Source organism: Amphiprion ocellaris, chromosome 2, assembly GCF_022539595.1.
Source record: "Amphiprion ocellaris isolate individual 3 ecotype Okinawa chromosome 2, ASM2253959v1, whole genome shotgun sequence".
Lineage (NCBI taxonomy): Eukaryota > Metazoa > Chordata > Actinopteri > Pomacentridae > Amphiprion > Amphiprion ocellaris.
This window is the reverse complement of record NC_072767.1, coordinates 13571076-13698394: the sequence shown is the minus strand read 5'-3', so window position 1 is coordinate 13698394 and position 127319 is coordinate 13571076. Positions and strand designations below refer to the sequence as shown.

The following is a 127319-nucleotide window of genomic DNA, read 5'->3' as shown; positions in this document are numbered from 1 at the left end:
TACTGTTGTTGCCGCTACAAGTAGAGCCAGTTTGAACTACTCTATATTCACCTTTATATATACACAGCAGGTAAATCTGAAGGCTCTAAATGTGATAGATGGAGAAGAAAGACAAAAAAATATTTTGGGACTTATTCTAGTCTTTAATATTTAATATTTGCAAAGATATTGGATCACTGGAACAATAACTGTAATAAAATAAATGGAGGAAGGGAAAAATCAATCAGTTGGAGCTGTTAACATCCCATAAATATCTGAAATGTGAGCTGACTACACTTTGCTTTTCGTGAGAAGTCAGAAAGGCTGAAAACCACTGGTTTAACCTGTAACAATGTGTTGTATTTTAAAAGCTTTTTATATACATCTTTGAACTAATTAAGCTGTCAGTGGTGGAAATGTAGTAGGAAGTACAATATTCCTCTATGAAATGCAGTGGAGTGGATACCTCAAAGCTAAGGTCAAGAACAACACTTTAGTAAACAGAATTACTGTCCAGCATTAATCCTTGGTATTTGATGTGATGTGTGAACAGACATGTTAAAACAAGTGAAGTAAGACACTAGTTGCATGGCCAACTGGATCGACTTACATCAACACAGCAGTCAGGACAGCTTCTGTAACCACAGCAAACATGCTGCTGTTAGTGAATCATGCAGGTTGGTGTCACATCTTACTAACTTCTCATGTATTTGTATGTAAATGTGGTCTGACTTACAGTATAACTGGACAAATTAGGTCAGACTTAGACTTGTTTTACTCCAACTTTTTGCTAAAATATCTCAAAATCTGACCTCACTTCTGCAGTCTGCTGTCCTTGGTGTAGGGGAATTAAAAATTACATTTTTAGAAAGAAACCTTTGTGGGATTTAAATGTAATCCTGTTATTAATAGCCTGTTGCAGCTAATTTAACCTCTTATCGAAGCTAATTAACGAATACATCTTTACAGTTGAGGTCTTGAAAAAGTCCCATAAATTATTAAACAAAGTAATGGAGACATTCATTCATTCTCTACATCTCAGGTTCCCTGACTGTCAGAGGAGCTTTGTTTTATGGCTGGAGCTAAAGCATTTCCTCAGTCAACACTATCATGTTGCAAAACCTTAAACCAGGCAAAAAGCCTGAGCTCATGATGTCGATACATTTAGTTATTGAGTGTACTGTCCTGAGCCTGCACTACAATTTCAATATAAAATATTCCACATTTTCTTGGACGACTCCATCTCAATGCAAACCTTGGGAGCGGCAATGTAAAAGCAATGTAGAAACGCAGGTTAAAGGAAGGAGATGCCCCTGTACTGCTGCAGCACCATCACGGCTACTTATGTTGTGAACTGATATGCAAGTCAGCAACTGTTCCACCAATCATCTCTGTCCACAGAGACAAACACATTTATATTTCTCTCTCAGTAAAACCCCCTAAAACTTTTTTTTCTTGTTTTTCAATGGAAATAATCCCTTGTGCCTTACAATGGCTAAGATAGAACTCTACATTGTTTCTTCCTTTTGAACGGGCAGATGTATGAAGTGCCTGGTACTCACACCTCATCTAGCTGCAGCTGAAGCACACCAGCTCACCTATGACTCTCCTCTAACACTATAAACTACTCAATGTTACACAGTGACACTTTGTAATACATGTTTGTACTGGAAACAAATTCTGAAGAAGATTAATGATACAGAAAATCCTACCCAACAACTTGACCAGATTGACTCATAAAGTTTGCTATATATAAAATCTCAGTAATCAGAATCTATGACTTTTAGACTTTCATTAGGACATTGCAGCTTCAAGGTGGAATTACTCTGCCACCAACTGCTTGTTTTACTCTTAATGTGTCTTTTAGCATATAAAAAACATTATGTATACATATTAACAACTTTAAAGCTGTAGTAGGAATTATGCTCTGTTTTGTCACTGGGCAAATATTCCATAATAACCTTTCAGGATATTGTGATCCAAATAGTGTGAGAAGAAAGTAGGTTTCTGCTCTGCCTTGTTGCTCTGTCTATAGACTTTGCAACATCTGGCCTTTGATGGAAACATCCACCAATTACTGACTTTTTCACCCAGATCAGTTGAGAGTCACACTGGACGTAGAATGTGGTGGTGTAGTGGAATAAACAAAGGACTTGCAACCATGGAGAGTGGGGTTGAAGTCCTTTTTTGAAGCCACAAGTACATGCTGACATTTAATTTTTACACATGCCAGTCCTTGTCTTGGAGGGCCTGAGAGAGGGAGAGGAGAGAGAAGAACTGCAGGGGAGAGGGTTGTATTTTCAATTTCTGGCAGCATTTCACCCCCAGAATTCTAACTACTGCAACTTTAATTAATGCATAAATATCTTAGATATTGTTCATATTATCCTCGGTTTGCATCCGGGCCTGGACATACATGTTCTCCCCATGCATGCATGGATTCTCTCCAGGTTCTCCAGCTTCCTCCCACAGTCCAAAAACATGCTGAGGTTAACTGGTGATTCTAAATTGTCCGTAGGTGTGCATGTAAGTGTGATTGTTTGTCTCTATATGTAGCACTGTGATAGACTGGTGACCTGTCCAGGTGTCCCCTGCCTTCGCCCTAAGTCTGCTGGGATAGACTCCAGCCTCTCTGCAGCCCTAAAGAGGAGTAAGTGATGTATAGATAATAGATGGATGGATTATTCATATTGTCTTTGTATAAATACATCTATATATCTAGCTATACTGGATAATTGCACTACATAGCATCTACCTGTCATAGTGATGGTTGCGAGCAGAAGGAATAGTTATAGATAGGTATGACCTTGGCAGAGTTCGGTTCACAGATTGCCCTGCAGTGAAAAACAGTTTTTACTAGTGCATGATCATATGGATTTTATGATCCTAAAGCCATCACCCGTTTGCCCTCTGGGGCAAACAGGGTGGGATGCTGGTTGTTATGTGAGTGCAGTGAGAGCTGAAAATGTCCTTCAGTAAAGGCAGCGGTAGCCATTGATCTTCTGGGTGGTGTCAGTCATAAGGGTGCTCCATTGACCACCATTTGTCGCTGCCATTATTCAGTCTAAATAGTTGGATTGGTGGCCTCTGTAAAGGCAGATTAGAAGAGAAGATCAGATGGCACAAAACTCAGGAGACAATTATTCTATGCACAGCTAAAATGGCTTCATTGGCTTTATCTGTCGGACAGTTCTACCAGGTCTGTGAAAAAGACAATACATTTTAACATTACAACCTGTTCTCCAAGAAGAGAAATGCAACCAAAACACCCCCACATCAAGGAATATGACGATTTTCAAAGATAGCTAGCACGAAGGCAGGGAGGGAAACTGTTGAGCAGCTTAGTCATCACTTACTCAGCTGTTGGTGTTTTTTGTATTTTGATGTGCATTTTATTTCCCATGATTCATTTTCTCCTATATGCAATGATAAAAATGACTGACCCTAAACAACACTTTGGCTGTCCTATTTGTATTTGATACCTCAGGAAAATTTTATTCTTCCAACTTCTTGTTCTGCATTTTTAGCTTTAACTCAAATATACCATTTTATTTATTTTATACCACAGGAGAGGTGTATTTGTTAAGTTCTAAACTGTTGCTAATAATCGGCTGCTGTGTTTTAAGTTACGTCTCTAAGCGAGTCACTCTAAGCAACAGAGCGGTATATGTTGCAGTGTTGCCTGCCAATAAACAAGCAGCTGTCAATTCTTGATACTTTCTATATGTGTGGGGTCCTGGCTTGACCCCAGTGCTTTGATCTTATGAAGCTCTCATCGGTTACATGACCTTGTTTACTACGCTTTGCCAAATGTGTCGTTTTTTACAGGATGTCAACAAGGTGGTTAGTAGAAAACCACACTCAGACCATTTTAAAATGATGTACTTATAGTCCCATATTTGATTATTAGAGGAGACATTCCCTTTACAATGGATGCCAAAAGGTATTGCTACACCAGGTATGTGAAATGATGAAGGAATGAGATCAGCCAGTGATTGATGTTTTGTGTACAACCTGCCTTGAAGCTATTTTTTCTTTCGCCTTCAGGATAGCTTAGCATTGCAGACTTATATGGTCCTGTGAAGTGTAACTTTCACACCTCTTTCAGTCCATTCTCTGCAAGATGTGGGCGGGTGAAGCAGAAGCTTATTGTATATGACATATTTACTTTTCATTTTTGTCTGCAAACCTTTAGCAGTCCATCAGACCTTCACCATTCTGTGGATGGCATTTGGTGGTTAGCAACCTGCTACAATTTAGATTCTACTTCCAAAAATACCAACCACAAACTTATACACTTCAAATTTATGCATAAGGGGCATCTTACTCTCAGAAAGCTCCGCTAATGAGGCTCATATGCTCCCATGACTGCAAGTTGTGGCCTATTGGAGACATTTGATTGGCAGAAATCCTAATCGGGGCACCCTTAGTTGATCACTCCCAGAACAGCTCTCTTGTCATTTACAGAATAGTTGGCATACCACACGGAGATACTGGATGTCAGCACACTTTCAATAGAGCAGCAGTAGAGAGACACCAGCAACTGCACAGGTTATTTTTCTCCTCATGAAGCAGAGCCCCTGTTGTTCCTGCTTACGGTGGTCTTGGTAGTTGAGGAGAGATCGACAGCGATGGGGGTTCCTAGGAATTAAAAGTGATGAACCCTTCAACATCTGTCCTTGCTGATAATGGGAGCGGCTATTTATTTCTCTTTCTTCATGAAGTCAATGATAAGTTGTATTTCCTAATACAACTGATCTGTAGTCTTTAACGGTGTTGATGGCTGTCTGTTTTGGGATCAGGATAATAATAGTTGGCTGGAGGCACAGAGAGGGTATGTTGCCTATGACAGAGATTGCAGATGATGGTGAGATGGTTCGCGCAATCTCTGAGAACCCCTCCTGTTATTTTTTAAGCTTTCCGAGCATCTGCTGCCCTGAGCTCATACCTCAGTCTGTTCCTTGCACTCTGAGTGTATAGCTATTGAAGGCTCAAAGAAGAGTGATATCAATCCCAGATATGTTCACCTCAAAATGAGAACAGAAGCAATTTAGCTCCCTTGCTGGGGAAGTCTTGCCATTGGCAGATGTGGTGGTATTGTTTCTGTTGTTGATGTGCTAGACACCTTGCCACTGGCACCAGAGGTGAGCTGATGAAAAAGTCCTCATGTAACAGGGTCAGTGGTGCAGCAGTGGTTGTGGGTTAAATATATAAGTATTACTGTATTATTGTTATGTGTATTGTTATGCAAAGTTTGATCTGTCTCTCAGTTGTTGTGTGGAACCTTCGCTGGGGGACTTTTAGCATCCCCACCCCATCCTATAATTGAGTTTTTCCCACCTTATCGCTCCCCTTCTGTTTGTGTGTTCTGTGAGAGTTAAAACTGTGTATTTTCTTTATCAGGTGTCAAGGCTGTAATAAACAGAGATCACTTTCAAAAGGAAGTCTATGTCTCTGGTGACTAAACACAACGCAGAGGAGAACCACCGGTTACACTCAGTTGTCTGCTTGTGGGATGATTTGTCATGTGATCTGATATACCTCTTCAGACTGCATCTGGTGATGTTGTGGTCTTTCAGCAGGTCTCTATTATCCAGGGTTTCCAAATTGGAAAAAACCCAGATGCTGTCTTGTTGATGACATTGTCAACACTGTTCTTTATGTAGAGGCTACAATAAAATATACTATTCTAAGGACTGCTATGCAAATAGGTTCCAGTTAGTCTGTTCAAAACAATCCTCATGCTGAGAAGAAGAGGTCCTCTCAGGACAGGTTTTCCTAATCCTACTGGTATGTTTTATTTTTTTCCTGGGAGGAGAATAGGCTGGGACTAGGAGCAGAGAGAGGTGATCTGACTGGTCTAAGTGAGGAAGAGGTGTATGACGTGTTAATGTTTGAACAGTAATTTGTTCTACTTGGTAGTCTACTTGACAAGGATAATTACTTGCCAAATTCACATTTGGCAAGGTTTAGGGTAAGACGTAACTAAACACGAGGGACAATGTCAATGGACAGACCCCATAGAAAGCAACCACATCATCTAAACAGGCTTTACATTAGATATAGCATATGGAAATGTAGCAGGGGACTAGCTGTGTATGGGAAGAAATGATCTGATGTAATGAAAGCAGATATTTCCTATGCCCATTAGACAGACTTGCAAGTAACCTTTGAACAGGATAAGGTTGCTCACAAATTTGGATGAGCCTATTTTATCTGTGCAACCCATCAGCCTATGGAGAGTAAAAGAGCCAGGTTTAGAAATGGACTTCACTGTGGTCAATGCAAAAAATAAGCATATTACCCAATTTGATAACTAATATGACGAGCTTAGGATGCTAGCGCTATGGCCAAACCTTGTTCATAAAGTAGCTCACTCTATGTTGCATCGTGACCCATCTGGTTCAGTTAACAAGTATAATGAATTTAAGGTTTTCCACACAAGTTATTTGGAAAATATCTGCACAAATGAGCTCAGACAGATGGACTAAAGAGACTCCAAATTCCTAAATACTTCCAAGTTTCTCAAGCAGTGACTGACACTGAATCACTTTTTTTTTTGTATTAGTGTGTCATCACATGGATGATACGGAGAAGGCAAAGACTTGCACAGCAGGAGGATGCCAGAGATGGTTACTATCTCTGAAAAAAAATATCTGTGTCACTAATTTTTTGTTTCACCAGCCTGGGACTGGGATCTTTCTGCATGGAGTTTGCATGTTCTGCCTGTGCATGCGTGGCTTTCCTCCAAGTTCTCCAACTTCCTCCACAGTCCAAAAACATGCTGAGGTTAATCGGTAAGTCTAAATTGTCCGCAGGTGTGAATATGAGTATGCTTGTTTTTCTTTATATGTAGCCCTGTGATAGACTGGTTACCTGTCCAGGGTGTCCCCTGCGACCCTAATGAGGATTGAGCAGTGTCTAGATAATGGATGGATGATTAAATGTCTTGTACCATCAAGCGGCCATATTAATGATGAAACTGGTTTATCCAGAGCAAAGGAAGATGTAGTGTGACCTTGTTCTAGAGACACAAGGTTGGGTTGGATGGATAGCAAATTCAAGTCCTTTCTTTTGGCTATGGCCACAGTCGATCCCTAACCTAAACAACAAGCTCCTGAGTTCAAATTTAACAAAACTTTAACTATACCACTACGAGATAATAGAACAGGTTTTCAAGGGCAGGGAAAACATCTTTAGATCAGAATCAAATCAAAGATTTTGCTCATATATGTCATTCTAGAGGCCATAGACAATGTAATTTGCTGGAGGACTCCTTGGATACACACATACACACTAACAAATTCCAACAGATTAACGCACAAAACAGACTTTACTCACTTTCTTAAACAATATAATTCACAAAAATGTCCTATTAAGCACGCAAAGTCGGTTTGTCCTGTGTACCAGCCTCTCACGGACAGCCTCATTATCATCTTCTGTGTTTATCACTATCATCTGTTGTTCTTTTGACCTTTCCATTAGTAAACTCAGCTTTAGTCTCCTGGTCCTGACACTGAATCCTTCCTCACTCCTCCGTCGCCCTCCTGTCCCTCTTCCTTCTTCCTCTGTGATAATTGGCTTCACTGGTGCCTGTTGCTGTAGGGTTTAACAGTGCTTTACATCTGTCTAAGAGTGTCGCCCTGGGCCAAATGTTTGCATTCCACTTGTGCTTTATTTAACTCACACTCAATTAGATTACCTTGGGACAACAGTAGTGTTTACCACAGGAAACATGACAACGCAAAGTACTGTACTCTACATGTCACAATAATTTAGATTTTAACATTTTTGTACTTGAAAATATCAAAAAGACAAGTTGCAACTATGCACAAAATTACAGTTTACATTATGACTTTAATAAAACACTGGGACAAAATAAAATGTTTCAGAGACGCTTGTTACAGATGTGAATAGCAACATTCTGTATAATGACAGGAACTTAAGACTAGTTTGTATCTGTGAACGTCATGATCTTAGTCAGACTAATTAAAAACGCAAGCAAATATTAACACATAGCAGTCAGCTGTCGGCTGACCTGACCACCACCACCTGCTTTTACCGCGTAGTCTGGTTTAAAACTGGACCTTTCAAGAACCAACATGTCAGCTTTAACCACAGAGCCACAAAACACCTGTTATTCATTGATACTTACAGTAAACAAAAAGCCTTCATGACATATCATTTTGGTAAACAAAAACACTTCAGGCCAAGTGGCATGATATAAAATCCTGTCTTTTTTTTTTTTTTTAAAGCATCAATAGTAGTTTATTACAATAAATGCTGCCCTCATTGATTTGAACCAAGTTAAAGTTGAAAATTAGGTGACATTAAATTAAAGAATGAAATGAAATCTATTTCTCTCTTTTTACTTCTATATGGAGTAAAGGATATTTTAATTCATTTGATGTATTACTTAGACAAGATGTGCTTTTATCCTACCAAATATATGACAAATATATAAAAAGATATTTGTTTTTGATAACTAAATTAAAGCATTAAACAACAAGGTAAACTAAGTGACATTACAGAAGAAATGCCATCCTTAAAATTAAAATGAATGAGCAATGAAAAACAATGTAATTTAAAAAAAAAAAATCTTCCAATCATACAGCAGAGTCACGTAACACAGTTGCCAAGAGAGGAATTCATGAACGCACAGGGTGGCATGTGGTGCACAGTTAGGTCAGTTTTAAGAGCTGTGTTTACTGCAAAGTATTTTCAGCCTAATATGCTGCGTAAACTGTCTGGTATGGTTGTGGTATAGTTTTAAAAATACATCATATCATGATATATTCTGAGGCTACTGACATCGCACAAAGTGTAAATCTTTCCGGCGCTGACTGCACGCGAGCTGCCGAACAAAAGATGCCCACTTTGGAGGCTGAGGGGTGACACACTGTACATCTGACACAGATTTCCAGGGGCCACACTTAATCTTACATGGAATCTCAATCAGGAGGCCAGATTGTTCAGTGATCCCTGAGAAGGTCACAGCTGCGAGGCCACACAATGAGGCCGGCATACCAGCTGATATCAGCAGAGGACTGCAGAGGCTTCTTCCCTCAGCTGACAGAAGGGAGGGCACCTGTATTTGCCTTGACCAGAAGTCCATTCAGATAAGACGGGGATGGTCAGTTTAGTGCTGTATGATACTCCTGTCTAGAAATGTGCATCTCTTTTTTTGGTTGTGCTGCCTGGTTACAGTGATGAAATGATAAAGAAATAGATTGGTGAGCCAGGAATATAATACACAGTTAACAGGAGATTTCCTGGAGAGGGAATTGGAAAAGGACAACAGCTTGTCTGTGCAAGCCGAATGTTCATGTACAGTAAAACTGAAGTGTGTGAAATTGTAAAACAGTTTCTTACAGCTAATGTGCAGCTGCTAGAATTAACTGCCAGAGTTCAGAGTTTACTTATTTGTTATTTGGAAGCCAAAATTAAGTTCAGTTAATTATTTTGGTTGAATTTTGAGAATTTCCTATCTTTTCAGACCTGGGAATTTTTGTATTAATACCCTAAAAAAAAGATTCATCTCCAGGAAGCAATTTTAAGGGGTTAGCATCACCAGATATCTAACTTCTACAGCTATCAAATCTGATGACAACACAGATAAAATGTTTTTCAACAGCTACAAATGATTGAATGTCTCCAACGGAGGCCTCAATTTAATGTTTTTACTCATGAGTAACTTTATAAACATGTTTTTGTAACTTTGTAATGGACAATAGAGGTTTTTTTTTTAGCTCTTCTTTGTGTGAGAGAAAATCCATCTGGCTGGAGTCTATCCCAGCTGACTTAGAGTGAAGGCAGGGGACACCCTGGACAGATCACCAGTCTATCACAGGGCTACATATAGAGACAAACAATCACACTCACATTCACACTGAGGGAAAATTTAGAATCACCAATTAACATGATTATGTTTTTGGACTGTGGGAGGAAGCCAGAGAACCCAGAGAAAACCTTCGCATGCACAGGGAGAACATGGAAACTCCATGCAGAAAGATCCCAGGCCCAGGCCGGGACGTGAACCAACAGTGCTAACCACCCAGCCACTGTGCTGCCCTTAATGTGAACATTCTGTTCACAATTTCTTCACTAGAAAAAAACAAGAAAAGCACTCAGAGAATGCAGTACCCCGCCAAGGCTGCTCAGTTGTTGTATCATTTCCGATGAATGAATTCTTTGATAAAAAATAACCTTGTGTTGAGCACAGGCGTGTGTTATACATGTGTACATTATGTACAAATACCGAATCATGACCTAAATATGTAGAAATTGATGGGAAAAGGAAACACCCTCATAATTTAATCAATTGTTCTTTGTATGATTTCCAACAGATAAGTCCCGATAAGGCCGCAGCGGTGGATTTGTAGTAGCATCGCAATCATGTGATCATCAGGAGGCAGCTCATGTAGTGTTCACTTGTTGTCATAGTTACAGTGACGCCGTGCCACTATTTTGCAATGACACAGAAATCTTTAACAAATCCATGGATCCAGACTATAAGCTGCATCACTGCCAAAATCTAATCAGGTGAAATCTGTGTCATTTCTGACCTTTCCTGAAAATTTCATAGAAATCCGTCAGTCTGTTTTTGAGTAATGTTGAGCGCAGACAAACAAACTTACACCGATCATCACAGACAAAATTGTAGAAAGTGTAGGAATAACTTCTAACTTATGGATCAAAACTTTGTGGGCTCATTTAATTAGCAAACATGGTCAAAGATAGCTGATATGTCAACATTTCTTTCATACAAACTTCCATTCTAAAACAAACCTTTTAATTTCAAACAATCTGAAATCCATTCTATTAATGCTTCTCAGATCAGGACACTTGTGAGAACTCAAAGCAGAGGTCAGCAAGGTAGGAAAGATCAAAAAACCCTGCAACAAGACAGTATGTACTTTTAATATATGCTGTGCCTATAGATGACCTAAAAAGGAAGCTCAAGTGAATCATAGACATACAGTATACTTCACACATGCTCAAGTGTTTTCTCTGCACTCAGATCACTTTATTCTTTGCTATATATCTATGCGCTGGCAGTAATTGCTGATGGCACAAGTTGCCATCACAGGCATTTATTCTGTAGCAGTGGCATCAGATGTAATTCTTCACATAAGAGCGTGTAATTACAAACAAGGTCTTCCTCACATGTGTAAGTGATTATTTAAATATCCAGGGAAATCTGAGCAAACACAAAAAGAACTGGTACACAGCGTTCACCCTCTGATGGTTCAAACTGGGCAGTTGAATGGCACCAGAATCTGGATCAAATATGTAACGCCTTATTTAATTGCATCTGAGGGGAGCATTAATGCTGGAGTCATGACTTCAGTATTGTAAACATGCAGCTAAAGGTGGTATCAGTGATATGCCATGGACTATTCACCAGGGAACTGTTTGTTCAGTATGTATTCAGTCAGATATAGACACATCAGCACAGTCTTAAACTCACTAACCTGCCAACAGTTCGCTGCAGTGCTTAATGAACCAGCAGAGAATTATCACCCAGATCTGCAGCTCTGCTCAGCATTTATGCTGCATTTACTGCTTTGTGCAGTCTCAGCACTTTTGCAGCAGCCACTCACTATACCTGTCCAGCAAAAAATAGCAAACAAATTAGCAATTACGTGGTGAGGAAGGGGAGAAAGGGTAACATCGAGCAGCAAAAAACTCTGATTTTTTTCTGAGGTTGATAGAGACTAAGCAGGGCAAAGAAATGAGTGAAAGTTTGACATAATCCCAAATGAATGCTAATGCTACCAGTAATTCCAGCCACAAGAATTTTAGAGGGTCTAACTCAGGGGTGTCAAACTCATTTTAGTTCAGGGGCCACATTCAGCCCAGTTTGATCTCAAGTGGACCAGACCAATAAAATCATAGCATAATAGCCTATAAATAACCACAACTCCAAAATTTTCCTTTGTTTTAGCACAAAAAAGTACATTCTGTACACCTTTTTACAAAACATTATGAACAAACTGAAATTTGCTAAGAAAAACAAGTTCAGTTTCAACAACATTATGCCTCAGTTTATCATTTGCACATAACTTCAAGACCACAGTGTTTCTACAAAGGAACAAAACATTTAGTCACAGGTATCTGGAACTGAACAATGCAGTATTTTACTTTAAAAAAGACAAAAAACAACAAAAACAAGACAAAATATTACAAAAATGAGACACATCACGACAAAAGTGAGAAACAAAATGACAAAAAATGCTACAAATGACACGAAACAATAAAAAAAGAGACAAAAAGTTACAAAGTGACAAAAAAATGGACACAAATGAGACAAAAAGTGACAAAAGTGAGAAACAAAACATCAAAAACGATACCCAAAATAATGAATAAAGCAAAACACATAATGACAAAAATGAGACAAAAAAATAAGCTGGAAAAAGGAACACAAGATGACAAAAACATGAGACAAACGATAAAAGTCAGACATAAAAGACAAAAAACAACAAAAACAAGAAAAAATATTACAAAAATGAGACACAAAATGATGAAAGAGCAATATAGTATTTTATTTTATCATCAAAACAACTTGTCATGGTCTAGGAATTATTTAAAATTTATAGCTTTACAAATTTACAAATTGCAGTTAACGTCTTCTCTGTAATTTTTACACTTTACAAAGTCTTCCTGCGGGCCAGATTGGACCCTCTAGTGGGCCAGTTTTGGCCCGAGGGCCGCATGTATGACACCCCTGTTTTAATCCAATAATACCTTCACGCACCATGTTTCTATGGTAGCGCTACAGAGTGGGGCTTTCATGTTTGTAGTGGCAGGGTGGGCACTTCAAAATGGAGGGTGAGGAAAGGGATATTCAGTTGATTGCAATCTCCAACATCACTGCTAGATGCCACTAAATCCTACACCCTGCTCCTTTAATGCACAGATGCGATAGATGGCAACTTTCTCATTTCACTCTTGAAAAGAAAGAAAAAAATGTGTTTTATTTAGCTTCAAATCCAAAATGAGGACAGAGTGAGGGATGAGTCAAACTTTGTGGTGTCTAGCTCCACCCATGATTTAGGTCTGCTGAGGACAGCTCAGGATCAAGTTCTATTTGAAGTCTCATGAATTTATGTTGCTAAGCTATAAGACCTTGGCTTAACACTGACATTCAACTGCTGGGGAACAGATAACTCATCATTTCATCTGTTTACTCTCTCGCTTGTATTATTTCCACAACCCCACCCAATGGAGACTACTGTTTCCCCTGCTGCTGTGTCCTGGGTCATAACTACTGCAGCCCAGCAGGCAGGCTTTAAGGGATACAGGCCTTTATTTATTTTGTAATTTGTGCCTCTGGAGAACCAGATCATTTAAGCTGTGATCCCTGTGAGTTTATAGCTGTTAAACTGTGCCTCTAGGGCATTAGCATGTCCTCCATGTGCCCCTGAAAGGACAAAGGCAAAGTAAGTTAAACAATATAAAATACCCTCCATGCACACTCCTCACCCTCCACCATCGCACCCTACTGCTGGTGGCAAGCAGGCCCCCTTTCATCTGACACTTGGAAATAAGTCAGAATAACAATGATGAGATTTGTGAAGGTTCAGACTCTCTGCCAACAGGCCCTCTCTCCCTGCCGAGTGTAACGTATTGAAGAGAGAAGTGTGTCACCATCAAATTCTAGGTCAGTTAAAGGCACAGTTTGTATCAAAGTATAGGAGGAACCAAAGAGAGCCGACTGATGGTAAATGGGCTGCGCTTAGATATTGCTTTACACCTTAGTGGTACTCAAACACTCATTCACACAGCAATAGTGACAGAGCTGCTAGGCAATGTGCTTACCTGACATCAAGAGCAACTTTGGGTTCATTTTCTTGCCCAAGGACACTTCAGGATGCAGAGGGGACCAACTGCCAACACTGTCATGAGTAAACCCACTCTACCACCTGAGCCCCAACAGCCCAATGGACCACCCGATACAGAAAGACCAGGCAACAAACAGCTCTGATTCTGTTGCAGATTTTTTAAGGGACCACCCAACTGTGTTTACACCTTGATTTTCTATCCATGCATCCATCCATCCATCCATCCATCCATCCACCCATTTTCTTCCACTTTTCTGGGGTCGGGTTGCTGAGGCAGCAGACAAAGCAAGCCATTCCAGACGTTCCTCCCCCAACAACGCTGTCCAGCTTTCCTGGAGGATCCTGAGGCATTCCCAGGCCAGACAAGATATATAATCCCTCCAGCGAGTTCTGGGTCTACCCCGGGGTCTCCTCCCAGGCGGACGTATTCGGAAAACCTCCAAAGGAAGTCTCCCCAAAGGCATCCGAATCAGATGTCCAAACCACCTCAACTGGCTCCTTTTGACACAAAAGAGCAGCAGCTCTACTCTGAGCTCCCTCCAGATGTCTGAGCTTCTCACCCTATCTCTAAGTCTGAGCCCAGCCACCCTATGGAGGAAGCTCATTTCCGCCGCTTGTACCCGCAATCTCATTCTTTCGGTCACTACCCAGAGCTCATGACCATAGATGAGGGTTGGAACGTAGATGAACTGGTAAATCGAAAGCTTCTCCTTGCAGCTCAGTTCCCTCTTTACCTTTCTAGTCATGGGAAATATGACATAGTTTGCACAACAGTTGTTTAACGTCTCCTGCAGATCTTGAAGAGCCAGCACTGCCAAAATGACATTGAGTAGTAACAGACACACATTTGTAACCTAATCCTACCAGGGGCAGCTGAGGCATATTGTGAGCACAACATTACCACTAAAGACCCAATATCATGGTCTTTTTCAGCAAATGAATGAAAGTCTCACATGTCCCCAGCATGTGGATGGTTCATTTCACCATGACTGTATGAGCCCTGGTTTCCGATCTGTTCTAAACAGGCTGATTCAGTGTATGCAGCTTTAAATGCAACTGAGCTGCAGTTCACACCCCCTTCAGAAAGAAGATTTTGTCTGTTAGTGACAGAGCAAAACACAACCAGGACTTTCTATTGCTTCTAACTTTCTCTCTGACTGATCATTTTACACTGAAATATTGCTGATTTCACATACAACTGCAACATTTGTTAGACAACATAGCTTGTGAAGTGGCTTCTAATTTAAACATAAATCTTAATTGCATTTGTTTGAATTTAAGCCATTATTTCATACTCGGGGGCAAAGAAATGACAGTAGTGACTGTTTTCATATAATCACAGTTTTTACTTTACACCTTCAACTTTATACAACCAGAAACACATTAGAACCAAATTTTCTCTATTTTGAACCTTTTAAGTTGAGTCAAGTCAAAGTCAAAGTCAGCTTTATTGTCAATTCTTCAATATGTACATGACATACCAAGAATCGAAATTTCGTTACTCTCTCTTCGTGCAAAAGTAGACATTAAATAAAGACTTAGAAAATAAGATATTAAAGGGCAAAAAAGAACAAAGGAAGCAAAATTAGAGCCGAGCAACAACTAAGAACTAAGAAAAGCAGAAATGAGTGAAACGTAAACATGACCATGAGATAAAGTGACGGATTTAGTGCAGAATACAGTGCAAATAAGTAACAGGCAAATAAGTAACAGTGGAATAGGTAAAGTTATTGTGTGCAACCTTGGAAATTTAAGTCCATTATTCAGTCTCTTTTAGCCCTGCCATTTAACTTTGTCTGCCTAAAGGAAATAACTGTTTAGCTGCTAAATGCTTCACTATGTTCACTCACTAGTTGCTAAGTAGTCTGGTGGAAGGGGACAGGAAGGAGGTTTGGACAGCTGGCACTGGGCACGTGGCGGACTATAGATTATACCCTGGATATCATGTAAGATTATGTACTACGTACTATATATATATATATATATATATATATATATATATATATATATATATATATATATATATATATATATATATATATATATATATATATATATATATATATATATATATATATATATATATATATATATATATATATATATATATATATGCCGATCAGGCATAACATTATGACCACCTGCCTCCTTTATGCTGCTGAAACTCCTCTGACCCAGTGGGGCATGGATTCAGGACCTCTGGGGATGTCCTGTGGTATCGGAATGGTGGCAGTGGATTCTGTGGGTCCTGTGGGTTTCACGGTGGGACCTATCTAGATCAGGCTTATCCTGACTGATTTGGATCCGGGGAGTGTGGAACCTGGGTTAGCTTAGCTCTGTCATGTTTCCTGAGCTACTCCTGAGCAGTTTTTGTGGTGTGTAGGGGTGCATTGTCTTGCTGAGGGTGGAAACTGGCATCAAGGAGTGCTGTTGGACTGCATGTCAAACATCTACAGGAATGTCAGGTCTCAAGGTTCCCCAGCAGAACATGTATATATATATATATATATATATATATATATATATATATATATATATATATATATATATATATATATATATATATATATATATATATATATATATATATATATATATATATATATATATATATATATATGGTAATTTTAAAAAAATTTTATATAATCATTTTTCTTGACAGCCATATGGGTGAAAAAATTTACATTAATTTTAAATGAACAGACATTTTGCATTATTTCAAGGATGTTTCATGAATTTTTTTCTTGAAAACCTATTAAACAAATATTAATATTTCTGTGATATAAGTCGCCCATGGCCTCACCTTCATGTTAAATATCTCTGCGTGAGGTTCTGACTGTACAGCAGAAGAACAAACTGTACAACTGAGTGGCTTTCCTGCTCCCAGTTCTGGCTGCACATGTACTTTTTCACGTGAGATCTGACATTGCCTTTAATTACCTCAAGGCTGTTTCCATGTTCAGTTCACAAATGACATGGGCCTTGTGATGATAGATCATGTTGACAGGACACAAAGATGCTGCGGCTAATGGAAATGTCAATGTCAACTGCAAGAAGAGACACCTCAGAGAGGGACTGAGGCTGCAATGTGAGTTTTCCACTCAGTCAGAAGAGTGAGGAAACACACAGGGCAGGACTCTTAGTGGAGGCCCACACAAGAAGGAAATCTGAAAGACATGCATTTTAAAGGGGTATTCGTGTCTTTGCATCAGTCATTTCTTGTCTTGTAATCATGCATGACATAAAAAAAATATTTTTTGGGGGGCATTTAAAGTATTAATTACATTAGTTTAAACAAAGGCATCTCACTCCAGCACACTGACTGAACAGCAGACAATATGATAGAATGAAACAATGTCAATGTTTCAATGTACACATCTGCTCACTTTATTACATTTGGTTAATATGCATTTGAAGTGCAAAAATAAGCTTTTATACTTGTTCACATTTGAAAATCAAGACAGTAAAATAACAAACTGAATGATTAATGACTTGCAGTATTTATATAGACACATTCAGGGATAGTGTAGCATTGAAGTCTATGTAGGGCATGTCTCTGAAAACAGTTTCTTAATTATTCCATGCTTTCTGTGAAAATGTAGGCGGATGCACTGACACTTTTATAGTACTCTGATGTATAAAATGTACACTGAAGAGTGGGCATCTCAAAAGAAAACAGCATGTTCTGTGTTAAAGTATTTCTCTCTGGCTCCCTCTTGTGGAAGACAGATGTTGAATAATCTCAGTTTTTCCCTTCAAATGCTTATTGTCAGCTCCTGGAGCCATCAAAAGCAATAAGGAATAGTTTTTAAATTGCTTTTTAAAAACATTTTGACCAAATTTACATATTTTCCATCTTACGCTACCATTCACAAGTTTGGGGTCACTTACACATGTCCTTATTTTGGAGAGAAAAGCATTTTTTTCCAATAAAAATAACATTAAATGAATCATAAATCCAGTCTAGACATTGCTAATGTGGTAAATGACTATTCTAGCTGGAAACTGATGATTTTTAATGGAATATCTCCATAGAGGTACAGAGGAACATTTCCAGCAACCATCACTCCTGTGTTCTAATGCTACATTGTGTTAGTTAATGGTGTTGAAAGGCTAACTGATGATTAGAAAACCCTTGTGCAACTATCTTGTGAATAAAAATGTGAGTAATGATATTGTACTGCAGTATTTTTGCATTTTCACCTTGATCGGGTATTTGGTTTATGCTTTTTTGCACTAATTAGAAATCTAAAAGCTGTCCTGGAGTTCCTCTGTTTGTTTTTCTTTGGATTTAATCTTGTTTGTATTGGTGTTGTCTTCTTTGTTCGAGAAAGTACACTAAATTAACAATAAAATACTACATAAATGCAAACAAAGTAAGGCTTTTTCCCCCAGTGTGTATAGGTGTATCAAAAGAGGTGTTGAAAATGGTCATTGATCGTGTTCCAGCTGACCTGGACCTTTACTGCATCTCAGTCCTCTGTTCACTACTGTCAATGTCAAATAAAGGGAAAAACAGATACTAAAAACAATCATCCTGAAAACAGAACATTTTCACACTGAAAACTTTAGTTTGCCATTCTTGTGAAATGATAAAAAAGACTATTTAATAATTAGAACATGTTTTCATTTCCCAGACAAAGGCAGCAAAATGCCACAAACAGGTGTGAGGAAGAAGGAGGGAAGTAGATGTTCTATAGTGGGACGAGCTATAGGTTGCTGGTTATATAACAGAGAGGTGTGGAGTTCAGTGTTTATCATGTTTCAGTGGTAACTATGGCTGAGTGGAAACCTTAGTGACGGATGGAGACAAGATATAATCCGGACATAATAAATCAAAGACACACACCTTTCTACACGTGAAATGTTTTTAAAGGGTGACCTCTGCTCACTCCTGGCTAAGACCAGTTAAATGAGCTCTACAGGACCATGAGCTTTTATTGAAAAAAGTTCATCCATGGTATAAAATCTCAGTGTGCAAAGTTGTTTACATTGAGGTAAGGAGAACAGAAACACCTGCTATTTACTAACTGTCAGTTCTGATGGGATTCAATGAAAAAACTGTAAGATGATCTGTGTCTTTTTAGTAAGGTAGACATGAAAATGTATTTTGTTTATGAAATCTGAAGACCCCAAAGTAAACTTCACATTCCACTCTGTGTTTATGTTTCCTCAATCTGACTCCATCTGGAACTCTGGTGCAGTAGTGTGGAAGTACTCGTGGAGAATTAGACCCAGAAATAACAGAATACGAATTAATGCAGTGGAGTACAACATGCTTCTGTGAAATATGGTAGAATACTGCAAAAGTGTGAAGTAAAAAGATGCTCAAAATGAAATACTGAGTACAGGTTGAATTGTCCTTGTAAAAATAAACAAACAAAAAAATGTTTGGGAAATTCTCTGTTTTGGTAAAAGACAGCGTGTAAGTCAGAATGCTTCTGATCCACAATTCTCTCCGTAGCGGAAGACAGGTATATGTATATATATATATGTCACAATATATGTCACAGTGTCCTGCTCAAGTAACAAGCTGGAGTCGCTGTGAGCAACGACAAGGACTCATCAAAAAGTAAGAAGTCTCTGCTTACAATAATCAAAAACTGTACTTGATTTAAATTTTGACTGCTATCTCAATTGAAGTAGTCTTCTTGTGCAGCAATACTGTGCTCCCAGTGCCTTTGCATCACTTGTAACACTCCCTGAAAGTCCTGTTAGCTCAACATGTCAAGCACCAACTGTGATGAGGCTGAATTTCCAAAACTGTGCCAAAACAGCAACATTTCAGCTTACATTTCTTTTTGGCTAAGAGGAAGCACTGACAGGGAGCCAAAACCAGCAAATGGGGTAAGAGGAGAAATGATTGTGTTTGTTTCAGCTGAATGAAAGCTGCTGTTTCTTCTATTGGTGGTAGCTGCAGATGTGATGTTTGCTTTTTGCTCCCATTTGTGGTCCATGAAGAAATCATGAATGCACACCTAGTAGTGGTCACATGTAACATGGCTCCTACGATTGATATTCTAACATCATGTGACATCCTCATAACAGTTTCTACTAGCACACATGTTGCACATGCGACACGAACAGTCTCTGAACTTTTTTATCAACTCTCAAACAGGTGATTTCACACTGCAGGGTGCCATGGATGTATGAGTAAGAAGGTCAAAGCTTGAGGCACAATATAAGGATGGAGAAGTTGATCCTAAATCTAAGTATATGACATGCAACAGTATATACTTTGTAAAGGAAACTGTGTGGGAAAGGAACAAGTTTGCGATTTGGAACTCGGGGTAGTTGTTTGTCAACTGCTAAATAAAATAAAGAGGAAGACAAAATAAAACTTTGGCTATCTAAGAAAGAAACATGGAAGGATGTCTTGAGGAATTGTTTTCATTTGGGAAAGTTGAAATTACTTTCATGTCTGCTGCATTGGACATGTTTCCTATTGTCCGGTGATGAAATAGTTGATCAGTCGTGTGAGGTAAATCTTCACTATGTCAGAATGTCGAGTATTTTCTGTCTCTCATTATTCTTCCTTTTCAAAAAGTCACAAACCATCTTAGGCGAGTGAAAAAATCTCTTTGCCAAATTTGGGTTGAGAATTTTGCTGTTTCCTTTTACTTTTTCCAATTTGATACTTCAAAATGTGAATTATAATATGTTATTAAAACATGGCTATTATAGGGAAGACTTATATTAAATATTTCAAAAATATCACTGGGAGATAAGATTTACTGACACATAACTATTGTGCCAAAGAACGCTGTGAAGTTAGGTGACAATCAGCATACATTTGTCTGTTTGTCTGTTTGCAACATTACTCAAAAACAGACTAATGGATTTGGATGAAATTTTCAGGGAAGGTCAGAAATGACACAAGGACCAAGTGATTAGATTTTGGCAGTGATGCGGCTTATAGTCTGGATACATGGATTTGTTAAAGATGTCTGTATCATTGCCAGATAGCGGCATGGTGTCACTGTAACCATGACAACAAGTGAACACTACATCAGCTGCCTGCTGACGCTCACATGATTGCGATCCTACTACAAATCCACCACTGTGGACTTATCAGTCGGAAATGATGCAAGGAACAATTTATTAAATTGTGGGGGTGTTTCTGAGTCCCAGCAATTCCCGCTGGCTGCTACATATTTAGGTCACGGGATTCAGTATCTGTACATAACGTGCACATGCATAACACACGCCTGTGTTCAGCGCAAGGTCATTTTGTTTGTGGGTACATCTATATTAAATGGCCACATTCTATGTTGCCGTGATTTCTGATCATCAATAACTAATAAAAAAAAAAAGAGCTACATTCCTAAAAATGCCATATGGGTGAATGAACAGCCTTGGTGGAGTACTGTGCGCTCTGAGTGCTTTTCTAGTTGAACTATTGTGACATGATGTTGAGAGTCCGGTTGGCTGGGTGGGGTCTGCTGGGGGATGTGGACTTCTGACCTCTAACATCCTGGCTGTGGCCCTGCTTCCATCCACTGTGTAGACAGTAAAAGTAGCATTATTTTACATTTAAAACGTTTGCAACACCCGCATCTCTCTTTGGTGTGAGGTCAGCCTAGTGTTGTACAGGTTGAGCAAACATTTCCAGCTGCACTGCACTGGCTGCATTTTTTCCTCTCTTTAAAGCCCTGTTTTGTCACTGTCACTGACTTATCGCTCAGTCACGCGTCTCACTCGCAGTGAGTCAGACAGACAGACAGTGAGACAGACAGACAGACAGACAGACTCCGATCTGTGTCCGTATAAATGAGAGGTGGATCTGCGGGTTTACGCTGCACGTTCAGGGCAAGTTGGGGGATTTTTTCCTGCCTTTCCATCGTGGTTTCACTTTCTTCTCACGCGGTGAGTTGGTGCGATCAGTGCGAGCTGGGATCCTTTCGACAGAGAGATCAGGTGAGAGAACAATTTATGCTTATTATTAACATGTATATTTTTATCCTGCCACCTGTGCGTGACTAACACCACACAGGCTACTGAAACTAGACGTATGCGGAGTTATTTCCGGTTTGCTGGGCCTGCAAATAGCGACATTTTACGCGATTCTTTGACAAATGTGAACGCAGTTTAAGGAAATGCGACATTATCCGGCAATATGAGAACATAAGCACAACGATGTGACTCCCAGTCTGTGAGGTTTTTAAGGAAGCCGTGGTTTAAAGTGCAAGGAGCACAGCTGCTAGACTCTGTCCTGTTTTCATTCACATTAACTCCACATTTCACCTCACTAAGAGGGTGAAGTGTGTTGAATTTTTTAAATGTAAAGGTTCTCTTTCCCACTGCATATTGTTGTTGGGGAAATGTGTTGAGGCAACAGATTGTTTCACGTAAATCTAAGCTATAAAATACAGTTTGGTGCATGGAGTTTTGAAATCATTCTGATCCTTATCTTGAAGTATAGAATTAGATACTCGTGCTGCAAATGAGAATTATTTACATTATGCACGATCGATTACTCTCTTGAATATTTTTTTTGATTTATTGATTAGGTATTTGGTTCAATCAATGTCAGACTTTTTTTATTTTAAAAAAAAATGATGTTGATGAGTGTTCCTTAAAGCTCAAGATGACAACTGGTCTGTCCATAATCCAAAGATATTCTCTTTGCTGTCAGAGAGAAATCAGAAATGATTACACTTAAAGAAGCTGACATAAGAGAATCTAATAGTTTTTTTTTCTTCAACCATAAAGAATATCTGATGATAAACTTAACAGTTGGAAACGAATTAATCAGCTATTTGTTGCAGCTCTTTTATATACCGCTTGAAACTTTTTTTTTTTTTTTTTTTTTTGCACATTACAGGAAAACGGTAGATCAGCAGTCATGGCCACAGTCAGTAGATCAAACACAGTTTTTGCCTTGGAGCTGCTTCGCACTCTGAGCCAAGGAAACCCCAGTGGGAACATCTTCGTCTCTCCACTGAGCATCAGCTCAGCCATGGCGATGGTGTACCTGGGAGCTAAAGGAGACACTGCTGCTCAGATGGCACAGGTCAGTACACTGCCACTATACTACATCCACCACACCATCAGCTGATCAGCAGACATCCCCCTGCAACTTCCAGACCTCTTATGCAATGTCCCTAAAATGAAAAAATGCAGTTGCTCTGCATAAAACATCTTGTGAGTTGTGACATTCAGGCTACCTGTATTAGCTCAGCTTTGTATCCAGGCTTAGATTCAAAGGTGTGTATTCGGTGACGCATTGACTGTGAAATATCACCTGCACTTTGACCTCAATAAAAACCTTTGGAACAAGATATACGTTGTTCACTACTCAGCAGAACATTGTAAAACCCGTGATATGAACAGGGGGTTCCATTCAAGCAACCTGTTTGCTTTTGAAAGGTTTAGTCCAGGCTTTGCTCTTTGTCTTCTTTTTTATCTTTATTTATTTAAACTGTGGCAACTTCAGCGAGATGTCACATTTTCATCTGCAGTGCCTCAGCAGCCTGATAAATCAAAAATCAAAACAATGCACAAAACGGCATACAGAAATACAGACATACCTTATATGACATTCATCACAGTGCTGGGTGAGTTTGATGTATATATATATATATATATATATATATATATATATATATATATATATATATATATATATATATATATATAAACACACACACACACACACACACACACACACACACACACACACACACACACACACATACACATCACCCACTGGTTCCTTGAAGAGCAGTTTTACAGCTCAGTGTGGCTCCCGCTGTCACTGTCTTGGCAATGTCTGATTCCTCATAAATTCTGGCTAATTCAAAAATGAGCACAAACATGGAGCATGGTAGTAGGATCGCAATCATGTGATCATTAGCAGGCGGCTGATGTAGTGTTGTCACAGTTACAGTGACACCGTGTCGCTATCTGGCAGTGATACAGAAATCTTTAACAAATCCGTGGATCCAGACTATTAGCAGCAACACTGTCAGAATCTCATCAATTGGTCCTTGTGTCATTTCTGACCTTCCCTGAAAATTTCATCCAAATCTGTTAGTCGGTTTTTAAGTAATGTTGCTAACAGAGAGACAAACAGACAGACAAACCAACATCAATCGTCACTTAACTCTGCCACATTCCTTGGTGAGGTAATAAAGATTTTGTGAAACTGGAACTCAGTGCCCTATCCTGAAGCATGAAAAACTCATTTAGAAGTTTGGGGACTTACTTGTGTCTAAACTGGGACTATACCTCCTAAATAAACTCAAATGAAGTATACTAATACTTGGAGTGTATTAGTAAGATGTATTGTTTTGCCAGTAAGAAGATCATTTATTTTTGGGCATAAGTAGCATAGGTTATTACAGTAGTATTTAGTGTGTTGTCCTCTCAGTCTTGTTTTCAGCTTCATTTTCACTGTAATTTTTTTTATTTTATTTATTTCTTTATTAGAAAAAAAGACATAACAGTGAAACATAAAACAATAAGTCAAAAAAAAAGCACACTGCTAAAAGTACACAAAGAAAACATAACAGTGAAACATACAATAAAGCATAGGACAATGGATCACAATAAAAGGTCAATAGGTTGCAATAAAAAAAAACAATAGGTCGCAATAAAAAGACAATATGTCACAATAAAAAGTAATAGTTCTAGAGATTTTATTATTCTGTCAATTCTCTGCAGGCCCTTGCTTTCAGCTTGGATACTGATGTTCATGCAGACTTCCAGACACTTAATGCTGACATCAACTCCCCATCTGCATCATACATCCTGAAACTGGCCAATCGTCTTTATGGAGAAAATACTGCCAACTTCCTCCCAGTGAGTTCTCAGATTGCATACGTCTGCTCCTCCAATACACAGATTGAATTCATAATTGATGAGACTGGATTGGTAAACTGTTTTCTGCTCTCTGCAGACATTCCTTGACGCCACACAGAAGCACTACCAGGCAGACCTGAGGGCTGTTGATTTCATCGGGGCTTCAGAGGCGTGCAGAGCCGAGATCAACAGCTGGGTTGAGGAGCAGACAGAAAGTTAGAATGGGCAACTTAAGCAGACAAAAACATTGAACTCCCACAGTTTGTACAACAGTGAATAATTTGACGTAATATGACTTTGCCTGTGTATTTCCTTTCAGATAAGATAAAAGACCTTCTAAAGCCAGGATCAGTCAGCTCAATGACAAGACTGGCTCTGGTCAACGCCATCTACTTCAAGGGAAACTGGATGAACCGCTTTGATGAGGCAAACACCCAAGAGATGCCCTTTAAAGTCAACCAGGTAAAAAATAATGTATTCATAAAGACATTACATTTAAATGCAGGATACTCCTCTAGATGTGGTACCACGATCCTATCCCCCTGATTTTCTGTGTTTTTTCTGTCAGAATGAGACTAGGCCAGTCCAGATGATGTACCAGATGAAGAAGCTACCCTACAACTACATCCCTGACCATGGCCTGCAGGTCCTGGAGCTGCCCTATGTAGATGAGGAGCTCAGCATGTTCATTTTGCTACCTGAGGTGCCTGAAGATGGCTCTGACCCTCTTCTGAAGGTATACGACCTAGAAACAGCTTCTGGTTCACTGTGGTGTGTTTTGTAAAGCTACTATAACTGTGGTTGAGCATCAAGAACTGGGTACAACTCATAACTAGTTCCAACAGCCTGATTTTAAAGAGATCAATAGGAAAGTTTAATTTTGATTGTGTTTATCGGTTCCTAAACAAATTTCACTCATGCTGTTTTAAAAACAGTGCATTGCAAATACTCACTGTATATCTACTGCTGTTCATCTGTGGTATTAGTGGTCTAAACAGGCTGAGTTGCTTGATAAGCAGATGAATAGTAAGGGTTGTTTGATTGTCTTGTAACAATCAGCTTAATTCAGCAAATGCTGCTATAAAATGCTTGAATGGACATTAGCGGACTTCGCTATTGTTACAGTAAAGTAGCTGAACTAAACATGACGATATCAACCAGAAAGGATACCATTGTCTCTAAGGTTACACTTACTTGCACTGTCTTTCTGCTGCAAACATTTATCCATGGTAAGTAGCAGTTCACACGTGAAGAATAGTAGCATCCAGTGATTCTTTTTTCTGACAGCAACCGCATCCCACAGACTTTCAGTTGTTGTTGTGCTTAGTGAAGCACATTACAGCTGACTACAAGACAGTAAAGTAACTTTAGTACTACATTCCTGTGTCTGCAGCAATGGCCATCTTAATTTAAGCGACTCTGCATATTAAGGCAATGTAAACTCACTAGTTTAAAAACATTGCAACCAAAAATTTCCCTTAATTATTAAATGTTTGTTAACAGAGATGGGCAGAGGGGGAGGAAATCATCAGGTCTTTTATTTGAGTGAAAGTGCTAATACCACACTTGTATATCATTAGAATATTATTATTAATGCAATAATGTAGTATAATCTACTACCCTAACCATCTGCTCCTCAAAGAATTGGAATCAAGGGTCATAGAAAAATCAGAACTGTTAAAATACAAACAATACCAAACCTGTAGCTACAAATAATGTTTTGATTGTAGCAGCTCCACTTGTGCAGACTGCAGACTTTATCAAATGACACCTTGATCATATGTGTCAAACATAAATATGAGCCACAAAATGTATTTATTGTGTTCCAGCTGGAGAACGAGCTCACGCGAGAGAGGCTGGACGAATGGACCAACAGGGACAACATGGACATTCACACAGAAATATTTGTTTACCTGCCAAAGTTTAAGCTGGAGGAAGACTACGAGCTGAATGAGCCTCTGGCTAAACTGGGCATGACAGACGTGTTCTGTGGGCCAAAGGCTGATCTCTCTGGTATGAATGGCCAACAAGGACTCTTCCTCTCTACTGTGGCCCACAAGGCTTTTGTGGAGGTGAATGAGGAGGGCACAGAAGCAGCTGCAGCCACCGCTGGCATGGTCGCATTTTGCATGCTTAGGGAGGAACACTTCAAAGCAGATCACCCGTTCCTCTTCTTCATCAGACACAATAAGACCAAGTCCATCCTGTTCCTTGGCAGGTTCTCTTCTCCTCAGTAGACACAACCAGCAGAAGGAAATGGTGGACCATTTCAAATAAAAAAAATCTTGAAAAAAATAATATAAATGAAGCCTTTATTTCATGTGATGTTTTGCTATGCTATTTTAAGAACTATATTTTGTCTGCTTTTGCACTAAAATAATAGGTGTAGCTATTCAAACACTCACTTAAAAGATTTCATTTATTTTAAGATTCAGTTATTGGGTTGTTCTTTGTATTAATCATTTACATTCATTTCATGCTTTGTGTTAATTTTGACTCAAAGAATGAATTAAACTTAAAAAAAATCAAAATATACATAATGGTAATGGTGTATTTTTTTTTTTTTTGCTTCCATTGTAAAAGAGTGGAAGTCATTTTACAGGCATTTCTTTAATACTGTCACTGCTATTAAAAATGAGAAGTGAAACATCCAGCCAAGGCCAATATTTTAAACTACAAATGTCTGATGTAGCATTAAGCCAAACACATTAAAAGTCAGCAACAGGAAACCCACTCTTCATTAATGGGAATAAGCAGCACACTAAGCATAAGCTGAGGTAGTTGTGTACATCTGGTCAGTTTTAGGTGACCCCAGTGAAAATGCTGTCCACGAGGGGCAAAGATTAAAAAAACAAAAAGAAAAAGTACATGTATTTTAACAAAACATGCATTCTTCTAGTGCACAATAATCACTCAAGATGTATTTCTAGTGACAAGTTTATCCCTCTATGGTTCTGTTAAGCAGTGCAAGCTTCTTTTTTAACTCAACAATGCATAAGTTAAAATATAACTGAAAGATACATTGAAAGTCTTCCTACACATAGCACCCCTACAGCTGTAACGTGATGCCAAGCCAAGGGGTGAACCAGAAAATGTTTGTATTAAAGAGTTCACTATTGTCACCAAAAGGGTAGAAATGCATGTGTTTTTATATGTAAATAAAGAATAGCTGTAGCTGTATATTTAGGTGAAACTCTTAAAGACAGTAGGGATGGAATCTACTCTGAAGAATTCTGCAAACAAACTGCTGAGCTGTGAAAGACTGACCCAAAAGCTACAGCCACAAGAAAGAAAGTAAAATGCTGGATGGACACAGTGTGATGTCTCACCAGTGGGGTGTCCTGGGCAGAACAGGGACACTTTTGACAAGTCTTCTGGTGTACTTATGTAATTTACATTTTAACTATCTTGTGATATGTATTATTTACTGTTGTGAAATGTACTGTAAAAGCAGAACTTTAGAAATTGTTCTGGGCTTTCGTCAACTGAGATCAACATAAAACAGTGTATTATACTGTATAAGAATTCACATGTATTTCTACATGTTAGTCTTGCCTGCATTAGAAAATGATAAGACTCAGTGACCAGCAAAATATTTATTTTGTCTCCAGCGATTTGCCACTCATGAAAAAAAAAATCTAATTAGGGCGACATTGTGCCACCACAATGTGACAACTGATCTCAGCTGTAAAATCTGTCTGACTCCGCAACTGGATCATTTAACAAAAACAGTAAAATACTTCAGAAAAAGAATCACTACTGGTCGCTTACCAAACCGGAAATAATATTTTATATATTTAAAATAAAAGTTTAAAATCGTATCAGACTACAATAGATATCGTTTTTCAGTAAGTCTTTAGATTTAGCTGTATAATTTCGCCATTTCCCACTTTTAAAATAATCGAGACACGTTGGGTTGTCTACTGATTCATAGGCTGCGTTGATGTGAGACCTGAAAATAAACCTTTATTTTGAAGGTTACATCAGGAAGTTGTCTTCTCCATTGCATGTACCGTCACGTTCCGCCGACTCCACTGGTTCCTGAGCAGCCTGCTAATGGTGAGAAACTGCTGCCTTACATACTACGTGTTTAGATTAACATTAGCTTTACTGCACTGGCTTGTCACTCGCAAAATAATAAAATACACTCTTGATGTAGCTAGTGTTTAGTTTGTCCAGGTATACTAAAATAAGATCCGTCACGAGAAGTGACTGTGACAGCGGCTACCTGCTAGCTATCAGAAACTTCGGCTAATGAAGCTAGCTTGTCTGACTGGCTTTGAACGTCACAACACTGTCCTGCTCACCTCTAATGAAAAACAACAATAATACCTAATATAATTACATTACTCAGCTTTAGAGGTAAGCTTGTTATCTGTAGCTAGTTAGATGATCTCAGTACTAATTGTTTGAGTTTGTCTTGATGCAGTTTGTTAACTAACTCCCACTAAACTGAGATCCTGAATGACGTGGCAGTTACCTGAGCCTTCAGCGCCACAAACACCTGAATACAGCTGAACACACCCACCTGCAGACCTGACACTGCCAGATACCAGTGCCCTACTAAAGAGAAATGAGTTATATGCAGTCATGGAAAAAATTCTTAGATCACCCTTGTTTTCTTCAGTTTCTTGGTCATTTTAATGCCTGGTACAACTAAAGGTACATTTGTTTGGACAAATATAATGATAACAACAAAAATAGCTCATAAGAATTTAATTTAAGAGCTGATATCTAGCCATTTTCCATGATTTCCTTGATAATAACCAAAATCACTTCAGTTCTTCCATCAATAGCTATGGCATTGTACTGCCAAAAACAGTGCTTTTAGGCATTCCATGTTTTCTTTTCTGTCTGTTTTAGTCACATGATATACAGAGGAGTTAGTACTTGATTGCATAACCATTGTTTTTGATGACTGCAGCCATGGATCTTGGCATGCTCTCCACCAGCTTCTGACATTATTCTGCTGTCACAGCAGCCCATTCCTGTTGCACAAATTCAAACAAATTTGCTTTGTTTTTGGGCTTGTGGTTCTCCATTTTGTGTTTGATGACTTTCCACAGATTTTCAATTGGATTTAGATGTGGTGATTGAGCAGGTCAAGGCATGGTTCCAATGTTCTGGTTCTCCATCCAGGCTTTAACTGACCTTGCTGTGTGGCAAGGGGCATTGTCTTGTTGGAAAATCCAGTCATTGGAGGCAGGAAAGAGTTTTCCAGCTGATGGAAGAAGACTGTTTTCAAGAGTAGCCCTGTACATGGCCTGGATCATTTACCCTTCACACAAATGCATTTGCCCTGTTCCACCCATAGTGAAACAACCCCAGATCGTCACTGATCCACTTCTCTAGGCTTCCTCCCAAACCAGTAAGTTGGCTGGAGTGGGCATCAAGTGAAAATTGGATTCATCACTGAAGAGAATCTTAGCCCAATCATCAACAGTCCAATCCTTGTGATCCCCAGCAAAGTGTACCCGGGCTTTCCTCTGCCTTTCATTGAAGAAGGGCTTCTTCCGTGCCCTGTGTGACTTCAGACCAGCTTCAAGAAGTTGGTTTCAAACTGTCCTTGCCGAACAAGTCACATTTCTCCACAGTGCCCACTCATCCCTGGAGGTCTGAGGACGATTCCTGACACAGGAGCGGCTGAGTGACAGTCATCTCATGGTAGAAAAATGTGACCTGCAGCGACCAGCTAGCAATGTGGTAGTACCATGTTGGGCTTGTTTTTTCTTGGTGTAATGAACAGCTGTCTTGGAGATCTTGATTTTTTTTGCTACCTGTCTCTCACTCCTGCCAATTTCCAGCAGTGCCAAGATGGCTGCCTTTGTGGCTTCACATAATTCTTTAGTTTTAGGCATTATGTGAGAGCTGACAACTTCTGAGTTGTGCTATGGCTTGAATGCAAGCAGGAAACCACTCTAGGCCTTTACATGTGCAGTGCTGCTTATGACATGAAATGGCCTCTTATATACCCTGGGAATACAATGAAGCTGAAGCATGTCAAATAGGACATAAAGTATTATGTAATCAGCTGCATTTTTTGTCCTGTTCATTGTATTCTTAAGATAATATACCTTTAGTGGTACCAGGCATTGAAATGAACAAGAAATTGAAGAAGACAAGGGTGGTCTAATATTTTTTTCCATGACTGTATTTGGTAGTTTTGATCAAGACAGATGCTGGGGTTTGTTTGATTCTGACATTTTTGTCCTTGAGTGTGAGTTTTTATTCAGAACCTGACTCTGAACGCATCAGAATCAATGTTACTGCAGATCAATATGCCTGGCATATGCCCGACTGTGATAACAAAAAAATCCGCTTAGCACCCTATATATGGAAAATTAAAAAAATATTATGTAAACAGATTTGCGTTCAAAGGTTTAAAATCCTAAAAATGAATGAATATTTAGTATGATGTTTATGATCAAGACAGGTGTTCGTTAAAATACAACTATATGAAAGCGGAAAATAATATTACATATATTATTTAAATGGCAGGTTTTTTTTTTTTATCACAGGCATTTTAGCCCTTAAGGTCCTAAGTGAGTGTTTCTTTTTTAATTTTTGTTCCAAAATCGGACACTACACAAAAAGTAGTAGTGCATCAGAATCTATGCTGTTGCTTATCACGACATATCACAGACATCAATAATATTAACTTTAAAAAGTCAGCTAGAAAATAATAGATTTTTTGTGTCTTTCCCCTTTTACAAAAACAAAAGCAATACTGGCATCATATAAACAAACAGCCATTTAAAGGGTTAAAATGAATCAATGTCTGGTTGTTGTCTTCAGGGCCGATGTGGAAAATATTATTAATATATAACAGTTTATAGTTTATTGTCAGTTTTTTTTAACAGGAACATTTTTGTCCTGTAGGTCCTCTATGTAACTTTTTTATATTGATGCCTAAGCAGTAACGTCTCCTGTGGATATCCTTATTTTGTTTACATTATGCTTTAGTTCTATGGTGAATTCTGTGTCTTGCTCTCTTTGTTTAGATGAACTGTCAAGACGAGCACAGCACTCCAGTGAGAGTGTTGGTGACAGGAGGGTCCGGCTTAGTGGGGAAGGCCATACAGCATGTGGTTAAAGAAGAGAATGGAGCCAAGGAGGGGGAAGAATGGATTTTTCTCTCCTCCAAAGATGCTAACCTCATGTGAGAGCCACACCTTTTCTAAGGCCTGTACTATGAAACAAGTCAAACATGCCCAGGATTAAGACAAGGGGATAAAAACAATGGCAACATGTGTCAGCAAAAGACAGTTTTTTTTAGTACTATAAGAAAACTGTTAGTTTCGCGTAAATGGCTTAAAAGGCCAACTACCATTAAAAGCATATAACAAAACCATGATGTTTTGCTGCATGAACAGACCAAAATGTGCTCCCTCCCTGTGTCAAACAGCCCATTATACCTTGATTAAAATGAACAATAACGTAACAAAACAAAAATGTGCTCTCCCTGCAGCTTCTGTGCAGGCCTCCCAAGGCATGCTAGTCTGCAACCCACTGGGATTGTCTTTAACCCCATTTGCTCCCACAGACTTCCCCTGGTGAAGGCTGCGGTCTGCAGTGAGTGGTTGTTACCCCTGTGAGATGGGCAACATGGTCTAAAAACATTCTCAACACTCAACAATACATGTTTCTGCTATAATTGAAGACAAAATTATTAGCTTCTCTATGAAATTTTAAGTTTTTTTCAAAATTTTCCCAAGTGCATTTTGAACAGAACAGAGGATTTTGAACATAGCACTTCTAAACATACTGCCTTTCTTTAGAAAGCATACAATATTTGGTTTTGCACACAACAGAATAATTTTTAGAAAAATGAAAAATGACAAAGGTCAGTATTGCTTAAGAACTGACCTTTTATTGAGCCAAACCACAAATCACTGTTGTGCAAGCATGTGCTTTAACTTTGTCATGCTCACAGCTTGTAATCAATCAATTAATCAAGTTTAAACTGGGGGTTGTCCTACACTTTACACACAGTAGCAAAACTTCATTAAGGATTTGAGCTGTCACTTGAGAAAGCATCATGCCAAAAAAAAGAAACCAATTTAGACTTAAGAAAAAGAATTATTGATGCTTACAAAGCAGGAGAAGGGTATACAACATTATTACAGTGTTTCCAAATGTCAAGAAGTGGAGTGAGAAGTGTCCAACACAGTACAGAACAAGTCTGGCAGAGGTAGGAAGTGAAAGATTTCAAAGACTCTGGAAAGAAAACTTGTAAGAGATGTGACGAAAGATGCAAGAAAAATCACCAAAACACCAGTTAATGACTCAACCAAGTGCTAATTAATGTCACTTCCCTGTCAATAAGGCACGAGTCAATCTGGTAATTAGGCTACAACTGTGTATTCCAATGAAATAATGTGTTGTTTAGATTTTACCTATTCCCTATGGTGTGTTAGACAGTTGTAATCTTACTGTTTCAGCTGCAGACCCGGCCGTGTGAAACAGTCTTGGGAGCAAGTAAAGAACACATACAAAAGCATCATTTAAATCTGTGATAGGCTTACTGCAAATCTTGTAGCTGTATTAGGCTGTAGTCATCACTCCTCATTTGTCATTGGTCTCTGTTATAAGATTCTGTCACTATGCAAAGAAATAATACAAATCTATACCCTTTACATTTATGTTACATTCCCCTTTCACTGTCCATACCAATGGCATTTTCTAAAAGAACTACCTGTTCACTAGACTGTCTTTTAATATACAATAATCTGTTATCCCCAAAGTAACCTGCTCCACAGCAGGGGTGGGGTTTTGCTTAAGTTACCATGGTGATGATGTTAAGAAATGAACCACCATTGTAGGAGACCCAGCCTTAAACCCAAAGTCTTGCTTCTTATTACAGACCTCCAGATGATATAATATGCTGACACATGATTTGGTGAAAAACTGGAACCCAATTCAGAAACTTCCTCCATTTTACTTAATTTTCTGGTGGTCTCTTCCCAGGAACGTGGACGAGACACGGGCAATATTTGAGAAGCATCGACCCACCCATGTAATCCACCTGGCTGCTATGGTGGGAGGGCTCTTCAAGAACATGAAGTACAACCTGGACTTTTGGGTAGGAGGAAGCTGCTTTTCTGCTCTAAATAGACAACATTTATTGCTATTTATTAAGGAGTTATGTGACGATCTGCGGTGGTTTGTCAGTCTGTTAGCAACATTACTCAAGAATGAATTAATGGATATGGATGAAATTTTCAGGGAAGGTTAGAAATGACTTAGGGACCAATTGATTAGATTTTGTCAGCGATGTGGCTTATAGTCTGGATCCACGGATTTGTTAAAGATTTCAGCCATCGGAAATGATACAATGACTGAGCAGCCTTGGTGGAGTACTACGCTTACTGAGTGCTTTCCTAGTTTGCAATGTGTTGAAAGTAGTTTTGTGTTACGTTCAGATGTGTTATGATGATGCTACAGATGGTCTTCTTCCCTCCAGAGGAACAACATCTACATCAATGATAATGTGCTGCAGGCAGCACATGAAGTGGGCGTAGTCAAGGTTGTTTCCTGCCTATCCACCTGCATCTTTCCAGATAAGACAGCCTATCCTATCGACGAGACCATGGTAAACTCCTGCCCCTGCTCTGCTCCATACTGTTGTATACATACTACATACAAATGACATGCATACTGCATGTTTCAATTTGTAAAGAGCGATTTAACCTGGATCGTCTTTATGTCAGATCCATAATGGTCCACCCCATGAGTCCAACTTTGGCTATGCCTATGCAAAGAGGATGATTGATGTTCATAACAGGTATGTGGACTCAACTAGTTGTTGGTTGTATTCAACAAGTAATTTTCTGGAAAAATCATTTTATCACTTAAATGATTTAGTCAGATGAATTAGAACTGTCGTGCTCATGTTAAATGGTGATTCTAAATCATCTGTAGGTGTGAATGTGAGTGGGCTTGGTTGTCCGTCCGTCTGTCTGTGTGGCCTTGTGATGGACTGGTGAATCTTGTCTTCAGTGGTGTATCGATAATGAATGAATTGGAGGTGCTTGCTAAGTTATCTGCTTGTTTCACAGGGCTTGTTTCCAGCAGCATGGACACTGCTATACAGCTGTGATTCCCACTAATGTGTTTGGTCCTCATGACAACTTCAGCATTGAGGATGGTCATGTGCTGCCAGGCCTCATACATAAAGCATACATTGCTCAAAGTAAGTCACAGCCTTGCATGGGTAAGTTGCAATGCATAAATCCAACTTTACCTCTCTTAGTAATTTCAGTGTGGAAGAGCTGGTGGTAAAAATGTGTGCATGATGTATCCCGAGAAAGTTATCAGCAAGCACAGACGCAGAGGATAAGCAGGAGTGCTAATACAAGGTTTTATTTAAATAATTCACTTCTCTGTTTGTTGGTTAGAGGAGGGGAAACCCTTGGTGGTGTGGGGCTCCGGCACTCCTAGAAGACAGTTCATTTACTCTTTGGACCTGGCTCGTCTCTTCCTCTGGGTGCTGAGAGAGTATCCGGAAGTCGAGCCAATCATTCTCTCTGGTGAGTCTTCATATGCAACATATTGTTATTGATAATGACAGCTTAATTTTCAGCTATTCAAACTGAAATGTAATGACAACGTTGTGTCTGTCGGTTCCAGTTGGTGAGGAAGATGAAGTGTCCATCAAAGAAGCAGCAGATGCACTTGTTGAGGCTTTGGGCTTTAAAGGAGAAGTAATGGTATCCTTTTCATAATGCAAGTTTCCTGCTTCTCTGTACTGAATTTAGCAGACTAATCACATATTGTTAATTTTTGATAGGATTAAAGCAACTGCACTTTTTAAGATTCACATCCTGCCTTCAGTGCACTTGTTTTAGAATGCTATGAAACTGAATATTCACAGAATTAAAAATAGATCATCTCATTATCCACAAGATTGTTTCGAAGCAGTTGTTATTTTAGATTGTCCTGTCTAAATAGATAAATACATAAATTACATAAAAAAGTAAATTATTAGTGGGCCTGTGGCAGCAACAAAGGCTGTGTGTTGTACTCAAACTGTTGTCTGCAAGTTAAGATTCACAAAAAAATTGAATTGTGCAAATCAGACTCAAAACCACGATGCTCAAACCTGTGTGAAGAAGGTTAATAATTGATTATAATGTCTTTAAAAGAGATGGCAAAAATCCCCCCATTTATCAGCCAGAAACTGTAGAAACAGAAAGAGATGTAGAATTTTTAACTATCCAGTGGTCCATAAATGTATCATGTGTGACTTGAATGTGAATGAAGTCTAAGCCTAAAATTTGTAATACTTAATCAAAATCACTTAATTTACATCTTATTAAAACAATTTGTCAAGAATGAACTGTTTGCACCAAATTCTGTAAAAAACTGAAAATCGTGCGGTCCTCAGTGCAACCGAGTAGCCGTAACTGACTGAGCTGCTTCAGACAGTCACTAATTCAGCATGGCTCAAAAACGGTATACGCTTTACCAGCGGTTTGTGTGAAGATGCATTCAGCATGGTGAACTATCTTTCTAAAGCCTTATGGGCAGAATAGTGTGAAAAACTTTGAATATGTAGAGTTTGTACATACAGTTATGGAAAAAAATGTTAGACCATCCTTCTTTTCTTCAATTTCTTGTTCATTTTAATGCCTGGTACAACTAAAGGTACATTTGTTTGGACAAATATAATGATAACAACAAAAATTGCTCACAAGAGTTTGATTTCAGAGCTGTTATCGAGACATTTTCCATGGTTTTCTTGATAATAACCAAAATCACCCCAGTTCTTCCATCAATAGCTATGGCATTGTACTGCCAAAACAGTATTTTTAGGCATTCCATGTTTTCTTTTCTGTCTGTTTTAGTCACATGATACACAGAGGAGTTAGTATTTGATTGCATAACCATTGTTTCTGATGACTGCAGCCATGGATCTTGGCATGCTCTCCACCAGCTTCTGACATTGTTCTGCTGTCACAGCAGCCCATTCCTGCTGCACAAATTCAAACAAATTTGCTTTGTTTTTGGGCTTGTGGTTCTCCATTTTGTGTTTGATGATTTTCCACAGGTTTTCAGTTGGATTTAGATGTGGTGATTGAGCAGGTCAAGGCATGGTTCCAATGTTCTGGTTCTCCATCCAGGCTTTAACTGAGCTAAGCCACCTAAGGAGCATTGTCTTGTTGGAAAATCCAGTCATTGGAGGCAGGAAAGAGTTTTCCAGCTGATAGAAGAAGACTGTTTTCATATAATTACATTTGCCCTGTTCTACCCATAGTGAAACAACCCCAGATCATCACTGATCCGCCCCCATGTTTTACTGTAGGGGCAAGACAGTCTGGTTTGTAGGCTTCTCCAGGCTTCCTCTTAACCAGCAAGTTGGCTGGAGTGGGCATCAAGTGAAATTTGGATTCATCACTGAAGAGTGATGAATCCAATGAACAAGAAATTGAAGAAAACAAGGGTGGTTTAATTTTTTTTTTCCATGACTGTATGTAAGTATCTACAACATGTTGAGGACTTGATATATCACAGTGAAAAATGTATCCACAGTGAGTAAAAATGCTCAGAAAGTGCTTGAAATTGAGGTTTTGGTTTTATAATATTGCTGTTTGTCTGATTGTTTTATTGGGGTTTCCTTGACATTTGACGTTCAGCATGACACCAGTAAAGCAGATGGCCAGTTCAAAAAGACAGCCAGCAATGCAAAGCTGCGCCGCTACCTGCCAGACTTCACATTCACACCCTTCAAACAAGGTGGGACTGACTCAGTGGTTAAACGTGTATAAATTGGTGTTTGAATGTCATCAGTGGAGACATTTTTTAGGATCCTATCAGCTGCCTGTCTTGACCAATTCCACTTGTTTTCACTTCCAGCTTTAAAGGAAACCTGTGACTGGTTTGTTGCCAACTACGACACAGCACGGAAGTGAAACCTCTGCTCTAAAAGTTAAAACCATCTCAGCTGGACTGTCACCTGTAAGTAGAGAAGCTGATAGGTGGAGGAAAAGGAAGTAATCTGCACAGGCAGGAAGCAGTGAAAGAAGTCAGTTTGACCCTCACTCGGTGAGCTCCTTAATATCTCACTGAGTGAAAGTCTGCAGTACTGTCTTAGTAGTCAATGTTGATGAAGACCGGTTTCTCTTTCGCTTTAAGGATCAGTCCGTTGTAGTTGTAGGAAATGTATATTCTACTACCCATGTGTAGAAATATCAGAGCTTTATTCACTATTATAGCGTTAATCATTTGAACAGTTAATTGATTACTGCAGTCTTGAAATCCAGGTTCTGCCACAACTTGCAGTTTCAGTGGTCAGCAATCTCTCTATTAACCTTTTCCAGCAGTTTCTAAATGTGTTCCTGAATGACTTTCCTTATTGAGGGATTTGGGATTTGGAAGTTTTGATGACTTGACAATTCACTTTAATGAACAGAAAGTAAATTGTGGTACATGCTGTCAGTTTGAATGTTTTTTTACACAGTATATATTGTCTCTGAGCAAGATAAATGTTTTATACCTGTCATCTGTCTCAAGTGTCCTGTGTAAATCTCAGAGTGGAGTCAAAGGTTGACATTTTTATAGCTTTGCAGTTATTCTGTTTGACACAGAAATAACTACATAACACAGGGATACAGGTCAGCATTTGGGACTACAAGTCCTCCTCTGTTTAATTTATAGAGCTGTAACAATGCGTATTAGACAAAAAATATTTATTTAAAAATGAGTAGTTAAAACGTGGAAATAAAAGTATAAATACACTAAAAAAATCTACAAATGCAGCAGTCATTTAGCAACTATTGTGTTTGAGTACAGCAGGCAGAACATAATAAAAGACAAAAGACAACAGTACAGAGAAGCAGCTCCACCACGACAACCCAACCCAAGAGGATGACGTTGATCATTCAGGGTTGAATGTGGGAGGTGTGCCCTCCTTCGTGGACTCGGCAGTACTCCTGTCCTGGCACTGCTCTCTTCTTGCAAGCTTTCCCAGCTTTTGTGATGCCACTGCACAGCTGACGGCCGGACACAGAGCTGTTGCAGAACAGAGAGAGACAGATCAGAATTTTTCATGGTGTACTTGATTGTTCACGTTTATTTAAAAAAAAAAAAAAAAAAAGGAAACAAGCAAGGGCAGACAAACTCTGAAACCCTGACCTGTTGCTGACTAGTGACGGAGTGGGACTCGCACTTCGTGAGTCGCTCAATAAATCACAAGAGTCGTTGACTGCATCAAAAACACCTCCCAGGTTCCTTGGGGGGATATCATCAATCCCAGCCTGAAAATAAGAACACTATTTGTCATGGTTCATAACATACTGAAAATACCATAATGGATGTTGTGTGACATTAACTTGATTTGCTCACTGCTGAGAGAAGCGAGTGCAGTGGAAGCCTGGGAGTGGAGTGACTCGGTGTACCAGTTACTGGGATAAACCTGGACTCTGGCATCATCTTCCTGGGAGGGGGAGACACTGCTGATATGCCAAGATCAGCTGCATACAAAGACATGAGAGCCATGAGAAAGTCTAGTTGAGTGTCACTTTTCTTCTTTTGGCAACTTATTCTACTGTTAAAAGTTACAGCACATATTTCCCACCTGATAAAATGCTGTCCTGGTTCAACAGGTCACCTGGCTCCATGATGCCGTCCTTCTCATCTCTGAGCACAAAAGAATAAAGCAGGGGGCATCAAATAAAGCATTTAGTGACTGGACTGCACACATCCCACAAGGCTGTTTAAATTAGACTTACATTTTTTGATAGAAATCTGGCAAAAACAAAAAAAAGAAGAAGCAAAAACCAGGGAATACACACACCCCAGTTTTAGGAAGATGCAAGATTTTTTTCCTTTTTCAAGTTGCCAGCATTTAAATGATTATTTGACCCAGAGTTTAAACAAATTCATCATTTGTTCCTTGTCTGTGCACAACCATCAATATTTCCACTAGAAGTTTGTACTGACTGTATGGGGTGTATCTGCACAGAATTGGTCAACAGAAGATGGGTTAATGGTCAATTTTAAGCTTTAATGCCATTTTCTGTTACCTAATAAGACCATTGACTGTTTCAGGTCACCTACAATCTCTGAATAGAATGACATTTTAAAGACAAGCTGCAACCCTGGGTACATGAAGCCCTGTGCAGACTCACTTCTGTGGCGTAGAGGACGGTGGATACAGGTGGTTTGACGACTTCGTCTGCTTCTGAGGCTCCACAATGTTGCACGGACCCAGTTTCAGTGGGGCAGCTAGTTTTCCTCCGACGTGGAAGCACGCCCACAACTGACTCACAAACCAGTGACCTACACACATTAGATAACATTGTTAAACACACATGGCAATATTAGAAGCATTGTATTTGTACTTGTATGCTGCTGTAAGTTTGTACCCAGAGACAGAGCGAGCAGCAGAAGGCTGAGGCTGGTGAGATCCAGCGCTGGCTGCTGGTTGATCTCAGCCACTGCGTTCAGAGGCACAGTGAGCAGCAGCATGGCTCGAGAAAAACTCGGACAGTGTAGGAATGTCAGTAGGACTGCACACAGCACAAAGTAGCCTGTGTGCGCGACACATGTCCACATGGCTGTTAGACTCAGACCTGTAAAGCAAGAAGCACAGGGGAGTCACATCACAGTCACTGATTTAATCACTGTGGTTTAAGCACATTTCACTGAGTGGAGGTGTAGATCCACTCATCTTAATGGACTGGAGTCAACCACAATACTAGAGACTCAGTGGTATTGATAAACCAAACAAAGTTTTACCTGTGTATTTAATTGAAGAAAATTCTGTTTTTGCACATTCAGGGTGCCAAGATTACTATAATAAAATGCCCTTTTATAGTCAGATCAAAGTCCCAAATGTGTCAGTTTAATCAGGCTATTAGCTGAGGTTAAAATTTCCAAAAATGATCAAGACACGAGTAGATTATTTCACTTATAATAAGAAAAAGCACTCAGGGAGTGCAGTACTCCACTAATGCTGCTGAGTCGTCGTATGATTTCCGATGGATAAGCCCCGATAAGTCCACAGTGGTCGATTTGGAGTAAGATAGCAATCATGTGATCGTCAGCAGGCAGCTGACGGAGTGTTCACTTGTCATAAATACAGTGATGCCGTGCTGCTATCTCACAATGATACAGAAATCTTTAAGAAATCCGTGGATCCAGACTATAAGCCACATCACTGCCAAAATCTGATCACTTGGTCCTTGTGTCATTTCTGACTTTCCCTGAAAATTTCATTCAAATCCGTTAGTCTGTTTTTGAGTAACGTTGCTAACAGACGGACAGACAGACGGACAGACAAACATACGCCGATCATCACATAACTTCGCTGTGTTCTTTGGCAGAGTAATAAGCCCTAGAGTGCTATTATTTTTACAAAATTCCAACGATGGAACACTTTACTGCAAAAATAATTCTATTAACGTTATACAAAGTTTTTCAAAAGTTGTTTTTATAAGTAATATGCACAAAATATCCTAAAATCCTGCTATCCAGTTTAGATCTGAATATGAATTCATCTAAAACGTGGTCTTTTTTTTTTTTTTTTTAACAAAAACACTGTAGCTGAGAGAAACTCCACACCTGTAGATGGATGTACATTGCACTGTGGGTCTCATCTCACCTGCCCAGCCGAGGTAGCCCTGGATCATGTGAAGCCTGTCCTCTATCCGGCTCTGCATGTTATCGAGGTAGTGCAACATGCCTCCCAGGGTGCTGTTCATGCGCTCCAGTTTGTTCATCAGATCACTGTAGTACTGGGACGTCTGGTCCTGGTACTGTAGGAACTCTGACATACTGTGGTCTGGTCAGACACAGGTTAAAGGCAGAGAACATTTCAGGCCAGCACTGACATTAACTGCAAATTTAAAACTGAATGAATGAATTTAGCCATTTACCAATTTTTTGGTAGATGTCCTGAGCTTGGTGTCTGACATCTGCGAGGTCCTGAACAATGGCCTTGTGACTGTCCTGTACCTCTGAGCCTTGGATCTGAAGATGCTCACTAACATTCTCTGAAAAGCGGATGATGAATATCAATACAATCCAAATGACATGGATATATCAATATCTCACTCTGTTCAAAAGGGGTACAATTGATTCAGCACTTAAAATTCTTTTAATCCTTTTTATTTGAGGAATAGGCTAACATGATATTCTAGGGTTTGAGAGATGTAGCAATGAACAGATCTTGAAAAGAAAATCATAATAGTAATCCAACACTAACACCAAGCTGCTCCTGCTTCATTAAAAGTCTGCTTGTAAAGAATAAATGGACTTGCTCTTTGACACATGAACAGAACTAAATATAAGTTGAAAATCCTTCCTTCCATCCATCCATCCATCCACCTTAATCCTCATGAGGGTTGCAGGGGGCTGGAGTTTATCCCAGCTGACTCAGGGTGAAGGCAGGGGACACCCTGGACAGGTCACCAGTCTATCACAAGACTGCATATACAGACAAACAACCACACTCACACCTACAGACAATTTAGAATCACTGGTTAACCCCAGCTAGAGTAGGAAGCCAGAGTATTCACAGAAAACCCACACATGCACAGGGAGAACATGCAAACTCCTTGCAGAAAAATCCCGGGAAAGCTGGGACATGAACCGAGGATCTTCTAGCTGCATGACCACAGTGCTAACCACCAAGCCAATGTGTAGCCAAGTTGAAAATAATTTTTCAAAAAGGTATGGCATCTTAACAAGTACATGAACATATAAAAGCTCTCACCCATCCTCTGAGTGATGCCCTGAATTAGCTGGGCTACCAGTTCCTGTCCAGATGCGATGAGGGCCTTCTCCTGACCCAGGCGGTCCAGGTTGTCCTTCAGTGAGCTCTCCATCTGCTCCTGGCCCTCATGCAGTTTCCCCTGCTGGGCCTGCAGGGCACTGTGGCCCTCTAGCAGCTTGTCAAGTGAAGCTGCAGTCAGTTCCTTCAACTCCAACTGGCCCGCCTGTTTTAAAACACCGTCATCAAAGCCAAATGAAGAAGGACAGAATTAGATTCTTTACAGCAAAAGGTATAGCATGAACAGGAAAAAGAAAAGCCAACTCTACCTTCAGGTCTTTCATTGCATCGAGCTGGCTGGTGGCTGTGGAGATGAGAGTGTTGACTGTGTGCTCCGCTCTGCGCCGAAAAAGCTGCTGGCGAGTTGCGTAGCAAACAGAGCGTGCTCTGTTGCTTACTATGTGGTAAGCATTCCATGTGTCTGCATCCATGTCTGCTGTGCACTCTTTTATTGTCTAAAACATAAAGCTGAAGTAAACAAAACTTCAGAAGCAATAAAAACCGATTGCTTTCCTTTCATGAAGACTCTATATTTTACCATGTCCTCTGTACATGGGTAGGTCCGCCGCCCCTCAATCTCAGCCTGGCAGTTAAACAAAACCACTCCAAGCTTCGCAAGCTTTTCCTCTGAGAGGCCTTCACAGCTTGATTTCAGCTGGGCGACCACCTATAAAAGGAGCATATTGCTTTAATCAAAAGGTTAAAAACAGACCAGTAGAAGTGCATCAAGGAGAGTATGATACTACTATGAACATGACAGTTTTAAACCATGTCTTGAGGATTACTGCAATGACCAGTTGGACAGAAAAAGATGCTCTGCAGCACGGTTTCTCTACCTTTTACAGGATGATAAACAGAATGCTCATATTTACCCTGCAGTGACAGCTGTCTAAAGGACTCAGCTGCTTTGCCTCAGCCAGAAACTTCTCATCTGCCGTTTCCATCTCAAACTGAGCATCCTTTGCAAGAAGTGCTGGAACCACTGGTGCTGGTGAAGGAGGAGGTGATGCAGGAGGAGCCTCTGTCTGCCTCAGCCACTCAAACAGTCCACTGACTGCAGGACAGTGACAGGCCAGCGAGCTGATCATCAGCAGGAGGTGCAGGCGGTGGATCAGGAGACACATGTCTGGATCAGAACACGGTATACAAGCACGCCTTTTTAAAACTCAGCTCAAATACACGAAGAACGCTTTTCCATTATTCAAGTGCTTCTGTTAATGGATTTGTTTGTAGCTCTGTTCAGGTGTATTGAGTCCATTTTAATGTCTGGCATTCTATTTCAGACATATTTCCCCTTACTGTCAGAGCTGTTTTACTTGCCATTAATAGTATTTTAACCAGACATCTGTGAGAAATTAGTCCGTTTAAAACTTTTGGGATTGCTTGTCCCTCCTCTGCACACCTGTCTACTGAAATGACGGGCTGAGTGAACTCTAAAATGACCAAAGGCTGTCACTAGATGGCGACATCTCACAATTAGAACACATAAATCTGAATGAATGTAAATGTATATGCTGCATTCAGAATCAGACGTGTATTGATTTACAGTTTGCTGCTCACCCGACCTGCTGTAGATGTCTGCATGACACAAAACTACAAAAGTCATTCATTTATTGTTAGGTCTGAATTTAGTCCACTGACACTGAGGCTTGCCTGGGCATGTCTGCTCTGCTCTGCTCTGCTGCAGACCAGCACAGCATCGTTTATGCAGCTAAAAGGCGGTGAAATTAGTTTAGAACAAACTAATTCACATATTAGCTTTATTTAAGTGGGGAAATGAAAACGTGACACAAGGAGGTTCCTCACAAACATTTAGCAGATTTCTTCATGGCAGGCAAAACATTCAGACTGACGCGTTACAGCAACATATAAAAAATAAAATATCAGATAATAAGTATGACACTGTAAACCCGCCAGATGAGCTGAACCAACTGCAACATTTCTACAACACGCACCTGTAGTTTAGTTTTGCTGCTCCTGGACACTGCGGGTCTCCCTCACACACAGCTGGTCGGAATGACAGCTAACTTTTTGTCCTCTCCTCTGCTCAGCTCGCAGCCAATGGAATTACTGGCATTTTTTAAGGCCGGATCTGAGTGCGTTCGATTTTAGTCACTGCTTAGACGGAAAAATACGTTGGAAAAGCACGCATGGAATTTGTCTCCGAGGATGCCGAAGGTGCCGCCCACCTGGCGGAGCAGGAGAGAAGACAAGAACAAACGAACAGCCGGTTCAGCTGCGTGGTGTGTGGATGCGGCGGGTCTGTCTGACGTACGTGGCAGTTAAACTACACTTTGTGGTTTGCTAAACGTCGGACAACAGAAAATCCGACAAACATCAGGTGAATAAATTTCCTCTTGCCTGCGTTAGCGGCAGTTTTTCACAGCAGCTCCTCACGTCGTCGTTTTGTCACTCCGTGTTACTTTATGGTTGTCCAGTCAACAAGACACGTGCATTGTATTTCAAATCTAATCTATCCTGGATTACTTTCTAGCTAACCCTAACCCTAGCTAGGTGCAGCTAAGGGCTAGTTTGAGTCGTATTGATTTTAAAAGAAGATTTTACCATTTTTTAGGTGCGACTTTCACGACCTGTAGGCTAAGTACCGCTATGATTTAAGCTAGCCACCACACAGCAGACATGCTAATTAGCATCCTAGCAGTGTGATCGTTGTACCGCTGGGCTAACGCTCATTAGCCTCCGAGCTAACAGGCTACGCTGCCGCTACAATGGACGACTCTGGTATTAAGAAACAGAACTGGGACGTGAAAGAGACGGAATTATTTCTGGAAATTCTCAAGGAGCTGGACATGAAGAAGTGCTTGGACGGGAGGAAAGTAAGGAATAACAAACTGTTTAAGGTGGCACACAGGAGAATGACAGCGGCTGGTTATCACAGATCTGTGGACCAGTTAAAGTTTCGCTGGAAACTTCTCAAAAGTGCGTACTACAAGTGCAAACGGGAGCCCGACTCCCCGGCCCCGACTAAAATACAGGGCTGGTGGCGGTATGAAAAGACAATGATTGCGATCATGGAGTCAAGACACCCTCTGATCGGAGCTGGTGTGAACTCTGAGAGGAACGATGAGGTGACAGAAGACTCGGATGGTGAAGCATCAATGCTGCACTGGCCGCAGCCCTGCCCGGACAATAGCACTCAGAACCTGGATTTAATTGTAGGGGTGAACATGTGGAAACGAAACAGTCTGTCATTAGATCATACCCGTGATTTAATTTCTTTCATCTGTTTTCTGGATGCATGTGGCTATTAGGGCTGCACGATATTAGATAAATCATATTGCGATATAAAACATTTTCAACTGATGACTTGAATAACTCCATTTGGAAAGTGAGGGTTAGGGGTTAAGATTAGGGAGATCTGGTAGTTACGTGCATAGAAAATTAAAGCTAATTATTAAAAAGATGACCAAAAGCTGTTTGGAACCTTTCTCATATGGTGTAACACTGGGAAATATGTTTGAATTAGTTCTTTGGATGGCTTTGCACTTGTCATTCACAGATTGGTGGTGCTGTTTTAAACGGTCAGACACATTCCTTGTATGATGCTAACAATGGCAAGACACTGGTGACATAGTACTTGTCTTTTGTCAACACTCTTCCTGTTTTCCACACATCTATTTCTTTTTTGCTACCAGATCTTCTCTGCAGTTTCTGCAGAGATCTGGAGGCTGCATGTCAATAAACAGTGTCTTGTAAATAAAAAAACAAAAAACCCTCAGTGGCTCCAAGAATGCTTAAGTCAGAGCAACTGATGTTCTATCAGAAAGACTTCTCTTGTAGATCCGTCATGGAAAATGACAACTGTGAATTCTCTTTATGTAGAGCAGCAAAGAAAGAGTTCTAGCACGACGTTTTTTATTTAATCTGCCTTACTACACATTGCACTCTGGCATTGTGACTATTGCACATGCAGAAGTTGCGATGTTGACGCTTAGATGACTTGTTGTGCAGCCCTAAGGCCTATTGTCATTCTACATCTGTCTTCTGTTGTACACTTATTTACTAGCTGTACACCTCACTAAACCCCATGCAGTAAAAAGTTGTAAAATAAATCACATCTTCATGAAGGTTATAATGTTTTGGTGTTTGATGAAACTGATTTAAAGATGGTAATTCAACTGTCAGCTAATTTTTAGGGGTTTTTGGAGGTTTTTAAGCTGTTTCTACAATGCAGTGTGACAGAATATTACGCAACTTATTTCTGTACTTATACATTTAGTCTCATTCAGATCAATATCATTTTTTCAGCAGCAAACTGCACTAGGAAAACATACAGTATAAACAAAGACAGATTCACAACACTATTTACACGTGCTAAATACATTGTCACTATGTTATAGTGGTTACATTTCAAGAGCTTTTCAAAATACTCAATTTTAAAATGTTTTAAAGTAAAAATACAAAGTGCATTAAAGAGCCCCAAACTATTAAACTCCAAAACGACCATTTCATTGATCTGCATAGTTTCAACTAAAAACTGAGCATTGAAACCTTAATGAGGTAGGAGCAATTGTAGGGCTTTTTGTGTAAAAGTTTGCATTTCTTTTATTGAACTCTATGCTAATAAGCTGTAGGTGGTCTCAAGAAGGAGTGTAACAAATGACAGTTTCCGATTAAAGGGGATCTATTATGCTCTTCCTCATCTTCTTTCATACATATGTAATGTTATGATGTCAGATGTTCATATTAAACAGGGCTAGAGTTTCAATAATGAGGTACAAATAATACCTGTGAGATAAAAGTTCAGTCTTCAGCAGCTCTGGACATGTTTTTAATGGGATTTTTCTACTTTGGTGAAGACCTCACATTACTTTGTCATGGATTTCTTTATATGGTCACCTGCTCCAGGCACAGCAGTCTTCTTGATTTATATATATATATATATATATATATATATATATATATATATATATATATATATATATATATATATATATATATATATATATATATATATGTTTATGTTTATGTTATGTTTTTACAAGAACGGTTTACTTAAATAATATTGTAGACATTTAATATGCCCAAACAAACAGATAAGTAATGGTGCAGGGGCAGAGTTCAAAATACAGTTGATTGACAACAACAGAATATGATTTTACCAGCTGATTTTGGTGTTTTTTTGCATACATTTTCGACTTCATTAACAGAGTATATGAAGAAAAATGTTTATATATGGATTCCTGCCAAAACATGTACGGATGCATTTAAAAAGTTTCTGTTTCTTGTGGTGCTCACTAGAAAAGGCTTCTGCAAAACCTGCCAATCAGAAGGAATTGGGCTTTTCGATAGGCTGGCCTTAAAGAACCCACTGCTAAAGCTGCTTGTTCTCAACAGTGAATAAACTGCGTGGCTCCATAAAGGGCCTGTACATTTAAAAAAAAAAAAAAAACGAACAAAAATAAAACATGACGCTATTGTAGTGAAGTCCCAGGATATAAATACAGATACAGAAATGAGCACAAAATGTCCTCTTTAATTTTTTTTCTCTATTTTCAGCTCTACAGTTTATTCATAGTTTGTTCTCTATTGCTTAACCTGCCACCTATTTTTAACTGTTCAGTCAATAAAATGTGAAATAGCAGCTACGAAGTGTTAATCACAGACATCCAAAAGCCAAGGCGACTTCTTGAAATTTTTTACTTTGTCTCTACAAAACTAACAATATTGAATTTACGTCTAACCTGCTTTTTGAACCATCATTAGGCTACAAGGAAGAAGAAATGTGATTTACAGTCACACTAACTGGTTTTTCTGCTGTGGATCCAGCTTTTGGGCCCTATAAACTCAGAACCAGGTTAAAGATGCTATTTTATGATGAACAGACCAAGGACAGGGGAGCTAGGTTGTGGTAGTGGTTATGGAGGAGGGGGAGAAATCATATTACTGACCAATTGTAAACCAGGATTTACCATGTTAATTGATTTCTTGCCTTAATCTGATTTCTCGCAGTAATTAGGTGTTTTTTCTGTGCATGTAAACAAAGCTGACAGTCACAATGAATCCGTCTGTTGCTGTGTGGTGGTGGTGCACCTACACAAATAATTTAAAATCATAAATTAGAAAGAAAAGCATGAAAACAAAAGCTGTAACCAGTCAAGTCGACATTTTTGCATGAAAAATAATAAATACCTGCAGTGCTATTGTATAGAACAAATTTTGACGTGTGTCTATGTGATGCTGTGTGATACCATAGCTATTGTAGACAGTGTGTTATGATGGTATTGTGTCGTAGATTGTCCCGTGAGTCACATGCCTAGTTTTTAGTTAAGTGTGAGGCCCTGATGTTGTCGTTGGTTAATGTTTCTGCTCTTATCAGTTGTCTGCTTTTGTTTCAGATCAAAATGGACCCTGAGATGGATTCGCAGCTGAAGGTCGGCTTTATCGGTGCAGGCAACATGGCTTTCGGCATCGCAAAAGGCATCTTGTCTGGTGAGTTCAGAGAAAGTTGCTGAAACCAGAGTCGAGTCTGAGTGAAGGAGTCAGTGGTTTTACTTTATGTTTACTTTATGTGCAGGAAATGTTCTTCCTGTAAACGTCAAAGTCAGCGCACCATCCTCCAGGAACCTGGGACGCTTTCAGGTACTTTATTCCATCTTGTTAACTTGTCTATCAGTTCTCAGTAAGGTTGATTAGTTTGTAGGACAGCGAGCAGGTATGGAGAGGATCATGGTTACTGACTGTAAGATCAGGTTCTTTGTGAATACATTAACGCTGACCTTCCTCTGGTGCTGTGGATTCCTGCAAGTGTCAAGTTCTTCTAGGTCTCAAGCTGTTTTTTTCACTTGTGTGCATGCCATAAATTCATTCATTTTATCGGGAATTGGTAATTTATGTTCTCAAAATATAACTTTTTGTCATGGCTTAACAAAATAAAAGATTAAGCAATCTGTTAACCAATAAAACATATTTGATAAATGGCAGCGTTCTGCTAAATTAGAACATATTCCAGAACTCTTCTTTAGTATGCCATGCTTTTTGCATCAAAAATTTTTCTAACCTCCCTTCAACAGGGCAGTGTCTGAGGATGTTAATGGTTTCATTGATACCCTTACATACAAATCATTACATACCATCCAGATATTTCTATGAAACTCAACTATTTACAGTTTTGTAATAAATAATTTTACAATAAATGCATCTTTGTACATACCGGAATATAATGTTATGAGGCCAAATCAAATTTCTACGCCGTAATGGCTAATGATTTCTTCACCCATTTTCATGTTGTTTCATATTGTAGCTTATATCAAACTAAACAACAGAATTGACCCTTTGCAGTGATACAAATAAATTCTTAGTGTGCCAAAGAATAATCCATCTTTTGATCTTCAACATAGGACTGATGCTATGTCCCACTTTATATGGAAAAATAAATACCAAATAATAGCTGTGCTTTTGTACAGTTCTACAATTTCATTTAGCAGACGCTTTTATTCAAAGTGATGTACATCTGAGAGTAGATACAACACAAGCAAGGATCTAGTCAGGAGACAACAACCCGGATAAGAGCCATAAAACAAGTTCAAGTGTGATAATAGGACTATTGGATACAGGCAGTGCAGGAGATGAGAGGGATTTTGTATTTATTTTTAATTTTTTTGCAATCTGTCAGGTGCATAGGTGTTCAGTGAAGAGCTGGGTCTTTAGTCTTTTCTTAGACTGACAGAGACTCTGCAGATTGAACAGAGTTTAGTAACTCCACCACCTGGGAACCACAGAAGAGAAGAATCTAACTATGGCGTGGCCCTTTTGTGGTGGTTGTATCAGGAGCCTTTTGTTGGCTGAGCGTAGTGAGCAAGGTGGGAGTGTAGACCTGAATGAGAGAGTTCAGGTAGGAGGGAGCTGTTTTCATTCTAGTTTTGTAGACAAGTGTCAGAGTTTTGAATTTTATGCAGACAGCAACTGGAAGCCAAAGAAGTGATCTGAACAGGGAGGTGACATGAGCTGTTTTTGGCTGGTTGAAATCTGGATTATCTGCAGATAACCAAGCATCAGAGGCCACATGAGCCTTGAATGTTAGTTGGTCATCGATCATGACAGCCAAATTTCTGCCAGATTTTGTCTGTTTGAGTTGGGTTGATTCAAGCTGGATGTTGATTTCTTGTTGAATAGAGGTGCTGGCTGGAAAGACAAGGAGCTCATTCTTGGAGAGGTTGAGTTGAAGGTGGCGTTTTTTTCATCCATGCCAAGATATCTGCAAGGCATGTTGAGATACAGGTAGAGACAGTGTGGCTGTCCAGAGGGAATGACAGGAAGAGCTGGGTATCATCAGCATAGCAATGGTATGGTTTTCATTTAGCACATATTTTTTCCAAATTCTAAATCATACATTTTCCCACTATCATGGTTCTAATGTTTCCAGAAAGTCTCCCATACATCTAAATAATTTGAAAAAAGTATCTTTACTACCCTCATTCTGCCTTCATAAATGCTAATATAATAAATGTATTGAAGAAATCATTTGTCCTTACAATTACCAACATAAGAGCTCAAAGTAGGTAGTGAAATTATTGGTAATGGGTAAAAAGGCTAAATATCTATTTTTAGATACAAGTTAATAAATTCCATATTATTTTAACCCAGCACTGAGACAATACAATTTATTCAATGAAACATCTATCATTTACTGTAACAAATATCCCTAACTTATTTCAGAGACCACCAGTGAGTAAACTGAATACATCTATGGGCTATCAAAAAAGTCATGTTAATTGAAAACTAATACAATTTCTACCATAATAAAGCATGGTGCACTTGATAAGAGATGTGTGGCATTGTTTCATTTGAATGGGCTTGTATTGAACCTGCATGCTGCTCTATGACCCTCTGTGTGCATGCTCAAAGTAAGGAAAAGAGATGTCACAGTTAAAAGCACACGTTTAATTGGAAAAACCAAAGTATATGTAGAAATTTTAAAAAAATAAAACTTCATTGTGAGCTGCAATTTCAGTATGGATCGATCCTATAGTTATTTAGCTGTTTATTTTGTCCACTACTTGTCATGAAATTGGTTACTTTTCCCCTGACAGAAAACCAGCATTGATTAGTGTTTTTCCGTAAATATTATAAAGATATCATAATTCATTTTGTGTGCACTTGTGTAAGAGCTGGTTAATGCATGTGTATAATATTTTTCCTTCATGCTTTCAGGAGCTCGGCATTGCTGTAACTCACTCCAACATAGAGGTGATCTGCGGCTCAGATGTGGTCTTTGTTGCAGTCAAACCTCACCTGGTCCCACTAGTTCTCAATGAGATCTCACAGCATGTCACTGACAGACACATAATAGTATCTGTTGCAGCAGGAGTGACACTGGCTACATTAGAAGAGGTAAGCCAGTAAGTAGTGGCTTTACACTCAATGCTGGTTTGCTCATGGTTAAAGATCATATGTTTAATTTTTCTTTCTGTGTTTAAATATCAAGCTCCTGCCAGAGAACTCAGTTGCCATCCGGCTCATGCCAAATCTACCGTGTGTGGTTCAGGAGGGGGCTCTCCTGTTTGCGCGGGGGTCCCATGCAAAACAGGAAGATGGTGCTCTGCTTCGCTCCTTGTTGCATCGCTGTGGTTTGGTGGAGGAGGGACCTGAGGCCTGGATTGACATCCACACCGGGGTGAGCGGGAGCGGAGTCGCCTTTGTGAGTATCCTAGGATTGTGTGATTTGATTATTTTGTCGGAAGTCTTTGTCACTTCTTGCAAACTATTGTAAGAGAAAATGTTTAAACAGATGTACAGTTTATTATCATTCAAGCAAGTCATTTGAATGAGTACAAATAATTCACGATAAAGGACCGTGAAGGTGCTATCCAGGTTTCCTCCCATTTACTACTTTACATTCCAGCTAAACATTTCTTAAAGTATTCTGTAATGTCTGAGATGTTTGATTCAGCTTTAAAGTTGCTTATATTAACATTTCCCTGTTGTTTACAACAGCTATTTCAAGCAACTGAATCTAGTCTACACGCTACATTAAATCCCTCTAGAGGGTGTTCTTCATTTATTGAACTGAGGATTGAGTAGAATACAAATAAAAAGCTGATAAACGTGACAGTATAAATGGCTAAAGGCATACAGTATCTTTTTCATGGAGCTTATTGCACTGGCTATTTCTCCACAAAGGAAGTCGTGACCCAGTCAACATCAGCAAACCAAGAAAACAAAAGCAAAATCTGAACTCTTTCTTTATGTCATTGCACTTGATATACTTGGGGTATTTTATGCCTCTTGTCAGAATACTGCCGGAAGAGAAAATAATGAGAGTGAGATAGAAAATGACTCAACAAAGGTTCAAGACTGGACACAAACAAAGCCTAAAATCAAGTCTTTGAGGATTTTTCTCTTTTGTATAAATAGCCAAAACAATGATGTGCACTGTAATGCTTTTCTGAAAGACCGTATAGGACTGAATCAAAAGAGGAAATCATGGAAAACAGTTTGCTGGGCAGAATGTGCAGTCAGATCCATAAGTACTTGGACAGTGATACAGATTTTGTACTTTTATTTCTGCTAACCACAATTAATTTGAAATGATGTCATCAAAATGTAAACTTTCAGCTTTAATTCAAGGAGTTCAACAGAAATACTACAAGAACCTTTCAGGAATTCCTGCCATTCTTTTTTTTCCATAGTCCATATAGCCCAAAGTAATTTAGTATAATTACAAATATAATGATTATTTTTAATACTTTGATGCAGATCCATTTCAGTCAACGACTGGCAGAAGTCTGGAATCTATTTGCATCAAATAATTAAGTGAAAATTAAGTTTTCATGCTCTTCCCCACATCCTGATGGTTCATCTGGGTTCCGTCTGTATAAAGAATCTTTTTCCAGAACTGAGCAGCTGTTTTAAATGTTTTCTCTCAGTCTAATCTGGTCTTTCTGTATCTGAGTGTTACCAGTGCTTTGCGTCATGAGACAAACCTTCTGAATGTACATTCATAAAGGCATCTCTTGGCTGTAGTCTACCTCCCTGAGAGTGTTCTTCATTGGATTCTTGGTCAGATGTTGTGAAGTTGTTTTTCCTGACCAAGGAAAGAATTCTATCATAATCCACTTTAGATGTCTACTGTGGCCTTCCAGACCTTTTGGTGTTGCTGAGTTCACTGCATTCGTTCTTTTTAAGATTGTCCCAGATAGTTGATTTTTATCTCCCATAGGTCTGCTTTGTGTTATCAGTCCAACAATGACCCCCCTAACTTGCATCAACACCTCTTTGGATCCTCTATTGACAGTTGAAAATGCAAATTCAAAACTTGGAATTGCTCCAGAGCTTTAATGGCCATAATTTTTCATTAAACACATAAAAACAGACCACACCCGGGAATGAAACTGGTTATCAGTCAATCATCCAATTATTTTTAAACCTGTGAAAATAGAAGGATGTTAAAAAATATACATAAAACAATATTTTTAACCAAGTGTATGAAAGCTGAAGGTGTACACTTGAGTCACATCTCAATTGCTTCATGTCAGATTCATTGTGGTGCTTTTCTGAAGTACACGTGTGAGTGTCCAATTATTTATGGACCCAATTGTATACATTACTATGTAATAGTATGGCATAATAACCAATGAAACAATAATGCTAAGAAGTTGTTTATTTTTCAGTAATATGATGTGATAAGATAGTCTTTTATTAATCCCACAGCAGGGAACATTTGTCAGTGTTACAACAGCAAAAGAGATCGTCAGTAAAAGAAGTACAGATAGACATACAATGAAAGACTAGTAATAACTGAAGCAGGCAATTCATCACCATTTAAAAACAAATTAATATGAGAAAAATTTTGATATAGTCATCTCTTGTATCAAAACCCCTATATTGTACTATATTCTTTCATGGAACAGTTAGACTTTGTTCGCTCTTATTCTGAAGCATGTGGTTGTTCTCTACAGGTGTACCTATTTGCTGAAGCACTGGCAGAAGGAGCTGTTAAAATGGGCATGCCCAGTGCTCTGGCCCACAGCATCGCATCTCAGACTGTTCTGGTCAGTTTTAGAGCATGTGCAGTTGTTTTCTTAAAAACAATGTATTTACGTTGGCATTCTGACACCTGGGTGTGGAAATACAGTGTTTGAACCTCATCATTTTAATTTTGCCACCATGTGCTACAGGGTGCTGGGAGATTATTACGTGACTCTGGGAAGCATCCTGCTCAGCTTCGCTCTGAGGTCTGCACTCCAGGCGGAACTACAATCTACGGGCTTCACACGCTGGAACAAGGCGGCCTGAGGGCTTCGACCATGAGTGCCGTGGAGTCTGCCACAGAGAGAGCCAGGGAGCTCGGCCGAAAGTCAGCCGCAGGAAGCAGGAAATAACGGCTGCTGGTCACCTTTGAAGAACTATTAATCCAACATTAACTTAAAAAAAGCCCACCAACAAACTGTTATTCTCAGTGTCACAATGGAACACAAGGAGGAAATAGGACTTGTCGCTATTTTTATTTCACTCCATGATTTTTCCATAAACAAGTGCGGTACTTCTTTTTGTGTCTTTGACCACAACGATTTGATGTTAGCAAAAAGCAAACATTGGTTTAACATTGATACCCACAAATAAATAATGTGATCATGATCTGTGATCTGCTGTTTGGAGAGAATGGCTGTTTTTTCCATGTGCACCAGTAATCCTACCTGTTGGGATTAAGGCAGTAATGGAGCCCAAATGTTGTTGTTCTTGTACTCACAATAAGATGGGCAGTACTACCATTTACACACATTTACTGAAGGCTGTGTTGTTCTTGGAGAGACTTCAGGCTTTACTACTGAAGTCCTTAGTAGCAGGCAGTCCCAAGAGTATCTGGGGCACAAAAATCTGTGACCTATAGATAAATAAAGTTACATGTTTCAACTCGGAGTATTTGCTGACCAATACTTAGGACTTCCATTTATAAGAAGTTGGAGAGTCAGGATTTCTTCATCTTTAAAGGCCAGTGGCTATATCCTTGAAGAGCATCTTATTTTGCTTTTCTGACTTGTAAACAACCTGCAGTATTATTCTTGACAAAGTGCAGCACTTCCTATTTTTTTCCTTATTCATACATCTACTGTAGCATGAATGCAAACAAAAAGCATTTTAACTGATGTACTGCCTTGTGGGTCTTGATGAGATTATTATGAGCATTTAATGCAGAGTAGAGATGGAAGTTGAATGTATGGATGTATTTATTGTTTGAAATAATTATTGAATTATAATATAAGCTTTTTGGGGGCTGCACAGCTGGAAGTTCCCCGGTTCGTGTCCCAGTCTGGGCCTGGGATCTTTCTGCATGGAGTTTGCATGTTCTCCCTGTGCATATGTGGGTTTTCTGCGGGTACTCCGGCTTCCTCCCACAGTCCAAAAATATGCTGAGGTTAATTGGTGATTCTAAACTGTCTGTAGGTGTGAATGTGAGTGTGATTGTTTGTCTCTATATGTAGCCCTGTGAAAGATTTGTGACCTGTCCAGGTGTCCCCTGCCTTCTGGGATAGACTCCAGCCCCCCGCGACCCTAATGAGGATTAGGCAGTGTATAGATGGTGGATGGATGGATGGAAGATTTTTGGCCAAGTGAAGCATGAGACTTAAATTTAAGAATATTTAAGAATAATCATGTTTATGCAACAGCTTTCCAATGATAGTTTGTCCCAAGTCTTGCTAGTGTGTAGCTGATTACTTTGTGTCTAACACAATGAGTAGAAAAATATTTGATCTGTGATCTATGATTCCACGAGTGTAGAATCAATTTTCATAAAGTGTCATGGTAACAAGTTCTCTTTACCTTATTTTTTGTTTGAATTAGGTTAAAGCTTTGGAATCAGCTGTCAGCAGGCTTTCAGAAGCACAAATGCTTAACACATGATCACACAACTAGATTTCTGACCTTGAAGCAACAAAGATTAACAGACAATAATTGGCAACTATTGTGACCTGTTCAGAGGCACTGAAGTCATGAGCAATGGCAACTAAAAGTTCAGTTTTTAAAAATCTTACTTTTGATTAAAAATATATGTATGTATTATTAATGGGATATCATTTCATTTTGAGGAGTAAATTATTGGCCAAAAGTCTTCCCAGTCTGTCATTGCAGCACCAGTTGTGAGAGCCTGGTAAATGAGTAGAACCAGAGAGGGACTAGTACAACGTGTCATAACCAGTAAAGCTTGTCATACAGGACAAAGGTTGGAAATAATGAACGTGGTGTTGCCTTCAGTTCAGCTTTTACCCAGATCTAGTTGGCTATCAAAGCTTCTGTGCTGAACAGCAGTGAAGGTCACATTTATCCACATTTTAATATGTCGACGGTAGATGGAGTTCATCAGAGGACATGAGGCAATATTAGTGAATCATAACTCCCCTCCCCCATCCTCAGAGATCACAGCCAGGCCCTCCTTTCTCCTTCCTCCTCCTCTTCTTCCTCCTTCCCGGTGTCACTCACGGCTGGAGAAACACGCGTCTTTATCACCGGCCTTCGCTTACACCGACAGGACACAAAAAACGCAGCAGTAAGTAACGTCAGCGCTGACTGACAGGCAGAATTTCTGTGTGGTGGATTAGTGTCGGGGTTTGTTTAATAGACATTTTAGGAAATGAATGATTTTTGAGTGGTTTCCAGAGAGCAGCGGCTGGTGCTAGCCGAGGCTAACACACGGCTAGCAGCCCGCTAACGCTGCCCGGAGCGGCTGTCACGCCGCCGGATACCGGCTTCAGTAGCCGCCTCTGATTTTTGACTTCCATGGAAATGTTATTTATCACCTAATTCCTTCTTGTCACGTTTAAAACAACCAGCGTCACGTTGGTACCTCAGGAAATGCTAACCGCGTATGATGAAAAATGGCTAGTGTAGAGGTTAGCAGGGCGCACCTTGACATGATGACGGCTCTGTGGAGGCTCTCAGCTCTTCATCTGCTGTCAGCATCTTCTCCATCACATTACACTCTGCTCAGCTCTGCTCAGGACTCCTTCAGCAGGACTCTGTTATCTCTGTGAAAATGGGCTTTGAATTACAGGTTTGAGCAGAATGGTGTCTTAGTGCTGTTAGGAGGCAATAATATGTTGTTAAAAAAGATAATATGAACAGTACAGGTTAAAGAAGCAGAGAATCAAAGGTAAGGTCATCTCTGTTCCCTCCACACCCTGTGAAGAAGATAAACTGGCCCATAGGTATCAGTGAAAGAAAACATGAATAGTGAATAGCCTCTGATTGCACAAACTACCACTATTCAGAGATTCTCCTATGACAACAAGGTGTGTAAACAGACATATAGTGTAGGAAAATGTCTGATTTTTCTGAGAGAAATCAAGGTTTAATATACAATATGAACTTTTGAAGTCAACCTTCTGTTTAGTATTCACTGTGCAATAGATTTTACATGTCTGATCTACCACATACACACCGTTCAAAAGCTTGAGGTCACTTAGAAATGTCCTTTTTGGTGACATTTTTTTTAAATGAAGATAACATTAAATGAATCAGAAATCCAATCTTGACATTGTTAATGTGGTAAATGACTATTCTAGCTGGAAATGGATGATTTGTAATGGAATATCTACATAGGAGTACAGAGGAACATTTCCAGCAACCATCACTCCTGTGTTCTAATGCTACATTGTGTTAGTTAATGGTGTTGAAAGGCTAATTGATGATTAGAAAACCCTTGTGCAATTATGTTAGCACATGAATAAAAGTGTGAGTTTTCATGGAAAACATGAAATGGTCTGAGTGACCCTAAACTTCTGAACGGTGGTGTATGACACTGTCAGTAGCATTACTGTCACGCAAGGAGAATGCTGTCTGTGTAGTTTCTCATTCATCCAGGTCATGGTTATCCAAAGTCGTTTAAAGTCCAGTTGGATTGATTTAAACAACTTTGGATAAGGAGAATTCTGTGAATTTGTAAAACCAGTGACACAACAGTTTAACGATAATTATGTTTGGGCTATAAAATGTCAGAAAAATGTTCATTACTGTTTACCAAAACCCAAGATGTACATCCTCGAATGCCTCATTCAGTTCACAAACAATATTCAATTCATAATTAAAGAAGAGAAAATAAACTACAACTTTTTACATTAAGTAAGATGAAATCAGGTCATTTTATTTTTTTTCTAAAAGTACTACTCAAACTGATTATCAAAATAGTTGGGGATTAATTCAACAGTTGATAATAATTGATAAATTGTTGTGGCTTTAGTATGCTGCAGTATATATGAAGTGTGGCTATTAAATCACTGGACTGGGCTTATGTTAGTTGAACAACAGCACATATGCCTGAACCATGTAGTATACATTGATTACCGTGCAGCATAAACAATAACCAAAGTTTCAGTTTGCTCAAATGAAAGAGTTGTAATTCATTTAATTATTGAATTACAGCATGAATTGGGCCATTGTTTAATAGCCATACCTCCTGTATCCTTTAAAATAGAATGACCAAAACCAACAATGGTCAAACTAATGATCCCTAGCCAAAGTCTCATATATATTATACATGTCGTTACCAACTGGATGACATGTACCTTCATTACCGTGAATGCACACTGTAGTTTATTTTGAGTTAATCCTGTATCCACCTTCCTGGTGCCAGACATACCAGGGTACCAAATCTGCTGCTAAAAATAGACCCCAACAAATGCAGTATTCACTTATATGCAAATCATGTTTACTAAAAACTGTGGTTCTCAGCTGGTATAAGAAATGATTGGGTTTTGTGTGTGCATATATGTGTGTCTACGTGTATTTATCTGTGACCTGTTTTTAGTATTCATGTTTTCAGACGGAACGATGTGCTTGTTTCTGACAAATACAGAATATCAATAGTGGTATTCAGCAGGTACATGATGTTAGAACCACCACATTATTAGTGAGTAGAGTTGCTGAAGAAGTGTGTACAATAAAGGCTCCCTTAAAGAGCTCCTCCATAAATTGTTGTCCTCTGTGACCTAGAAATTGAGACGTCCTTCATAAACCTGCCATCCTAATAGTGGAGACAAGAGTAGGCACAGCAATTTAGCCTAGCCTGCTGCTCTTTGACAACATCTCTAAAAAGAAAGTGGCAAACAGCACATAAACTGCATATAATGTTCACTGTCACTCAGTCACCATTCAAAAGTGCTGTTGTCTACACAGTAGTATTCCTAATTTGCTTGATTTGCTGATTGGATGGAGTTCTGGAAGGTGTGCTTGAACAGTGATTGGCCATTTTTGATGATGGAGGAAAATAAACTGTCCCTGGTGCCTTCCATTTGAAGTGGGAGGAAAGCACATGAAGGGGGCGAAAGGGAGCCTTTGGTATGCATCCCAGGTAGTGCTTGATGGTTTTGGGTAAGATTGAAGCCTCAGATATCAGTTAATAACAGTGAAAGCATTTTCCATATTCATCATCATCCAAGACCAAAAGGGGAACCATGCTAAGTCTGTAAGGAGGTTAATTTTCATGTTGACTTATTGTTATAGAGAAATGACACGTAGTTTTTTTCCTTCCATCTTGCATTCAGAATTTGACAAGTGAGTATTCCTTGTAACACTGACATGAACCTTGTGTGAGTTTTGTGTTGCTGTTTTATGTAGTTGTGTACCCTGTGTCAGTTTCATTTATTTTGCGAGGTGGTGATTGTTACATTTCTTTTTCAATGGCTTGCGGGTAACTGGATGAAAAGAACATTTTGAGCATTTGAGTTTAATACTAAATTGAGCTCAACACCTTTACTGAGGAAGGTGAGTTACGAGCTTGAATAAGTGTTCTATTAAATTTCAAGCAGGAAATGACTTCCCAGAACAGTGGGCAAATGCACCGTTTTAGTTGTGAATTAATGTTGGATCAATTTTACTAACCTCTAAAAGATTAAGCATTAAGGGAATGCATTTACTGTGTTACATCAGATTACTGTAACACCAAAACGGCATGGCTTGCTAAATGTGTGACTTGTTCAGAGCAAATATTCAACGCCTACTGTATTAACAGGGTTTTTCCTGGCTCAGAGTGGGCCTGTGGGTAGAGTACACACCACAGCAAGAACCATTAGTGTGTACAGTAAAGGCCATGTTGACAGAAATCTATGCATTTTCTTTTTATTTTTGACCATTTGATGAACAAATACATTTGTGGTATAATAAAAGAAACAAAACCATTCACATGAAACCAAAAAAACAACTCCCCTACACAGGAAAAACCCTGATTAACCATTTTACTTGCATGAGCTTGTCAGTGTTTCTCACTGATCCGTTGGTGTCAGTTTATTTAGTTGTTGCATTTCACATCACACCCTTCTTTCTGTGAATGCGCTCATACCACTCTGTTCAGATTAGAATTTTGGAATGCTTTTAAAGTTTATGAAGAATTTAAAGTCGGCTGTACACAAAAGAAAGTATCCAGTACATTTACCTTGCTGTGGTAGGACTCATACAATGTAGGGCTGCGCGATTATGGTCAACAATAATCACGATGATTTTAACCAAAACTAAGATCACGATTATTTATCAGAATTGTTCATTAATTTTTACACTTTCACATTAAATAAATGGTGCGCTGATGTCACTTCTGTGCTGTGCTGCATTCCTGCTAACACACAAATCTGCATCAAAATAACACTTAAGATTGGTTCTAATTCACCTGAATACAATCCATGAATATAACCAAAATTATAACTTAAACACCTCACATGGTGAACATCTGCTCTTTGGTAGATGCCACTATTTACTGATGTTCCCTAAACACCTCACATGCAGGCAGCAGTGGAAGCTATTAAGGCACAGAGAAGCCTCTAGTCTCCACTTAGTTACTGCAGTGCAGCAAAACGGATTGTATATACCAGCTGTTTTAAATACCAATATCTCAGCGAATCATGTTGGTTTAATTCTGGGCGCCAGTATCGTGATTGATATTCAAATAATGGTGCAGCCCTGTATAAGGTTTACTGTGAATGACTTGGTTGATGAATCAGATTCTTGACAAAGCACAAATAATTGATTCCATTCATCTGCTAGGGCTTTCTTCCAACTTCCTGCATGCTGCTTGTGTTTCCTTGGGACTGATTTGTAGACTCTGTTTTGTTGTGCATTGTGATAAATAGAGCTCCTAAATCAAAGCAAAAGTTATTGTCTGTGATTTATTTGCAGTGTGGAGTCTACAAGATCAACCCCTTTGTGTCTGTAATCTTTGTGTGTCTCTTTAACTAATCCAAAAGCCTGTACCTGTTTATTCTCTCTTTTTTTCTTTGCCACGGCTCAAAGACGATGTCTAAGAAGATCCCGCAATGCGCTGTGGAGGATCAGTCCGAGCATGAACAGCCTCCCAGCCATTGTCAGGTGGATCGTTTCACGAAAGCAGCAGCAGGTTGTAGGAACAAGGCTGAACCAGGCCAGAGGAATGGAGAGACGGCATCGTCGTCACCAGAGAGTGGCAGTTTGAATGGAGATGGAAAGCGCAGTGGGAAAAGCCGTCGTCGCAAGAAACGCTCATCTAATCCTGAGAATCCCTCGGAGGAGAAAATCAACAAGGTCAAGAATGAAGAGAAGCCAGAGAAACGAACCAGCCAGCCTCCTGACCGCCGTGCTGGGCTGATCGGTCTGCAGTCTGAATGTGCTAATGTGTGGTTTGAACGCAGCATCTATGAGCGAGCTGAGAGCCTCTACCAGTGTCGGTTGGCGAGCTCCTCTAACGGGACCACCCAATCGAAACGGTCCCCTCCATCCTCAGGGAAACACTCCAGCTCTCCATCTGCCGTGGCCTCCTCTTCTGCAGGACCGTCCTGCCACCATGGTGATCAGGTAGCTTGTCACCACGTGGTACAGACAGTGTGGGTAAACAAGACAACCTTTGATCAAGCAGAGCGCCGCTTTGTCGAAGAATCCATGCAGCCGTCAATTCCAAACTCCCTGAACCTCCCACCTCCACCCAACCGCTCCGTGGCACCCAGAACACCAGACGAAGGATATCAGTCTCTAGCTCCAACTCCTGCAACTCCAGTCATCCAACAAGCGGCTGTCACACCCACCACTCGCCAGTCGATCAACGGACTGCCCCGCATCCCAGTCGAGCTGCTCAGAGATGTGTGGCTAGACAAGCCGCTGTATGACCGTGCCGAGGCAGCCTTTTACCAAAACCTGTACGGTAATAATTCCTCCAAACGGTCTAGCTGCACCGGCACCTCCAGAAGCAATGACCACCCTCAAAGCCTTGTGGAGGAAGAAGAGGAGGAAGAAGATGAGGAAGTGGCGGTGGAGGAAAAACGGGTGGTCCCACAAGGGAAAGCAGAAGTTTTCCATGCTCTGCACCCTATCCAGGAGGAGGACGAACCAGCTGAGGTCCCTGAGAAGGAAGAAGCGTCGGCCGCAGGAGTCTGCTATTTTCTTCACCCAGGCAGCGAGCGGGTGTGGTTGGACAAGTGGCGATATGATGCTGCAGAGAGTCGCTTCCATGGCTACAGAGTGGATAAAGCCGTAAAAGTGAGGAAGGATCGTAGGCCAGAAGCAGGAGCCTCATCCGTTGCCTTCATCGCCCCACTGAGGGACAAGTATGACCAAACCGGGAGAATGGAACTGTTCCAGATGTTTCAGTTCATCTTTCATTGTTTTTCTTTATACCATCGTGTGCTTCCCTTTTGTTCTTTGAATGTGTGAATTTATTTTATTTGCATAATTTTTTTCTTCATCTTGATTCATTCATTGCTTATTCCTTGTGGTCTGTTTTTATGTTTTCTGAGTGACTGTATGAACCATCGTTGTCGTTTCCTTTCTTTAAGCTTTTGCTTAGTTGTATTGGGTTTATTTGTTTGTTGGTAGAGTAGATTAAAAAAACCCAGAATAAGCCATTTAAGATGAAAACATTTTGTAGTGAATGCATCTTTGTGGATATGTGTGAAATGGTTTAAAATATACTATAGTAGTAGTAATCAAGATTTCTTTTTTCTCCCCTCACCTCCTCTTTCCTGGTTATACATCCCTCTCCTGTGCTTCCTGTGTCTCTTCTCTGTAGAAAAATGAGTACCGTAAACTTTCTGGCCCAGGAGAAGATCTGGTTTGACAAACCTCGATATGACGAGGCAGAAAGATGCTTCTATGAGCGCATGAACGGCTCATCACAAACCACACAGGTAACTGCACTACCTGAGAAGTTTCATCTTAAAGTTATTCCTCCTCACATCTACAGTAGTACTGGGTCATAGTCTGTCCTAATATATATTTTATCATCATTGTGCATCCTAAAGTTTGCTGTGTGAATACTTTCTACCGTGACTATGTTGGTCAGCTGTATATTTAACACGCCGTTAATTCTCTGTCCTTATTTGAAGCAATTATTTTACATTTTTAGCACAAAAACATGAACCATATATGTCAGTCCAGAAATACATACAGTAAGTTAGTTTGATTTTGACACAATAACGAAAGCTTAAGCATACAAATTTAAAATTCTATACTGTAGCTATAGAAGACTAAGTACAGCCATGTTTGCACCAAACAGGGACATGAAATGATTTTAACATTATGTCTTTAGAATGATATTGGAATAAAAAACTATATGGTAGTAATTGTGGAGTCAGTTACTGAATGGATAGTCAATGGACACTGACTTGTCTTCACTTTGTTTAAGGATGTTGGAGCTAACACCATCCTGCAAGACATCGCTCGTGCTCGGGAAAACATCCAGAAATCTCTAGCAGGAGTAAGTGCCATTATACAGGCTTTGTACCAGTGCTGTGTCTAGCTGCTATCTTACATTTTCCATATTTATTCAGACCGGTCCAGTGCTCGTTCCACATGTGCTTATTTAAACAAGACGATTTGGGTGTAGCAAAAAAAAATGGCAAAGATAGCGTACTGTTGGAGTGTTGGGGAAAAAATGGCATACTTAGACCATGGAGGGTTTCATCTGTTGCCATGCCAGAGTAATCTTGACTTTTATTAGATGCTTGTCTGGACATAACCGATATGAATTCAGACCAACATGCTCACCAGTTTGCTTACTCAAAGGGAATCTTTGAATTTGTTGGATTTTCCATGTACGCTACCATTCAAAAGTTTGGGGTTACCCAGGTAATTTCATGTTTTCCATGAAAACTTGCACTTTTATTCATGTGCTAACATAATTGCACAAGGGTTTTCTAATCATCTATTAGCCTTTCGACACCATTAGCTAACACAATGTAGCATTAGAACACAGGAGTGATGGTTGCTGGAAATGTTCCTCTGTACCTCTATGTAGATATTCCATTAAAAATCAGCCGTTTCCAGCTAGAATAGTCATTTACCACATTAACAATGTCTAGACTGGATTTCTGATTCATTTAATGTTGTCTTCATTGAAAAAGTGACCACAAACTTTTGAACTATAGTGTATATTTTGTAATTTAAAAAATTGTGGGGGTTGCGGCGAATATTCGGATCTCAAAATTAATATCCGGATACCACCATCGGAACCGAATATTTGGATATTCGGGTCCAGCCTTAGTAGTTGGTATTAACAGTCCTTTGGTATACTGAGCCTGTAATTGTACATGCTTGTCATTTGTTTGACAGATTTGTTCCTGTAGTACTGAATGATAGCGCTGCCATTTCCCTGCTGGAAATGAGTTAAAATAATTTGCCCTCCATATCAGTTTTCTATAAATTTGAGTCGAAGCTTTGAGTAGATCGCTAATCCTGCCAGCAGACACGGTCAGATGTGATTTACTGTGCAAGCCACTGCGTTTAGTCTCCTCTTTTGTATAACTTCCCAGCTCTATGTTGCTCCCTTGGTTCTTCTATTTTCTTTCTGCTCTACCCTCCTCATCAGTTCTCCTTTAGCCAGTACTTTATTCAGTCCTTTCCTCCCTCTCCCCTGAGTTTTTCCTTTCTCAAACCTGAAATCCCCTCCTCCTCAGCTGAAGACTACACTGAGTAACAGAGGGTCTAATCAGCCTTCCCTGAGCCAACAGTCCCAGCTTGTAAGTGCCTCCAAGCCTTGTGTGTCACTGGAAGTGCCTCTGCCACCGGTCGCTTTTTCAGAGGACCTCGCTGACAAACACTCATTAATTTGAATCCTTCCTCAGCTTAGAGATGACTTACATGTGTGGAGTGTTGCAGACTGAGCACAAGTAGCTGCTTACCACCCATATGTTTCTGCCAGGGTCCACCAACACTTCCTGTTGTCCTGCTCTAACTTGCTGGCTGTAGATGCTGCTGAGCTGTATGCTGACTGTGTGCTTAGTAGTCCTGAGTTTAATGAAGGAATAATACTGTTTTTTCCATTTGAGGTTTCTCTCACTAAACTGGTCCAAGCTCTCATTCTGTTTCTCTCTTTCTCTGACTGACTCCACTGTGCAGAGCACCAGCAGCAGCAGTGCAGCAGATCAAGGAGAGCTCATTTCTCGCATCAAGAGCCTGGAGCTGGAGAACCAGAGCTTACACAAAGGTGTTTGATTTATCCACTTGAATCAAATATTAATGCTTTTTATTTCTTTACCCACATCAAGGCTCTTTTAGTGTCCGTAGCCAGTGTTTGAGCACTCCACTCATAGAAAACCTTCTATCTTACCTTAATGCCTTACTTCACACTTTTCACTTGTCTGTGGAATAAATATATTTTTATCCTAAAATCAATGAATACCCCATGAAATATAGGCAATCTCAGTATTGATCAAAATATTATTAATATTCAGTATTTTGCCTATAAATGTCCAATCCTACTTTTGCATGAGAACAGAAAATGAAAAATTTCAGGTAATTTTCTAAGAATAAATACTTTCAGTCATTACATATTTTCTTAATATCTCGGTTTTCTTTACATCTCCGCTAAATTTGCAGTTCTTATCTACCCATAGAGACTTATTTTTGTGCTGTTCTTTTTAAAACGCAGCTACAAAATGGCTCCTGTGTTGATGTTGGAACATGTGATTGGCAGTTTTTCCTGTAACACTGCAGGTTGATGAACACTGAATAATAATAATAATAATAATAATAATAATAATAATAATAATAATAATAAAAACATTTTCTTCACAATTGCAAACACAGTGATTTTTTTAAGCAATCCATTAACTGCCTTTCTATACTAATAAAGAATGACAGATTGCAGTCACTAGCAGTGACCAGTGGACTTCTGTCCAAGAACATTGGACTTGCAAGAAAGAAATGCCATGATTTTTTGTATTTTTTCATTAAAACAGTTTGTAATCTATCGCCCATCTATAAAACTCCTGGTGTGTTGGAACTATGACTAAATTAAAGCGGTGAAATCGAGAAAATAAATCGTTAGATTAGAAGTGATTGTTTATCCAGGGGACTTGAATTAGCTTGTTTCTGTTGTCTGTTTCTTTTGTTATGTTGAATATGTAACTATTCCTATATGCACACTACCATTCAAAAGGCAATTTCATGTTTTCCATGAAAATTCACACTTTTATTCATGTGCTAACATAATTGCACAAGGGTTTTCTAATCATCAATGAGCCTTTCAACACCATTTGCTAACACAATGTAGCATTAGAACACAGGAGTGATGGTTGCTGGAAATGTTCTTCTGTACCCCTATGGAGATATTCCATTAAAAATCAGCTGTTTCCAGCTAGAATAGTCATTTATAACATTAACAATGTCTAGACTGGATTTCTGATTAATTTAATGTCAACTTCACTGAAAAAAAAATGCTTTTATTTCAAAAAAGACATTTCTAAGCGACCCCAAACTTTTGAACGGCAGTGTATTTTCATGGGTTCCTGTTTAGAAGAGTCCTCCACAGCTGCTGTGTGTTACTTACATTATATGGCTCTGGTCCTGTTTCTCTAGTGGTGGATGACTTGAGGGCAGCACTTTCCAAACTGGAATGTCGGGTTACAGTTCTTGAGAAGTCTCCTGCAGCTGCGAACCCAGCTCCAGCTGCTGCTCCTTCAGTCCCCTACACAAATGTGAGTTTCTACACACTGCACATTTTGTGTTTAGTTTAACTCCAGTGCATCACCTCGTATAAGTATGGGATTATTCCATCAAAAATGTGCAAGTATTCAGTTATTAAAATGTTTCCCACCCCTTACATTTCATCTGTTCAGGGCACTACTGTCCAGCAGAAGACCAGCGCCCCAGTAAAAGAGGAGGACGATGACGAGGATGATGATGATATCGATCTGTTTGGCAGCGATGATGACGAAGAGGCAGAGAAACTCAAAGAGCAAAGATTGAAAGAATATGCAGAGAAGAAAGCCAAGAAACCCACCCTCATCGCCAAGTCTTCAATCTTGTTGGATGTCAAACCTGTAAGTCTGTGCTCTGTCCTAATAAACTAAAATCTTTACAAATTTAAGAGGCCGAAATCATAAAAAAAAAAAACGGCTGACTTTTCATCTTGTGTTTTGTCATCTCTCCTGCATCTCTTAGTGGGATGATGAAACAGACATGGCGAAGCTGGAGGAGTGTGTGCGCTCAGTGCAGGCTGACGGCCTGTTATGGGGAACGTCCAAACTGGTTCCAGTGGGTTACGGCATCAAGAAACTCCAGATTGCATGTGTGGTGGAGGACGACAAGGTGGGAACAGACATGTTGGAGGAGGAGATCACCAAGTTTGAAGACTATGTAAGTTCTATGGAATACATGCGGTACTTTATTGTTTCTGCGAAGGTCACACACAAAACAACACACCAACTGAGCAAGAAAATCTGCCTTAACGCCCTGAATCCAGATCGTAGATGGCTGTAATGGTTCCATACTTGTTACAAAAAATCCCCTGAAGAATCAGTCTGCGAAAAATAGGGTGTCCTGTGTAACATCAGTCAGCTGGCAATATGCAAATAGACCCCTCTTCTAACAATATGGGGTCACCACACAGAGTGAAAAGGTAATGAGTACAAATAGCATGCTGCTTCACGTACATAAAGTCGAAGAACGAGTCTCATTGGCTCCGTCTACCCTCTCTGGCAGAAGAACCTGACAGACTTGATGATCAGCATGAACTACCCTGACTGCAGGGGTGGAAGAAAAAGTCTGGCAATCAAATTGTACACGTAGTGAGAATGAGCTGAAACAGTGGGCAGGGACGAAATTGATGGAATCAAAATCCCCATCTTTATGCATGGAGATTACAATGAACAACTGATAAATCCTTCAATAGCGCTTCAATGGGTACATGTTCATAGAGCCAAAGCCCTGTTGATCCTTTTATATTTACTTACTATTCTAGACTCAATGATCAAAATAAATTTTCCCTAATTCTTTATTTTAAAAATAAGCATGATGAAGTGATTTGTGTTTCTGTTGAGAAGCACATAACTATTTACAGCCTTAACTTCATCTCTAGGGGCGAATCAGACACAAGGCTACTTGAGTATTTTGACACACATGAAATTAAATAATTGTTTTATGAAAGCATCTACGGTGATGGGTTAAGGTGCATTGGGAAGAAAGTCATATATGAGTTACCTGCTAGACCAACCCTTTTAGAGAGGGTAAATCATGGAAAATGTGACCTGCAACGGTAAGAATCCTTTTACTTGAACACATTAACTTGTGAACTAAACTACAGTAAATTCTGCTCATATATGTGTTAAAAAAAAAAAAGCGAAATAAGAGAAGATCAAAGAAAGAAGGGAGCTACAGGAGATAACATGAAACAGTTAGGACCAAGGGAAAAAAATGTACAAAAAAACCCCCAAAAATACTACACCACACTTCGACAAGATTTTGACATCATGTGACATGACAGTGATGTTCTGCAGCACCTGTGGAAGTTGGACAACATTTCTAACTGGGATAGCTTGTTTTTAGTCCAAGTTGGTGCTGTGCAGTAGCACAATAAGTGGAAAAAGCCAGACAATAACTGCTAAGTTAGAGAATATGTCAACAGCTATGTGTAGCTTTTGATTTTGAGCAGATAAGCCACCACACACACCCTGTTGGTAATACTGTGAGAGAAAGAATGTGCATATAATTCTCAGTGTGTCATAGGCTCAAGCACCAATGTGTTACTACTTTTGGCGATGAGATTGCTGCTTTAAATATACCAAAATATTAGCTTAAAAAGGAGACTTACACTCAAACATTTTGTGTGGACGGATTTTTATTGATTTGGTCGATACTGAAAGGCACCTTAGCAAAATAAATAAACTGGAAAGTAAGCTACACATTGCTTTTTTAATAGGTACATTTGGCTAAAGCTAATATCTAAACCAACTGTCTAGCAATAAATCCTCCTTATGTAACATTTTTCAACACCTTATATCAGTGAGAGTACACGTTAGAAACATTCAAGTGTAAAATAGAACATGCAACACCGCAAACTACAATATATAAGGTCTTAGTTGTACCTTTGTTTTCTACCCAGGCAGCTGGTGGCCTGCCATCATTGTCTTGATTTGGAAACAAGTGCAACTTAGAACATGTGGTATAACTCTTGTCAGTGAAAGGATTATTTTTCACTTGGAAGGTTATGTAGAGATACATTCAGAACCACAGCAAGTGTTTTTATTTGACTCTCTGGTTTGTCAGACACCACTAGTTTATAATTTTCAGAGAAACCCATGTATAGTTCTGACCTGAATGTATGCTGTTACACCAGGGACTAACAGGCTGGTTTAGGAGTAATCAGTAACCACACTGGCCACTGTACACATCCGCAGCACATTGCTGCCATCGTGTGGCTGAAATGAGGTACTAAGAAAAGCTCAGATTTCAGTTCTTAGAGCAATATGAGCAGTTTTGCAAAGAGAAATCGGGAGCAGAATTTCTCACCTGTGAGGTAGTTTAGAAAATAACGCAGGTATTCTTACATCTCACATCTTTTCTCTTTCTTTTTTTTTGCTCTGTTTCAGGTTCAGAGTGTTGATGTAGCAGCATTCAACAAGATCTGATCTCAGTATGTCTTTTTCTGTCCTTCGTCATGATTTGTTTCTCTGCTGATTGTGTCAACAGTTAATAATAATAAAAACAAACTCTTGCACTGAAACTGCTGTCTCGTGAATTTAAGAGTATAGCTTGAGAAAACAGAAAACAATGAATTTGTTTAGATTCTTGGTCCGCCCACCTCAATACAATGGATACGAACAGAATTACAAACTTTAGAGACTCCACAGACCTCACTGGACAGTTTTTCCTATAGAAGTGGCCCCTGACAATAAACTGATAGTGATGTCGGTGGACTGCTCAGTGTTGCTGCTAGGGAATCCTTTTATTCCATTTTCCTCTTCTGTATTGGTGTTGAGGCAGTATTCTCAGATCAGATGGACATGAAATTAAAACTGAATAGCTTAACCAGCACTAGATGAAATGAGAAAATGTTTTTGTGACCTGCTTCTATAGTAACTGAAAAGTTATGATGGGAACAGACTATATAACTTTTGTCTTTTGAGATAATGAGTATGTTCCAAAGACGTCAAATGCAGAATGCCAACATCTGCTCTCTAATTTGCAAGCCAGCATGCTTTTCAAGCCTTTCTGACTCACAATTCTCTGCACAGCAGAAAATTCATCCGTATGTCAGTGTCCCACAGTGCACAAGCAGATGACGCCTCATTTCACACTACAGGATGTGAGCCTGTTTTCTACATTTCTGTAAAAATATGACTTACAGTATCATCTGATTTGAACAAATAAGCCAAAATATTAAACTTGGCCATATATTTAGGTCCTATGTAAGCAGAAATACAGAAAATCCTAAAGTGTTCTCAAACTTTCAAAAATCAATCTACATCAGCAAGACAGTCAAAGCTTAAAGTGCAATATTATAATGAAGGAAGGCAGGCTAGGTGTTGAATGCTGAGGTCTTTGTGTATCAGAAACACACCTGGGAGATCTGGAATGCTGTGAGACCTGGGCTTCTAAAGCGCCTTAGAGGCAAAATGTTTCCACTATGACTGAAGATAAAATTACATGTGTCAGACAGATTGATATGATAAATAGTTAGCACTTACAAAGCACTTTTGAATCTTAGCGAGGTTCTTCAAAGTGTTTTACAAAGTATTTCTCATCACTCGTATACCAATGGTGGCAGAGTGGCAATCTGAGGCACCTACCTGCTATCAGGTAAAGGCTGCTCCTTTAACATATGTGACAGTATTACCAGCCTGCATTGATAATATACAGTATATCTACTAGAGCCTAGATGAACACGAGCTATTAAAAAAAATCTGACCTTCAATAAAGCACTCTTCGCTCTAACAAGCATTGAATATAGTTTCAGTTATGATCTTCTCTTTTTAAACCTCTACTGTTGTTCTTGTATATAGAATATAAAGTACAGGAAGGCTCTTTCATAATGATAGATCCAGTTTTACCTCCAATCAAAACCTATTTCATAATATATAATTGGCATTTCTTAACTGAAATGTTCTAGTGACTAGCAGCTGATATAACAGTAGAGCTGTACTAGTGCATCTCAAAAAATAAAACGTTGCGAAAAAATGTAAATTTTCTTTGAATTAACAAAGTCAAAACTAAACATATTCTAGACTCATTACACCTGCAGTATAATATTTCAAGCGGTTTTTGTTTAAATTGTGATGATTATGGCTTACAGGTAGTGAAAATCAGAAATCTGGTATCTCAAAATATTAGAACATTTCATTTGAAGTTTTAGTAAAAAAAAAAATAAAAAATCTAAAATGTATGAATACTGCACTACCGTTCAAAAGTTTGGGGTCACCCAGACAATTTCATGTTTCATAAGAAAACTCATAGTTTATTTCATGTGCTAACATAATTGCACAAGGGTTTTCTTTTACAGCTAGAATAATCATTTACAACATTAACATCTAGACTGGATTTCTGATTCATTTAATGTTATCTTCATTGAAAAAAACTGCTTTTCTTTCTAAAGTAAGGACATTTGGACATTGACCCCAAACTTTTGAACGGTAGCATATCTGGTGGTCTAGTTCAGTACACAAAAGTACAATCATGCAGAAGACTGCTGGCTTGAAAGTCTTAGCACCTGCCCATAGAGTCAAAACTGCTACCAAATGGTTTGCTGACCATGATATCACTGTGCTTGACAGGACAGCCAACTCAGCTACCTGAACAAGGAACCCCACGTAAGGTGCAGTGAGGAAGATGAGATGATGAGCTGAGCTAAAGGCTTCTATCAAAGCAGCCTGGGCTTCACGAACATCTCAGCAGTGCCTCCATTCCACACCACACTGATGTTGTACTTTGTAGTAAAGGAGCCTCAACTAGGTATTTAGTACATAAACACACTTTTCAGATGCTTGACATTTCTGTATTGTAAATCCTTTTTTCTTTTTAACTAATCTTAGTAAATATCAAGGTCAAGTTGAGATGCTGGATCTCTGATTTTCATGAGCTACAAGCCAAAAATTCAAACTTTGTGTGCAGTCAATACAGAATATATGAAAGATTACCTTTTAAAATTTGAATTTTTAAGTCACTATTCTAATTTTCTGACATGCACTAGTGGTTAATACCTGAGTCAGTTAAAATAACACTAAAAACTCCATGTGTTTACCATGTAGATGTTTGGATGGCCGTGCTCAGTTGACAGTACAGAGGCTGACGCTACAGTTGGCTCCGAGCCACACTGCAGGGTAGAGAGGCATGTCGAATTTGGTCTCCACCCTGTGCAGAAGATGGACTCCTCTGGGTGTCACCATGTAGAAGCAGAGCAGACCCACATCGTGGTCCAGGAACACCCCGATCCTGCGGGATACAGATCCGGAGGGAACTTCCACCGTCTTCTTCTGGTTTCCATGACAGAGGACGAAAGAGGACGAGCTGCACTGGAGGCTCCAGGAGAGAGAGTTGTGTCCCAGCCTGCAGTGATCCGATGATCCCTGAGGAAGGATCAAAGGTGAATGATGTGACATGATGACAAATAAAAGCCTCTTTGTCAGGAGTTAACTAGTAGTGATCTACTTTTCCTAAGTTTACTCAACAAAAAACAGTTAATCTGTGATGGTAAATGATTTGAATCAAATTCTGTCGTAATTTTAGACATATTATCCCTTGAGTCAATAAAAAAAATGAAGCCAAATAGTGTCAGTATTTTGGCCCTGGCGCTTTCTCTGTTTTTTTAAACAGTTTTTATTTCAGCTTCAACAACATACATTCATATTTACAGTTTTACCTGCTATTTGTATTTTTTCCAGCTGCATCTAAATGGTTTATGGTTAATTTAACAAAGTAAGAACAGGAACTTTTGCTTTATATTAACAGAAATTTCAAAATAAAAATAATGTATTTTTAAAATACCTTTAGTAGTGTGGATGTGTGCGTATTCACAGACAGGAGATGATTCAGTAAGTGTAGAAAAATTCTGATCATTTCACTGTATTATGATGGATATTGCAGGGCTCCATTCTATTAATGAATATCTTGTTGGATTCTCAGGGGCCGTGTTATTTGTCTCATCTGGTCACATGTTGTTGTTGGGGAGTGAAGTTTGAACCACTTAGTATATTTGTAGAGGACATATTTTAGCTCTTCCTTCAGTGCCTTTTGATATTAAACCTAGTAGTGCCTCCTTTGTATCTTTGGTGAAATTCTTGTGGAATACATCTGAAAGCATACTTGATACGCTCATCTACACACTGACTGCATCTCACTACCAGCTATATATGTAGTAGATTTAATACCAGAGCCTTACACCATAACAGGAAACTGATGAAGCAGTTTGTCATGTTGTCTAATTCACTCTGTATTCATTATGCATCATTTTGTATGTATCGTCTATCTTATCATGCATGTATGCCAGTGTGTGTTATATGACTCCTTGTCCCCCATGCATGGGTTTTCTCCAGGTACTCCAGCTTCCTGCCACAGTCCAAAAATATGCTCAAGTCAAGTGATGATTCGAAACTGTCCGTGAGTGTGATTGTTTGTCTCTATATGTAGTCCTGTGATAGACTGGTGACCTGTCCAGGGTGTCCCCTGCCTTCACCCTAAGTCAGCTGGGATAGACTCCAGCCCCCCACAACCCTAATGAGGATTAAGTAGTGATAGATAATGAATGAATGGAAGGATGAATGGCCTTTAATGTACTGGCTGATTTGTGGTCCAGCAGATTTTTATCCCAATCAACAAAAAACAAACAAACAAAAAAAAAAAACCAACGGTCTAAAAATCCTTTTTTACAGTAAACACCTCTAAAAGGTGAAAAAGTTGGACACTGGAGCACCTTTCTTCCAATGTTCTCGTAGGTGAGCCCCAGAGCCACCTGGTGGCCGTCCCACTCCACCTCCCAGTAGTTGCGGCCTTGTAGACCCTCACGACACAACACCTGGACCCAGGAGTCAAAGCGGTCAGGGTGGTCTGGGTACGCCTGTATTTCTCCAGTTCGTCTGACCATGTGGTTTCCTTCAGTCAGAGAAAGCTCCCTGTGTGCAGTGAACGGGTCCAAAGACAGCGGACAGAAATCTGCAAAGGGAAGGACATATTAGGATTAGTGTGTGTGTGTGTGTGTGTGTGTGTGTGTGTGTGTGTGTGTGTGTGTGTGTGTGTGTGTGTGTGTGTGTGTGTGTGTGTGTGTGTGTGTGTGTGTGTGTGTGTGTGTGTGTGTGTGCGTGTGTGTGTGTGTGCGTGTGTGTACAAGAGGTCTAGTGGCTGGTTAGTGTCAGACACATGAAACTCACACTGCAGGAGATCAGCTCTGTTGTCCAAAGCAGGGATGTGTGCAGAATCACACACTTCTATAGCCGTGTAAGTAAACAGAAAGACAAAAAAATTATTAGTTTGAACCAAGACACTGCGTTCTAAAGTTTCACAGCTCAAGTAATATTACAATGCATAACATTTTCTCAAATGGAAAATCATTCCGTTAAAACTACAGCTGATTACACAAGCAGAAAATGTGCTTTTTCCACTACTTTACATGTGTACCAGTGCTTTGCTTTGAACAGATGACAGAAAAAATGAAAACCTCAGTACAATGGTTCTTATCACACCCAGTGCATTTTATGTCTTTATAACTGCATCACAAAGTGCTGAAAGGACTCCACTGGTGATGTAGTTTACAGTACTTGTGCAGCTGGACACTCACCCGTGTTGGTCTTTTCCATTTGCAGAAGGCTTACAGTTTTTACTGTGAAAACAGAAACTTGATTCAAACAGAGCATGAGTGATTTTTTTTAATAATATATCGATAAGATGAGTTTAAGTACCAGCATGGAACTGCAAGAAAACAGATCAACATAGCAGACCTGCAGAGGTGACATTTGGAAATTCTGTGTTGTACAGGGTCTGCAGCTGTTCCTTCAGCTGGGAGATGGCCATCCTCACAGGTCCAAAGGAGATGTGTGGACTGACTGTCAGAGAGCTGCTTGCCTCAGGGACTGGACGACCAAATGACTGACACATCTAGTGCAGAGGAAACAGCAGTCCTCAGTGCTGAGCTCAATGTTTCTTATCTTTTAATGCCAAATTCAAGACACTGAAACGCATAAAGTTGGAGTATTTCAAATTTAAAATTCTATTCTGGGGGCACCCCTGTAGTTCAACAGGTTGACCGAGTGACCCATAAGAGGGCTATAGTCCCTGGCACAGCGGTCATGGGTTTGAGTCCAACCCATGACCATTTACCGAATGTCTTTCCCCCACTCTTCTACCCACGTTTCCTCTCTCTCTCCACTGTGCACTATAATAAAGGCCAAAAAAATAATTTTATTCATTCTGACCCTCAGTATATTGTAATTCAAGTATTCTGAGAGGAAGCTATACTTCTTCACCTCCTCTTGGCTCTGTTTTCAGACTTAAGAAAATCTAGCACACAAGTGTAGAATTCGGCCAATCACAAGGGTTTTCACTCAGAGAAGTTAAATATTATGAAGAGCTACAAAGTCCATGGCAGTAGTAGAATGTGGAGGCGCAAAAAGGTTGACAGAGGACTCGACCTCAGGAGAGTGATCCCATGTGGAGACACAAATGAATGTTGTCTTTAATCTTGACTATGTCTAAGCACAGGCTCACCTGGTAATAGAACAGAGGGCTGTGTTTTCAGTCTTTGGCATTGTTTTTTTTTTTTTTTTTTTTTTTTGCCTTTTGCAGATTTCTGCCTACTCCAGCTTTAAGCACGTCCAGGCATTATTCTCTCACCTGCGCGATCAGCTGCTGATCCTGAGCGTGGAAAACTCCCTCCAGCTCAGCGTCTCTCCTCCTCAGCTCTGAGATCTGCCGCTCCAGATGCTGGAGGTGGTTTTCAGCTCGAGTCAGTTCAGCCTTCTCCTGAGCCCTGATCAGCTCCTTCATCTCAACACGACGGTGCTCCAAAAACTCCATCAGCTCTGAGAAGATCCTGCTGCTGTCCTTCACCGCTGCTTTGGCCATACGCTGAAGAAAGCACAACACTGTCATTCCATCTGACCACAGGTGTAACAAACTATACCAGCTATTTATGTCATCTATGTCATTTTTTAGGGGTCCACAATAACATCAGCATCATCTTTGGTATCAGTCAATAAAGATTTTAAAATGAAAAATTGGCCAAAAAATTACATTGACAAGTAGATACTCTGTCAGGTGAAAAGTTTACATTTTTTTAATTATATAAAAAATAAATGTTTATTTTAATATGTAATTTGAAGCAATTTTCTTATTTTACACAGTAATTATGTATATTTGAAAAGCACTATGTTTTATATCTGCATTTGCCAGTGGGCCATCAAAGTACGCGTAGGTATACAGGGTGTCCCTAAAGTCTGGACACAGGAAATCTCATTAACTGTAGTTTTTTGCCTCCACAGATTAAATATGGCTTTGTCGAAAGAAGAAAAAGTTGAACTGGTACTTCTCAGTGGACGTGAAGGATGGACATATGGAAAGATAGCAGATGAATTTAACTTAATGCACATCATCCAAGGAGGATTCCACTTGGCTTTTCCACGGTGGTAAAGGTGGTTAAAGAGTTTGAAGAAACGGGCAGTGTCATGGACAAACCCCATTCTGGACAAAAAAAAATGTACCAGCTGAAACAAAAGAACTGGTCATGGCTAAAATTCATGCTAGCCCCAAAAATTACCTCCCTAACCCTAACCCTATCTTCCGATATGTCCATCTTTCACGTCCACTGAGAAGTACCAGTTCAACTCTTTCTTCTTTCAACAAAGCCATATTTAATCTGTGGAAGCAAAAAAATTATAGTTAATGAGATTTCCTATGTGTCCAGACTTTAGGGACACCCTGTATATGTGAAATTTTCAATACGAGAAACCTGATGTTGTCTGTGGTCAGTTTAAAAATATGTGCAAAGTCATCAGCCAAAAGAAGTAGCTAAATGATGCAAAAATCAGCTTTTTCTGTGGTGATTTAGTGATTTTGATGTAAAATATCAGCATAAAGGCATATTTTCCAACAAATACATTGTAGCAGACAGTCTCTTTGTAACTTACAGAGAAGGACTTCAGACTGTGTTTCAGCTGCTGAACTTCTGACTCCCTCTCTTTAATTTGTGCTGCCAGCTGTCTGCGTGTTTCCCCCAAGATCCTCTGAAACAGCAGCATGATGTGGATTACAACCACGCCTCTGTAAAAACATCTCCATTTAAGAATTGAACGTGAGTGACCTCTCACCTGTCCATCAGTCGCTTCAGGACGCACGGAGGACACGTCAAAGGTGGCGTGCTCAAAGCCTTGGCCCTCTGCAGAGGCCAGGAGCTCATACAGAGGAGGAGCAGAAGGGCCCTCAGTCTGCCCCACAATACTGAGTTTCTGCATCATCTCCACCAGCAGGTTGTTCCTGCCCAGCTTGGGTCTGGGACTGAAGGTGGCTCTGCACTGCGGACAGCTGCAGACTGGCTGGCGGTCCCAGTGTTTTGTGAGGCAGCTCATGCAGTAGCTGTGGCCACATGGGATGGTGACTGGATCCCTGAGCAGCTCCAGACAGATGGAGCAGCTGAACTGTGCACTGTCCACACTGAGCAGGGCCTGAGCCATTGTAGCTGGAGGAGGCTGGAGTCAGCAACAGAAGACTGTTTAATGCCAAGGGTGTCAAACTCATTTTAGTTCAGGGGCCACATTCAGCCCAATTTGATCTCAAATGACCCAGACCAGTAAAATCATTACATAATAACCTATAAATAACCACAACGCAAAATGTTTCCTTTGTCTTAGAGCAAAAAAGTACAATTCTGAAAATGTGCACATTTAAGGAATTGTCTTTTTACAAAACATTATGAACAAACTGAAATTTGTTAAGAAATATAAGTTCAATTTCAACAACATTATGCCTCAGTTTATCATTTACACATTACAATTTAAAGATCACAGAGTATCCACAAAGGAATAAAACATTGTCACAGGTGTCTTGAACTGAACAACACAGTATTTTACTTTACAAAAGACAAAAAACAAACACACACACACATGCGCATATATATATATATATATATATATATATATATATATATATATATATATATATATATATATATATATATATATATATATAAACTGATGTTTTGCACTATCCTCTCTGACGCTGTAACACTGCAAATTGCCCTACTGTGGAATTCAGTTCAATTCAGTTTTATTTATAGTGCCAAGTACAATTCAGATTGTCTAAATTTCTCAGTTTCTAATAAAAAAATAATTATCTGATCTTATTTGAAAAAGCTCTGGGCTTTATGTCTGTACCTGATCCATGGATGTTCAAGATAAGAGCAGGAATACTAATATTCCACTAGAGGAGAGACCTGGTGTTCTCAGCACTAGGTCTGGACTGCAACACTGCAGACTTTACCATCCTGGGTCTGTGATATGTGTGACTCTAGTCATTAGTGTGGTTGGTTGAGTGAGTGTCATGCTTGCTTTGAGTGACTGTTGTGATACTGTGTGTATGTGATGAGTAGTTCAGTCTCTCTTGTGAAAAAGATCTCGAACTCAACGGGACTTTCTGAATAAACAAAGCTGAATGAACTATTCAACCTCACTGAACACTGTTGGTGCAGGTTCACACAGAAGCTCTCTGGGACATCCACACATCACATCAGTCTGCACAGCTCGGGCGTTGATGTCTTTACAGCCAATGAAGGCAAACTTGGCTGTATCTTTGTCCGTTCTCACATTTAAAACTATTCTCCTCCATTAAATGACGAGCAGCAGCTGTAAATGAAGAATGCACCCCTCAGCTGAAAGTTGTTGTTCCTTGTTTTGAGGTTTGCTGGAGCAGATCTTTGTGTTAAATCATTCTTAAAGTAAACAGTCGGTCGGCATCACAGCAGATTTTCAAAACAAATACTAATCTCATAACAAAGACTACGTCACGCTGCGTTCACTAAGCTGAGACTGTGCTCGGTTTTACCAGATTTTACTGACCTGGAGTGTCCGCCCAGTCAGCTGGAGAAACAGGAAGCAGGGATGGTAGGGAAGAGGCTATGGGAGGGACTCAGGTTTGTGTTTGACTGCCGCCTGCTGGTAATACACTGAATCACAGCAGCATCTGACAGGGTGACATGACGGGGATAAAAGGTCCTGATACACACACACACACACACATCATGTTTCACCATGTTACATTAAACTGGCTCCTTCGTGCAGTCACGCCCGAAACTATTCATACCCCTAGCAAATTTTGACTTAAAGTTACTTTTATTCAACCAGCAAGTTTTTTTTAATTGATTGGAAATGACACAGGTGTCTCCCAAAAGATAATAAGACAATGTACAAGAGCCATCATTGTGGAAAAAATAATTTCTCAGCTTTTATTTACATTTGAACAAAAAGTGACATGTCCAAAATTATTCATACCCCTTGCAATCTGTCACAGTCTATGGGAAAATCCAAGGTTCCGTACCATTCCAAATAGTCCAAACTGTTCGAAAACATCCTAATTACCCTGATTCATTGGGGAAAGCTGTTTTAATCAACTCAACAGGTGACAAACAGCAACTCTCTGCAGTTGGTTTGTGGACAGTCATGGCTAAGACAAAGGAACTCACCGAGGATCTGTGGCTGAGCATTGTGGCTGCTCACAAGTCAGGAAAGGGTTATAAGGCCATATCTAAATGTTTTCAAGTTCCAGTGGCTACAATGCAAAGTATTAGTAAAAAATACAAGATGTTCCAGACCATGGAAAATCTCAGAGGATGTGATCAGAAGCCAAAAGTGACACCTGTGCTGGCCAGGAGGATAATGAGAGAAGTGAAAAAGAATCCAAGGATCACCACCAAGACCATCCTGGAGAACCTGGACCCTGCTGGTGGCAACGTCTCAAGGCAGACAGTCAAACGGACACTGCACACTACTGGGTTCCATGGATGCAGACCAAGGAGGATGCCACTTCTCCAGGTAAGGCACACAAAAGCCCGCTTGGCCTTTTCAAATACTTATCTGGACAAAGAAGAAGACTTCTGGTCTTCTGTTTAGTGGGAGATGAAACAAAAATGTAATTGTTTTGCCACAATGATGTAACCTTCATTTAGCGTAAGAAAGGAGAAACCTGAACCCTAAGAACACCATCCCCACTGTCCAACATGGTGGTGGGAACCTCATGCTTTGCGGGTTTTTTTCAGCTAGTTGACCAGGGGACCTAATCACAGTAAACTGCACCATGAAAAAATAGGTATTCATCAAGACTCTCAACAACATCATCAGGCAGTCTGCAGAGAAACTTGGCTTTGGGCATCACTGAACATTTCAGCATGACAGCGACCCAAAACACAGTAAATGTAGTGAAGAAATGGTTAAAAAACACAGAGAATTACTGCATTACAATAATTGCCCCCAATCAACAGGTGCAAAGGTTATAACAGAAGACATCTAGCTCAAAATCGTTAACCAGTCTGTAAATCTGCAGTATCTGGAGAGGATGATAAGGTATGTGAGACTGAAACTAGCTGTAGGATGTTATTAGCTAATCTATCAGCCACATATTCAGATTACCTGGGGGGGCGATAGTAACTGTCAGCATGGGTATCGTGAGATAGTCATTATGACACATCCGGGTTTTCAGGCTGAATCCAGTTACACTTCAGCTGCTAATATCAGGGACTTTTTACTGCTGTCTCTAATGAAATGTGGGAGGTGGAGGGCTCTTTAGGTTCAGACTGATGGAACATTAACCAGTTAGAGCAGACCTGGGCATCCTACGGCCCGCGGGCCACATCCGGCCCGCCGGATGACCCTGACTGGCCCGTATGAGGTCATTGGAAAATATTAAAAGTCAATGCAAATATATATCATCGCAATACGCCTGCACTGCTTTTATTTTGAAAGGTCTGCTAAGTTAACGTTTTTTCGCGCGTGCTTTCCGTACTTAGCATAAGGTTTATGCGCTGATTGGTTTGTTTGTTAGCTTCAGCCTGGGAAGATGTCAGCTAACGGCAAAAAAAAGAAAGGTTGATTCCCAGTGCAGAGTTTTTAACAAAGCATGGACTTCAAAGTATTTCTTCACTGAAGTCAGAGATAAAGCTGTGTGTCTAGTTTGTGGAGAACAGATCGCGGTGCTCAAGGATTATAATCTGAATCGACGTTACGAGACCAAACATGGCGGAGAAATACAAACATTTGACTGATGCAGAGCGGGGAGGATATCTGAAGGTTTGCTAGCTAAACTGCTAAAGCAGCAAGGATTTTTTACCAAAGCTCACATCAAGGGATGCAGCAGTCAAGACGAGTTTTCTAATATCCTACAAAATCGCCAAAAACAGTAAGCCATTCTCTGATGGAGAGTTTATAAAAGAATGTCTGGTGGACTCTGCAGCGTTTATATGCCCGGAGAAGAAAGGAGCGTTCGTTAATGTGCCTTTTAGGAGGCGAACCGTAACGAGGCGGGTGGAGAGCAGCGCCGAGAATCTGGAGCTTCAGCTGCACAACAAAGTGGACGATTTTGACGTTTTGTCCTTGGGTCTGGGTGAGAGCTGTGATGTCCGTGACACAGCCCAGTTACTCATCTTTGTACGTGGACTAACGAAAACCTTTGAGATGACGGAGGAGCTGTCAGCTGTGCAGCCAATGAAGGGAACCACGACGGTGAGTGATTTGTTCATTGAGGTAAATACACGCATGAACAAGCTCGGACTAAAATGGGGGAATTTGGTTGGTGTTACAACTGATGACTGTCCAAATTTGACAGGGGAAAATGTTGGACTTTTGAAACGGATGCAAGATAAAGTGACTGAAATAAATCCAGAACAGAAACTGATATTTTTGCAATGTATTATACATCAGGAGGTGGTGTGTAAGTCAGTGCTAAAAATCAACCACGTGACTGATGTATTAATATTATTATTATTGTTATCAGTTTATTTAAAAAGGTACCATGTACAATATTAAACATAAATGTTTCCATTTGATGTATTGCACCAGAGTTAGCTTTAAGCTAATTTCCATCTGCAGTCCCTTGGCAGGTCACAGTAAAAACATCAAAACATTAAAATGTTACAACAAAGTACATGACAGTGAAACAAAACATTATACACACACACACTCTTAAAAGCACACATGTACACACAGTCACACACAAATACCAATTAAAACGACATTAATGGTTGCAGTTCTGAGTGTTCTTAAGCAAGTTTTTCAGTTTGCTTTTAAAACTGCTGATAGAAGTACAGTTCTTAATGTCATCAGGCAGGGCGTTCCACTGAGTTGTAGCTTTTACAGAAAAAGCTGACTGTCCAAAGGTGGTGCGTCGAAAAGGTATTGAACAGTCAGTGGTGGAAGATATCCTCGTGGATATTATAGATTGTGCCGAGCGATACTGAAGTATTTAACTTCATCAGGGCAAGAGCATTGAATTACAGACAGTTTGTTGTCTTTTTGGAGGAGATGATAGTGAGGAGATGGTGACCTTGGTTACCAGACAGCTGTCAGATGGATCAGCTTGGACAAGGTGCTTAAACAAGTTTGGGATCTGAGAGCAGAGATTCAAGAGTTTTGTGAGAAGAAAGGCAGGGACATCACCAAGCTCTCAGATGCAGACTGGATATCAGACCTTGCTTTTGCTGTTGATGTGACTGCACTAATGAATGAACTAAATACCAAGCTGCAAGGCAAGGGCCTCTTTGCACATGAAATGTACAGCCTGGTGACTGCTTTTATGAGAAAGCTGAAGTTTCTCTCAAGCCAGTTGGAGGGCAGCATTCTCATCCACATGCCCACACTGAAGGAAGTCACACCATCAAAAATATCTACAACTCAATAGGCAGCAATCATAGTTTAAATGAAAAAACAGTCTTTCATTAAATAGTTGTGTTCTGTGCTCCACATTTTCATTATATCATTGTATTGTTTCATTTACTGTTTTTGTTGAGATATATATTGAGCAGAGCTGTAAGTGTATTGGTCCGGCCCTTAACGACCGTCAAAGTTTCTCATGTGGCCCCATATGAAAATTAATTGCCCACCCCCGAGTTAGAGGGATATCTCAGGAAGAGTCTGATACCTAGCTGCACTGTCTGTGTTGGAGAGGTCTGTGTTATGATCCCTGCCCCGCCCCTATTCTTCTCCTTCCTTCTTCCTCCTTGTCCCTCCTTCTTCCTGTCTCTGTCACCTTCCTCTCCCTGTTCTCTCTCTCTTGCCTCTCCCTCACTCTTCCTGTGTCTCTCTCCTGTATGTCTCTCTCTACCTGTCCTGTCCCTCTGGCTCCCTCTGTCTCTGCGTCTGTCTGCCTCTCTCCTTTGTCTCTCTCTCACTCACCTTCCTGTTCTTGCTGCCTGCACTGCTGATTGCTGGGATGAATGTCTGCTGTGGCAATCAGCTCATTCAACTCACCTAGTCCCGATCGCACCTCTAAGTATATAAACTCAGTTCATTCACTCACTCCCTGCCGGATCATAGACTGTCAGATCTCCTCTTGGACTCAGTTTCCCCCCCCTCCTGGATTTCCTCACATGGACAGTTCTTCTATTGGATTCCCTCTGATCCCTGCTTCATCTTCAGCCTACAGTGCCACCCATGGGCCTGTAGGATTTACCCTGGAGTATTTTTGTACACTTTTTTGGATTAGTTTATTTGGTATTAGATTTGGTAGTTGTCTCCAAGTGTGGTGTTTTCATTCAGTGAGTTTCTCTGTATATTTAGTTTAGTTTTATTGTGTAGTTTGCCTGCTTTGTTTAATTGGACTTTGTTTTTGTAAATAAAACCTTTTTACATTCCGCCTCTCTGTCTGTAGCTTGTGTATGCATTTGGGTTCTGTGACACCCCACCCCCAGCCCATAACAGTCTGGAAAAATTCAGATAGGAGAAGGACTGCTACAAAGTAAGTACTCCGTTGAAATAATTTTTCCACCTTGATTGATAGGTAGTTTATTGATTCCACAGTGGGGAAATTTGCTGTGTTACAGCAGCAAAGGCAGAAGAAAAACGGTGCAAAAAAAGAGCAGTGCACAGACATAAATAGATGCTTTCTCCTTTAAGAGAAGAAATATAAGTGTTTACAGTATTAAATATAGAAAAATAAGAATATGGTCATGTTTTTGCACATATCAGGTGTTTGCACTCTATGGAGAATAGAATAGAAATAGAATAGAATATTCTTTATTGTCATTATACAATGTATAACAAAATTGCAGAGCTTCTCCTTTTCAGTGCAAGGAGATCTTAAAGATAGTGCAAAAACAATCTATTTGCATATATACAGTATAAATAATGGAGATAAATAATGGAGTGAATATAAATAACAGTGAATGAGACCATGGTGTATATTGCACAGATACACTATGTTGTTAGCTTTGTGTGAGACATGTGAGAGTTCAGGGTGGTGATGGCTCTCGGAAAGAAACTGTTTTTAAGACCGTTTGTCCTCACTTTAATGCATCTGTAGCACCTTCCAGAGGGCAACAGATCAAAAAGCTGAGAACTGGGATGTGAACTGTCCTTGATAATGTTCTGAGCTCTGCTGAGGCACCGGGTGGAGTAGATGTCCAAGAGGGAGGGAAGAGGACAGTCAACAATCCTCTGTGCTGCTTTGACTGTCCTCTGAAGCCTCATTCTGTCTGCCTCAGTGCAGCTCCCGTACCAGGTGGAAACACAGTACGTCAGCAGGCTCTCTATGGATGAGCTGTAGAAGGCCAGCAGCAGCTTCCTGTCCAGCTTGTTTTTTCTGAGGACTCTCAGGAAGTGTAGCCGCTGCTGAGCCTTCTTTATGACAGCCGTGATGTTGTCTGTCCAGGAGAGGTCATCGGAGATCTAGACTCCCAGGAACCTGAATGTGTGGACTCTCTCCACACATCAGTTCTAGGAGGTATTGTCTGTGGTATTGCACATAGTGTTTGTCATTATTGTTAAATTAGTGGGTGAACTGACCTACTGGGAGCTTGACTGAACAGTCTGACTGCAGCAGGAAGGAAGGACCTGTGATGTCTCTCCTTTAGACACCGCAGGTAGAGCAGGCTGTCACTGAAGCAGCTGCCCAGTGATGTTATTGTTTCCTACAGGGGGTGCTAAGTTTATTCCATGGCATACAAAAGCTTTGCCATCATCCTCCTGTCTCCCACCACCTCCACAGGGTCAAGGCAGCAGCCCAGGACAGAACAGGCTTTCTCAACCAGTTTGTTTAGTCTCTTCCTGTCTGCAGCCGTGATGCTGCAGCTCCAGCAGACCACTCCATACAGGATGGCTGATGCTACCACAGAATCATAGAAGGTCCTCAGAAGTGCTCCCTGCACCCCGAAGGACCTCAGTTTTCTGAACCGGTGGAGTCTGTTCTGACCTTTCTTTTAGAGTGCGTTGGTGTTAACAGTCCAATCTAGTTTATGGTTCAAATGAACACCCAGGTACTTGTAAGAGTCCACAATCTCAGTGTCTGTTCCCTGGATGTTCACTGGTGAAGGAGAAGTGCTTCTGTTCCTGCTAAAATCCACCACCAGCTACTTGGTTTTCACCACGTTGATCTGGAGGCAGTTCAGCAGGCACCAGTCCACAAAGTTCCGGCTGAGTTCTCTGTACTCCTCCTCATCTCCGTCTGTAATGAGGCCGACGATGGCGGAGTTGTCAGAATTTCTGAAGATGGCAGTTTGTGGTGTGATGGGAGAAGTCTGCAGTGTAGAGGGTGAAAAGAAAGAAGGCAAGGACAGTCCCCTGCAGGGCCCCCGTACTGCACACCACAGTGTCGGACACACAGTCCCCTGCCCTCACAAGCTGTTGCCAGTTGGTGAGGTAATCCAGCAGCCACATTGTGAGGTGAGAGTCCACTCCTGTCTGCTCCAGCTTGTCCCTCAGAAGCGTGGGCTTGATGGTGTTGAAGGCACTGGAGAAATCCTTGGACATGATTCTCACAGTGTTCTTGGTCTTCTCCAGGTGAGAGAGGCATCTGTGCAAGAGGTAGATCACTGCATCATCAACCCTGGTGCCGGGCTGATAGGCAAACTGCAGCTGTAGGATGTCAGTGCCACCGGCCTGTAGTGGTTGAAGTCCTTGGGGTCGGAGATCTTCTTCACCGGTACCGCGTGGGACGTCTTCCACAGCTGTGGTACTCTCCCCAGCTTCAGGCTCATATTGAAGACATGCTCCACAACCCTGCTCAGCTGATTTGCACAGGTGTCAGGAAAATTCTTCAGTGGAGTCCTGACTTCTCCAAATTAAAAATTTGAAAATTAATACTCAGTTGTTTCTCAAGTCAAAGCAAAGTTTTACTTGCGCAAGGAATCACTTGAACAGAGCAGAATCTGAATGAGTGACTAACAATAGGTGGAAGCTATTTAGTTTTTAAGCAGGCCCATAAATATGCTGCTTACAGGACCAACTTGTTATATTTTCATGGTGAAAGTTAAATAATGGAAATTTACTGGGTACATTGGGTTATATGAGTTCACAGTCACACAGTTATACAGTAGTTTGAAATCATGAAGAGCATTTAATCATCCATCCATCATCTATACACCGCTTAATTCTCATTAGGGTCATGGGGGTCAGCCTATCCCAGCTGACTTAGGGTGAAGGCAGGGGACACCCTGGACAGGTCACTAGTCTGTCACGGGGCTACATATAGAGACAAACAATCACACTCACACCTACAGGCAATTTAGAATAATCAGTTAACCTCAGCATATTTTTGGACTGTGTGGAGAAAACCCACACATGCACAGGGAGAACATGCAAATTCCATGCAGAAAGAGCCCGGGAAAGCCGGGATGCAAACCAGGAATCTTCTAGCTGCAAGGCGAAAGTGCTAACCACTACGCCACTGTACAGCCCACATTTAATCATAACATAATTATAATTTTATAACAGCAGGATTTGAAGAGCCTGGGGCTGTTTTAGTGACATCACGGGGCGCTCATTCACCGTAAATTCTGTCCTCCTCGTTTGGATTTAATTCATATATAATAGCTGTTAGTTTATTTATCGGTGTAGCAGCAGAACTTTTTCCACAGGCAGGTTTTCTGCCTGTTGGCTTGTTCTAACCAGTTTTCTACCTTCGACTGATTCTACCAGCAGACATTGAAAGCACTCTGATGGTTCGGCATGTAAATGTTGATGAATGTCAATTGCACAATAAAATTACTGAAATTCAATTATGGCTTTTGGTTTTCCCATGTGGCCACTTGTTGAAGCACTTGTCATTTTTAACAGGGGAAAACAAACAGATTCCAAAAACATCAATACTGTAAATACTAATATAGACTGGTGAAATGGATTTGAAAGCTGAGCATTTGTTATTAGGTGCTGCAGATGACTATTTAAAGACTATGACTATTTTAGCATCCCAACAGTACCTTTTAAAATATTTTGTATTTCTTATTACTATGATTATTTGATTAACAACTGCCTCCTCAGTATATTTCCAAGTGTCTCAGCGAACCCTCATCAGTTGGTTGGAGCAGACAAAGATGAGCTCCCTGCAGGAGGTGAACCCCGTGGTGCTCGGGATCAGAACCCCAACGAGTCTGCAGAGTCTGGCTGCACTCATCACAGAGCAGATCTCACAGGTGAGTCACGGCTGGAATACCTAAAGCTTTCTGAGCAACATGGACCACTGTAGATCGTAACGTTACTAAATACTGCTAATACTGTTCTTATACTGCTGTGAGAAGGAGTGAGATGACAACAGATTTGATTTGGATCACTGATCTTGGAGGTTAAAGGTTCTCCAAACTGTCTGAGGAGTCATTACTTTTTACTGGCCTCACCATCCTCCTCAGAATTTATTGATCTCTTGTTTGTTGTCTGTTTCTCTCTGCTGTTTCTTCTCTCTCCCCTTGACTCTTACCCCAACTTCTTAAGGCAGATGGTCACCATCGCCTTGGTCTGGTTCTGCTGGAGGCTACTTCCTGTTAAAAGAGAGTTTTTCTTTGTCGTCAGAGCACCAATGATTGCCTCTGTGATTATCTTTTTTTTATTTTTATTTTTTACATTTTAGATTGTGTTTGGCAGTGTTTGTCTTTTTGTAGTATCTATCCCAGTGCCCTGGGAGGCTGTGCATTATCAGCAAACAGTGATACACCAGAACTGTAGCTATTTGTCTGCAAGCAGCTGTTGGGGCACCTGTATAGTGTTGTCTGTCATACTGGTGCATCAGACTATCTCGGCTGCAGAGCACTCCAGTGTGTGCTGAAGGTCACGGTCTGATGAAGGCAACAGAACCAAATGACCTTTAGAAAATCAATCAATAAATCAAAGTTTATTTATATAACCCTTTACAACAGCAAAAAGGGTGATCAAAGTGCTTCACAGTGAAAACAAGAGAATAATTAAAAAACAATACAGTGACTTAAAACAGAGACAACAGTAAAATATACAATAAAACAATAAAATGAACAGCAATAAAACAGCACTAAAATATACATCTAAAAGGTAGGCTAGGTTTTAAAAGCCATTTTGAACAGGAAAGTTTTTAGTTTTGATTTAAAAAGACCTAGGTCAGTGATGGTGCGCATGTTGGGGAGGAGCTTGTTCCAGAGCCTGGGTCCAGCTGCAGAGAATACCAGGTCACGCCAGTGTTTGTATTTAGACCTGGGTACTTCAAGCAGCCGCTGACTGGATGACCTCAGAGATCTTTTTTGAGTCATTTAAAGTTAAAAGTTCAGATAAATAAAGTGGAGCAAGACCATTAAGAGCTTTAAAAACAAACAATATAAGTTTAAAAAGAATTCTCAACTGGACTGGAAGCCAGTGGAGAGTGTAAAGGACTGGGGTGATGTGCTCACGTCTGGAGGTGTTACAAGACATGCTGCAGCATTTTGCACAAGTTGCAGGTGGCTGATGGACGATTGGCAGATGCCAACATAAAGTGCATTGCAGTAGTCCAGTCTTGAGCTGACAAAAGCTGAGATGTGACTCTGAGTTTCCCAAACCAGAAACCCTCCACCTCCTGGCTGTCTCTTGGATCCTGTCCTATCACACACAGGACCAGAGACAAGAGGCAGCCGCTTGAAAAATTGTCACCATGGTGTAAAGGAGTGTTTGTGATGATGATTCTGGGAGTTATGTTTGTCAGGGGCAATAGTAATAGTACATGCTCCCAAGCAAATTGGCTCCTAGGAGAGGGATCAAACTAAGAGCAGTTGAAATACCTCACTGTATCATGCCTGCCGACTGGGCTAGCAAACATCCTAAGCATGTATTGGTATGTATTGGTATGCATGTATTGATTTTGAGAAAATGTACAGTGTGGATTTGCTATATATTTTTAAATATAAGTCATTGTGGCAAGGTTTGGGGTGGATTTATTCCCTACCTCTAAACATTTTCAATTTAATTAACAGAAATAGGAAATAAAAGAAAGAGATGAATAAATGAAGAAAAGATTAACTTAGACTGTTCGCAGAAAAATACCAAATCCAGACAGTTTTCTTCTCAGGGTGTGAATAAACCTTTCAAGAGGGTGACTGATGTCAGCTCAGGTGATCCTCACAGAGCAGGGATGAGACCCATCTCATTTGTTCGCCAGGTTGGTGTTTTACATTTTATCTGTGTTTGTTTGTCTGCCTCATGAACCTGCATGTCTACATCACTGTTATCAGTCTGACAGCTACAAACTGAGACTGTCTCTGTCAGTCGTTTCCTATTTGCTTTTTCAGGTCTTGGCAGTGTGCTTATACCCTGAGCTCCTCAAAGAAGAAAGCCTTCATCTAGATGTCAGGCAGAGAGCGCAGAGGCTTCTGGATACCTGTAATGGAGGAAGCGTGGGTGAGGAAATAATATTATTTCATATGTGCAGATATGGGAGCACTTAGGCTGGAATATTTATGTGGACTTGTCTGCTGTAATGGATCATCTATTTTATCAATGACAGGCTCATACTCTGTAGCTGCCTGTGGCATACCACAAGTCCTGAAAGCCGTTGCTGAGTTTATCACGAGGAGAGATGGTGGTGTGTGTTCACGTTCTGAAGACATCATCTTCTCCAGTGGCTCACAGATGACTTTGACGGTATGATAATAGTTTCTTTTGCACCCAAATTTTCTGGTCACTTGTAATAACGTGTTCATCCTCTCCCTTTTTATCTGTCATCAGCATTTCAGTGTTATTTATATGCTGACAACATTCTTCCCTAATGAATCTCATGTAAAGTACATGTTAAGCTAAGATTGTGAACATGATAACTATTCCCTCAGCATGTTAAACACTGCCATTCAGAGGAAGTTAGAATGATAAACACTAGCATCTTTTCTTTATCACTTTACACAACTTGTTATTTACAGTTCTACAATTTGATTAAGCAGACACTGTTATCCAAAGCAATCTTACATTTGAGAGTAGACAAGACAGGAGAAAACAACCTGGATAAGTGCCATAAAACAAGTTAAAATGTGATAATAGGACTACAGTGCAGACATAATAGGACATTTTTTAAAATTTCTTTTGTTATTTTTTTGCAGTCTGTCAAGTGCAAAGGTGTTCAGTGAATCAACTTTTGTTTGTCTGAAGTTGAGCCTGTAAAGTTGCTACAGTGGCTGACACATAGGTTGTGTTTAATAGATGGACCCAGCCACAATGACATCACCCATTGGTTTGAGAACTAATGTTATGAAACCACAACTTTGGAGTTTAACTTTCCTCATCTTGGCCTTTTTAAACCGGACATGATGAGCAACAAGTGGTTCTGACTAGAGAACCTAAGGACACGATGAACAGTGATACAGTGTCCAACTTCTGAAAAGTATGTTTATACACTCAGTACTTGGTTGGGGCTCCTTTACCACAAATCACTGCATCAATGTGGTGTAACATGGAGCCGATCATTCTGTGGCACTGCTGAGGTGTTCTTGAAGCTTTGCTTTGATAGTGGCTTTCAGCTGGTCTGTATTTTTAGGTCGGGTGTTTTCATCTTCCTCCTGACAATACCTTATGGGGTTCTTTTGGGTTTAGGTAGGCGGGTCGACTGGCCAGTAAAGCACAGCGATATTGTAGTGTGCTAACCATTTGGTAGCAGTTTTGGCTCTGTGGGCAGGTAGTAAGTCCTGCTGGAAAAGTAAACTGCCGTCTTCATAAAACTTGTTAGCAGATGGAAGTGTGAAGTGCCCTAAAATCTCCTGGTGGATAGTACATTGAATCTGGACTTGATAAAACACTGTGGTGACAAAGCACCAGCTCCAGCAGGACATGACCTCCCAAATCATCACAGACTGCTGAAATTTCACACTGGACTTTACTGGGCTTTAAACTCCTTGGATTCTGGACCTCTCCACTCTTTTACTAGACTCCAGGACCTTAATAAGGAGGTCTTTAGTCCACTGAACAGCAGTCCAGTTCTTTTTCTTCTTAGCTCAAGTACGATGCTTCTGGCATTGTCTCTGGTTCAGGAGTGGCTTCATATTAGAAATGTGACAGTTGTAGTTCTATTCCTGAAGACATCTGAGCTTGGTGGCCCTTGATGCACTGTCACCGTCCTCGGTCCCTGTGAAGCTCCCTCAAGTTCACGTCAGCGCTCTTCCTCATATTTGAGGTAGCGTATGTTATACTAGTCTAAGAGATAAATGTTTTTTGTACTCTTTGATGGTAAATTACTTAAACTTGCAATGAAATATTCCAATCTTTTTAGATACTGGATTTCTGATTTCCATGGGCTATAAGTCATAATCATCTAAACCAAAACAATAAAGGCATAATATATTCATTTTTATGCAACGTAAAGATAGAATATCAGAGACTTTTCCCTTTTACAGTATTTTTGGGAAAAAAAGGACTTTTTTGAGCTGCATCGATACAATCTATGGGCTGATGTCTGGATGCTCAAAAAAGTCATTTTAAAACAGAAAACAGTATTAATACAGAAGGGTCATTCAGCATTATTGTCCATGATGCAAAAAATATTTCAAATGTGGGAAAAAAAAGCACATTTTTGCATGTTGTTAATTGTGTTGTCCTTTATTATGTTAGCTTTTTTTCCACCTGCTGGCCAGTGGGGAGGGGGAGGCTCAGACAGGGGTGTTGACCCCCATGCCCTGCCCACACACACTGCCCATTCTGCTGGATGTGACCGGGATAGCTCTGGTGCCCTACCGGCTGGTGGAGGAGCGAGGTTGGGCTGTAGACCTGGACGAGCTGCACCGAGCTGTGACTACTGCTAGGGGGCGCTGCCAGCCCAGAGCAATTTACATCAGCAACCCAGGAAACCCCACAGGTAAACAACATCAAGTAACTTTAAGGACAGTGGGCCCCTGTGCACACATTAAACAGTGCCTCACCCACCCCATAGAAACAAGACCCAAAGAATAAAGCAGACAAAATTAAGACGGAATGATACACAAGTCATTTTGCATCTATTTGTTATCATCCTTTTAGTCACACTGGTCTCTTTGTGATCTGCTTATTGTGATCATTTTCAATCTCTTTGTAGTTATTTTTCGTTTGTTAGTTTTCATGTTCTTGTTTTAGAGGGATTCTTCCCTCTCTTGTGGTCATGTCACATCTTGCAATAGTCCTTCATGCCTCTTTGTCATTATTTTGCATCCTGTTGTATATTTTGTTTGTCAGTTCTGTTTCATTTCTGCATCGCTTTCTATTCATTTTATGTATGTCTGTGGTCCTTTTGTGTTTATTTGATGTCCTTTTGTATCTCTTTGTGTTTTTATTTACATCTATTAGTCATTTTGTGTCCCTTTGCAACCATTTTGTGTCATTCTGCATTTCTTTGTCATTGGGTGCTTGACAACAAGTATGTTAAGAATCACTTTGACCCAGACGTTGAGTAGGCCTGTACAGTGATGCCTTGATGCTGATTGTATCATTTCTCCTCTCAGGTCATGTGCAGGACAGGGAGACTATAGAGAAAGTGATTCGATTTGCTGCCACTGAGCACCTCATCTTGTTGGTTGAAGAGGTGACTATATGTGACATAATGTAACTTTTGTTCTCATAGTTTAATTTTTAATTTCAAACAAGCTCACATTTATATGCATGTCTTCTTGCATCCCCTAGGTGTACCAGGACAGTGTTTATGGACAGGACAAAGAGTTCATGTCCTATAAGAAGGTCCTGTTTGAAATGGGTAAAAGATACTCAGAGACAGTGGAGTTGGTCTCCTTCCACTCCATATTGACAGCCTGCCTGGGAGAGTGAGTATCACTGATGTTCCTTTAAGACCAGACCTCTGCTTGGACCAATGCATGACCTAAATAGACCACAAAACTGACTTCAGCTGGAGCTTGCATAGTCCCATATTCAGTTTTTAATGAAGCTGAATACATAATAAACTTGACTGTAAACTCTATAGTATTGAGCTTACAAAGTCATAAAGGTATTACATAGCAAAAAAATATTAAGAAAAATAAGAGTAACTTGTCTTGTAAATGTGGCAAAGGCAGCTCCAAGAACTTAAATTTGGGTTGCATCTTCCATCCATCCATTATCTATACACTGCTTTATCCTCACTAGGGTCACGGGAGGCTGGAGTCTATCCCAGCTGACTTAGGGTGAAGGCAGGGGACACCCTGGACAGGTCACCAGTCTATCACAGTGCTACATATACAGACAATCATTCTCACATTCCCACTTATGGACAATTTAGAATTACCAAATAACTTCTGCATATATTCGAACTGTGGTCCTGAGTACCCAGAGAAAACCCACACATATACAGGGAGAACATGCTAACTCCATGCAGAAAGATCCCAGGCCCAGGCATGGACGCGAACACGAGATGTTATAACTGCAAGGTGATGGTGGTAACCACTGAGCCACTGTGCAGCCCTGGCTTGGATCTTCAAACTCTTCAAAATAAGAATATTTGCTAAGAAACAATGCTTTCGATCCAATCCTTCCTTTCAGTTTTCTACTAATATATACCTATATAAATGTATAAATATATTTTTAAAAATGTAATAAAAAATAGGGAGATGTTGAGAGGCATAATTTTAAAAAATGAAAAGAAAACTGCTTTGCTGAATGAAAATGTCATGTCATAACTGTTTTAAGTCTGAATTGGATTTTCTAATACTCACTGCTTCTAGTAAAGATTAATTGGTTTCTTCCCTCACTGTGATTAAATAAATCTGTGTTGACGTTGTGTTTAGGTGTGGTCTGAGAGGAGGATACATGGAGGTCGTTAACATGGACCCAGCAGTGAAAAAGTACTTAAGCAACATGCATGGCTTTTCCAGCCCACCTGTTTTACCACAGCTGGCCCTGGAGCTCATGGTCAATCCACCCACCTCTGGAGATTCTTCCTATAACACATACACAAAGGTAATCCAACAGGACAATGGCAACACTTCATCAAAACGATTCCCAGAAAATGGATTTTGCTTTAAAGAGCAATGACCTAAAAAAAATACACACAAAAACCCCCATCACAACATTTACAGGTAATAATTAGATTTATTTATCTGCCAAGAAGGCAGAGTTATTAATCCTGTCTTTCTGTTAATTAGATCATTCATTATAGAAACCGTTTATTTCTGATTATTTGAACTTGATAGCATTTTCAGTTCAGGAATGTTGGGACTTTAAAAAAAAAAAAAAAGTTTTTTATGCAATTTTTCACAAAATACACACTTTATGGCTTTTACAAATGAAAAACTGAAATAAGTCAAAACATGTTTTATATTCTTCAAAAAAATCCACTTTTTGCTGTGATTACTGCTTTGTCCACTCTTGGCATTCTCTCCATGAACTTCATGTGGTAGTCTCCTGAAATGGTTTTCCAACAGTCTTGAAGGACTTCCCAGAGATGCTGAGCACTCGTTGGCCCTTTTACCTTCACTCTGCGGTCCATCTCATCCCAAACTATCTGGATTGGGTTTAGGTCAGGTTACTGTGGATCAGATCATCTGACGCAGCACTCTATCACTCTCCTTCTTGGTCAAACAGCCCTTACGCAGCCTGGAGGTGTGTTTGGGGTCATTGTCCTGTTGAAAAATAAATGATGGTCCAACTAAATGCAAACTGGATGGGATGGCATGTTGCTGCAGGATGCTGTGGTAGCCCTGGTCTCCTCTGAACAGTTGATGTAGAGATGTGTCTGCTACTAGGAGTCTGTGGCATTTTTCTGGGCTCTAATCTGAGGTGCTGTTAACTTGTGATTTCTGAGGCTGGTGACTCGAATGAACTTATCCTCAGCAGCACAGGAGACTCTTGGTCTTCCTTTCCTGGGGCAGTCCTCATGTCAGTCAGCGCTTGATGTGTTTTACGACTGCACTTGGGGTACATTCAAAGTTTTTACAATTTTCCAGACCGACTGACCTTCAGTTCTTAAAGTAATGATGGACTGTCGTTTCTCTGTACTTAGCTAATTGGTTCTTGCACACAATATGGATTCTAACAGTTGTCAAATAGGGCTGTCAACTGTGTACCAACCTGACTTCTACACAACACAACTGATGGTCCCAACCCCATTAAGAAGACAAGAAATTCCACAAATTAACCTTGACAAGGCACAACTATGAAGTGGAAACCATTTCAGGTGACTACCTCATGAAGCTCATGGAGAGAATATCAAGCAACTGCCCAGCAGCCTCAAACGTTCTATGCCACCAGAAGTGCTGTAAGCCACTACTGTCGGAATGTTACATTTTGTGTAGAAGTCGATACATTAGCACACTATCTAAGCTAACCTCCTTCTGCTACCTGTCTACCAGAAAATGCACCAGCAATGCTCACCAGTGAGTGAATGTCACCTGCAGATTCAGTCTCATTTTGGAACAAGCTTTGTCTGTTTCATGTTTCACCTCACTATTTTTGCATTTTTGCACCTAATTGCTCACCTTTTGTAAAATCCCAGCTTTACCCGTGCATTGTAACTGGCTAAGTAACAGCTACACTGTCCAAAATGCATCCCAGAAATGTTCAAAATGCAGGAAAATAATGCAAAAGTACATTCAGAGGACAGGATGTCTGCAGATGAATACATCGCCACACACATCCAGTGGGTCAAACACGATGATTAAGAGGGATTACCTGCATAATACACCTTTAAGTTGATGCTTCTGTGAAGTAAAACCTGATCTGAGTGCAGATGAGAAACTGAGTGAACATTTCTAATTTAATTTCATCAATTCAGACAGTAGCATAGTCAGAGCAGGTATATGACCAAAAACCATCATATTCAGTCTTCCTCTGAATAGTTTGTGTGACAAACTATATCTAAAAACTTTTGTATATTAAAACTGTCAAGCATTGTAGCTGCATTAATACATTTTGTGCTAACTTGGGACAACAGGTTGTAAACGCAGCTCACATTACTACTAGTGCGGCTTTAACTTTTTACCTCCAATGCAATTTGAAAAATGGCTGTCCCAGGTGGCTCATTTCTGAGGTTATATTTACTTAAAATAAAAAGGAATGTTTAGAATGAATCATCTAAAAAGGAGGTTATTTTGAAAGCTGCAGAGAGCCATGATATTTTTTTATTATCCCTTATTAATCCCACGAGGGGAAATTCTGATTTTCGCATCTCTCCCCAATTGGGGGAGTCAGAGCAACGGGTCAGCCGCGGTACAGCGCCCCTGGAGCAGGAAGGGTTAAGGGCCTTGCTCAAGGGCCCAACAGTGGCAGCATCAGGGTTTGAACTTCTGACCTTCTGATCAGTAGTCCAGAGACTTAACCGTTTCACCACCACTGCCCCATATATTTTGTCTTGTGTGGCTTCCTGTTTCCCTGAGTATCTACAGCAGTGGTGGAGTCAGCATGACCACTAAAGCCATAGCAGCCACATTAATGGAGAGTTAAAAACTTTAGTTAACCTCTTGGTGCCTATTGTTACATATTTGCATCATACCACTTTTATTCAGACTGCAGCCGAGATGGCGTTTCCATTCGACCAATGCTGGTTTGTGCATATTCAATACGTACCTCAGAACCTTTTGCAAGTGCTGGTTTCTCGTAGGACCGGTCGGAGTGGGACCTAATTATTATTTATCTGTTATTATTATGTATCTGTGTTCTGTGTGTAATAGATAAATGATCAATCTCCACTTATTTTAGCATCAGCTGGAAAGCAAAAACAAAAAGTTTTTTATTTAATTGTAAATAAATTCAGCCATCAAGGGGTTAAACTAGAATATTGCTTTAAGTTGCTGTCAGGGAATTTTAAGAGTCTTCAGCTCACATGCATTTATTAACATCCGTCTTTTATTGTTAAAGAAGATTCTTCACATTAAGGACACACTTTCCCAGAATGCTCAGCAGGCATGTGAGTTCCTGAATGGCTTACCAGGGATGAGCTGCCAGCCAGCCATGGGAGGAGTCTTCCTTTACCCTCGTCTGCATTTAACTCCTCCAGTCATCAAAGAAGCCAAGGTCAGAATATATTCAAATATACAATAAACATTACGTGTGTTTTGATTTTGTGACTGATTTTTAAACAGTTTTGAGGAGCTTGTACTTCCTCACTAGTGCACTTATTTGACAGATTTCATTACTTTTTAAGATTAAAGTTTCACAACAGAAAATATACGAGTAAAAAATAGCACATTGTCAAAGATTAAATGTTTAAAATTTCTCTGTCATTGGTAATAGTCAGCCAAAATAAATGCATCTATTGTTCAAATGTCGGTTCCATCAGTAGATCTTTTCCCTCTTTTTTTTTAGAATAGCTTTATTTAAAAGTCATTCTGAATTCAGATGCTAGGAGTGGAGGCAGATGTGCTTTACTGCCAGAAGTTACTGGAAGAGGAAGGTGTTTGTTTGGGAGCGGGCTGTGAGAACAGACAAGAAGATACAAACTTTCACATCAGGTAAGAAAAAGCCACTTTTAGATTATACTGTGTGTGTTTGTGCTGTCTTATCTTTATAAAGACCTTCTTGAGTTTTAGACACTCAGAGAAAAGGCTGTTTTTTTTGGAAAGGAAAGTTTTATGGAATTTTTTTTCAAATATGCTACAAACCTAAATGCTCAGTATGGTTGCTGCTGTACAGTCACAACAAAACAGACATTCTTTGATCTCCATATATGATGGACTTATTGTTTTCATGTTTGTTAAGACTGTATTTTGTATGTTTGTTCTTCCTCTCAGGTTGTGTGTTTTGGCTGCTCCTGTCACTCTGGAGGAGGTCTTGGCTCGCCTTCGTTCTTTCCACCTGCGCCTGCTGGACACATTTCCCTTGTAGAATCAAGGACACACAGTTAGGGGAAAATATCTTCTCTGTCAGTAACATTGCTCTTCACCCTGGTCCTTTAAAATTATCATTATTAAACCTTTGACAGCATAATGTAGTCACACAAACCTAATTGTAATCCTGTATAAAAACTTGTGAACGTCACAAACACTTCTCACTTTCTCTTCAAAAAAAAGTTTAGTGTAGGTGCTCTAATTTCTGATTGCTCCTATATTGACTATATTTTGCACTCATTCTCAGGAACAGCAGTTTGATTATGGTTGATCTCTATCTATCTATCTATCTATCTATCTATCTATCTATCTATCTATCTATCTATCTATCTATCTATCTATCTATCTATCTATCTATCTATCTATCTATCTATCTATCTATCTATCTATCTATCTATCTATCTATCTATCTATCTATCTATCTATCTATCTATCTATCTATACACTATATTGCCTAAGGTATTCGCTCACCCATCCAAATAATCAGAATCAGGTGTTCCAATCACTTCCATGGCTACAGGTGTATAAAATCAAGCACCTAGGCTGCAGACTGCTTTTACAAACATTTGTGAAAGAATGGGTCACTCTCAGGAGCTCAGTGAATTCCAGCGTGGAACTGTGATAGGATGCCACCTGTGCAACAAATCCAGTCGTGACATTTCCTCGCTCCTAAATATTCCACAGTCAACTGTCAGCTGTATTATAAGAAAGTGGAAGTGTGTGGGAATGACAGCAACTCAGCCACAAAGTGGTAGGCCACGTAAACTGACGGAGTGGGGTCAGCGGATGCTGAGGCACATAGTGCAAAGAGGTCACCAACTTTCTGCAGAGTCAATCGCTACAGACCTTCAAACTTCATGTGGCCTTCAGATTAGCTCAAGAACAGTGCTTCAGCAGAGAGCTTCATGGAATGGGTTTCCATGGCAGAGCAGCTGCATCCAAGCCATACATCACCAAGTGCAATGCAAAGCGTGGGATGCAGTGGTGTAAAGCACGCTGCCACTGGACTCTAGAGCAGTGGAGACGCCTTCTCTGGAGTGACCAATCACGCTTCTCCATGTGGCAATCTGATGGACGAGTCTGGGTTTGGCGGTTGCCAGGAGAACGATACTTGTTGGACTGCATTGTGCCAAGTGTAAAGTTTGGTGGAGGGGGTATGGTGTGGGGTCGTTTTTCAGGAGCTGGGCTTGGCCCCTTAGTTCCAGTGAAAGGAACTCTGAATGCTTCAGCATACCAAGACATTTTGGACAATTCCATGCTCCCAACTTTGTGGGAACAGTTTGGAGCTTGCCCCTTCCTCTTCCAACATGACCGTTCTCTTTGTCTTAGCTATTGCTATAGCTTTATGCTTTGATAAGAGAAAAGTCATTAGCACAGATGGAATTACTGAAGGGTTACTATGCATGTATGGTAAAGAGAAGTTTTTAAAGTTTTAAAATTGACCTACAATACGGGCAATGTTACTGGTTCAAATTATTTCTGCTAACAGTTGAGCAGCAACATATTGCAGAATATGTGCCGACAGACGAATGTTTTAAAGATCCATTCAGATATAACTTTCTCCTGTTGTTGCAGACATGGGGACACATAATCTAAAGAAATGTGTGGCATGCCACGAGAAAATCTTGGTTGCATGGAAGAAGTGTCCTAAATGAAGTGCTGTACAGCCGCATAAGGAAAGGCTTCTCAAAGAGAGAACGAGGTTTGCAGCTATGGAAAAAATTGGAAAGAAAACATTAAGAAGAACTGCAATGGTACACATGTTTTAGACTCCTGCTTCAAAATGGTAAGCACACTTAACACTTTATAAAATGCTAGTTGATTTGGTGTTTTTCCTCAACATTCTAGTTAAAGTCACCTGTTTAATGACAAGGACATATCAGCCATAGCTAAGTAATGTGGCTTTAAAGAATTCATTTTAATTTTGGAAATCAGCTTTAAGGCATCATGAAAGGAACATGAAATCACATTGTAATCATAGCTAAATATTTTGCTCAAGCCTGTAAACAAATGCACCTACTAGGGCTGTTTGTGTACCTTTGTTGAGTACACAAAGCTATACATCAGAGTACAGTCCACAGATCATCCCCATATTTTAGTACTTTAAGTTTAGAGGCTCTGTAAGTGGTGTTCTGCCACAAAAACAAATACAGGATGAAGTTTTCATAAAATGCCAACAGGAAACAGAAGCATTGTTTTAAAAGAGTAATATGCTTTTATTTGTGATTTACTCCATAATAAAAAAAAATTCACACCATATCATTTTTTTAAAAACACATACAAATTCATTGTTTTGTGGAATGAAATCCAGGCTTGCATTTACTTCCTGCCATTTCAGCTGGACCGACTTGCTGCTCTGGGGTACTTTCCACTTTTGCTGCTGATGTCTTCAGTAGCATGCAGATTGTTACGGGGGGGGAGCTGGAGAACCCACGTGCAGACACAGAAAACTGGCAGACAAGTGAATAAATGAAAGAGTTTTATTTAACCAGATAACTAAAGCAATACATAAATCGAGAACTGAACTAGGGGGGCAGAACAAAACCAAACTACTCTAAACTCCACAAACCAACACTACAAATACAAAAAACGGAAGTCTACAAGACTAAACTGAACCAACAAAACCAAGCTCAGGAGGGGTACTCACAAGATGGAGGAAAATGAACACAGAGGGGGAAAACAGGCTGAGGGAATCCAGGGGCAGACGGAGATGAGACGGGACAAACAGGCTGGAGACAGAAGTAAAGCCGGTGAGAATCAGGGAGATGATCAGAGTCCATGTGGGGTAATCCAGGGGGGAAAACAAAGTCCAGAAGTGGGGATGTGAGTCTTTATGATCCAGTAGAGAGTATGTGAATGAACAAGGCTTAAATAGTGAGCAGGTAATATTGTGGGCAGGTGAACTGATTCCTGCAGTAATCAGCTGAGTGCAGGCAGGTGAAGCAGGGAGAGCAAGAGGGCAAGTGACAGGGAGAGAGAGACAGGAGGGAGAGATGACAGACAGACAGAGGGAGCCAAAGAGAGACAGATCAAAAGAGATGGACAGATACAGAGAGAACAGGAGGAAGAAGGAGAGACCAGGAGGGAGAATGAAGGAGAGAAACAGGAGCTGGAGCAGGGATCATGACACAGATGAAGCTGGATGACAGTTTGCAAGAAGACTTATAAACTGTTTATGCCAGAGTATAAAAGTGTGAGTGTTTCACTTGATGTTTTAGATGAATGTTAGAGAAAATAGCTGTTAAGTGGTTTTAAATACTTGTATTGTTGCTTAAATTGTATTTGTTCCTCAAATGAAATATATTTTGCATACTTGTACAGTTATAATTATGTGTCTGTACTGGTGTTTCACAGTGCACTTCAGAAAATTTCCTCAGCCAACGGAGAACAAAAGCAGCAAGGATAGGACAGAGTAAGGTAAGATATGCTGACAGTCTGATAATCTGAAACGGTCAACTAAATCTACAGAATGAAATAACTGTCCTTTTAACAACCTGGTGACTGCCATTTTCAGCCATGTATTGGAAGCAAGTGTTCAGATTTCTCACAAGAGAGTGCTCGGAAAAATCAGTTGCTTATACAATGCTGCCCTTAGTGTGGTGATCCGTGACAGGCCACACTATCAGGTGTTTTCTTAAAGTATGGATTGCAGAATCAATGCAAAGGGACAGGCAGCGCATGGTACTTACTAATTTTGGCAGTGATGCAAAGGTTGCGGTATCCTAGTATTTTAATACTATTGTGAAAGGTGACTGATCAAGTTAAATTTCCTGTTGTGGCTCTGATGATATGCAGAATCTGTCATCCATGATTTGAAAATGGCCAATGACAGAGAGCCAGAAATCGCTGCTGTGGAAGAAGGTGAGAAGGAATGTAGTGGTTCATAGAATCTCATAATATTTTGAAAGAATTTTTACACAATATTTCTACATTTAATTAGTTTACCAAACACAGTAACATATCAGTATTTCCTGATTGCTGAAGACTATCAGTGTGCTCCTTTTGCTAAATGACAGCCTATATTATTTACACTCTACTGTCACTCTGCACGTGTTCCATCAGGTCTAAGTGTAACAGAAGACCGTGGAAACGTTGTTGTAGAAGGCAGTATGATGGATGATGGCATTGGAACCAAAAGTTCAAAGGTTCAGAGGGTGGAAAAAAATCTAGATACAGGTGTGTTTTGAAAAGAGATTGTTGTCTTCATTTTTCATCTATGTGTATTTAGCACTTGTAGTTTTTAGTTTTGGAATATGTAACAATGTGATAAGACAGTGGACAATGATTTGCAGCTTGCTGATGATTTGAATATCACAGAACAATCAAGGGAGACTGATGACATTGAATTTTTTTTTTTTGCCTGCAATATTTTTGCAGATGGACCTAATCGGGTCATGAAAATGGTGAATAGGAAGGAGTCAGTGAGTGGAACAAAAGGTCAGTGTGGATCAAAACTGCATATTTAATCATAATGATGTGACTTGTAAACTTTTAAATAAGACATGTGTTGATCCTCTTCCACAGATGAGGAGATAACTTCAAGAGCTTTATGTGCTTAATTTCACTTAATGGTTGATTAAATGTATCAACATAGCAGTTGTCAAACTAAATATTCAGGGATACCTATGGCGTTCCTTGTTGGTTTACCATAAGGTTTTGGAAGTTACGCTACAAATGTATTCTCCATATTGGGCAGATATCACAGAAGACCCTGAAAGCAACTCTGTGGGAGGCATCGACAGGGGTGGTGGCAAGACCACTAGAAGACAAATGACACAATCACGGAATGAGGGTATGTATTGAAAAAATATTGTCCAAAATTTGTCCAGAATAGTGACTATAATTTGAATTTTAATACACTTAACAGAGTGCATTAGGTGGAAATAAATGTTTACACAGCACCACATTAACATTTTCAACTTTGTGATGTTGCTTTGTGATTTTGCAACTGACATGCTGATTTCAAAATGGAAGTATTTTAATTTATAATGCTCTCATAGAAGATGACTGGTCAAGTAAAATTTACTCCTGTGACTCTGATGTCATGCAGAATCTTTACACTATGATGTAGAAAGGGTGAAAGAGACCAAGACAGACTGGACATTTCTGAGTGAAACTGAACATGGCATGTATTGATTCATAAAAAACAAGTGTAATATTATCATGAATCAAGCGTTACATAGTATTTACTGGCTGAAGTACTTAGGTTTTGAACACAAGAATTACATGTCAAGACTACGTTGACAGGAGCTATGCTACAGAAAGACAGTTTTTTTTTCTGCTGGGGTTTATAACATACAAGATTTCTCAAATTTACAGATATAGTTTTGATTTGAAATTAGAGTTGCCTTAAATGAATAATATATATTTTTGATACTTTCTCTACAAAACTTAGCTTCAGATGTAGCTGTTGGAAAAGAGCCTGCAAGCCACATGGTGGGACATTTGAACATAGTTCAAGGAAGCAAGGCTGGGAGCAAGAGTCGAAACAGAGGTGGCAAAAGAAAACGTCAAACTACAGGTATGTTTTCAGAATTGCTTTATGTTTGAATGTCAGTCCAATTAGGTCTGACTATTTGTTGAGTCAGTGAATTTTATCTTATAGAGCAATGCTTGTATTATTTCAATATTTAGATATTGTTGAAGTGTCATTTGTCTTTGGTTTACATTTGGATGTATTGTACAGTTAGATACTACTGAGTTTACATACCACATTACATTGTTGTTAAGGTGTCTGAATAATTCAGTGAGGGTTTGGTCATGTACTACTATAAGGCCACGCATAAAAAGAAAATCAAGTCTGTTACAGTGTTGCTCTAGTTCCCTCTATTAAATGGCATCAAACCAGTGGTCGATGTGAACAAATCATGAGTGTTGACATTTCACTCACAACAGTTCCTATCAACTGTTCTAATGTTTATCTACTTAGGAGAACAATGTGATGAGTGCACCGAGAGATCCAATACAGGAACCTTTCCTTTTTCAAAGATTATTTGAAGGACAGAAGACAAAGTAAGTTTCAGCAAACAGCTTTTTATTTTCTAATGAGCTAATCTATAGTATTTTAAAATGCAGAGTTGTTTGTGTTAGATTTGAACAACATTCTTCCAACAGTGTAAGGACTTAGTCTTTATACTTTAATTTGCAATTGTTCTAGAAACCTACCATCTGGGTCAGGTGGTCACTGTTGCAGCACAAGGAGTACTATCCCACATTGGATCTGAGGTTAATATTTCCCTTAGACATGGTAAATTGACTGACTGGCTAATATTGTAGAGTTAATAAATATAGGCAGTTAACAAAAGGAAATTAATGCTACTTTGTGCAGGTACCAGAATTTGGCCATTTCAAAAAAAAAAAATCTAATGCTAATATTCTTTTATTTCACCAGACTGTTATTGTTTACACTTCACTGAATGATGCTGTTGTACATGTATAGTAATTTTATAAATCTTTATGCATACATTGTTTGTGCACAGTATGCATGATAACATTTTAAAAAATATATATTAACAAGGCCAAGAACAACCGGAACAATGTGTTGCAAGACAGGTGCTTCTTCAGTGGCGTCCCTGCACAACATGGTAAATGTCAAATAACATCTTGTCTACTTTTGCGGTGAGAGGAAAGATTTGGTAAATAGTCAGCACTGGTAATCCACAATAAATGCAGGATGTTGCACAGGCAGATTATAGATTACATAGTGTTATGTAAGGCATCCTTTTAGGTTTTTCATCTCAATTTTACAATGTGCAGCAGTTTACTTTTACAAGTTTATTTTGTATTAAGTGTGTTCTACGCTCTGTGAAAGACCAAAATTGTATTAGACTAAGTCAAACACAAATTCAAGTATTTGTAATGATGAAATTAAATCACGTAAAACAATCTATTGACAGGCAACACACAACACAGTGTGAAGTCAAAGACTTAACAGTGGGAGGGAAGCAATGCTATATAACCTTAGGTCTGATGAGAAACTTGTAGCTTGGCCGGGCATTTCGCTTTAGAGGTGTTCTGTTTCTCCATCCACCCTCAGTTGTGATCATGTGACTATGTGATGAAGACTTTGGACTGCAGGTAGAAAATTGGTGCAATTGAAATACATTTGTTTTCACAAGTAAAATGCGGTATTTGCAAGCTGTTTCTTCTGAGATCCGTTTATGATGTGCTGTATTTTTTTATGACGACCAATTTTCAGTATTTATTTATTGTGGCAGGGCAGTACATAATTACATATAAGTATGAATAGTATATTGCTTTATTTTTTAATAGTGTCTTATTTTCATCTCATTTAAAACAGCGGAATTAAATGGAAGAATTCTTGGGAGCCCCTGTCTTGCCTTCAGAGTTCAGCAACTGAGGTACTTACATATAGCCTTGTAGATGAATTTATTCAATAATAAGCCCCCCAGCAATAGGAAATGTCAGTATTTGGTGTCATGTTACAAGATTCTGTGACAGAGGATCGGTTATAGGAAAAACCTAGTCACTCTACAGTTTGTGCTGACAATATGGCTAATATCTAGAAATATGGGTCACATTTTCGTGGCACCAAAAATCTAACTTTGTTACTCTGAGGGCTGTGCTATGAAGCAAGTTCAACATAGCCAGGCTTACTTTGTGTACATCAGCTCGACAAAAACTAAAGCCTCAGTCAAAGTTAATGGGCATCACAAAGGTGGTTGTCAGGTTTCTTTGTTAACTCAGACTTTCTACTTCAGATTCTGTGTGTGTCATAAAAAAGGGGGAGGGGGGTTTAACACAAAATGGACGTCTCATGTGCCAGCTGCTTCAGTCAACAGGTTGTTATAATAGATAGCTACAAGAAATATGAAAAATTATGATGGTGAAAAGCAGCTACTGCAAATGATGCAAGACAGGAATGCTGGTAGAAAACTGTTAAACATGTGTGAAGAATTTATTTTACTGATCAATGTAGCCGCTTTTTTTTAACTGGCTGCTGCACATTAAAGCTGTTAAACTTTAAACTTCATGTATTGAGACATTACATTGAAGAAGTGCACTTTGGTCAGGGGTGGTCTGATAATGCAGAAAATCCCTGTAGTTCAGTAGTTTTGAGTTCTTTTGTTCAGACATAAAATGAATAGACAGAACTTGAAAGTTTTCACGGAAACTGTCAAGGTAATCAAGATCTGTCTATTCATTTTATGTCTGAATAAAAGAACTCAAAACTATTATATTAACAAGAAGACATGATGAACATTTTTGAGCAATCACTGTAGTTATCGGTCAAATCAAAGTGAAATTAATGTAATTGATTAAATATTCTTGGTAATATATTCCAGTAGATTTTTGGCACCAAATCATGACCAAACATAAAAATATATTTATGTGATTTCTGCATCACCAACTAAATACATGTTGAGTTTCTATGACAATGCAATGCAAACAGTATGAGAAACTGTATCTTCACAGTTTTGTTCAGTGGCTTTAGTGACATACAGCTCATCAGGTTTGCAGGTACAGCATCAGATGTAGATCCTCAGCTGAGAATCCGTATTGCTTGTAGAGAATCGTCAGTAAATGCTTCGGTTAATGGGAGATGCTGCTTCCAGCCAATTTAATTGTGTGTGTGTGTGTGCGCGCACGTGTGCATGTGTCATATCCCACACTTTACTGTTCACAACATGAAAGATAATTTTTATTTATTGCATTAATGCAGTTACTACAATATTTACCTCGGCATTCCTTAATATTGTTGGAAATTATACAATACAGATTTGTGTATTGTCAAACATACTATTGCTGCCAGCACATAAAAGGACTGAAAACATGGATACAAACCATGATAATATTTAATGCTTTTATATACAGGAAAGTCTTGATGGACCCCACTGCCCTGGTGGTGGAGGAGGAGGAGGAGGAAGAAGAGGAGGAGGGGTAAGAGGAGAAGGAGGATAAGGAGGACCTCGATGGCAGTGACGACAACACCTGAAACCTGCTGTTCATTAACTTTATTTTGCAATAAAGCACACTGTTCAAAATCCTGTTTTTATTTTCTTTCTTTTAGATTTTGTGTTGAAGAAAAAGTATTGCTATGGATAAAGTGTAAAGTTTAACATTTACCAAATAATTCCTTCAGAATGATGAAGGTCTCTGTAACAGAAGACCGTTTATGTGATGTTTTGGAGTACATCTTCATCTGCATTGAAGAGGGGAATTCACTACACATCTTCAGAAACATCTGCAAACTGCATCTAAAACGTATTTGAAAAAGTTTTGAAAAGGTTGAATAGATCTGGCACGGTGAACTTTTCTCCCCTGGTTTTCAAGAAGGAACATGTCATTTCAATGTAGACACACTTGGTGTCGCTGTTCTGTCTGGTCGCTGCAGCGCATCTTAATATTTAGTAACCCTCTGATTGGTTAAAGAAGGACGAAAGCGGAGTTTTACGCACTTCCGGTCCTAAATGAAAGCGTTCCGGTTAGCAACATATAAAGTAAATGAGAAGTCCACATGACAGCTGGGGGAAAACTAGGAGGAATACCGAGGCAACACTCGTTCCAGTTTTCTCGTTTCATGTCAAAATTATTCAGTATATTTAGTCAAGTAAAAAACGCTAGCAGAACCACCCCAGGGAAGGAAACAGAGCCATGTCACTGTCAGAATAAAACACTGCGCAGGAGAATTATTATTAAAACACAGAGGACTTTGTCCCAATGAAATTGCGAAGGGAGGAATTATTTTCCCGTCCTTTATTGTGAATCTTGACAGAAGACACGACACGACCGCGCTGTTTCCACAAACACGTGACAGCAACATCCATTTAAAAACTTAAAATCTTTTAAAAAATAAATTAATACTTATTCCCGGCGACGGTGGATGGCTGTTAAAATAGCTCAGAAGCTCCCTGTCATTGCTGGGCTTTTTCCTTGGTTATGAAAAGAAAAAACAATAATGGGCAAGGTTAAAGTAGAGCCTCTTACTAAGCTTCATTACTAGGTATAGATCATATATTTAACTTCATATCAACGTCTGTCACGCACATGCGCGTGCGTGCGTCATCTTAACACCATGGAAGCAACTATGACGTGCAGCCGAACTCCTATAAAAGCCCTGCTGCTCTTTCAACTGTCATTCTGCACCTGGATTTGGAGCTGACCTGTTAGAGAAACTGGGAGCTGGAAAGCTGAACTGTGGAGATTTGAAACGCTGGAAAGCATCACAAGAATGGACCTTGTTGAAGAACAAACTCAGTGGATTAGTGACAGAAGAAGAAGAAAACCGACCCGCTGGACAAACGGATCAGACAGAAGAGCAGCTGCCGTTTGGAGGCCTGACAGACCTGGAGAGTCAGTACACAGGTAAGAAAATAAAACTGGTGTTTCTGCTGAGCATGACTCCTAAACTGACCTTCAGAAACACTTTGGACGCGATTTCAGGAGAAAATTTAGAATAAATTGTTGAATTTAAAGTTTGTGAATAACGGAATGTTTGACGACCTGTTTGAAAAACAGTTTTGGTGATACAGACGCTTTCTTGGTGTAAATTCCGTGTTTATGAATTTATTTTATATGAAAAGTTGAGGGAAATGTATGGAATGTGTTAATATCACTGTAGTCATTCGGGAAAACTGATATTTTGGTTTGAGGACATGGATTTTTCTAGAATTTGGTGTTGAAACTTTTGGAAACAAAATGGCGTCGAGGCCATTTTTCAAAAAATGCTCCAAGTGTTTATTTGTGGAATCCATGGAACGGTCAGCAGAAGTGTTCGGAGAGGCTTTATGACGTCACAACGTCCAGGCTCAGAGATCGTAGCTGAGTTTAGCTGCTTGTTGAAAATGTTGTTGGACATCAGGTCTTTTTCAGTTCAGTGCTGATCCTGTCTGTGAACGGATGTTACGACGTTTAAAACGCACCGTCAAATTTGACTTGCTCTGAACTCAGAGCTGAACTGAACCAGTGTCGGTCTGATGCTCCACCTGTTATTTCATCTCTCCGAGTCAAACCGAGCTGTTCTGCTGCAACCGTGTGAGTAACTGCGTGTTTCCTGCCTCCTGTACAATGTTTGATTTCCAGTTTCTAAGCTGGAGAATAAGAGACTGTCACAGTAGCTCACACTTTTGTGTGCTTATTTCGGATGAGGCCTGTTGCTGACTGCTCATAATGTCAACAAGGTTCAGCGTTATTCTGAGTGGTTTTGTTCACTGCAGCTGATTGACTGTATCAGTGTTTCATAGCTGATGGAGAATGTGGCCTCATAAGCTGACCCTCTCTTCAAACTCTCTGATTCCAAGTTGATTTGTTAAACAATAATGTTCAGATTTCCTAGAATTTAATTGTGGATTTTTCAGAAACATCATTATACCTACAGATAACCTATTTACTGCCTAAAGCTGACTGTGGATAACATTCTTTCTTTTGACTATTAAATATCTGCAGCTTTACTCAGCATCAGAAACGGTAAGTGCTTCTTCAAACTGAAAATGATTTTCATTGAATGGTCTGGAAACCCGTGTTTTTCCTCAGGCCTTTTCCGGTGGGTTCTTTATTTAACTTTCTGTCCCTGTAGCTGCTCACAGCCATCCAGACTGAAGAATGTTGGCATAATACAAATATGAAAGCACATGGCATCATTTTGGTGAATCAAAACCCAGATCTCAAATTCATCAGCTTTGGCTTTGAGTCCTCCAAGCTGCTGAAGCAGAGCTATCACGTAAATATTAGATAAGGGTGGGTTTGAAACATGAAATTTTCTGACATGTTCCTGTTGTTTTTTTCAGCTCCAAGTCCCAGCTCCAAACTCCAAATCCCAGCTACCCAGCTACCTTGACAAGGTAAGTTTTAACTTTCCATTTTATAATCATGAGTTTTTAAATATCCAATAGGAGGTGACAAATTTTCTGACATATGTTCCTATTGTTTTTTCAGCTCCAAGTCCCAGCTCCAAGCTCCATGTCCCAGTTACTAGTGTTGCTTTCGTCAACGAAAATTATGACGAAATATCCTTGTCAACAGACCTTTATTACTTGACGAAAACGAAACGAGACGAAATAATTTGGTCTCGTCTCGTTTTGGTCAACGAAAATGAAGAGACATTTCAGCAAAGTTTTTATTTTGTAAACAGAATTTCGTCTCGTTTTTATTCATCAGCAATATTGTATTGTATATTTTATTATAGTTATCGTCACATAACCCACCATTTACGTTTCGTCTCGTTTCGTTTTCGTCAAGTAATAAAGGTCCGTCGACGACGATATTTCGTCATAATTTTCGTTGACTGAAGCAACACTATCAGCTACCCAGCTACCTTGACAAGGTAAGTTTTAAGTTTCCATTTTATCATCCTAATACGATAAGTTTTTAAATATCCAATAGGAGGTGACAAATTTTCTGACATATGTTCCTGTTTTTTTTTTTTTCAGCTCCAAGTCCCAGCTCCAAGCTCCAAGTCCCAGCTACCTTGACAAGGTAAGTTTTAAGTTTCCATTTTATAATCCTAATACGATAAGTTTTTGAAGATCCAATAGGAGGTGACAAATTTTCTGACATATGTTCCTGTTGTTTTTTTCAGCTCCAAGTCCCAGCTCCAAACTCCAAGTCCCAGCTACCCAGCTACCTTGACAAGGTAAGTTTTAAGTTTCCATTTTATCATCCTAATACGATAAGTTTTTAAATATCCAATAGGAGGTGACAAATTTTCTGACATATGTTCCTGTTTTTTTTTTCAGCTCCAAGTCCCAGCTCCAAGCTCCAAGTCCCAACTACCCAGCTACCTTGTCACGGGCTGCTGCACAGCAGCGGCCCGTGACAAGGTAAGTTTTAAGTTTCCATTTTACAATCCTAACACGATAAGTTTTTAAATCTCCAATAGGAGGTTACAAATTTTCTGACATATGTTCCTGTTTTTTTTTTTCAGCTCCAAGTCCCAGCTCCAAACTCCAAGTCCCAGCTACCTTGACAAGGTAAGTTTTAAGTTTCCATTTTATAATCATAATACGATGAGTTTTTAAATATCCAATAGGAGGTTACAAATTTTCTGACATATGTTCCTGTTTTGTTTTTTTTTTTCAGCTCCAAGTCCCAGCTCCAAGCTCCAAGTCCCAGCTACCCAGCTACCTTGACAAGGTAAATTTTAAGTTTCCATTTTACAATCCTAATACGATAAGTTTTTAAATCTCCAATAGGAGATGACAAATTTTTTGACATGTTCCGTTTGTTTTTTTTCAGCTCCAAGCTCCAAGTCCCAGCTACCTTGACAAGGTAAGTTTTAAATTTCCATTTTATAATCCCAATATGATGAGTTTTGAAATATCCATTAGGAGGTAACAAATTTTCTGACATATGTTCCTATTGTTTTTTTCAGCTCCAAGTCCCAGCTCCAAGCTCCAAGTCCCAGCTACCCAGCTACCTTGACAAGGTAAGTTTTAAGTTTCCATTTTATAATCATAATACGATAAGTTTTGAAATAACCAATAGGAGGTGACAAATTTTCTGACATATGTTACTGTTGTTTTTTTCAGCTCCAAGTCCCAGCTCCAAGCTCCAAGTCCCAGCTACCCAGCTACCTTGTCATGGGCTGCTGCACAGCAGTGGCCCATGACAAGGTAAGTTTTGAGTTTCCATTTTATAATCCTAATACGATAAGTTTTTAAATATCCAATCGGAGGTGACAAATTTTCTGACATGTTCCTGTTGTTTTTTTTCAGCTCCAAGTCCCAGCTACCCAGCTACCTTGACAAGGTAAGTTTTAAGTTTCCATTTTATAATACTAATACAATAATTTTTTAAATATCCAATAGGAGGTGACAAATTTTCTAACATGTTCCTCTTGTATATTTCAGCTCCAAGTCCCAGATCCAAGCTCCAAGTCCAAGATAAGTTTCCTTTGTTTATTGGTAGAATTTTTAAAAATACTTAAGTGTAGCAGTAACCTTTATGATTGTAAGGTCAGAACACCAGCAAGCCCTGGAAGAGGGCCCCTCTTGCTGACATCTTCCCTTGGAATTTTTCCTGTGGTTCCTCTTGAGAGGATTCTTTGGAGTTTTTCCTTGTTGACAAGAGGTTGCTGGTCTTACCAGATAAGTTTCCTTTGTTTTTTTGTGCAATTTTTTTTAGTAACCTTTATAATTGTAAGGTCAGGACACCAGCAAGCCCTGGAAGAGGGTCCATATTGCCAACATCTTCCTTTGGAATTTCTCCTGTGGTTCCTCTTGAGAGGATTCTTTGGAGTTTTTCCTTGTTGACAAGAGGTTGCTGGTCTTACCAGATAAGTTTCCTTTTTTTTTTTGTACAATTTTTTTAGTAACCTTCATGATTGTGAGGTCAGGACACCAACAAGCCCTGGAAGAGGGTCCCTCTTGCCGACATCTTCCCCTGGAATTTCTCCTGTGGTTCCTCTTGAGAGGATTCTTTGGAGGTTTTCCTTGTTGACAAGAGGTTGCTGGTCTTACCAGATAAGTTTCCTTTGTTTTTTTGTACAATTCAAAAATACTTAAGTGTAGCAGTAACCTTCATGATTGTAAGGTCAGGACACCAGCAAGCCCTGGAAGAGGGTCCCTCTTGCCGACATCTTCCCTTGGAATTTCTCCTGTGGTTCCTCTTGAGAGGATTCTTTGGAGTTTTTCCTTGTTGACAAGAGGTTGCTGGTCTTACCAGATAAGTTTCCTTTGTTTTTTTTTGTACAATTTTTTTTTTTTAGTAACCTTTATGATTGTAAGGTCAGGACACCAGCAAGCCCTGGAAAAGGGTCCCTATTGCCAACATCTTCCCTTGGAATTTCTCCTGTGGTTCCTCTTGAGAGGATTCTTTGGAGTTTTTCCTTGTTGACAAGAGGTTGCTGGTCTTACCAGATAAGTTTCCTTTGTTTTTTTGTACAATTTTTTTAGTAACCTTTATGATTGTAAGGTCAGGTCACCAACAAGCCCTGGAAGAGGGTCCCTCTTGCCGACATCTTCCCCTGGAATTTCTCCTGTGGTTCCTCTTGAGAGGATTCTTTGGAGGTTTTCCTTGTTGACAAGAGGTTGCTGGTCTTACCAGATAAGTTTCCTTTGTTTTTTTGTACAATTCAAAAATACTTAAGTGTAGCAGTAACCTTCATGATTGTAAGGTCAGGACACCAGCAAGCCCTGGAAGAGGGTCCCTCTTGCCAACATCTTCCCTTGGAATTTCTCCTGTGGTTCCTCTTGAGAGGATTCTTTGGAGTTTTTCCTTGTTGACAAGAGGTTGCTGGTCTTACCAGATAAGTTTCCTTTGTTTTTTTTTGTACAATTTTTTTTTTTAGTAACCTTTATGATTGTAAGGTCAGGACACCAGCAAGCCCTGGAAGAGGGTCCCTCTTGCCAACATCTTCCCTTGGAATTTCTCCTGTGGTTCCTCTTGAGAGGATTCTTTGGAGTTTTTCCTTGTTGACAAGAAGTTGCTGGTCTTACCAGATAAGTTTCCTTTGTTTTTTTGTACAATTTTTTAAAAATACTTAAGCGTAGTAGTAACTTTCATGATTGTAAGGTCAGGACACCAGCAAGCCCTGGAAGAGGGTCCCTCTTGCCGACATCTTCCCTTGGAATTTCTCCTATGGTTCCTCTTGAGAGGATTCTTAGGAGTTTTTCCTTGTTGACAAGAGGTTGCTGGTCTTACCAGATAAGTTTCCTTTGTTTTTTTGTACAATTTTTAAAAATACTTAAGCGTAGTAGTAACCTTTATGATTGTAAGGTCAGGACACCAGCAAGCCCTGGAAGAGGGTCCCTCTTGCCGACATCTTCTCTTGGAATTTTTCCTGTGGTTCCTCTTGAGAGGATTCTTAGGAGTTTTTCCCTGTTGACAAGAGGTTGCTGGTCTTACCAGATAAGTTTCCTTTGTTTTTTTGTACAATTTTTTTAGTAACCTTTATGATTGTAAGGTCAGGACACCAGCAAGCCCTGGAAGAGGGTCCCTCTTGCCGACATCTTCCCTTGGAATTTCTCCTGTGGTTCCTCTTGAGAGGATTCTTTGGAGTTTTTCCTTGTTGACAAGAGGTTGCTGGTCTTACCAGATAAGTTTCCTTTGTTTTTTTGTACAATTTTTTTAGTAACCTTTATGATTGTAAGGTCAGGACACCAGCAAGCCCTGGAAGAGGGTCCCTCTTGCCGACATCTTCCCTTGGAATTTCTCCTGTGGTTCCTCTTGAGAGGATTCTTTGGAGTTTTTCCTTGTTGACAAGAGGTTGCTGGTCTTACCAGATAAGTTTCCTTTGGTTTTTTTGTACAATTCAAAAATACTTAAGTGTAGCAGTAACCATTATGATTGTAAGGTCAGGACACCAGCAAGCCCTGGAAGAGGGTCCCTCTTGCCGACATCTTCCCTTGGAATTTCTCCTGTGGTTCCTCTTGAGAGGATTCTTTGGAGTTTTTCCTTGTTGATAAGACGTTGCTGGTCTTACCAGATAAGTTTCCTTTGGTTTTTTTGTACAATTCAAAAATACTTAAGTGTAGCAGTAACCTTTATGATTATAAGGTCAGGACACGAGCAAGCCCTGGAAGAGGGTCCCTCTTGCCGACATCTTCCCTTGGAATTTCTCCTATGGTTCCTCTTGAGAGGATTCTTAGGAGTTTTTCCTTGTTGACAAGAGGTTGCTGGTCTTACCAGATAAGTTTCCTTTGTTTTTTTGTACAATTCAAAAATACTTAAGTGTAGCAGTAACCTTCATGATTGTAAGGTCAGGACACCAGCAAGCCCTGGAAGAGGGTCCCTCTTGCCGACATCTTCCCTTGGAATTTCTCCTATGGTTCCTCTTGAGAGGATTCTTAGGAGTTTTTCCTTGTTGACAGGAGGTTGCTGGTCTTACCAGATAAGTTTCCTTTGTTTTTTTGTACAATTCAAAAATACTTAAGTGTAGCAGGAACCTTCATGATTATAAGGTCAGGACACCAGCAAGCCCTGGAAGAGGGTCCCTCTTGCCGACATCTTCCCTTGGAATTTCTCCTGTGGTTCCTCTTGAGAGGATTCTTTGGAGTTTTTCCTTGTTGACAAGAGCTTGCTGGTCTTACCAGATAAGTTTCCTTTGTTTTTTTTGTACAATTTTTTTTAGTAACCTTTATGATTGTAAGGTCAGGACACCAGCAAGCCCTGGAAGAGGGTCCCTCTTGCCAACATCTTCCCTTGGAATTTCTCCTGTGGTTCCTCTTGAGAGGATTCTTTGGAGTTTTTCCTTGTTGACAAGAGGTTGCTGGTCTTACCAGATAAGTTTCCTTTGTTTTTTTGTACAATTTTTTAAAAATACTTAAGCGTAGTAGTAACCTTTCATGATTGTAAGGTCAGGACACCAGCAAGCCCTGGAAGAGGGTCCCTCTTGCCGACATCTTCCCTTGGAATTTCTCCTGTGGTTCCTCTTGAGAGGATTCTTAGGAGTTTTTCCTTGTTGACAAGAGGTTGCTGGTCTTACCAGATAAGTTTCCTTTGGTTTTTTTGTACAATTCAAAAATACTTAAGTGTAGCAGTAACCTTTATGATTGTAAGGTCAGGACACCAGCAAGCCCTGGAAGAGGGTCCCTCTTGCCGACATCTTCCCTTGGAATTTCTCCTGTGGTTCCTCTTGAGAGGATTCTTTGGAGTTTTTCCTTGTTGACAAGAGGTTGCTGGTCTTACCAGATAAGTTTCCTTTGTTTTTTTGTACAATTTCAAAAATACTTAAGTGTAGCAGTAACCTTTATGATTGTAAGGTCAGGACACCAGCAAGCCCTGGAAGAGGGTCCCTCTTGCCGACATCTTCCCTTGGAATTTCTCCTGTGGTTCCTCTTGAGAGGATTCTTTGGAGTTTTTCCTTGTTGACAAGAGGTTGCTGGTCTTACCAGATAAGTTTCCTTTGGTTTTTTGTACAATTCGAAAATACTTAAGTGTAGCAGTAACCATTATGATTGTAAGGTCAGGACACCAGCAAGCCCTAGAAGGGGGTCCCTCTTGCCAACAGCTACCCAGCTACCTTGACAAGGTAAATTTTAAGTTACCATTTTATAATCCTAATACAATAAGTTTTTAAATATCCAATAGGAGGTGACAAATTTTCTGACATATGTTCATGTTTTGTTTTTTTTTTCAGCTCCAAGTCCCAGCTCCAAGCTCCAAGTCCCAACTACCCAGCTAACTTGTCACGGGCTGCTACACAGCAGTGGCCCGTGACAAGGTAAGTTTCAAGTTTCCATTTTATAATCATAATACGATAAGTTTTTAAATCTCCAATAGGAGGTTACAAATTTTCTGACATGTTCCTATTGTTTTTTTCAGCTCCAAGTCCCAGCTCCAAGTTCCAAGTCCCAGCTACCCAGCTACCTTGACAAGGTAACTTTTTAGTTTCCATTTTATAATCCTAATACGATAAGTATTTAAATATCCAATAGGAGGTGACAAATTTTCTGACATGTTCCTATTGTTTTTTTCAGCTCCAAGTCCCAGCTCCAAGTTCCAAGTCCCAGCTACCCAGCTACCTTGACAAGGTAAGTTTTAAGTTTCCATTTTATAATCATAATACGATAAGTTTTTAAATATCCAAGAGGAGGTGACAAATTTTCTGACATATGTTCCTGTTTTGTTTTTTTTTTTCAGCTCCAAGTCCCAGCTCCAAGCTCCAAGTCCCAACTACCCAGCTAACTTGTCACGGGCTGCTGCACAGCAGTGGCCCGTGACAAGGTAAGTTTCAAGTTTCCATTTTATAATCATAATACGATAAGTTTTTAAATCTCCAATAGGAGGTTACAAATTTTCTGACATGTTCCTATTGTTTTTTTCAGCTCCAAGTCCCAGCTCCAAGTTCCAAGTCCCAGCTACCCAGCTACCTTGACAAGGTAACTTTTTAGTTTCCATTTTATAATCCTAATACGATAAGTATTTAAATATCCAATAGGAGGTGACAAATTTTCTGACATGTTCCTATTGTTTTTTTCAGCTCCAAGTCCCAGCTCCAAGTTCCAAGTCCCAGCTACCCAGCTACCTTGACAAGGTAAGTTTTAAGTTTCCATTTTATAATCATAATACGATAAGTTTTTAAATATCCAATAGGAGGTGACAAATTTTCTGACATATTTTTCAGTTTTTTTCAGCTCCAAGTCCCAGCTCCAAGTCCCAGCTACCCAGCTAACTTGACAAGGTAAGTTTTAAGTTTCCATTTTATAATCCTAATACGATAAGTTTTTAAATATCCAGTAGGAGGTGACAAATTCTCTGACATGTTCCTGTTTTTTTTTTCAGCTCCAAGTCCCAGATCCAAGCTCCAAGTCCAAGATAAGTTTCCTTTGTTTTTCTGTACGATTTTTAAAAAATACTTAAGCGTAGTAGCAACCCTTAGTATTGTAAGGTCAGGACACCAGCAAGCCCTGGAAGAGGGTCCCTCTTGCCGACATCTTCCCTTGGAATTTCTCCTGTGGTTCCTCTTGAGAGGATTCTTTGGAGTTTTTCCTTGTTGACAAGAGGTTGCTGGTCTTACCAGATAAGTTTCCTTTGTTTTTTTGTACAATTTTTTTAGTAACCTTTATGATTGTAAGGTCAGGACACCAGCAAGCCCTGGAAGAGGGTCCCTCTTGCCGACATCTTCCCTTGGAATTTCTCCTGTGGTTCCTCTTGAGAGGATTCTTTGGAGGTTTTCCTTGTTGACAAGAGGTTGCTGGTCTTACCAGATAAGTTTCCTTTGTTTTTTTGTACAATTCCAAAATACTTAAGTGTAGCAGTAACCTTCATGATTGTAAGGTCAGGACACCAGCAAGCCCTGGAAGAGGGTCCCTCTTGCCGACATCTTCCCTTGGAATTTCTCCTGTGGTTCCTCTTGAGAGGATTCTTTGGAGTTTTTCCTTGTTGACAAGAGGTTGCTGGTCTTACCAGATAAGTTTCCTTTGTTTTTTTTGTACAATTTTTTTTTAGTAACCTTTATGATTGTAAGGTCAGGACACCAGCAAGCCCTGGAAGAGGGTCCCTCTTGCCAACATCTTCCCTTGGAATTTCTCCTGTGGTTCCTCTTGAGAGGATTCTTTGGAGTTTTTCCTTGTTGACAAGAAGTTGCTGGTCTTACCAGATAAGTTTCCTTTGTTTTTTTGTACAATTTTTTAAAAATACTTAAGCGTAGTAGTAACTTTCATGACTGTAAGGTCAGGACACCAGCAAGCCCTGGAAGAGGGTCCCTCTTGCCGACATCTTCCCTTGGAATTTCTCCTGTGGTTCCTCTTGAGAGGATTCTTAGGAGTTTTTCCTTGTTGACAAGAGGTTGCTGGTCTTACCAGATAAGTTTCCTTTGGTTTTTTTGTACAATTCAAAAATACTTAAGTGTAGCAGTAACCTTTATGATTGTAAGGTCAGGACACCAGCAAGCCCTGGAAGAGGGTCCCTCTTGCCGACATCTTCCCTTGGAATTTCTCCTGTGGTTCCTCTTGAGAGGATTCTTAGGAGTTTTTCCTTGTTGACAAGAGGTTGCTGGTCTTACCAGATAAGTTTCCTTTGTTTTTTTGTACAATTTTTTTAGTAACCTTTATGATTGTAAGGTCAGGACACCAGCAAGCCCTGGAAGAGGGTCCCTCTTGCCGACATCTTCCCTTGGAATTTCTCCTATGGTTCCTCTTGAGAGGATTCTTAGGAGTTTTTCCTTGTTGACAAGAGGTTGCTGGTGTTACCAGATAAATTTCCTTTGGTTTTTTTTGGACAATTCAAAAATACTTAGGTGTAGCAGTAACCATTATGATTGTAAGGTCAGGACACCAGCAAGCCCTGGAAGAGGGTCCCTCTTGCCGACATCTTCCCTTGGAATTTCTCCTGTGGTTCCTCTTGAGAGGATTCTCTGGAGTTTTTCCTTGTTGACAAGAGGTTGCTGGTCTTACCAGATAAGTTTCCTTTGTCTTTTTGTACAATTTTTTTAGTAACCTTTATGATTGTAAGGTCAGGACACCAGCAAGCCCTGGAAGAGGGTCCCTCTTGCCGACATCTTCCCTTGGAATTTCTCCTATGGTTCCTCTTGAGAGGATTCTTAGGAGTTTTTCCTTGTTGACAAGAGGTTGCTGGTCTTACCAGATAAGTTTCCTTTGTTTTTTTGTACAATTCAAAAATACTTAAGTGTAGCAGTAACCATCATGATTGTAAGGTCAGGACACCAGCAAGCCCTGGAAGAGGGTCCCTCTTGCCGACATCTTCCCTTGGAATTTCTCCTGTGGTTCCTCTTGAGAGGATTCTTTGGAGTTTTTCCTTGTTGACAAGAGGTTGCTGGTCTTACCAGATAAGTTTCCTTTGGTTTTTTTGTACAATTCAAAAATACTTAAGTGTAGCAGTAACCATTATGATTGTAAGGTCAGGACACCAGCAAGCCCTAGAAGAGGATCCCTCTTGCCAACAGCTACCCAGCTACCTTGACAAGGTAAATTTTAAGTTACCATTTTATAATCCTAATACAATAAGTTTTTAAATATCCAATAGGAGGTGACAAATTTTCTGACATATGTTCCTGTTTTGTTTTTGTTTTTTTTCAGCTCCAAGTCCCAGCTCCAAGCTCCAAGTCCCAACTACCCAGCTAACTTGTCACGGGCTGCTACACAGCAGTGGCCCGTGACAAGGTAAGTTTCAAGTTTCCATTTTATAATCATAATACGATAAGTTTTTAAATCTCCAATAGGAGGTTACAAATTTTCTGATATGTTCCTATTGTTTTTTTCAGCTCCAAGTCCCAGCTCCAAATTCCAAGTCCCAGCTACCCAGCGACCTTGACAAGGTAACTTTTTAGTTTCCATTTTATAATCCTAATACGATAAGTATTTAAATATCCAATAGGAGGTGACAAATTTTCTGACATGTTCCTATTGTTTTTTTCAGCTCCAAGTCCCAGCTCCAAGTTCCAAGTCCCAGCTACCCAGCTACCTTGACAAGGTAAGTTTTAAGTTTCCATTTTATAATCCTAATACGATAAGTTTTTAAATATCCAGTAGGAGGTGACAAATTCTCTGACATGTTCCTGTTTTTTTTTTTTCAGCTCCAAGTACCAGATCCAAGCTCCAAGTCCAAGATAAGTTTCCTTTGTTTTTCTGTACGATTTTTAAAAAATACTTAAGCGTAGTAGCAACCCTTAGTATTGTAAGGTCAGGACACCAGCAAGCCCTGGAAGAGGGTCCCTCTTGCCAACAGCTACCCAGCTACCTTGACAAGGTAAATTTTAAGTTTCCATTTTCTAATCCTAATACGATAAGTTTTTAAATATCCAATAGGAGGTGACAAATTTTCTGACATGTTCCTATTGTTTTTTTCAGCTCCAAGTCCCAGCTCCAAGCTCCAAGTCCCAGCTACCCAGCTACCTTGACAAGGTAAGTTTTAAGTTTCCATTTTATCATCCTAATATGATAAGTTTTTAAATATCCAATAGGAGGTGACAAATTTTCTGACATATGTTCCTGTTTTTTTTTTCAGCTCCAAGTCCCAGCTCCAAGCTCCAAGTCCCAGCTACCCAGCTACCTTGACAAGGTAAGTTTTAAGTTTCCATTTTATAATCATAATACGATAAGTTTTTAAATATCCAATAGGAGGTGACAAATTTTCTGACATATTTTTCAGTTTTTTTCAGCTCCAAGTCCCAGCTACCCAGCTACCTTGACAAGGTAAGTTTTAAGTTTCCATTTTATAATCATAATACGATAAGTTTTTAAATATCCAATAGGAGGTGACAAATTTTCTGACATATTTTTCAGTTTTTTTCAGCTCCAAGTCCCAGCTACCCAGCTAACTTGACAAGGTAAGTTTTAAGTTTCCATTTTATAATCCTAATACGATAAGTTTTTAAATATCCAGTAGGAGGTGACAAATTCTCTGACATGTTCCTTTTTTTTTTTTTCCAGCTCCAAGTCCCAGATCCAAGCTCCAAGTCCAAGATAAGTTTCCTTTGTTTTTCTGTACGATTTTTAAAAAATACTTAAGCGTAGTAGCAACCCTTAGTATTGTAAGGTCAGGACACCAGCAAGCCCTGGAAGAGGGTCCCTGTTGACGACATCTTCCCTTGGAATTTCTCCTGTGGTTCCTCTTAAGAGGATTCTTAGGAGTTTTTCCTTATTGACAAGAGGTTGCTGGTCTTACCAGATAAGTTTCCTTTGTTTTTTTGTACAATTTTTTAGTAACCTTTACGATTGTAAGGTCAGGACACCAGCAAGCCCTGGAAGAGGGTCCCTCTTGCCGACATCTTCCCTTGGAATTTCTCCTGTGGTTCCTCTTGAGAGGATTCTTAGGAGTTTTTCCTTGTTGACAAGAGGTTGCTGGTCTTACCAGATAAGTTTCCTTTGTTTTTTTGTACAATTTTTAAAAAATACTTAAGCGTAGCAGTAAACTTCATGATTGTAAGGGCATGGCACCAGCAAGCCCTGGAAGAGGGTCCCTCTTGCCAACATCTTACCTTGGAATTTCTCCTATGGTTCCTCTTGAGAGGATTCTTAGGAGTTTTTCCTTGTTGACAAGAGGTTGCTGGTCTTACCAGATAAGTTTCCTTTGTTTTTTTGTACAATTTTTTTAGTAACCTTCATGATTGTAAGGTCAGGACACTAGCAAGCCCTGGAAGAGGGTCCCTCTTGCCAACATCTTCCGTTGGAATTTCTCCTATGATTCCTCTTGAGAGGATTCTTAGGAGTTTTTCCTTGTTGACAAGAGGTTGCTGGTCTTACCAGATAAGTTTCCTTTGGTTTTTTTGTACAATTCAAAAATACTTAAGTGTAGCAGTAACCTTTATGATTGTAAGGTCAGGACACGAGCAAGCCCTGGAAGAGGGTCCCTCTTGCCGACATCTTCCCTTGGAATTTCTCCTGTGGTTCCTCTTGAGAGGATTCTTTGGAGTTTTTCCTTGTTGACAAGAGGTTGCTGGTCTTACCAGATAAGTTTCCTTTGTTTTTTTGTACAATTTTTAAAAAATACTTAAGCGTAGTAGTAACTTTCATGACTGTAAGGTCAGGACACCAGCAAGCCCTGGAAGAGGGTCCCTCTTGCCGACATCTTCCCTTGGAATTTCTCCTGTGGTTCCTCTTGAGAGGATTCTTTGGAGTTTTTCCTTGTTGACAAGAGGTTGCTGGCCTTACCAGATAAGTTTCCTTTGTTTTTTTGTACAATTTTTTAAAAATACTTAAGCGTAGTCGTAACCTTCATGATTGTAAGGTCAGGACACCAGCAAGCCCTGGAAGAGGGTCCCTCTTGCCGATATCTTCCCTTGGAATTTCTCCTGTGGTTCCTCTTGAGAGGATTCTTTGGAGTTTTTCCTTGTTGACAAGAGGTTGCTGGTCTTACCAGATAAGTTTCCTTTGTTTTTTTGTACAATTTTTAAAAAATACTTAAGTGTAGCAGTAACCATTATGATTGTAAGGTCAGGACACCAGCAAGCCCTAGAAGGGGGTCCCTCTTGCCAACAGCTACCCAGCTACCTTGACAAGGTAAATTTTAAGTTACCATTTTATAATCCTAATACAATAAGTTTTTAAATATCCAATAGGAGGTGACAAATTTTCTGACATATGTTCCTGTTTTGTTTTTTTTTTTCAGCTCCAAGTCCCAGCTCCAAGCTCCAAGTCCCAACTACCCAGCTAACTTGTCACGGGCTGCTACACAGCAGTGGCCCGTGACAAGGTAAGTTTCAAGTTTCCATTTTATAATCATAATACGATAAGTTTTTAAATCTCCAATAGGAGGTTACAAATTTTCTGACATGTTCCTATTGTTTTTTTCAGCTCCAAGTCCCAGCTCCAAGTTCCAAGTCCCAGCTACCCAGCTACCTTGACAAGGTAACTTTTTAGTTTCCATTTTATAATCCTAATACGATAAGTATTTAAATATCCAATAGGAGGTGACAAATTTTCTGACATGTTCCTATTGTTTTTTTCAGCTCCAAGTCCCAGCTCCAAGTTCCAAGTCCCAGCTACCCAGCTACCTTGACAAGGTAAGTTTTAAGTTTCCATTTTATAATCATAATACGATAAGTTTTTAAATATCCAAGAGGAGGTGACAAATTTTCTGACATATGTTCCTGTTTTGTTTTTTTTTTTTCAGCTCCAAGTCCCAGCTCCAAGCTCCAAGTCCCAACTACCCAGCTAACTTGTCACGGGCTGCTACACAGCAGTGGCCCGTGACAAGGTAAGTTTCAAGTTTCCATTTTATAATCATAATACGATAAGTTTTTAAATCTCCAATAGGAGGTTACAAATTTTCTGACATGTTCCTATTGTTTTTTTCAGCTCCAAGTCACAGCTCCAAGTTCCAAGTCCCAGCTACCCAGCTACCTTGACAAGGTAACTTTTTAGTTTCCATTTTACAATCCTAATACGATAAGTATTTAAATATCCAGTAGGAGGTGACAAATTTTCTGACATGTTCCTATTGTTTTTTTCAGCTCCAATCCCAGCTCCAAGTTCCAAGTCCCAGCTACCCAGCTACCTTGACAAGGTAAGTTTTAAGTTTCCATTTTATAATCATAATACGATAAGTTTTTAAATATCCAATAGGAGGTGACAAATTTTCTGACATATTTTTCAGTTTTTTTCAGCTCCAAGTCCCAGCTCCAAGTCCCAGCTACCCAGCTAACTTGACAAGGTAAGTTTTAAGTTTCCATTTTATAATCCTAATACGATAAGTTTTTAAATATCCAGTAGGAGGTGACAAATTCTCTGACATGTTCCTGTTTTTTTTTTTCAGCTCCAAGTCCCAGATCCAAGCTCCAAGTCCAAGATAAGTTTCCTTTTTTTTTTTGTACAATTTTTTTAGTAACCTTTATGATTGTAAGGTCAGGACACCAGCAAGCCCTGGAAGAGGGTCCCTCTTGCCAACATCTTCCCTTGGAATTTCTCCTGTGGTTCCTCTTGAGAGGATTCTTTGGAGGTTTTCCTTGTTGACAAGAGGTTGCTGGTCTAACCAGATAAGTTTCCTTTGTTTTTTTGTACAATTCAAAAATACTTAAGTGTAGCAGTAACCTTCATGATTGTAAGGTCAGGACACCAGCAAGCCCTGGAAGAGGGTCCCTCTTGCCGACATCTTCCCTTGGAATTTCTCCTGTGGTTCCTCTTGAGAGGATTCTTTGGAGTTTTTCCTTGTTGACAAGAGGTTGCTGGTCTTACCATATAAGTTTCCTTTGTTTTTTGTACAATTTTTTTTTAGTAACCTTTATGATTGTAAGGTCAGGACACCAGCAAGCCCTGGAAGAGGGTCCCTCTTGCCAACATCTTCCCTTGGAATTTCTCCTGTGGTTCCTCTTGAGATGATTCTTTCGAGTTTTTCCTTGTTGACAAGAAGTTGCTGGTCTTACCAGATAAGTTTCCTTTGTTTTTTTGTGGAATTTTTTAAAAATACTTAAGCGTAGTAGTAACTTTCATGATTGTACGGTCAGGACACCAGCAAGCCCTGGAAGAGGGTCCCTCTTGCCGACATCTTCCCTTGGAATTTCTCCTGTGGTTCCTCTTGAGAGGATTCTTTGGAGTTTTTCCTTGTTGACAAGAAGTTGCTGGTCTTACCAGATAAGTTTCCTTTACTTTTTTGTACAATTTTTTAAAAATACTTAAGCGTAGTAGTAACTTTCATGATTGTAAGGTCAGGACACCAGCAAGCCCTGGAAGAGGGCTTGCTGGTGTCCTCTTGCCGAGTTTCCTTGTTGACAAGAGGTTGCTGGTCTTACCAGATAAGTTTCCTTTGTTTTTTTGTACAATTTTTTTAGTAACCTTTATGATTGTAAGGTCAGGACACCAACAAGCCCTGGAAGAGGGTCCCTCTTGCCGACATCTTCCCCTGGAATTTCTCCTGTGGTTCCTCTTGAGAGGATTCTTTGGAGGTTTTCCTTGTTGACAAGAGGTTGCTGGTCTTACCAGATAAGTTTCCTTTGTTTTTTTGTACAATTCAAAAATACTTAAGTGTAGCAGTAACCTTCATGATTGTAAGGTCAGGACACCAGCAAGCCCTGGAAGAGGGTCCCTCTTGCCGACATCTTCCCTTGGAATTTCTCCTGTGGTTCCTCTTGAGAGGATTCTTTGGAGTTTTTCCTTGTTGACAAGAGGTTGCTGGTCTTACCAGATAAGTTTCCTTTGTTTTTTGTACAATTTTTTTTTAGTAACCTTTATGATTGTAAGGTCAGGACACCAGCAAGCCCTGGAAGAGGGTCCCTCTTGCCAACATCTTCCCTTGGAATTTCTCCTGTGGTTCCTCTTGAGAGGATTCTTTGGAGTTTTTCCTTGTTGACAAGAGGATGCTGGTCTTACCAGATAAGTTTCCTTTGTTTTTTTTGTACAATTCCAAAAATACTTCAGTGTAGCAGTAACCTTTATGATTGTAAGGTCAGGACACCAGCAAGCCCTGGAAGAGGGTCCCTCTTGCCGACATCTTCCCTTGGAATTTCTCCTGTGGTTCCTCTTGAGAGGATTCTTTGGAGGTTTTCCTTGTTGACAAGAGGCTGCTGGTCTTACCAGATAAGTTTCCTTTGTTTTTTTGTACAATTTTTTTAGTAACCTTTATGATTGTAAGGTCAGGACACCAGCAAGCCCTGGAAGAGGGTCCCTCTTACCGACATCTTCCCTTGGAATTTCTCCTGTGGTTCCTCTTGAGAGGATTCTTTGGAGTTTTTCCTTGTTGACAAGAGGTTGCTGGTCTTACCAGATAAGTTTCCTTTGTTTTTTGTACAATTTTTTTTAGTAACCTTTATGATTGTAAGGTCAGGACACCAGCAAGCCCTGGAAGAGGGTCCCTCTTGCCGACATCTTCCCTTGGAATTTCTCCTATGGTTCCTCTTGAGAGGATTCTTAGGAGTTTTTCCTTGTTGACAAGAGGTTGCTGGCCTTACCAGATTAGTTTCCTTTGTTTTTTTGTACAATTTTTTAAAAATACTTAAGCGTAGTAGTAACCTTCATGATTGTAAGGTCAGGACACGAGCAAGCCCTGGAAGAGGGTCCCTCTTGCCGACATCTTCCCTTGGAATTTCTCCTGTGGTTCCTCTTGAGAGGATTCTTAGGAGTTTTTCCTTGTTGACAAGAGGTTGCTGGTCTTACCAGATAAGTTTCCTTTGTTTTTTTGTACAATTTTTTTAGTAACCTTTATGATTGTAAGGTCAGGACACCAGCAAGCCCTGGAAGAGGGTCCCTCTTGCCGACATCTTCCCTTGGAATTTCTCCTGTGGTTCCTCTTGAGAGGATTTTTTGGAGTTTTTCCTTGTTGACAAGAGGTTGCTGGTCTTACCAGATAAGTTTCCTTTGTTTTTTTGTACAATTTTTTTTTAGTAACCTTTATGATTGTAAGGTCAGGACACCAGCAAGCCCTGGAAGAGGGTCCCTATTGCCAACATCTTCCCTTGGAATTTCTCCTGTGGTTCCTCTTGAGAGGATTCTTTGGAGTTTTTCCTTGTTGACAAGAAGTTGCTGGTCTTACCAGATAAGTTTCCTTTGTTTTTTTGTGGAATTTTTTTAGTAACCTTTATGATTGTAAGGTCAGGACACCAACAAGCCCTGGAAGAGGGTCCCTCTTGCCGACATCTTCCCCTGGAATTTCTCCTGTGGTTCCTCTTGAGAGGATTCTTTGGAGGTTTTCCTTGTTGACAAGAGGTTGCTGGTCTTACCAGATAAGTTTCTTTTGTTTTTTTGTACAATTCAAAAATACTTAAGTGTAGCAGTAACCTTCATGATTG

At 39.8% G+C, this 127319-nt stretch overlaps 7 protein-coding genes and 1 long non-coding RNA gene across 18 annotated transcripts; 6 read left to right on the top strand and 2 right to left on the bottom strand.

Moving 5' to 3' along the window:
- Positions 1 to 21418: 21418 nt before the first annotated feature.
- serpinb1 (serpin peptidase inhibitor, clade B (ovalbumin), member 1) lies at positions 21419 to 27277 on the top strand. Its single transcript, XM_023277508.3, has 7 exons — positions 21419 to 21740; positions 22648 to 22836; positions 24489 to 24626; positions 24724 to 24841; positions 24946 to 25088; positions 25195 to 25362; positions 26456 to 27277. Exons 1-7 carry the CDS (start codon positions 21594 to 21596, stop codon positions 26861 to 26863), a joined length of 1311 nt encoding a protein of 436 aa, XP_023133276.2. The 5' UTR covers positions 21419 to 21593; the 3' UTR covers positions 26864 to 27277.
- A 1286-nt stretch (positions 27278 to 28563) lies between these two features.
- LOC111573385 (GDP-L-fucose synthase) lies at positions 28564 to 38125 on the top strand. Its single transcript, XM_023277513.3, has 10 exons — positions 28564 to 28685; positions 31628 to 31785; positions 33594 to 33708; positions 34090 to 34218; positions 34337 to 34410; positions 34685 to 34818; positions 35024 to 35155; positions 35256 to 35335; positions 37262 to 37361; positions 37482 to 38125. The coding sequence occupies exons 1-10, from the start codon at positions 28683 to 28685 to the stop codon at positions 37535 to 37537; spliced, it is 981 nt and encodes a 326-aa protein (XP_023133281.1). The 5' UTR covers positions 28564 to 28682; the 3' UTR covers positions 37538 to 38125.
- A 115-nt stretch (positions 38126 to 38240) lies between these two features.
- Positions 38241 to 44523, bottom strand: bmb (brambleberry). Of its 2 annotated transcripts, none has more exons than XM_055014233.1 (13): positions 44355 to 44523; positions 43272 to 43479; positions 42938 to 43066; positions 42669 to 42854; positions 42343 to 42565; positions 41504 to 41620; positions 41230 to 41409; positions 39992 to 40198; positions 39755 to 39905; positions 39202 to 39263; positions 38970 to 39097; positions 38760 to 38881; positions 38241 to 38636 (listed from the first exon to the last, which is right to left on the bottom strand). In XM_055014233.1, exons 2-13 carry the CDS (start codon positions 43341 to 43343, stop codon positions 38507 to 38509), a joined length of 1707 nt encoding a protein of 568 aa, XP_054870208.1. In that variant the 5' UTR covers positions 43344 to 43479; positions 44355 to 44523; the 3' UTR covers positions 38241 to 38506. The 2 variants fall into 2 exon arrangements, with proteins under 2 accessions (XP_054870208.1, XP_023133280.2); XM_023277512.3 differs by having other exon boundaries at positions 43272 to 43525; positions 44355 to 44518.
- Positions 44519 to 55006, top strand: pycr3 (pyrroline-5-carboxylate reductase 3). 4 transcript variants are annotated; one of them, XM_055014253.1, is made up of 7 exons: positions 44519 to 44670; positions 48759 to 48852; positions 48938 to 49002; positions 51574 to 51753; positions 51848 to 52060; positions 54321 to 54413; positions 54540 to 55006. In XM_055014253.1, the coding sequence occupies exons 1-7, from the start codon at positions 44569 to 44571 to the stop codon at positions 54741 to 54743; spliced, it is 951 nt and encodes a 316-aa protein (XP_054870228.1). In that variant the 5' UTR covers positions 44519 to 44568; the 3' UTR covers positions 54744 to 55006. The 4 variants fall into 4 exon arrangements, with proteins under 4 accessions (XP_054870228.1, XP_023133286.2, XP_023133285.2 ...); XM_023277518.3 differs by having other exon boundaries at positions 44596 to 44740; XM_023277517.3 differs by lacking the exon at positions 44519 to 44670 and adding an exon at positions 44841 to 45575.
- Positions 55007 to 56696: 1690 nt separating this feature from the next.
- On the top strand, positions 56697 to 70312 carry LOC111573383 (elongation factor 1-delta). 4 transcript variants are annotated; one of them, XM_035951526.2, is made up of 10 exons: positions 59937 to 60120; positions 61636 to 62918; positions 63380 to 63497; positions 63995 to 64066; positions 65265 to 65327; positions 65707 to 65794; positions 67168 to 67286; positions 67428 to 67631; positions 67753 to 67947; positions 70179 to 70312. In XM_035951526.2, exons 2-10 carry the CDS (start codon positions 61639 to 61641, stop codon positions 70215 to 70217), a joined length of 2178 nt encoding a protein of 725 aa, XP_035807419.1. In that variant the 5' UTR covers positions 59937 to 60120; positions 61636 to 61638; the 3' UTR covers positions 70218 to 70312. The 4 variants fall into 4 exon arrangements, with proteins under 4 accessions (XP_035807422.2, XP_054870195.1, XP_035807419.1 ...); XM_035951529.2 differs by lacking the exons at positions 59937 to 60120; positions 61636 to 62918 and adding an exon at positions 56697 to 56908; XM_055014220.1 differs by having other exon boundaries at positions 59936 to 62918.
- LOC111573382 (tripartite motif-containing protein 65-like) lies at positions 69410 to 79612 on the bottom strand. 3 transcript variants are annotated; one of them, XM_035951531.2, is made up of 9 exons: positions 79233 to 79612; positions 77880 to 78257; positions 77700 to 77795; positions 76408 to 76641; positions 75516 to 75672; positions 75356 to 75397; positions 74949 to 75005; positions 74495 to 74733; positions 69410 to 73151 (listed from the first exon to the last, which is right to left on the bottom strand). In XM_035951531.2, the coding sequence occupies exons 1-9, from the start codon at positions 79287 to 79289 to the stop codon at positions 72852 to 72854; spliced, it is 1560 nt and encodes a 519-aa protein (XP_035807424.2). In that variant the 5' UTR covers positions 79290 to 79612; the 3' UTR covers positions 69410 to 72851. The 3 variants fall into 3 exon arrangements, with proteins under 3 accessions (XP_035807424.2, XP_035807425.2, XP_035807426.2); XM_035951532.2 differs by having other exon boundaries at positions 78942 to 79611; XM_035951533.2 differs by having other exon boundaries at positions 79238 to 79611.
- Positions 73147 to 76888, top strand: LOC129349799 (uncharacterized). The gene is made up of 2 exons (XR_008602927.1): positions 73147 to 74181; positions 75553 to 76888. It is a non-coding gene; the product is annotated as an uncharacterized LOC129349799 (long non-coding RNA).
- Positions 79613 to 87809: 8197 nt separating the features above from the next.
- On the top strand, positions 87810 to 99076 carry LOC111573397 (alanine aminotransferase 2-like). 2 transcript variants are annotated; one of them, XM_035951525.2, is made up of 11 exons: positions 87810 to 88177; positions 90037 to 90138; positions 90269 to 90377; positions 90484 to 90620; positions 92571 to 92814; positions 93434 to 93513; positions 93612 to 93748; positions 94706 to 94877; positions 97773 to 97928; positions 98253 to 98365; positions 98645 to 99076. In XM_035951525.2, the coding sequence occupies exons 1-11, from the start codon at positions 88079 to 88081 to the stop codon at positions 98736 to 98738; spliced, it is 1443 nt and encodes a 480-aa protein (XP_035807418.2). In that variant the 5' UTR covers positions 87810 to 88078; the 3' UTR covers positions 98739 to 99076. The 2 variants fall into 2 exon arrangements, with proteins under 2 accessions (XP_035807418.2, XP_023133293.2); XM_023277525.3 differs by having other exon boundaries at positions 87816 to 88177; positions 90049 to 90138; positions 98645 to 99060.
- Positions 99077 to 127319: the final 28243 nt, after the last annotated feature.

Excerpts from the sequence above, each read along its gene's own strand:
- LOC111573397 (XM_035951525.2), top strand. The coding sequence starts at position 88,079 with ATGAGCTCCCTGCAGGAGGTGAACCCCGTGGTGCTCGGGATCAGAACC. Across the intron at positions 93,514-93,611 it reads TCATCTTGTTGGTTGAAGAG|GTGTACCAGGACAGTGTTTA; the intron begins GTGACTATATGT and ends TGCATCCCCTAG. Across the intron at positions 98,366-98,644 it reads GATACAAACTTTCACATCAG|GTTGTGTGTTTTGGCTGCTC; the intron begins GTAAGAAAAAGC and ends TCTTCCTCTCAG.
- LOC111573383 (XM_055014220.1), top strand. The coding sequence starts at position 61,639 with ATGTCTAAGAAGATCCCGCAATGCGCTGTGGAGGATCAGTCCGAGCAT. Across the intron at positions 65,328-65,706 it reads TGAGCCAACAGTCCCAGCTT|AGCACCAGCAGCAGCAGTGC; the intron begins GTAAGTGCCTCC and ends TCCACTGTGCAG. Across the intron at positions 67,287-67,427 it reads CTTCAGTCCCCTACACAAAT|GGCACTACTGTCCAGCAGAA; the intron begins GTGAGTTTCTAC and ends TCATCTGTTCAG.
- serpinb1 (XM_023277508.3), top strand. The coding sequence starts at position 21,594 with ATGAGAGGTGGATCTGCGGGTTTACGCTGCACGTTCAGGGCAAGTTGG. Across the intron at positions 24,842-24,945 it reads GGTTGAGGAGCAGACAGAAA|ATAAGATAAAAGACCTTCTA; the intron begins GTTAGAATGGGC and ends ATTTCCTTTCAG. Across the intron at positions 25,363-26,455 it reads GCTCTGACCCTCTTCTGAAG|CTGGAGAACGAGCTCACGCG; the intron begins GTATACGACCTA and ends ATTGTGTTCCAG.
- pycr3 (XM_023277517.3), top strand. The coding sequence starts at position 45,129 with ATGGACGACTCTGGTATTAAGAAACAGAACTGGGACGTGAAAGAGACG. Across the intron at positions 49,003-51,573 it reads GGAACCTGGGACGCTTTCAG|GAGCTCGGCATTGCTGTAAC; the intron begins GTACTTTATTCC and ends TCATGCTTTCAG. Across the intron at positions 54,414-54,539 it reads TCGCATCTCAGACTGTTCTG|GGTGCTGGGAGATTATTACG; the intron begins GTCAGTTTTAGA and ends CATGTGCTACAG.
- bmb (XM_023277512.3), bottom strand. The coding sequence starts at position 43,523 with ATGTGTCTCCTGATCCACCGCCTGCACCTCCTGCTGATGATCAGCTCG. Across the intron at positions 39,906-39,991 it reads GCTGCTCGCTCTGTCTCTGG|GTCACTGGTTTGTGAGTCAG; the intron begins GTACAAACTTAC and ends TAATGTGTGTAG. Across the intron at positions 39,264-39,754 it reads CCGTCCTCTACGCCACAGAA|AGATGAGAAGGACGGCATCA; the intron begins GTGAGTCTGCAC and ends TTTTGTGCTCAG.
- LOC111573385 (XM_023277513.3), top strand. Across the intron at positions 31,786-33,593 it reads TCCAAAGATGCTAACCTCAT|GAACGTGGACGAGACACGGG; the intron begins GTGAGAGCCACA and ends GTCTCTTCCCAG. Across the intron at positions 34,219-34,336 it reads ATCCTATCGACGAGACCATG|ATCCATAATGGTCCACCCCA; the intron begins GTAAACTCCTGC and ends TCTTTATGTCAG.
- LOC111573382 (XM_035951531.2), bottom strand. The coding sequence starts at position 79,289 with ATGTGTGGATGTCCCAGAGAGCTTCTGTGTGAACCTGCACCAACAGTG. Across the intron at positions 76,642-77,699 it reads ACAGTCTGAAGTCCTTCTCT|CGTATGGCCAAAGCAGCGGT; the intron begins GTAAGTTACAAA and ends TGCTTTCTTCAG. Across the intron at positions 73,152-74,494 it reads ACGAGAACATTGGAAGAAAG|GGATCATCGGATCACTGCAG; the intron begins GTGCTCCAGTGT and ends ATCCTTCCTCAG.